The sequence below is a fragment of the Salvia hispanica genome, chromosome 6, assembly GCF_029641045.1.
Source record: "Salvia hispanica isolate PSC_SH4W2 chromosome 6, Shi_PSC_v1, whole genome shotgun sequence".
In the NCBI taxonomy this organism is placed as follows: Eukaryota; Viridiplantae; Streptophyta; class Magnoliopsida; order Lamiales; family Lamiaceae; genus Salvia; species Salvia hispanica.
The window spans coordinates 12,023,105-12,166,073 of NC_142697.1; the positions used below are offsets into that span (position 1 = coordinate 12,023,105).

Below are 142,969 nucleotides of genomic sequence, written 5' to 3' on the forward strand. Positions count from 1 at the left end.
GGTAAAACGTGTCGGTCATCAAGAAATAGTCAAAGTCGGGCTCAGAACGCATCATTTCCCCCACAAATTCATCGACAAGGGCGGGAAAATCGCGCATGATAGCCCCCCAGTGCTCTTCAAAGTGAAGATCGCGGTCGAACTCGAGAGGGAGGCCGTCGCTGATGGTGGTGTAGCGGATGTCGAGGCCGGACTGCCTTGCCTGGGAGAAGGGGTCGGCTTGGGGGCCGAGTTTGGAGAGGAGCTTGTGATGGACGGATTCGAGATGGACAAAAGTGACGGTGATGCCCTTGGAGGAGAGCTTGAGGGCGAGATAGATGAAAGGGTTGATGTGGCCTTGGTGTGGGAGTGATATCATTATGGCGTGTGCCTTTGCCTTTCCCATTTCCATTCTTCTCTCTTCTTTTTTTCCTATGGGGTTTGGATGTGTGTGCTTTCTTCCACCTTCACTTGTCTATTTATAGACTTTTTTTGTTTACCAGATTCAATGAAGTTTCGACTTTTGACTAGTTTTCTCTAGGTAATTAAGGATTTTTTAAACTAACAAGGATACTCGCTACATATGTGTAGTACTCCTACTAGTACTAGTGTACTACTACTATTAAATGAGAGTTGTTTCTTTTTCTATTTTTTTAGATGCCTTCAAATTCAAAATTATAGCAATATTCTTTTTAATTGAATAGCATATTAAATCATTATCAGAAGTTTATAGTAAGAATAATGAGTACGTACTATATATTAAATCATTCAATAACTTAAAGATTTATCTATTGCCATTCTTATCGTATGTCACAATCAGTATTTAATGAGCTTAACAGAAATCTCAAAATTATCATAATTAAATATTTTTACTATATTACTACCTTCGTCCACCAAAATTTGTCCCACTTTGACCTAACACGAATTTTAAGAAATGTAATGACAAGTGAGTTGAAAAAGTTAGTGGCTTGTGGGTTATACTTTTAAATATTAGTTTTATAATAATAATAATAATAATAATAATAGTTGTATAAGATTATACTCCACTCTATTAATTACCTAAATATGTAAGAGTCCTAAAACTGGAAAAAAGAATGCTTAAGAAAAATTAGGATCCAGAATCCTGTAAAGTTGTACTGTTATTCTTATTTTTAGGATTCTGATTACTTTTCTTGTTTGGTTAAAACTCAAAATAAAGGTAGAAATTTAAAAATTAAAGAATCAGATTACTTTTCCGGACAGAATCCACTAAAATTGTTTTAACTACTCATTTGTTCTCTCTTACTTTATTAATTTTATTTTAATTCTCATATCATCGTATGCTCATATTTTTATAGGAGAAGGTATATTTTGCATTTTGCATTTTTAATCTTTATAGTTATGATTTAATTATGTTATTATATTAAAAGCGAAATAGCTAGTGTACGGTGTACCTAAGAGGACCTGAATAAGACAAGCCCTGGCGCTCTGGTAAAGAATGCTTACAGCTATATGGTGCAAACCAGTCAAGATGGTGTAATTATTTTATTTTTGACCTTTTATTATTCATATTATTACATTAACGATTAATTTGTTATCACAACATGGTGCAATTATTTTTTTTTTTTTACCTTTTATCATTCATGTTATTACATTAACGATTAATTTGTTATCACAACAATATTGATTTGACCTTTTATTACATTCATATTAATGCATTAAGGATTCATATGTTACCACAACATATTGGTTTTAAACTGAATCCTAATTTTAAATCATTTTAAATTTTTTTGTTCAATACCCACACAAAATACGACACTTATCTACGTTAGTGGAACTGAATCTACTCAAAAAAACACAAAAAAGAACCCTTCATATGAATCGGCCAAGCGGTAGCCAACCCATAGGGACAAGCCAAAGGGGGATTTCTGGAGTATGGGGCCGCAGTACGGTGGAATCAGTCACGGTAAAAAGTTTACCCATCATATTCTTTATTTATTTTATACTTAGTTTTTTTTTATGTGTATGAGTTGATTCGGTAGACACAACAATATATTCCACATACTGCACACACATTGTACAACACAAACACACACTTCGTGCACACACTCAATAAATACATTCCACACACCCAATAGACAATTAACACACAAGCAAATTAAAAATTAATACTACCTATCCTTGAGTAGTATAAACGTTTCGTTGAACACGAATTTTAAAGCATAATTGATAAATTAAGAGAGATAAAAACAAAAGATAGTGAAAGTAGTGTTAGTGGGGAGTGAATTCCACACAATTAGTAATGAGTTGATTTCCAAAATTAGAAACTTTATACTACTTTTCAGGGATAGACTAAAAGAAAATTGTTCATACTTTTCAGGGTTAGAGAATAATGATACTCACTCGGTCCCTAATAATTTGTCACCATTTGACCAGCACGGTTTTTAAGAAATATAATGGAAAGTGAGTGGAAAAGGTTAGTGGATTGTTGGTCCTACTTTTATGTATTAATTTTATACTAAAATGTGACTGAGAATGAATGTGTGGAATGCAGGGTCCACTAGTAAAAATGATAGCGAAAGGAGAAAATTTTTTGAAGACGGTAGAAAATGAAAATAAATGACAAATTTTTAGGGACGATGGAGTACATAATACTGTCTAAAAAATATTCAACTAAACGCAAATACCAAATTTTAATTCATTTTTGATACATTAAATAAATAATTTGAAATTAAATCATAATTTTATAGTACTTTAATTAATTAGTATTATTAAATAAAGAATTTCAAGTTCAGCATCATAAAATTTAAATTTCAAACACATGAATTTCAAGTTCAGCATCATAAAATTTAAATTTCAAACACATGAATTTCAAGTTCAGCATCATAAAATTTAAATTTCAAACACATTTATCAGTTCATGATACCCCAACAGACATGTAATTTGGGCATCTACTTCATTTTGTCAAATAATAGGACAAAAAGGAAAGTTGAATATAATGCATCTTACTGTTCATCTTACTTTTATAATGCATCTTACGTTTAATTAATACGACAAAAAGAAAACTGAATTTATTTCGTTTAATTAATAGGACAAAATGGAAAATTGAATTTAAAGAATCATACTATTGTACAATTTCGTCAGTTACAACTTTCTAACAATTTCAACCATCCTCTTAAAATTCATACCTTTATTTAACTATTTATAGACCCATACTATTCCCTCTGTTCCATAGTAATGGAGGCAAAACTTTTCGGCATGAAGGTTAAGAAAAATTGTGTTAGGTGAGTTAAGTAAAGAGAGAATAAAGTGGAAAATGAAAAAGGTAGAGAGATGAAGATAGAAAAAAGTAAGAGAGAGTAAAGTAGGTGTGGAAAAATGTGTTGACTTTTACTAAAAAGGGAAATGACTCTATTACTATAGAACGGATGGAAATGGAAAAACGCCCCTATTACTATGGAACGGAGGGAGTATTTTTTGTTACATCGGTTAACACCCACGACCCATCTTCTATTTCGTTAATTATTCACGAGTCTCAATATTTAATATTCTTTCTTTTCTTTTGTGTAACTAATTTACTTTAAAATAAATATAATACTAAAATCGTAAAAATGATTTTTTCTGAAAATTGAAAATTTAATACTACATGATATAAAATAATAATAAAAAAAAAAGAAATATAAACATAAACATGATTAAAAAAAAATAACATGCTATAAAAAAATGCATAAAAGAAAAAAGAGCGTAAAGATTTTACCCCATAACCTCCAAGATTTATCAAATCACATTATTCACAAGACTAAACATTAATTTTCTATTGAAATCAAACAAAATTTATATATAAAACAATAAAAATTCTTTTAAAGTAAAAATCAATTGTCCCACATCAAAATTAAAAGTAGTAAATATAAGTTTATTGTATTTAGCCAAAAAAAAAAGTAAAGAGTTATAAATTTAGTCTCTGGACAAATGAGTTCTAAATTCTGACATCTAACCTTTCCGGTACCTGAACAATTTTATCAGCACTATTAGTCCCTGGGGCATATGGGATAATCACGTTGGAGGGACTTTTGCGCTATTCATAAATATTTTTAGCTATTTTTTGTTCTGAAGGAAACATTGTCCATTAACTATATATCCACCAATATGTGTACTTCAAATGGTTCCTGCAACGATATTAAATACTACTTCAAATCACGCCTTTTTTGTAATTTTGGTTTTAATCATTTATAAATATTTTTCTTATTATATTTTTCTTGTTTCTATTTATTATTCTCAAAATATAAATTTAAAATAAAATAATTACAAAAGTCCAAAATAGTAAATCATTTAAGTAAACTCGATAAATGATTAGAACTCCCTCTGTCCTGTCCCATAATAGATGACATACTTGGATAATGACACGAGATTTTAGGAGATATTATTTTATATGTTAACTAAAGAGAAAAAAAGGTATATTTATATTAATGTGAGAGATAACGAATCTAAGAGGCAACATTTTTTTTGGTAAAGGTGCTGATATGTACTATGAGTATCTCCATGTTGGTGAATCAATAGGCTGGGAGTGGAAAAATTCTCTCATGGCATGGAAGGTATATTCACTAGTGGTTACAACTGCACATATCCGACAACCGTGTTCGAGGCAGTTGTTAACCAATACCTATGGATTTGATATGTGTATTTCAGAGTCACTGAATTAAAACGTGACTTGAATTATTTCCTTGTATTTAATGTGATGCGTGCTGTTAGAGCATCAACCGCGCGTAGAGTTCACCACCAGTGGCCGCCTTTACAATATGAGTAATTACTTTGCATATGCGATCTATCCATAGTAGCATGTGTTCATGAAAATGATCATGTGTCCAACAAATCTAAGAGACAACATTTTTTTTAGTCTACGAACTTTGTCAATGTACCAATTTTGGACCGTAACATTTGAAAATATCTTCTAAGGTCCATGAAATTCGATTTAATATCATTTTAGCTACTTTTTCACTATTTCAAACTATTTTTGGGCAAAAATATCCTCAAGTCCATGATGGGTATTTCAATCTATTTACTCCATCTTCTTCATCAAAATATTGAGAGAACAAGGTGTTTAATTCCAAAATATCATTTTCAGTCTGAGCTTAATTCCTTGAGAAAAAAAGGAGTGAGATTGTTATCGGAAGGATCAAGCGTGTTTAACAAGGTGTTTTTTGATGATCTGTGGGATTCCACCATATAATTTGTTGTTGTTCAAATAAAGAGATTTATAAGTTTTTGAATTGAATCTAGAATCGCGTCGTCTGTTCTTCTCAAGATTAATCCTCTTTAAAGATGACAACAAACTGCCAGTTTCATTACTGCTTCCTTCAAATTTGTTGGGACTAAAATCCAACTTCTCGAGAAAAACCAATCTCATTAAAGAATTGGAGATTTTTCTGGAGAGAAAATTATGATAAGAGTTAAAGATTTAAGCTTAGCAACAGATATCCATAAATTATGAGAGAGAGGAAGTAAGATTATTGAGTTGAAGTGGGATAGGATAAGGGAGAAAGGCTCATTGAGATCGAATCCGAGAAGGAATTAAAGCTGAGACCAAAAATGATATTTTAGAAATGCTCGCAGAAAAGATGTTCTCTCAGTATTTTAATGAAGAAGAGAATTGATGAGGCTCGTTTCATGCATCTGTTCTATGCTTAAACTACATCAAATTCTGTAAACTAACAGCTATTTTTGAGACAGGTGTGCCGCCATATTCAAAGAATGAACAAATCAGTAGGGCGGACCAACGGATCAAGAAAAGAAGGCAAAAACTACGGTATTGAATTGATTAAGTCAAAAATCAAACGGAGCCAGCAGGAGTTCTGCATTGGGAGATAGAGCTAAAGACCCCACCACCAAATGTGAAGGGTAGGAACGACATTTCAGAGAGGATGGTACCCTAGGGATCAGAGCCCTACACCTCTCTATATAAAGGAAGCCCAACACAAGAAGAAGAGAATCCCTGCCAGTAGTGAAATGGGGGTCTCAAGCACGCTTACTCAGAATATCTTTAGGAATTTAGCGCTCTTCTAGGGCTGAAATCGGAGTTTTTTTACTTCATCTTCTTGATTTCGTTGCACACACACACTTGGTCCTAACTTAGTTTAGTTTAGTTGGCGTTTGGTGATAGTTTCCTGCATTTTCAGCTTTCGGTTTTGTATTCCGCTCTGAGAAGGGGTGATGAAACAAATTACAGCTTTCCTTGTTCGTCTTCAGTTTACTTTTGATGTTTTAGATTTAGTAAATTTGAATTTATATTTCCGTCTTCAACTGTTGTGTTCTGTTTCATGCATGATGTTTCTGATCTGCTTTCGGTTTCCTTTCTATGTCGCATGTCTTAGCTCAAAAATATTTTGTTATGTTTCGAGCTAGCTAGATCTGATGTTTTATGTTTGAAAGTTCTTAGGATGTTTAGATCTAATGGTTTAAGTTTCGTTTCTGCATGAGTATGGGTTAGTTTTGTGTTTACGTAGTCATAGCTTAGCCTTAGATCTTAGGAGTGGATTTAATTTTGTGAGTGATTATGATGTTTCGTCTTCCATAGCTTTTCAAATTTGTTCTTTACTCTGTTTTCCATGCTGATTTTGTGAAGAAGATGAAGTTGTTAAAAAGTTTTTACTTTATCGTACACTTTGCAGGGGACCGACAGTCCCCGTTTATTCAGTTTGTCCATTTACGGAAAGTCCAGTTCAATTGATCAAGTAGATTAGTTAAGCTTTCATGAGTTGATCAGTTTAGTTAGTTTAAGTTTCTCAAGTCCAATAGTTAAACTTAACCACCCCCTAGAAAGCGTGACAGCAACCATCCCCAAGTCGTGTCAAGCAAACAAATGTCAAACGCCTCATCTCTGTGGGATCGATGATACGCTCAGATTTTGCACTATTTTAAGTCTTTTATTTGGTCTGCTTTTAATGTCAAAGTCACAATTCATGTCCATATTTTGTATATTTTCTCTATTTTGGTATTTTGACGTGTTTTGTGAGATTTGTGCATATTTGAGTCTAAAAAGACAGGAAAAAGTTGAAGTTAGAAATCTGGAGCGTTCTTGAAGTCCAGCGGTCCGCTGCAACATTCGTAGCGACCGCCGCATCAGTAGCAGCCCGCTCCGGAGAAAGTTGTGCTAAAATCAAGAAGACGTCCAACGAACACTGGAGAGTGCGCAACGACCGCTACAAGAGCTTCCGAAGCTACGGGATTAATTACAGCGACCGCTGCAACTGATACGCTCAGATTTTGCACTATTTTAATGCCATTTTGTGGTCCGTTTTGAGCGTCAAAGTTGCATTACATGTCCATTATTTGCATATTTTATCAATTTGGTATTTTGACGTGTTTTGTGAGAAATGTGCAAAATAGAGCTAAAATGGGGCATAAAAAGGACAAAGGTTGGAATCTGGAACTGAAGCGCAACCCGGCGGCCCGCCGGACCCAACGCGGCGGTCGCCGCAACCTGTCCAGAGCGTTCTGGAGCTGTCCAGCAGCCCGCCGGGCCCTTGCTGGTGGCACGCCACAAAAATGCGGCGCACAACAACTGTGTTCAAACTTAATTTTCCGGCGATCCTGAAGTCTGATTATGGTGTTTTACATGTCATTCTCTTCGTTTTTGAAAGTACTTCATGTCGGTACCAAGATCATCTCAATCAGAGTTCTGTGGAGGAAGTTATGGCCGTTATACCAAAGTTGCGCAAAGCTGTCAAGTGTAGAATTCTAGGCGGAAATTTAAAGAAGGAAAGAAGACATTACCTTGTGAAGCCATATCTTTTCCTTCTGCTATGGGGCACAAAAATTCCATCTTTAGTATTGCTTGAAGGAAACTTTTTACCAAATTTCATTTTCAAGCCTATATATACTCCATAAGCTAATTCATAGAATTCACCCTTCCATAGCCCCCAAAAAGGGGAGCTTTCATAGCTCATCCTTCAACCCTAATCTTTCATCTATATTATCTTTTTGTCAATTAATTCCATAGCATAAATTTGAGTGTTCTTTATTGTGCAAGGGGTTGGAGAAAGAAGCAAGAGATCATCAAAGAGCTACAAGGATTCAACCTTTGGGTTTTATTTGCTTTAGCACTTATGTATATTTTGTCTTAACTTCAATCTATGTTTTTAGCTTATTCAATTATGTTTAACTAAATCCATAGGACTCCTTGGATGTGTTAGTAAGTTTTATTGGTTTATACAATTCATTTTTCTATTTAATATTCGTTTTGTTTTTACTCTGTTTCTTCCCTAAGTTAATCTTGACGCTTCACGTTTGAGTGACACATTCTGTGATGAATTAATATAACTTGCTACATAATCGTGAGAGGTGGTTGGCGAGTTAGGTCCACTTAGTAGAAACTACAATTAGTTTCTCTTAAAACCACTGTTAATTGAGAGTAAGGACTTTTCAAAGGTCTTAGGAGCTTTTGGGAGTTACAAATTTAGGATTGACAACTCTAATGTTAGTAACCAATGTTTGCATCGCATGAGCAAAAGCTAGGTGACTCGTCCTATCAAAGTATTAACTGTGCTAGGGTATTGTAGTTGGAATTTGTATAATCATAACTGTGAACGGACATCCATGGAATTCTCTTATCTCTCATACTTTATCTTTGTGATTTAATTGCATTTAGTTGTTTACTTGTTTTTACTTTCAAAAATCCAAAATTCTCTTGTTACTCTAGATAGTATTTGACGCTTAGTACATAATACCCAGTTGCAATTATATTCCCCGTATTCGATATCCCGGTACTAACCTTTAGCTATACTAGATCTACTCTGTATACTTACAAGTATTTATAGTGCTAATAAAAAGTGCATCAGCAACACAGTGCAGCGACCGTTGTCCAAGAGTCAAAAGCTACGTACCAATGCGCAGCGAGCGCTGGCCGAGGTGCAGCGGCCCGCTGCGAAAACGCGGCGCACAGATTTGACCTACTTTCTCTCCAAGATTTACCAAACTTAGCCATTTTTTCCTTATTCTCATATGACTCGAAATTTCCTCTATAAATACCCCCTCAAACCTCTTCATTTAGATCTTCTTTTTTGTCTCATAATTCTAGAGCATAAAATTGAGAGAGTTCTTCATTGTGCAAGAGGTTGAAGACGGAATCAAGAGAAGATCAAGGCTACAAGGATTCAATCTTTGGGTTACATGGCTTTAGTTCTTATGTTCACTTTGTTTTCCCTTTATTCTATGTTTTTGGCTTATTCAATTATGTATAACTAAACTCATAGGATTCTAGGGATGTGTTAGTAACGACTTTGGTTATACGATTCCGTTTTCTATTTAATATCTATTTGTATTTACTTTGTTTCTTCCCTAGGTTGTTTCTTAATACTTCATGCTTGAGTGACACATTCGATGAAGATTTAATATAACTTGCTACATAATCGTGAGAGGAGGTTGCCAAGTTAGATCCACTTAGTAGACACTACAATTAGCTTCCCTTAAAACGACACTGTTAATTGAGAGTGAAGAGTTTTCAAGGGCCTTAGGAACTTTTAGGAGTTACGAATCTAGGATTGACAACCCTAGTGTTAGTAATCTACGCTTGTACCGCATGGGCATAACTTGTGTGACTCGTTCTATCGAAGTATAAACTGTGTTAGGGTATTGTAGTTGGAACTTGTATAACCATAATTGTGAATGCACATCTATGGAATTCTCTTATCTCTCATATTTTTATCTCTTTTATTTGTTGCAATTAGTTGTTTTATTGCTTTCAAGTGTTCTTGTTTTCAAAACTTTTCAAAACTCTTGTTTTTCCAAATAGTGAAAGAAGCTTAGTAGAAGATAGACAGTCTGTGCTTCTATTCCCTGTGTTCGATATTCAGTACTGACCGTTAGCTATACTATATATACTCTGTATACTTGCAGGTTTATTTAGTGCTAATAAAAAGTGCATCAATCGATCCTTACTTCCCTACACTAGTTAATAGTATTGTGGGTTAAGGTTTTGAGAACACTTTCTTTTATGTCTCTTGATTCATCTCACTCGAGTCGAATCTAAGTCAAGTCGATCTGAGCTTTTTCTGGATCCATTCACTTGCATTCTGCATGTAACATGCATATACAGGTTGGCTGGATCAGTTTGATGATTTGACTTGAGCAAGCCACAACGATACGAAAAGAATGAGAAGAACGGAACATGTGAAAGAGATCAAGTTCATCAAGAATGATAGATAAAATGCTCTTTATGGACTTGAGGGTATTTTCACATAGAAAAAGTTTGAAACAGTGAATAAGTAGCTCAAATGATATTAAATTGAAGTTCATGGACCTCATAAAATATTTTCAAATGTTATTGACCAAAATTGATATCTTGACAAAGTTCGTGCACCAAAAAAAATGTTCTCACTTTATAGAAATATTGATTTGTAAAACTTCCTTCAAAAGGGGGAAATCGTAAGTAACAACTAATATTATGTGTATATTTCACTTTTATTCAATAAATTGCAAAAGAAAACTAAATATATTATGAGTTCTTGAATCTTGATGAGATAAATTAGTAGATGAATTGAAAATTCTGAATGTGCCAACATAAATGAGTCGATAATGAATTATATAGAAAATTATAAAACAATTTAAATGCAAAATGGAGAGAGATTGAGAGAGAGAAATTAGAGTGTACCAACATAAAAGAGTTGACAAGAAAAGAACAAAAAAGGAACGCGTGAAAGAGATCAAGTTCATCAAGAATGAATAGATAAAAATGCTCTTTATGGACTTGAGGGTATTTTCACATAGAAAAAGTTTGAAACAGTGAAAAAGTAGCTCAAATGATATTAAATCGAAGCTCATGGACCTCATAAGATATTTTCAAATGTTATTGACCAAAATTGATATCTTGACAAAGTTCGTGCACCAAAAAAAATGTTCTCACTTTATAGAATATTGATTTGTAAAACTTCCTTCAAAAGGGGGAAATCGTAAGTAACAACTAATATTATGTGTATATTTCACTTTTATTCAATAAATTGCAAAAGAAAACTAAATAGATTATGAGTTCTTGAATCTTGATGAGATAAATTAGTAGATGAATTGAAAATTCTGAATGTGCCAACATAAATGAGTCGATGATGAATTATATAGAAAATTATAAAACAATTTAAATGCAAAATGGAGAGAGATTGAGAGAGAGAAATTAGAGTGTACCAACATAAAAGAGTTGACAAGAAAAGAACAAAAAAGGAACTTGTGAAAGAGATCAAGTTCAACAAGAATGAATAGATAAAAATGCTCTTAATGGACTTGAGGGTATTTTCACATAGAAAAAGTTTGAAACAGTGAAAAAGTAGCTCAAATGATATTAAATCGAAGCTCATGGACCTCATAAGATATTTTCAAATGTTATTGACCAAAATTGATATGTTGACAAAGTTCGTGCACCAAAAAAAATGTTCTCACTTTATAGAAATATTGATTTGTAAAACTTCCTTCAAAAGGGGGAAATCGTAAGTAACAACTAATATTATGTGTATATTTCACTTTTATTCAATAAATTGCAAAAGAAAACTAAATAGATTGTGAGTTCTTGAATCTTGATGAGATAAATTAGTAGATGAATTGAAAATTCTGAATGTGCCAACATAAATGAGTCGATAATGAATTATATAGAAAATTATAAAACAATTTAAATGCAAAATGGAGAGAGATTGAGAGAGAGAAATTAGAGTGTACCAACATAAACGAGTTGACAAGAAAAGAATAAAAAAGGCATTAATGACTTGGGGAGCATTTCTGTCCAGAAAAAATGAAAATTTTGTAACTAGACTGAAAACGTGCAAGCATCATAGGCCAGAGACCACAAATGATATTTTTAAATTACAACGATAGCATATGTGCAAATGGCAAAGTCCAAGGACCATCTGCGGTTCACTCATATAAAAAAAATCAAATTTTGCACCCCACCCCTACTCACTTCCCCGCTTCAACAGTAGCGGGAGAGTACGCCATGGGTGGATTCTCCCGTCCGCACCCTGAAAACTCGCTTCTTTTGCATGTGCGTTTATATATTAAAGCGCGGATTGGTCAAGTAGACTCTCTACGTTGGTTGCGGTGACTCTTTAGACCTAGCCTCGTGTCGTTGGGCGTGCAATCCAAGCGTTTTCAAAACCTTAACCCCTAGTATAGGGGAGTTGTTTGTGTGAACAATATGTTTTGGGGAAGGTTGGCTGCTGCCACCCAACTATTGAGTGGGTCAAGTTAACTACTTGACTGGAATGTAAAACTAGCTACTGGACTTGGGAGACGAAAATGAACTATAACTAACTGACCAACTACACTTTGGAGGTATGGAAAGTAAATAAAAACACGAAAATATTTTTGATCATGTTAATAAAACATGAAAGCAACCAAAAAAACAATTGAAACTTACTAACCAACTAGAGACTTTCTTAAATGGAGCATGCAGCTGCAAAAAGTGACAAGGGGACCACTACTTTATCCGACTATGTGTTGGCCATGCAGACTGGAAAGCAAAAGCATGTAAAGACGAAAACAATTAAACCTAAGCTACTTCTCAGATTTTGTTGCGATTTTCTACTTAAAACAAAGCTTAAAACACTATGGATGAACTGAAACGCGAGCAAACAAAGCATGATCGGAAAATGTACGAAAATACGAAATCAACACCAGAAAACGCATATCTACGCTAACTGGCCAAAAGGAAAGCATGTAATCAACATGGATCTAAACATTTAAGCTAACAATTGCGAAAAGCATCCAACAAGCTCAAATAAAAGGTAACAACACAAGATCTAACTAAAACTTCCATAATGCAAGAATTTAAACAAAGCTGAGATGTTCAAACACTTCAAAAACTTAAAATTCAACACTGAAATTGCATGAACTAATCTAAACGGCAGGAAACAAGCTGAAAACCAATCTAAACTAAGAGAGTGGTGGCGTTAAGCACCCGCCCTAAAGAGCTTTCTACATAAACTAAACTAAGAAGATGATGTCGTTAAGCACACTTTCTTTCTCGGTAAGACCTTCTACTTTTAGGGAGGCGTGGCCGAAATCCTAGGGTTTCATCCTTCTTGACATTTCTTCCCTTAAGAATTTCAAAAGTAGCCTCCTGACTCCATGATGTGTCTACTAACCAGTTTGCACTCTTATGCTCAACTTCTTCTTGATTCTTCTTCTTTTCTCGTACAATTTGTCATGTCAGTGATGTTAGAAATTTGGGTTTTCACATAACTAATTTAATGTGTATGGCTATCTTTCAATTGTCCAATATAAAGTGATTCAATAAAGATTAAAGTTTGGACTAAGGTGTATTTATTTGTTATGGAAATAAGTGTAGATACCAATTTGTGATTTTCTATTTGTTGAGGGACCAAATAGAAAATAAAGGAACTTATGTTTTCTATGAATATAAGTTACGGTTATGGTCCCCAAATGTAACGCCCCACTTTTTGAACCCTAAATTTCGAACCATAAAATTTGTGCATTAAATGCTTTTAATGCCGTGAACTCTGTGGATTAAGTGATGAGTGAATTAATTGCATGATTCTTTGTGACCTAATTGCGATTTGGAGTTGAGATTTAGTTGAATAGTCAAACATGTTGATTATATGACGTGGCTATTGAATAGTCTATATTGTTTAAAATGTGACGTGGCCGTGGAATGGTCAATGTCGTTGAAAAAAATGTGATGTGGAGGTGGAATAGTCAAAAGGGCTGAAATTGTGATGTGATCGTGTGAATATTTGATGCGGGGTGAAATCATATTGGGATGAATTATTCCCTTAGGGATGAGTGAGATTAAATAGGATCTTCATAAAATCATACACATTTTAGTTGGAAATTTCGACCCCCATGCTTTATTGGAGAGGACTCCTATTTTTCTTGGATTTAATTAATTGCTTGGGATATTTATCCAAATTAAATTCAAAGTCCGATTATTTCTTATTTTCTCCATGAGAAAATCGACCCATATGCTTATACATGGAGATTTTCGAAAATCTCCTATTTATGGGAGAAGGAATTATTTTATTATATTATTTGATCCCTTATTTATTCTCTTCCATGATTAAATTCAAATATCCTAGCATATCTTACCATATCTAAGGAGATCTTGCCATATCCTATTTTAATTAAGATTTGAAATTGATTCCTTGTGAAGGAAGCATTATTCACGCCACTTTCCTATTTATTTGGGAGGATTATTATTTTTATCCTGCTCCGTGAATTCTCGTGCTCCGTGAAAAATTAAATTAAATCCTACACCTATATAATAGGCAAAAATTGCCTATTTCTCTCTCCCATATTCACGCTATTTTTCCTTTCTGCTTTAACTCCACAATATTTATTTAATTAATTATTGGAGAATCAAATCTTGAAAGTTATATTATTTGGGAGATCAAATCTTGTAATTTATCTCTATAAATAGGGGAGGAAATCCTAACCCTAAACCACTACTACACGCCTCCCTCCCTCTCTCCCTCACGCCATTTTCTCTCCCACTCTCTCTCAATTTTTCTTCTACTTTTCTCCAAGAGTTCTTCACCTTTTGAGAAGAATTCAAGTTGAAGCCTCAAGAATTATTGAAGAATCAAGATTTTACTTTGTTTCTACCGATCGTTTTTCTCAAGAAGAGGTATTTTGATCTATCTTTTCTCATCTGACCGATTAATCGGTGTTCTTGAACCCTCATGCATATAGATCGAGTGAAAAAGGGAAACCATTGATGAATGGGAAGTGATATGCGTGTGTATGTGTGTGCATCGATGTGCGTGCGTGTGTGTTGTGTGTGTGCATGTGATGTGTGTTGAAGAACACTCATGCGTAACATGATTTGATGATAGATCTGGATTTTTGAATAAAATTGATATGATGAGCATGTCTTGATTTTTGAATGATAATATAAAACGAATCGATGAGAAAAGGGGAAACGATGGGAACATGCATGATTTTGAATAGATGATTGAGACTTACTTGTGATACACATAATTTAAAGGTGATAACTCGCGCTCTCGATCTGATAGCAAGGGGAAGAGCGTACTTGAGATCTAAGGAGTCGAGGTGGGCTTTATTTGCTAAACTCTTTTATTACCAAAATAATGATTATGGTGTTATAAGGGTGGCTTAAAAAGTTATGCCATGTATGTGATTGTTTTGATGATGTTGTGTGTCTGATGCCTAGTTTGTGAGTTCGCTCCATTAGGCTATAGGGTTATATAAACGAATTCGGGTCTGAGTAGGGCTGCAAACCCTATCAGGCTAGTGTACACAGTTAGAATCGGGAGCCGTCCTTGCTAGTCGGCCGGTCTCGTGGGCGAATAGTGTGGCCACACTTTCGTCGCACTATGGAATTGATGTGAATTGTGGATTGTTGAGAAAATGGGGGAAATTGTTTGACTGGCTAGTCTATGAAATTATTTTGTGATACTCGATGATATTCTTTTCTAAATGCAAAACTTGAGTTCACTATGGTAAGGATGACATATCTATTAAAATGTTTTGGCATGAGTCCACTGAGTATGTTAAAGTACTCAGCCCTGCACGTGTTTTCCCTATGTGCAGGTTGAGCGGCGACGAGCGGTTGGCGGTGTTGAGCAAACTAATTGAATAATAATATGGTCATTTTGAAACATTGAGTGGAGCTGTGTCTTCATACATGACTTCACTTTTCTCTTGGATGCTTCCGCTGAAACATGAACTTCTTATCGTTTGATTGAGTTTGAACTTATTCCATTTTGTTTAGAATATCGAGATATGATACATTTTGGATTATATTAAACCCTTGTCGTTTTGAGCATAAATTGTGATATCTATTCTTCATTAGATTTCATTGTTAAGCCGTTGCCTTATTATTTTAATTGTTCATTAATTACTTTGGTCAAACCCTTTTAATGAAACCATAGACCTTGTCTTTGTTTGCAATTTAAGCCCTTCTATGTCGCGATCGTCGCATTTATTATACCCCAGAAGGGCGGTCGTGACAGTTTGGCATCAGAGCCACAGCTCTTTCTGCTCTGGACCCAAGAGTCTTAATGAGTTAAAAGTCTAAGTATGTGTAAATTCACTAAGTGATAATCGTCGAAGGCTCAACACCACGACTCGTCCCCGCTCAACCACGAAGAATGAGGTAACAGGTACCTTGATGAATATTGATTTGAATCAGGAAATGTCGGGAATTGCAATGAAATGGAAGTAAATGTGACATTTTGAGATTTTGCTTGGAGCATGAAATGATGAATATACATGAATGTGAAAGTGCTTAATGCGACTATGCCGAATATAATGAATATTGTTATGCACGAAAATTTGTATTTTTGCTCGATAGAGAATTTCTGCGAATATATGTTGAACTGCTATGAGTTTGGATAGATATAATTCTATATGATCAGGAATGCATAATTATCGTGAAACGTGAAGCATGATTGTGATTACTTGGCTGCTATGAAGCAACTCCAATGGAAAATGTGAAGTAAATACTATAGCTTTTGGAAAATGTGGTGAAGTTATGAAACGGGAGACACTATGGGAATGTGTAATTGCTTTTGTTTAATAATGAGGCATGATGTATCACATATTGAAGTATGATTGTGAACATGTGTGGCCTGATGTTGAGATTTGTTATTACATGTTCAAACTGCAAATTTAACTTGAAGGACGTACATGTTGATTACTTGGAAGGTGAAAATTCTAATGCATATTTGGTTGAAATTATATGATTTTGAAAATGTGAAGGCGAAGTATGACGCGTGTGTAGTTGCAATTATGTGATTGTGAAATAGATGGACATGAACTGTATGAAGTATTGAATGCTATTCAATACTTCAACATATATTCGATCATCACATTTCACTCTCATAGTGATTCTATACGATACCTTGTACTTCATCGGTCATAGATTATCACCACATGAAACTTCATTCATACATAGCACAATCAAACATGTTTATCCCCATAAGTAATGATCGAATATATGTTGAAGTATGAGACTTCAAGCTATGCTTGAAATTATCAAGTGCCTAAGAAGTAGGCTAGATCTTAGTTGTAAGAGGACAACCGCAATATCACTTTCCTGAGTGATAGAACCAACAAAAAAAAATATATAACTTTGGTGTATCCTTAAAATGGTGAGATCATACCTAAGATCTAATAAAACTATGCAGTCTTGCATACCATGCCAAAGTGGCGACGCGACACAAATACGACGACGTTTATGACACATTAAGACCACGTGTATAATGGCAACCGAAAATAACTATGTGGCATGGAAAGAAGAAGACTTTGAAGATGCGACCATCAAAAATAGTTATTAATTTCGACGATACGATGAATCTCAACTTGGAATCCACGATTTCATAGAACGACGTTGCCATGTTCAGGCTCGGAAAAAATGTGCGAGGGAGTGCGACCCTCGTAGCTAGAATGAACGTTTCTTTTTAGTCAACAGTACTTACTTGGATCCTAAGAAATTTTTTCGGAACCTCTCGATTAACAGTGAGCCCTTGTTTATCTAAGACCTTGTTGGACTCACAATTTGCAAGTAATACCCATTATTTCTTTTCCTATATCGATTCATGAGTCACTTGTCTCGAAAGTTGGTGTTTGCCTTTGTAACTTTGGATATCTTGATTGAGTAATCTCCTTTGATTCATCATAAGGACGATATTTTGATTTTATGAGCTTCCGTCATTGAACTTCAATCCTAAAGTTGTTTGGAAGATCCATAGCCGCTGCAAAGCAATTCCAGCAATTCCGATATTTTGTTCTAGATGGATCAAGGTACGCTTCCGCTTTATGGTTTGTGCTCCTTCTCCATGGTTCTTGGTTAATCATCGTAGAGAGGTTTATGTAATTGTTCATTCAATTATTCCAACAAGCGGTATCAGAGCCACTCTATTGATAATTCTCTAAGAATTGGGAAAAGGGAATTAGGTTTTATTTTTTATTTTATGAATAAATTCATGCGGTTAATTTTTTTTGTTGGACGGCAAAATTGTTATAATTGTTCATGTTGGTGATTCGAACTTTTTTTTTCGTATGCGTCGAATTAATTTTGGATAAGGTGCAATGTTTATGTTACCATTACACATACTGATTTTGTTAATTGCCAATGACATGTCGCCGTTTAGGTTTTCATATTTGAGTTAATCAAATTGAATTGTTTTGATTGTGGAATGCTATGTCCGAGATCAAGTTTTTCTTTTAATCATGTGCAAATTGTTTTTCCATTGTGGCTTTATAATAATGCACAAATTGATTGGCTCTTTTTGCTATGGATCAAGAAAATTGTTGTATCTTTATCTGTAGTAATTTGAGTATTCAATTTGTGGCTGTATTGTCAATTTTTTTATCAGCTTATTAGAAACATTGATTCTGCACATTTACGGTGTTTGTCTTCTACAATTGAGAGCTTTATTGATGTGTTTGGATATGGAATGAAATTGTTGATATAATATGTGCATGTACAGCATTGAGTTTGTATACCGTTATCCATACGTTATATTTCGTTACATGCGTTACATGGAATAACGTGAGATTAATTGCTCAATTTAATTGTATTTAGTACAATTAAATTGTGAATTAATTGTTCAATTTAATATGGTTTAAGTACAATTGAATTGTGAATTAATTATTCAATTTAATGTGATTTATGTACGCTTATTTTCTTAACGTCTTTACATTAAAGGGATTTTTAATAATTAATTCACATACAATCTTTCAATTAATTGGCTAATTAATTCAGAATTAAAAATTCTTTTAAGAATTTAATTAAAGTTTTGAATTCAATAATTATGGTGCATCTCATGTTCCTTTATGTTTATACTAATATTCAAAATAGATTAGTCGAAACATGACGTTGCAAAAGTAACCTCTCTTGTCTAGACTTCTTTATTGCGAATATTAGAACGGTGAAGTGTGTGTGTATTTTAATGCGGATACTAGTCGGCCCAAAAGAAAATTGTTATTTGGCATGCGATACACACATAGCTGTGGTGGTAAATACGTGACGATTATCCAGTTTATCGTGTGAGTATTGTGATGCCCAAAGGTGGACATTGCTTGACATGATTTTATTGTCAATATTTGATCACTACAAAGAGGTTGTCACTTACAAGTTTATATTACAGTCCAAAGACTTGATTTAAATGTTGTGCCGGTAACTCGAGATGTTATCTTCTTATTTGAATTTTATGATGTGAGCATGACAGTATTTTGGTTTTGTTTCTCTGTTCAGTTAAGATGTCTATCTACCAACATGCAAAACATTCCTATGTTGAATGAGTCTAATTTTAAGGATTGGAAGGAAACTCTTCTGATCACTTTGGGCTGCATAGATCTTGACCTCACGTTAAGAACCGAGAAACCTGCCCCTCTTACGGATGAAAGTACCGCTGATCTTAAGCGGGACTTTGAGAGGTGGGAGCGCTCGAATCGCGTGAGTGTTATGATCATCAAGCACAGCATCCCAGAGGCCTTTCGGGGCAGGGCTTCTAAAGATATTGCTGATGCTAGTGAATACCTCGCCAAAATTGAGGAGCGTTTTGCTAAAAATGAAAAGTCTGAAATAAGTACGCTTCTTGCAAACTTGATCTCAATGAAGTATAAGGGCAAGAGAAACATAAGGGAGTACATCATGCAGATGTCTCAAATTGCTTCAAATCTGAAGGTGCACAAGCTTGAAGTCCCTGAGGACTTACTTGTGCATTTGGTGTTACTCTCTCTTCCAACACAATTCAGTCAATTTAAGGTCAGTTATAACTGCCAGAAGAAGAAATGGTCTCTTAATGAGCTCATTTCATACTGTGTACAAGAAGATGAGAGACTGAAGCAAGATAGAGTTGAGGTTGCTCAACTGGCTACTAGCTCTATCAATAAGGGAAAGGGCACTAAGAGAAAGGCTATAGAGAATGTTGTTGTGGACAAGGGGCCATCACAAAAGAAGCAACATAAGAAAAATGGTTGCTTCTTATGTGGTAAGCCTGATCATGTGAAGAAGAATTGTGCCAAGTATAGCGCCTGGCGTGCTAAGAAAGGTACAATTCTAGCTTTGGTATGTTCTGAAGTTAATTTAGCTTCAGTCCCTAATGATATTTGGTGGGTAGATTCTGGTGCTACTACTCACATAAGTTTATCATGCAGGGCTGCCGAAAGCCAATTGATGGTGAAAGATACATCTATGTGGGAGATGGCAAGTCGGTAGAAGTAGAGGCCATTGGGCATTTTAGATTGTTATTAAAGGCTAAAATTTTTCTGAATTTGAAAACACTTTTATTGTACCGTCATTTAGATGGAATTTGGTTTCTATTTCTGCATTGGACAAATTCGGTTTTTCTTATTCATTCGGAAATAATAAGTTTACTCTTTCAAATAATTCTGGTATTGTGGGCACTGGTTCTTTAAGTGCATATGACAATATTTACTTGCTTGATTCTATTAGTTCATATTCAGAAGCCTTACGTGTTGAATCAAAGGGGACTAAGCAAAAATTAAATAATGAAAATTTGGCAAACTTATGGCACAAGCGGCTAGGTCATATCTCAAAATCAAGAATTGAGAGACTTGTGGCAGATGGTATATTGAATACAGTTACCTTTTCTGATCTTGATGTGTGTGTTCAATGTATCAAAGGAAAACAGACCAAAAATAAGAAATTAGATGCCAATAGAGCTGTAGACGTTTTAGAATTGATACATACGGACATTTGTTGTCCATTCCCTTCGGCTTTATGGAATGGTCAACAATATTTTATATCATTCATAGACGACTATTCTCGTTAATGGTACCTATATTTAATCCATGAAAAGTCTGAGACTCTGGACAAGTTCAAAATATTCAAGGCTGAAGTTGAGCTCCAACTCAACAAAAGCATTAAGAAAGTCAAATCTGACCGTGGTGGTGAATACTATGGAAGAAATGACGGCTCAGGTAAACAACATCAAGGACCTGTTGCCTTCTATCTAGAAGAGTGCGGAATCTTCCCTCAGTACACAATGCCGGGGTCGCCTAGCATGAATAGTGTAGCTGAAAGACGAAATAGAACTCATAAAGATATGGTGAGGAGTATGATTTCTCATTCCTCCTTGCCGCAATCACTTTGGGCGGAGGCATTAAAGACTGCATCATATATTCTCAATCGGGTACCAACTAAAGCAGCTGCTAAAACACCTTATGAGCTTTGGACTGGACGAAAGCCTAGCCTAAGTCACACTCACATTTGGGGATGTCCAGCTGAAGCTAGGACTTACAAGCCAAATGAAAAGAAATTGAACTCCAAAACTGTGAGCAGCTACTTTATTGGTTATCTAGAAAAGTCAAGGGTTACAAATTTTATGATCCTACCACAAGAAAAATTTTTTAGACGGGAAATGCGGTGTTCTTTGAGGATGTTGAGTTTGGGGGGAATAATGCAATAAGGGACATCACTTTTGAGGAGGAATCTATAATCATTCCTACTACTGTTTCTGACAATGCTCAAATTTCTTTACTGACATTGAAGAAGAAGCAGATCATGAACCTCAAGAAAATGATGTTATAAATGCACAACTCCGAGTTGATAATCTCAATGAGGACCAACATCATGTTGATGAGATCATTCAAGTTCAACCTCAACAACCTCAAGAACTAATGCCAATGAGGAGGTCCACTAGAGAAAGGAGAAATGTCATTCCGGATGATTATGTGGTTTTTCTCGTTGAAAATAAAGATAATATTGGTTTGAAAACCAATGACCTGTCACTGTTGATCAAGCAATTAAGGATCCTTAGTTTGAGAAGTGGACCTAAGCCTTAGATGAGGAATATAAGTTAATGCTATTTAATGACGTTTGGGACATTTACCCATTACCAGAAGGTGTGAAACCCATTGGTTGCAATGGATTTTTAAGACCAAAAGGGATTCAAAGGGTAATGTGGATAAATTTAAGGCACGTCTTGTTGCTAAAGGCTTCACTCAGAAGGAAGGCATAGATTATAAAGAGACTTTCTCTCCAGTTTCTTCGAAAGACTCATTCAGAATAATCATGGCATTAGTAGCACATTTTAATCTGGAGCTACATCAGATGGATGTTAAGACAGCGTTCTCAATTGTGAACTTGAGGAAACGATTTATATGGAGCAACCAGAAGGTTATGTGGTCGAAGACCCAAAGAAAATGGTTTGCAGACTTAAGAAATCCATCTATGGGCTCAAGCAGGCCTCTGGTCAATGGTACCACAAATTTTATAAAGTAGTTCTCTCATTCGGTTTCGAAAAGAATGTTATTGATGATTGTGTGTATCACATGTTCAGTGGGACCAGATGCATCTTACCGGTACTATATGTCGATGACATATTGATTGCCACAAATGATAAGCAAATATTGCATGATACCAAGAATTTTCTCTCAAAGAAATTTGAGATGAAAGATCTTGGGGAAGCCTCTTTTGTATTAGGAATCAAGATTCATCGAGATCGCTCTCGTGATATACTACGATTGTCACAAAAGGGATATTTTGAATAAGTGCTAAAAAGGTTTTAGATGCATGGTTGGAAGCCTATAGACACCCCTGTTGCTAAAGGAGACAAGTTTAGTCTTGCTCAGTGCCCTAGAACAAGTCTTGAGAATAATGAGATGAAAAAGATTCCATATGCTTCGGCTATTGGAAGTCTCATGTATGCTCAAGTATGTATTAGACCCGATTTGGCTTTTATTGTTAACATGTTGGGAAGGTATCTTAGTAACCCGGGAATGGATCATTAGAAAGCAGCAAAACGGGTTATGAGATATTTACAGAGAACAAAACATTACATGCTCAAATATAGAAAATCAGATCATTTGGAGATCATTGGGTATTCTGATTCTGATTTTGCTGGATGCCAAAATAGCGGGAGATCCACCTCGGGTTATGTATTTCTGCTGGCTGTAGGAGCCATTTCATGGAGAAGTGCTAAGCAGACGCTTGTGGCACCTTCCACCATGGCAGCAAAATTCGTAGCCTGATATGAGGCATCTTGTCATGGGTTATTACTACGAAATTTTGTCACTGGGCTGCGTATTATTTAAGGAGTTGAAAGACCACTTAGGTTGTATTGTGACAATAACTCTGCAGTACAGTACTCCAACAACGATAGGAGTTCTGCTAAGTCAAAGCATATTGAGATAAAGTTCCTAGCTGTAAAAGAAAGGGTTTGGACAAATTTGTATACAACATATAGGAACGGATTTGATGATTGCAGATCCGCTCACTAAAGGGCTACCACCTAAGGTCTTTCATGGGCATGTAGCTCATATGGGTGTTTTGTCATTTGAGGATATTTCCGTTTAGTGGGAGTAGTTAATTTTGCTAATGCTCTATATTGTGTTTCAACATGTTATAAAACTCCATGTTGTTTTCTGCAGAAATAAAGTATTATGTTCTTGTCCATTATTTGTGTTATTTAGTTTTGGTTTGATCTCATTAAGGATTTGGGAGGACCAGTTGGAAATAGGCATGTATGATCACCTTGCATGAAATATCCATGCTACACTCCATAATTGATCTGCTGTTGATTATATTTGCATATGTGATTACTGATGGGTTTAATCATGAAAAAATATGGTGATTGCCTCTTTTGTCCTATGCCGATATGGTTGAGAATAAGATTGTTCGGGAATACACTATGTGATAGCATATTGAGCGCTCATTCGGTTTGTACACATTTATTCGGTGTCATGTGTTGCCCAAGTGGGAGATTGTTAGAAATTTGGGCTTCCACATGACTAATTTAATGTGTATGGCTATCTTTCAGTTGTCCAATATAAAGTGATCCAATAAAGATTAAAGTTTGGACTAAAGTGTATTTATTTGTTATGGAAATAAGTGTAGATACCAATTTGTGATTTTCTATTTGTTGAGGGACCAAATAGAAAATAAATGAACTTATGTTTTCTATAAATATAAGTTACGGTTATGGTCCCCAGACGTCAGAAGAACGATTCGATATCTCTGTACTCCCTGTAAGACTATTATGAAGAACCTCTCTGATCGTTTGGAAGATCCATAGCCACTGCAAAGCAATTCGAGCAATTCCGTTGTTCTGTTCTAGATGGATCAACGTACGCTTCCGTTTTATGGTTTGTGCTCCTTATCCATGGTTCTTGGTTAATCATTGTAGAGAGGTTTATGTAATTGTTCACTCAATTATTCCAACAAGTGAACCATTTGTTCTCCTTGATTCTAATTTGCACATATTATCTGTTTAAACACGGTAAACTGGTCAGTAATCAAGGCACAAAACTCGGCTCATCACTCCCCTCTCAGCGCCCATTCCACACCTACCGTCCACGGTATCCAGAGTGCAGTGGGACGCTCGTCGCACCGCCCCCCTCCACAGCTCTGCTGTAGATGCGATGCTGTTGCACTATAATCTAGACTAATGAAGGCAAATTTCCAAAGATCATTGTAGAATGAAATATCTATTTATCAGAAATATTGGATTAAGATTTTGATTTCCTAATCATGAGGTGGAAAATTTGGGTTTCCATTATTCACAAAAACATTCCCCCAATATGAGTCGAACCTTCAAATTTGATATAAAACAAAACAAACTTACCACCAAGATTCTGCAAAGTTTCAAGAAGCAAGTTTTATTTCAAGTTAAACAGAGTGCTTTCAAAAGGCATCACAAACACTAAACGATTGGCATGATAAAATCCTAGGAAAATAATAATAATGTTACTCAGAGCATCTCCTAGAAATTTCGTTGCGCACTTGCTCGACAAAACAATCAAAGTTGCGCTCCGATGATCCATTCACATTCACTGCATTTTCAAGCGTACATCTCACTTTTTCAATCTCCTTTCTCAATTCTGCCGACTTTTTCTCACTCAACACAAACTCAATCTTCTCAGCAACTTCCTCCTTACTAATGTGTTCCCCCTCGCACAGATTAATCCCCACTCTCCAATCATCCACCACCAATTTCCTATTCGTGATTTGATCCGTAAACAAAGGATAACAAATCATCGGAACTCCACACCACACACTCTCAAGAATGGAATTCCATCCACAATGAGTCAAGAATCCCCCGATCGCCGGGCTGCGCAGCACCTCATTCTGGCTGCACCACGGCACCACCAGCCCTCTGTCTCTCGTCATATCCTCAAATCCCTCCGGCAGAACCCCACCGCCACCGGATTCCACCATTCCCGGCCGAACAACCCATATAAAATTCACTCCGCTCAGTAAAAGGCCGCCGGCGATTTCCAGAATCACGCTCCTATCAGTGGTCGCCAGGCTACCAAACGAAACATACAAAACAGATCCAGGCGCCTTCGAATTCAGCCAATCCCCGGAGCTGGCTTCAGGCATGAGACTATTCGAGATGGCGAAATCGGGCAGAAAAAGAGGACCGATGGCGTAGAATGGCTGTCTCTGCTGCAAGGCCGATATCGTGTCTCGTTCAAGCTCCTCCACCGTGTTGCAGAGAACAAAATCCGCAGTTTTCACAACATCGAATGCCCGGAAAATGTATTCATGTAACACCTCGAGTTCGGTATCGTGGAAATACGACATGAAATCTCTAGTATTGATGGAGCGGATGCCGGGGACATAATCCACCGTTTCCCGGCGACCGTTAACCGGAACGTGGCCCTTCTCCCGGAGAAGCTCCAAGTGGTAATACAACGAGAAGACTAAAGCCGGCTCCGTCCAGAAGGAAGCGTTCACCAGACCATACTTGGCCGCGATTTTCTCCGACCAGACGCAGAATGTGTCAGCAACCAGAAAGTAATCAAACGAAGAATCAGACTGTAATAAATATCCAACCAGTTCATCAACCTTTTCAGGGAACCTATCGCGGTAATTGGCCACCCATTCGTTTATGTTGGTGGAGCGGTCGCAGTGAAGAGGGAATCCGTCGCTGACGGTTGTGTAGCGGATGTCGAGGCCGGAGGTGCGAGCAGCGGCGAAGAGGTCTGTTTGTGTGGAGTTTTGAGATTGGGAGATTTGATGGTGGACGAATTCGAGGTGGGCGAAGGTGATGGTTATTCCCTTTGAAGCAAGTTTAACGGCGAGGTTCACGAAGGGGACGATATGGCCTTGAAGGTGAAATGAGACCATTATCGCGTGTGGTTTCTTGCTCGCCATATCTTGTTTTCTTTTCTTTATCTTTTTTCAAAGTGGAATCAGTATTTATTAATCCTTTCGTCCGCCAAACTTGACCTGTCATTTTGTTTGTCCACTATTTATAGACGTACACCATTTTTTTTCATTTTTGATTAAGATACACTGACAATCTATTAGTAACTTAATTAATACAAGGTTACCATCTGCTCTGGCATAATCTGACTTTATTAATAGGATAAAACTGTTTATAATTGATTTCTTTTACCATTTGGTCTGGCAGAATCTGACTTTATTAATGTGACAAAATTGATAATTAATTGATATTTTAGAAAATAGAAACTTTTTCATGTTGGATTCTCTTCTAAATTTAATTTATCTAAAATTTTTATTTAGAAAATGGGTCTCATAATGTATTAACACTATTTCCACTATATTTTTTCTTTTAATCTTTTACTTTACTCATTTTTCTCTCCATCTCTCTTAGTTGACCATCAATTCTCTTTTATTTTACCAATTATGCATAAAACTCATGTCATTTTTAAAAGTTTCTATTTATCAACAACGAAAAGAGTATATGAGAAGGGTGTGCCCATGATTTTAACAGACTATTATACTATTTAATATTCTCTTAGTTCCATAAAAATATGTGCACTATCTATTTTCGTCCGTCCCAAAAAAATATGGGCATTTCCATGTACAGAAAGTTATCTCAATTCATTACCCCTATACATCAAGTTATTTACTACCACCATTAGAATATGGTCTCAATATTCACTAACGCTACTTTAAATATCATTTTCATCTTCTCTCTTACTTGACCAATTGTATCTTAATTCTCTTACTGTATCATATGCACATATTTTTATAAGACGGAGAAACTATAATTCAGTTATAAATGTGACAACATCTAAAAAGTGAGTGCTAATATTAACTAATAGGGATATTGGCACCCAAATATCATGGAACATTCAAAAAGTAGAGTTTTTCCCACGAACTTTGAAATTGGCAAATAATATCATGTACTTTACTCTGAGTTTGTTATTTCCCACCGACGAAATAATTCCGGCAAATAATATCATTTTTTTGTAATTTCTCGACAACAACTTCGAGAATTTCAAGATTTTCAATTTTTGAGAATAGTTTTTCTTGAAGCACATCCTCCAAATTTGTTTTTCAATCTATTAATATAGCCAAAAAAAATTTATTGGTGGGAATTAACAAACTCGGGGTAAAATTCATAATATTATTTGTCAATTTCAAAGTTCGTGGGAAAAATCCAACTTTTTGAAAATTACGTGATATTAAGTGCCAATATTCCTAATTAATATGAGATACCATTTGCACTGGCATAATCTGACTTTGTGATATTAAGTGTGAATATTCCTAATTAATATGAGATACCATTTGCACTGGCATAATCTGACTTTATTAATATGACAAAATGTTAATTAATTCATGATTTTTTCTTGTATGCATCCAGTTGTTAGAGTTTTGTATGACTTTATTAATATGACAAAATGTTAATTAATTCATTATTTTTTCTTGTATGCATCCGGTTGTTAGAGTTCTGTATACAACAAAGAATCATATTAAGTGATACTCCCTCCGTCCACGAAAATTCTTCCCGGTTTGACCGGGCACGGATTTTAAGAAATGTAATGGAAAGTGAGTTGAAAAAGTTAGTGGATTGTGGGTCTACTTTTAAAAAGTATTAGTTTTATAATAAAATGTGAGTAGGAATGAGTTAGTAGAATATGGGGTCCACTACCAAAAATGGTAAAAGTGAAATGGAACAAATTTTGAGAGACGGACGAAAATGGAAAACTGGGACAAATTTTCGTGGACGGAGGGAGTAGTATATTCGTAAACTTCTTTGTTTATCTTTTAATACTTTCTCTGTCTCATTGAAATGCTTTCTTTTTTTAATTGTCCTATTAAAAATGAAATGTTTCCTAAAATAAAAATAGCATTACCTCTATTTTTCCGTCTCTCTTACTTTACTCTATCTTCTTTAACTCACAAAACAACACTGCATAAAATCACATGCCGAAAAGCAAATGTTTCATATTTATTAGGACGGAGGGAGTATATAAGAAGGAATATTTTGTTACAGTATATTCTGTTTATACATTTATAAGATGTTATTTACTGTAATTTTCTACTCCCTCCGTCTCATTCAAGATGGCCACCTTTCATTTTTTGTTTGTCTCACTCAAGATGGCCACTTTCCAATTTGGAAAAACCTCCTCTCTCCTCATTAAAATATTCAACTACCTTTTTCCTCTCTACTTTATTCCACCTAACAACACTTCCTAAAATTCTATGTCACTCAAGAATGTGGTCATCTTGAGTGGAACGGAGGGAGTATAAAAAACAACAAATCTAGTTCTTATACTTTTTAGCTTGGTTGTGGGCATCGTTCACAAATAGGTAACACAATCAGTTCTTTCACAAACTAGATAGGCTTTGGCGAAAGGTTGCAATGACAATCCATATGTTTCCTGGCCTTAGGAAATAAACGACATTGGTGTGTTATAGTACTGAACAAATGTAATGGTGAGATAAGTCTTTCTGTTATTTACTAAAAGACGGGATCTCGACGATTATTGTTTCTTAATCAATGTATTTAACAGCGAGCATGCGATATTGGTTATGCACTACATTGATTTATCAAAATGTGCGGGCTTTTCATAACCAAAAATCATGATATCTTAAGTAATGGTGATCAGTTTCTAGCCGTGCTATGATTTTTATTATATTGAATCGTACACAAGCTAAGTCTGGCTTGATAATATCTTCAAGAGGTATTCGAAATAAAATTTGGTTATTTAGAAAAATGCCAAGTTGGAATTTATTTCATGAATAATAAATATGATTCTAAAATGGATAGCTCTTGGAAAAGATGTTAATTTAGTCAAATAGCAGACTTGAATTAATCAATGGATAATTATATTTAAAGAGCAGCAAATGATGAAATTAAAGAGGTAGCCCGGAATGCTCGTAATTTCAGATTTGAACGGATGGGCAATATTCTTTTATCATAGTGGTTGATAATAATAGTATTTTTGAGCTTGAGTTAAATTAGGGTTCAACTTAATTAAAAGCCAAATATGTGCGATCCAAGTTTAAACATATATAAATCTCTAATCTGGTCCAATACGACTTTTTGAATAGGTGAATAAATAAGTGACAGAAGCCCCGAGGCTTCCATACAAAATTTTTATCCTCCCACTTATAAAGATAGGCAAAAATATTTCTCATACTATGAGGGTAGGAATGATGTCTCTTCTTTATTTAATACCTAGATAATTTTGATAAGTTTAGCCCACTCTAAGATCCAAATTAAAGTCTAGAAATCAGTCAAAAGAATCAGGGTCAAAGTTCTAAAGATCTTAACGTAAAGAAGTAGTGAGCAATCTCGAATTTTTGGAGAATGTTGAAGGTATAACTTTTTCTATACCATACTCCATCCGTCCGAAGGAAGATGACCCCCTTCTTCCTTGGACGGCACGAGATTTTATGCAACTTTAATTTGTTGGTTAAGTGTAAAGATTACTGTAAGAGATAGGGAATAAATTACAGATAAAGGTGTTTCTACTTTTAATAATTGGTCATCTTGTTTAGGACAAACTAAAAAGGAAAGTGAGTCGTCTTCAGTGGAATAGATGGAGTATTAGATATGTACCACTCATCTCCTTAAAAGACTTTGTAAGAGGGGAGGGTTATCCACATTTATAAAGATGAGACATGATCATCGTCAAGTTAATGTGGGATAAAATTTAGAGTTTTTAACTTCCACACATGAGCTAGATAAGACAATAAATCATCGATATGAGTTGGAATGAACATCGGACTTCCACTCGTGAGGTAGATAAAACAAAGATAAAGAGATTTATCATCGACTTAAGCCGGCTCCGATACTATATAAAAAAATGAGTGACTAATCCCTTTAAAAGACTTCATAAGGAGGGTTATCCATTATATAGATGAGACATGATCATCACTGAGTCAATATGGAACAAAATTTAGAGATTTTTAACACACCCTTGCACGTGTGGGCCAGAATGCACATTGTACTTCCACACGTGAGGCTGACAAGCAATTTATTTTCTAGAGTTTTATATGCCTGTTACAGAAATTATATGACATTCCTAGCATGCAACATATTTATATTGCACGAATAGATTTATTCTAAATAATCATCCAAATTGACATACTTTGATATGTTTGAATTCAAAAACACTGGTCTCCACCGATGTCTCCATTACTCCATTTTCCATCCCTACCCTTTTGTCACTCATTCAACCATTATTTGTATTGTCGCCAGCACATTATCGTTTTTGTAGGTAACTTCATCTCCGTATATGTATAGTTCCACATCGGCCAAATTCTGAAATTTTGGAGCGGTGCTATTGGAGATAAATAAGTAAGTATAGTTGGTAGATAATGGGGAGAAAAAACTTTTCAAAATTAGAATGTTCATACTTTTCAGAGACGGACTAAAAGGAAAATTATTCATACTTTTGAGTGACGGAGGGAGTAGAATTTAAACGTTCAGATTTAATTTAATGTCATTTGAAATTTGTATACTTTATCTATTCGCTTAATAATAACATATAAAAACAAAAAGTAAAATATAGAAAATAATACTTCTTTCGTCTACAAAAATAGTCTTATTTGTGGACTGTACGAGTTTTAGTGCAAAAATTAGTAAAGTAAGATAGATAAGGAGAAAAACAGGTGAAGTAAAAGAGTTACGAAGAAAAAGTAGGTAAAGTGTAATAAGAGAAAAAAAAAGTGAGAAAAGTATAAAACATGAATTTTCCACTTTAAAGAAAAGAAACTATTTTTTATGGACATCCCAAAATGGTAAAATGCAACTATTTTTCATGAATTGAGGGAGAAATAATTAAAAAAAAAAACTCTCATATTCTGAGCATCAAAATGCTTAGAAAAAAATCTGGTCATCTTAATGCCAACATTTCCTAGTTGTGCTTGGAAATATTCCTTGACTAAGAACTTGGTGCTCGGAAATTCCGAGAACTTTTAAAATCTCACAAACCATATTATCAGTTCGGTTTTAGTCGTGGAAATAAACAACGAATCAGTCGGAATCAACCTCCTCCTCAGCCTCCTCAGCCCGTGCCTCAGCTCTGTCCCACAAATCGTTGAAAAATTGCAGAAAATTTGCCTGCATCGACCCATCTTCATCCAAAGCACGTAGCATCAACGCTCTCATTTTGTTCATCTCATCCCTCAGAGAGTTTGAAGATTCAGCACTCATCAACTGCTTAATCTTCTCCGCAACTTCTCTCCGATCAACCGATGTTCCGTCGCAGAGATTAATCCCCACCTTCCAAACATCAACCACTAATTCCCCGTTGCTTGGCTGATCCGCAAAAAACGGATAACAGATCATCGGAACGCCACACCATATGGCTTCTAGAATCGAGTTCCACCCACAGTGCGTCAGGAATCCTCCAATAGCAGGATTGGAGAGCACCGCGCTCTGATTGCACCACGAAACGATCAGCCCTTGATCCTTGCTCTCGTCCTCGAATCCATCGGGCAAAACTTGTGGGTCGTCACGAATAACCCAAACAAAGTGGACTCCGCTGAGGAGAAGCCCGTTGGCTATCTCCTCAGCGAGTTGGCGGTTGCTGTGAGCGAGACTGCCGAATGAAACATACAAAACAGAGCCACGAGGTTTCGAGTCGAGCCACGAGGTGAAGTCTGCTTCGGCCCACAGGCTCTTTGGAAGAGCAACATCGGTGGTGAAGTTCAGAGGGCCGACCGCGTATGTTGGCTGGTTGTGGTGCATATCGGAAACCAACTCGTGCTCGAGCTCGTATACGGTGTTGATCAGGATGAAATCTGCTTGCTTCACCTGCTCGAACGCTTCCGCTACAATCTTTTTGGTTATGCTGGTATTGAAGGCCGGGTCCTTGCTCTCGACCTCATCACCTGTTCATCAAAACAACATTGCATAAAATCTCGTGCTGAAAACCAAATGTTTCACATTTAATGGGCCGAAGGAGTAGTATATATGGTCCTGTTAGATTGAGAACTATATTAAATTAATAACTGACAAGTATGTCAACGACCTACATTATATATGTAAACATGGATACATTTGTATGTCAACTAAATGTAGTTTACTATGTATGTCTTCGTGTTGACATAGTTGTAAGTTAGAAAGTTATCAACTAATCGTATCTCATTGTACATATACGGAGAAATTAAGGGCACAAACAATACACACCTTTTATTGGCAAGTAGCCCTTCTCTACAAGAAGATCATAGTGATAGTACGTTGCAAACATCAGAGCCGGCTGTGTCCAAAAGGACACATTCAAGATGTTGTACTTTCTAGCAATACTTGCAGGCCAAGGGTAGAAAGTATCAGCAACCAAGAAATGCGCAAAAGCCTCATCATCTTTGTGGATTATGTCTCCGATCAACTTATCCACACGTGATGGGAAATCGAGAAAAATAGCCTCCCAGTGTTGCTCCAAGTTGACTATCCTGTCAAAATCCGGCGGGAATCCGTCACTAATTGTGGCATAGCGTATGTCTAGACCCGACCGGCGAGCTACAAGGAAGGGATCGGCCTTTTCCACGTTAACACCTTCAGCTTTGGATAACATATGGTGAACGAACTCGTTGTGGGCGAACGTGACAGCACACCCACTTGAAGCAAGCTTGATCGCCAGATTTTGGAAAGGGGCGATATGGCCTTGGTAGAAGAAGCCAATCATAATGGCATGTAGCTTCTTCCCACCCATTTTTCTCATTCTAAATTTCAGAATGTGAATATAGATGCTATTGATCTAGATCTAGGCCATGTATATATACATGTATTGGTGATATTTTTATTTACACATAGCAGTCCGAAGACGGCCTTGGCATCAATTGGAAAGCTGAGTTAAAAACAAAAAGAAGAGACGAATGAAACCGAACATAAAGCACACTAATTAAACTTGAATATCATAAATTTACATATGTATTGGACAAATGGAATGAGGCAAATTAGTTAACATAATCAATAAGCTACTATTTACAAGGTTATAAAAGATCAAATGTTTAATTTCTTCTCTACATCAATTCAATCATACAAATCATCAAAAACTGAATCAACGGCCGAATTTAGGCCATTAGTTTAAATTACCAGACAAGCTAACAATTGTTTGCTTAACTGCTGTGGGAGCCCAGACATGGCCTATGGTTTGGTCTTGAACATCAAAGGCCACCCCTGCTTTTTTCTTGATATTGGCCTTTATGTCTTCCATAAACACCCTAAAGTTTTTCTCAGACGATCCATCACTCGTCACCGCGTACTCCAACGTCCTACTCACCTCCTTGATCGCATTCCTCAACTCCTCCGAAGACTCCCCGCTCATCAAATACTTGATCTTCTCCTCAACTTCATCCCGCATGATCGAAGCCCTATCACAGAGATTAATCCCTATCTTCCAGTCGTTAACCACTAATTTTCGATTAGTAAACTGATCAGTGAACAAAGGGAAGCATATCAGAGGGACCCTACTCCATATGCTTTCCAGCACCGAGTTCCATCCACAGTGCGACAAAAACCCCCCAATCGCAGGATGTGAAATGACCTTAATCTGGCTGCACCACTGCACAATCAGCCCTCTGCCCTTCATCCCGCTCTCAAATCCGGGAGGCAAGAAGTTAGCCTCGTCCGAGTCCACAATGTCGGGCCGGATCACCCACACGAAGTTCACACCGCTGAGCAAGAGCCCGCGTGCTATCTCCCAAATCTCTTGCTTGCTAGTGGTGTGAGCATGGCTCCCAAATGACACGTACAGAACAGACCGGTTGGGCTTGCTGTCGAGCCATGGCGTGCAGTCTGATTCAGACCACAGGCTCGTGGCCACGCCCTGATTGCTGAAGCCCGAGACAATGGGGCCAATGGCGTACGTAGCCTGCTTCCGGTGGAGAGCTGAGAGCGTGCTGAGCTCGAGCTCTTCAACCGTGTTGCAGATTATTATATCCGCCTTCTTAACATCCTCGAAAGCTCGGTAAATCACGCGATGCACCACGGTGCATATGTCGTCGGCTTGGAGGTACGACATCAAGTCCGTCGGCTTCATTGCTCCAACTCCCGGTATGTAATCAATCATGTCTTTCCGTTTGGCTGAGACAAATTGGAAACACATTCAATCACATCCTTCATATATCCAACCACATTCAAATTTCAAATCATTCAACTCAACTAGAAAGTAGTAATTCCAACAATGACAGAACCAATTAGAAATTGATCGGAAAATGACGAAAACCTAACAAATTGAGAAGAAATCGAAAATGACCTTGGGAGCCGAAGTGGCCATTCTTCCGGAGGAGATCTAAGTGATAATAGAGCGACAAAACGAGCGCCGGCTCGGTCCAGAAGGAAACGTAGACTAAATTGAACTTGCGCGCGATATCGGAGCCCCAAACGTAGAAGGTGTCGGCGATCAAGCAGGTGACCGGAGGATCGGAGTCAGCCAAATTGGAAATGAGCTCGTCGACGTGGGCGGAGAAGACGTGAATCAAGCCCTCCACGAATTGGTCGTGGTTGACGGAACGGTCGAAGCCGAGGGGGAAGCCGTCGCAGACGGTAGCGTAGCGAATGTCGAGGCCGGAATCTCTAGCGCCGGAGAAAATATCGGCGCGGCCGGCGCCGGTCTGGGCGTGGGAAATGCGGCGGTGGACGGATTGGGTGTTGATGAAGGTGATTGTGAAGCCGTGAGAGGCGAGCTTGACGGCGAGGGAGACGAAGGGGTTGATGTGGCCTTGGTAGGGGTAGGGGATCATGATAGCGTGAGGGCGCCGCGCCGGATTGCCCGCCATTGTTGTGGACGTGTGTTTTCCCGGGCAGTCGGCGGAAAATGTTGGATTTTTAGGTGGTGTGGTGAGAGAAAGGGAAAGCTGTGGAGAGAGAGAGCTGGAGACGATGTAAAATAAGCCCCTAAATAACAGATTATTATTGGTTGGTTTTTCGCTCTAAATTTCCAACCTCCAATAGATTCTATTTTATTTTGGAGCACCCAATTTCATTTTTAATTAAGTAATGTCCCCTAATATTCATTCTTTAAAAGAGAGTTGAAATTGGTCTTTCCTTGGGCCATCATATTTGTGTACTCCAATATACTAATAGGATGTGGTCTGTGGTCCCCAAAGGAAAGTTTGCATAATTATTGGTGTGACATTTATTCGGGTGGTGTAGTTGTGTAGATTTATTTTAAGGAATCAATGACGGTGTTTTTATTTTAATTACATTTTCTTTCATCCTTCTTTTTATAGTAACTCATTTATACAGTTTGACTTTCAGATTTTAGTACAGTTTAATTTCATTTTTTATATAACTCCAATATTCAAAAATGATAAAAGAAAAAATTGATAAAATAAAAAAATTTAGTGTTCTTAATTACATTAAAAAATTAGCCTTTAACTAATTTTTAGTTATATCAACTCATTGAAATTGAAGTCATCCCTCGTCCTAAATCATCATGTATATCTAAAGAATATATGCACTTTGAATCGGCACAAATTTTAATGTAAAATTGATAAGGCAAGAGAGAGGTAGAGAGAAAAAGTAATTAAATTATTGTTAGTGGAGAATGGATCTCACCTCATAAAAGAGAAGACTTTTAAAATTAGAAAGTGCATATTTTTCTATGACGGATTAAAAAGAAAAAAATGTACTCCCTTCGTCCCACATAATTTTACCCAGTATTCCATTTTAGGTCGTCCCACATAATTTTACCCATTTCACTTTTACCATTTTTGGTAGTAGACCTCATATTCCACTGACTCATTCTTACTCACATTTTATTATAAAACTAATACTTTAAAAGTAGGACTCACATCCCACCAACTATTTCAACTCACTTTCCGTTACATTTCTTAAAACCCGTGTCGGGTCAAAGTGTGTAAAATTATGTGGGACGGAGGAAGTATATTCTTGTAGGACAGAAGGAGTAATATATACTCTCTCTGTCCCATAAAAGTTGAGTCGTATTTTTTTTTAGTCCGTCCCAACAAAGTTGAGTCATTTCCTCTTTGAAGAAAAGACAAAACATCTAATCACTCTTTTTTTATTCCATCATTTACTTTACTCTCTCTTATCTTTCCTACTTTTTTTCATCTCTCCTATTTATTTAATACTCCCTCCGTTTCACCATAGTTGAGGCGGAACTTTTCGACACGGAGTTTAAGAAAGGTATGTTGAGTGTGTTGAATAAATAGATAAAATAAGTAAGAGAGAGAAAAAGGTGGAGAGAATAAAGTAAAAAGTGAATAAAGTAGAGAGAAAAAAGTAGGAGAGAGTAAAGTAAGAAAGAGAAAATAATTACTATATTTGGAAACGACTCAACTATGAAGAAACTTCCCGAAATGGTAAAATGACTCAACTATGGTGAAACGGAGGGAGTATAAATTCTTAACCTCCGTGCCCAAAAGTTTTGTCTCAATTTTTATAGGACGGAGGAAGTACGTAGTAGTAATATGAGGAAATATTGGCTTCACTTATTACTAAATAAGTGTAGCAGCACATCGTGATGTATACATATGAGTATATAGTAATAGGAATGTAATCAAATATAAACTCTAAATAATGTACAAACTCCAGACTATGATCTGAATCATCAGAAAATGTCAACAGATGACAAAATAATAGCAATAGAAAATGTCAACACAGTTTCAACAGTTGATGTTGTGTTGACATTATATTGATATTGTATTGACATTGTGTTGACATCAAAATCTTGAAATTTTACACTGTGTTGACATTGTGTTGACATGGAACGTGATCAAATGCAAACTCTATATATTGTACGAACTTCAAACTATGATCTGGACCGTTAGAAAAAATCAATAGATGACAAAGAATTAGCAACAGAAATGTCAACACAGTGTCAACGGTTGATGCTGTGTTGAATTTTGTGATGACATTGTGTTGACATTTTCTGTTACTACTATTTTGCCATGTGTTAATATTTTTTAACGATCCAGATCATAGTTTTAGAGTTTGTACGATATAGTATGAGTTTGCATTTTATCACTATCAGTGTTAACGTTGTATTTGCACTATTGAAAAATTTAAAATTTATATAATATATGAGTTTAAATTTTATTACTTATTAGTTTATATTTTATCACTGCTGCGTAGTAATATGAGAAAATATTGGTTCCACTTATTACTAATTAATCGTAGCCAGCACATATTTGTATTCTATTCTATGCCACCACACAAATTAAGGGCACCTTTGGAGTAGAGTTTGGCACGATTGAATTTTTTGATCAAAAACTTTTAACACAGCCGATATAATAAACCGGGAGAAGAAATAGAGTATAAAAAGTCGAGAGGGCAAAATTTGATAAGTATTTTTTATTAACTTAGGTTTTATACTGATTATTTCCTAACCCATGGAAAGCAAATTTTAAGTTCATGGATAATAGTATCAAATTAGGGAAAAATTTGTAGTAATAGTATGGACTGATTAATAACTTTATAAATAATTTATTCTTTATCATTTCTTTTACAAAATTTTTTAATTTAAACAATATTTAATTCATAATAAAAAAATTTTACTATGTCAAATGTATGTATGCAATCAAATAATTTAAATTGTCCGACATACGTAAATTTTTAAAAGTGATTAATCGTTACCTATACATTTTAATAGATGGTTGGAAATCATTTATAATTTAAAAGTGGTACTATAAAATATCGTATGATGGATAATTTGTTCATTTAAGAGGAAGCGCCGCGGTGGTGGTGGAAGCGCCGCATACCTGGCGGTGATGAGGCAGAGGTGGCGGTCTTCACAGCGGCCTATTGCGCGCCACGAAACCGCCGCAACGGTCCTTTTCTAGTTTTTTTAAAAAATTATTTCTATAAATACAACCTCTTCCCAATTCATTTTTTTCCATTCCATTCCAATCTCAAATCTCAAAGTTTTCTCAAATCCACTCTCCGAAAATTCCGATGATGAGTATCAACGCGCATGAGATGTGGCCTATGACGCATTGGTTGAAGAGGTGGCACACGAAGTACAGGAGGAGGGGGAGTGGGCTGCGGCAGCGGCGGTCCCTCGCACGATCCAGAATAGGTGGACAATCACCCACGACCACGTCGGGGCTAGCCAGCGGCTGATGGATGACTACTTTGCCGAAAACCCGCATTTTATATATTTATTAATTAGTTACGTTATGGGATTTCTTAATTTTTTTTATTTAATTTATACGATGTATTAATTTAAATTAATTAATGTCTTAAATAAGTATGCATTTTTTGAAAATTTATCAAGTTAAATAAATAAATTTTGATGTAAAATAGTATAAACAAATTAAACGAGAAATGAAAAAGAAAGAAATTTGATATTCTTTTAATTAAAATAAAAATTAAAGTAGTAAAGTAGTAGGAACACTCATGTTGATTAGAACATTGCATAAGACACAGCATAAGATGACGGGGATGATATGTAGTACTCCCTCCGTCCCAAGATATTAGACTCATATATCATTTTGGGGTGTCCCAACATACTTGAGTCCTTTCTATTTAGAGTAAAAATTTACTTTATTACCAACTCCAGTTACACCACTAAATAACATCTCCTAAATTCATGTGTCCAAAAGAAAGAGGTCTAATATCTTGGGACAGAGGGAGTAATTTATATAAAATATATATGCGACACTGAAAAAGTAAAGAAAATAGGTGAATATGCATTTTGGTTTGAAGATTTGGTGTGAATCATTCATACAAAATTATCAGTTCATAAATTTCTTCACCAATAATTCATTGTATTATGGAGTACACATTAATTATTTACTATTTTTATATAATGATATTATTCTTACTTTTGTTTTGTTAATTCTGATTAAAAATATTTTGAGCTGTGCATCGAATGGGTGTAATACTAGTTCACTATAAATAGTGGCGGACACACGTTGAAGTGATAAGGGGCTTAAGCCCTCCCCAAACGTTTTTTTTTTCTATAAATTTCTAATGCAAAAATTTTAAATTTTTAGAATGTATCTTCAGCTCTTCCCAGGGTAATGTCTTTGATGTCTAAATTATTAAAGGTTTAATGGAAGGAGGGGCTTGACAATACAACTACCGTTAAAAACTACCTACAACAATGGCGGTGAATAGAGTTGGAAAGAAGAAAGAAAATGAATTAATTAACGGTTGTCAAACACTTTTAACTTAAATAATTAAAATAATATTATAAAAAAAATCAATATCCTATTCCTAAGTAAGTGGAACGTTTTAGGCTTTACAAATATTATAAAAAATGTTATATCATTCTTTTTACTAGTTCCTCCGTCCTACAAAGATTGTCTCACTTTAACTGAGCACGGATTTTAAAAATGTAATGAAAAGTGAATTGAAAAAGTTGGTAGAATGTGAGTCCTACTTTTATATATTAATTTTATAATAAAATGTGAGTAGGAATGAGTTAATAGAATATATGGTCCACTACCAAAAATAGTAAAAAGTTAAATGGGACAAACTTTGTGGGACAAACGGAAATGAAAAAATGGGACAATCTTTATGGGATGGATTAATTTAAACTTGTGTTCGGATTATTTTTAGGTAGGTATTTACGCATTTTTATAATAAATTTTACTCTCACTTTTATCATAAATGGTAATAGGGTCTCAAGTTCTACTAACTTATACCACTCATATTTCATTTAAAACTACTCATATTTCACTAACTTTTTTTCATCCACTTTTCTTAATATTTGTTAAAACTCGTGCCGCCAAGAAATGAAACTCCTAGTAGTAGACAATGAAATACTTATTGTGATTTTATTTTATATACACTCTCTTCGTTCGCCATTAAGAGTCTCATTTCTGGACGGCACGAGTTTTAAGAAATGTTAAGAAAAGTGAATGGATAAAAGTTAGTGGAATATGAGTCTCAATAGTATATATTAGTTTTAAATGAGATGTGAGTTGAATGAGTTAGTGTAAGGCGGGACCCTATGAACATTTATGGTAAAAGTGATCCGGGACTCCTATTCGCGGACGGACTAAAATGGAAAAACGGAACTCCTATTCGCGGACGTTATATTTACGAAAAATTTTAGTGAAGCCCCTGCCAAAATTAATTTCTGCGTCCGCCACTAACTATAAATCCTAATTAAGTGATAGTTGCGATCAATCAGGAAAAGAAAATAATAAAACTAACTGAATTCATGGGAAATTCACTACATATTAGTTCTATATCTGAAATTAGATCTTATATAATATTTTCTCCGTCCCACTTCAAGAGTCCCGGTTTACTATTTTTGGGTATCCCATTTTAGGAGTCCCAGTTAGAATATTCCATAATTGGTAATAGGCCCCACATTCTACTCACATTTTTCCACTCACATTTTATTATAAAACCAATATATAAAAGTAGGACCCACATTCCACTATCTTTTTTCACCAACTTTCTTTTATATTTCTTAAAACCTGTGTCAAACTCAACCGGGACTCCTAAAGTAGGACGGAAAGAGTATTAATATAAAAATTATGTATTCAAATATTTTTTTTTCATTTTAGAACTTTTATAGTATAAATTTGATTTTTTTCATTTGGATAAGCTTTCGTATTGGATTAGTCTAAAACCATAAACTTTAATCAAATACAAGTATTTTATCACAAATGATTTACAATATTAAAATTATATTTCTTATGTTATACTATTTCTCAACCTGATCCGAATAAGATATTTTTCGGTGAAGACTCGCATTGATTTAGTTAGATTTAGTTGTGTCAAATAAAATAAAGTCACGTAGGCTAAATATGAATATGATGATTGACGTATTATAGGAACAACAAACAACCTATAAAATTTGTAATATTTTAAAAAATTTTAAAATTCATGCAATATAAAAATTGAATTAAAATTTTTAAAAGTAAGGATCAATACTCGTATAATACATCGCATTTTCTAGAGAAGAATGTTACCCACTAGGCATATCTATGCGAACAAGTTCAACCAATCCAAAAATAGATACGTGCATGTGCCTTTTTCTCTTTTTTAAAGGGCTACAAGTAGTTGGGACATTTTATGTACACCACATATTCTTCTACTCCATTTTACTAATGGAGTATAACTGTTTCAGCCAAACGACACTTACACATTGTAGAGTACCGCATACAAATAGCAGAAATCAAATAAAATTATAATCCAATTCGTCTCTAATAATTTGTTACTATTTGATTCGACACGAATTTTGAAATATAATAGAAAATAAGCAGTACTCCCTCGCCACCATTAGGATTCCAATTTTAGGAGGCACGGATTTTAAGAAATATTAAGAAAAGTGGATGGAAAAAAGTTAGTGGAATAGGAGTCCCACTTATATATACTAGTTTTAAATGATATGTGAGTGGAATGAATTAGTGGAGGGTAAGGTAAAACTGAACCGGGACTCCTATTCAACGGACATACTAAATTGAAAAACGAGACTCTTATTCGCAGACAGAAGGAGTAAGAGTTAGCAAATGTGGGTCATACTTTTATAGTTTTATTATAAAGAGTGAAGTAGTACAAAACTAGCACCCAGAAAATAGGGTTTGCACATTTTTAGTACCCAACATTTACAAAATCACATTTTCAGTCAAAACGTTTTATAAATCCCAAATTCAGTCCCGATTTTTACTGTTAATCTCCCGATTGTAATGCAATAACTTAAATAATACTCCCTCCGTCCCGGCTAAGATGACACATTGCTTAGCCCGCACGAGATTTTAGGAGTTATTGGTTAAAGTGTTTAATTGGAGAGAGAAGGTGGGTAAAAGTATTAAAGTAGAGAGATAAAGAAAGATGAATATTTTAATATGAGTGAAAAAAAGTGGTTGAGTGTATTAATTGGAGAGAGAAAGTTACCAAAAAAGGAAATGTGTCATCTTAGTTGGGACACACTAAAAAGAAAAACGTGTCATCTTAAGCAGGACGGAGGGAGTACTACAAAGATTTAAATTATTTATTTTTAGATAACACTACAAAGATTTAAATAATTTGTTTTGAGATAATATACAAGAATTTAATAATACCACAAAGATTTTTGGTCTTTAAAAAATTAAGTACTCCATAAACATTCAAAATTTACAAGTTTGGTGCTCAAATCAAATTGAATGGACAAATATACCCCTCAAGGACTAAAGTGTAGAATAGTAAAAATCGGGATCGAATTTGGGATTTATAAAAATTTTTGACTGAAAATGTGATTTTGTAAATGTTAGATACTAAAAATGTGCAAACCCCATTTTTTGATTATTAGTTTTGTAGTTCACTCTATAAAATGTGAGTAAGAATATGTTAGTGGAATGTATGGTCCACTACCAAAAATGGTAAAAGTGAAATGTGACAAATTTTTAGTAACGGATGAAAATAGAAATAAGTGACAAATTTTCAGGGACAGATGGAGTACCAAAGCTGAATAGTGTTTTTCTTTTTAATTTCAGTGAATGTATTTTTTAATTCTGAGTTAAATTCAATCGAACAATACTTAGGCGGAGTTATAAATCAAATCGTTTAATCTTAAACATCATATATTTTTATAATTTAAAATCTATTAGAATGTTTTATTAAAAAATCTAATGTGTGCCAGAATAAAATTATTACTCACTCCATCCAAATTAATTAATGATGTTTTTTATGCAAGAATAAAAAACAAAATATTTAGTATTTGAACTTTGGGAAATAATATAGGATGCGTAACAAAGTAAGATAGATAAGAAAAAATTTAAATTTTATCAAAATGTAAAATTAGTCAACTAATCAGGGACGTCTACAAACTAATTAGCCTGATAGATTTTTGTCAAAATGTAAAATCTAAAGGAATAGTATAGAAAAAAAAATCTATAAGATCTTGATTCTTAGAATTATAAACTTCATGCTTTATTATGAGAAATCATTGTAATAACTAATAACTAAATCTTATATCTAGAAATTAAATTATTAACTAATCTTGTAAAAATATAGTATCATATTTCCTTATTTTTCCATATAAATATTTTTTATCTGTTTATGGTAGTATTTTTTTTTTCTTTATTTTATTATCTATGAGTATCACTATCCACTGTACAATTTCAATTATTTTTTTTTACTATACTAATTACTATTAAAATATGTATCAATTCTAAATGATCTATTTTTATGATTTTTTTTTTATTATACTAATTATTATTAAAATATGTATCAATCCTAAATGATCTATTTTTATGAGATGATGGAGTACCTGGAGGAGAAAATTATTAAAAGTTATCAGAGAGAGGACATAAATCAATTAAATTTGTTATCCAAAGAAATAACTGATGAACAGTGAACTGGATATGGAGAAGGATATTCCATTTTTATGTTTATTGCAAGTAGTTAGAAAAAAAGAAAAATTAAAGGGTCGCAAGCACATGTACAGTGACAGAAGCGTTCTTGTAACTTGGAAAGAAAAAGGTAAGAAGGTTGGTGATGGGGCACCTCGGAAAGTGAAATAGAATAAAATAAAATAGAATATCGTTATCACCATAGACCGACAATAATACATTCTCTCTCTTTGGTTGCTATCTGTGATCGTTTATTCAATAGAGCTGTGATAACGACTTTAGATCATATGCTTCATATGCAATGTGTGGAATATTGTCACTTAACTACATTTGAGAGCCCAATTTACTTGGTTGGCCTGATCTCAACTTCCTGGATATCGATGGCCGTCACATCGCACTCCACGCAAATGGCATACGCAGAAATTTTTATTAATAGGATGTTACTATATGTATTCTCATTATCTACAAAAATAGTCTAGTGGATGATACTCCCTTTGTCCTACAAAGATAGTCCCACTTTGACCCGGCACGAATTTTAAAAAATATAATACAAAGTGGGTTGAAAAAGTTAGTGAAACGTGAGTCCTACTTTTATATATTAGTTTTATAATAAAGCGTGAGTATGAATAAGTCAGTGGAATAAGGGGTTCACTACCAAAAATGGTAAAAAGTGCAATGAGACAAACTTTGTGAGACGGGCGGAAATAGAAAAATGGGACAATTTTTGTGGGACGGGGGAGTACAAGTTTTAAGGCTTGTTGGCACTGAAAAAAAAAGTAGTGAGAAACAATGGTAAAGTACAATAAGAAAGGAGAAAATTTGATGGAAATTTTTCTATTAATGAAAATGATTTTAATTTTGGTGAACATAAAAAAAAAAGACTATTTTTTGTAAATATTTTTTTAAAATAAAAAATATAGTAAAAATACAAGAAGCTTTTACATAGTTAAATTGAAAGAAAAAAGTCTAAAAGTTTAACTTACGAATTAGAGTTACTAAGAAAATATAATTTGAATGTGCATCGATTATATGAAAAGAAAAATGAAATAATAGTTTATTAATTATGATTCTTGAAAGAGTAATAGAGGAGACGAAAATTTAGAATTCATTAATTGGAAAGTAAGTTATCCAATTAAATTTAGTTTACAGTGTCCAAAGAAAATTTAACAAAACACATGTTTAAAGAAATCAATATATTTCTGTCAAACAGAATAGGGTTTAAGAGCAGTTGTAATTTTAATAAGCTATATATTATTCTTCATTTTATCCTCTATAATTTTTTATTTCTTATTCATTTCAGCCTCTCTTACTATTCAACGTTTGATGATATAGTCTTTAATAAAAATAATTCAGTGAGGGCCCGAGGTAAATTTCAAAATTTTTATTTATTTTTGAAATGGAATAAATTCAACAAAATGTTTTGGATAGGGCTTAAGACCTCCCTGTCACGACCACTGCTCCCTAGTGCTAGTGAGCTTAGCTATTTCGCGACTAGTATAATCTCATCGCTACTCGTGCCTAGGTCGGACAGTGCTGTCGACAGGCCAGAACGAGTGGTAACGAGTATTGTTCCTCGGGGAAGTATCCTTGGTCTCCACTGGCCAGGAGCCGAGCCACTTCTCATAAACTGAAAACCAAAAAGAAAAAGAAAATTATAAACAGTATTTACACCAAAAAGATCACACACAATAACAAGTATGAACGCCATCCATCCCCAGCAACGGCGCCATTTTGAAGGGTCTCTTTTTTTTGGTCTGTGTATTCGGTTTTCGTATGTAATTTGGAGTGTATCCAACTGATCAGGAAGAAATTCCCGACCCAGCTGAGTCGTTGGTACGACAACCGGGACCTGGCTTCAAACAAGTTTCCTCAACCCACTTCTACTGATTAGTATAATGGAGGTAAGGGTTGAATCCCACGAGGATGGACACGTTTTGATAACTGCGGTGACTTTCCTGAGTGTTTTTTTGGTTAGCTACCACGCTTGGGTTGAGATTTTACCTAGGCAAGAAATAGAGGTGGTACTCTACTGACTAGTAGGCGTGAAAATAACAGGCATGTGATGGTGTTCGTGAAAATAGAGGACAAGGTGTCTCAAAGGCATATGAAAAGTAGACAGTTACTAAAAAAGGAAATCTAGACAACAAGGTATATCTGGTGGCTGGGTGGCTCTCTGACAGGTCTGGACAGTACAACTGAAAAGTGGGGAACAAAAGCAAAAGTAACTTAAAAGTAAAGTGATTCAAACTAAAGTTGATTTTGACGTTTTCTTCTTCACCAAGCATTAACAAAACTCAGATAAACACAATCACCATAACTGAACTTCAGATTCATAACCTCAAACTCAAGATCCATTGATTAAATGCTCATAATTAAAATAAACGATGAAACTGCAATTTTACTTCTACTGACTGACATGCAAGGTGGTGATCACGGCGCAGAACAGAAACTCATGCACGAAAATTTGATTAAACATAACTACAACTTCAAATCGACAACTCCAGGTGAAAAAGCACTTAGAAATTAAAGGCAACAACTAGATCTAACTTTCCTATGCAGAATGAAGCAAACTCGAACCAAAGCGACATACGAAATAGAAACTTCATAATTAAAACGTTGGAACTTCACAAAGTACTTCAAAAGGCAACAGCGATGAGTGTTTGCAACAAAACCAACGACGAAAACAAGTAAAGATTAAACTAGAAAGCAAAATAACGATTGTTTGGCCACTCCGGGCGATGATACTGCTTATACTACTACGGCAACTGGCTGGAACGGTGGATCGATGATTTCTCCGGCAGATTCTCGGACGTCAAGTGACCATAGCTGTGGCGAGGAACGAGAGATTGGATAATGCTGAAGGAACTAATCTTCTAGAGAGAATTCTAACTAAGTGTGGTGGTTGGACTTTTTTCCAACTCATTCTCTCTCTCCAAGTGACTTCTTTTATAGGGAGGCTTACCCCTTGCTTTTTAGGGTAGACTTCCTTCAAGTTTTGACTTTTATGCCCTTGTTAATGATCATCCCAGCTATCCTTCTTCTCCATCTCGAGTCTTTTCTCTGGCATGCATCCTGGTCAGTATTGCACCCTTCTAGCGCCCTTTTCACTTGCGTCACCTGAATCGTCTCCTACTGACTTGGATCCTTTAATCCTGCACACTTGAGCAACTGTTTTGCAGATAATACATGCATTTCACGACATACTGACCAGTAACCAAGGCTCAGAATATGACTTATCAAAGACATACTACTTTGGGCTACCTAACTACTTATTGATGATCATTTCCCAACACCTTCGCCTCCTCATACACATTTAACCTGCACATTAGAAAAGAAACATGCAGGGCTGAGTATTTGATATACTCAGTGGGCACATTGCCGAAACATAATTTTCGTCAAAGCTTTGTTAGCCAGTTGAGTGAACACGGGGTTTTAACTTAAAAAGACCCGAGTCACTAAAATTCTTTTGTTCGTAAAGTTGATTGCGCAATCACATAACATATATAACATATCTGAAACGTATGTGAACCGGGAATGTGGCCACATTCCACGACGGTCACTGGACTGGCCAACTTAAAAGCTAGCACACGATCTTCATATGTGTACACTAGTCCGAGTAGGGTTTGCGGCCCTACTGGGACCCGAATTCGATTAAACATAGTTGGCATAGCCAAGCAGATAGGCATTTCCATAAAACGTAAAAGGCATGACAAAACATAAATAGCATAATTTTCACATAATCATGCTAAAAGGCAAGTTCACATTTTGAAAGAAATGCCCACCTCAAACTTATGTCTCTTTCAGAAATCTCCTGACTTAGTCTTAAACAACGTGCGAAGACGTCCCTTTAGAAAACAAGGTAATACCTTAATTAGACTTTAAGAAGTCAAAATAGACTTAAACATGAATGCATCCTAAGTGCGTGCTATTTTTTTCTTTTTCTTAATTTTTCTAGAGGAAGCTCTAGTATCCTTGAATCATTAATTAACTCAAGAGATTTAATCTATCATGGAGGCTTAAGGGTTATTCATTTAACTTGAGAGTATTACCTTCCATGTATCTCTTTCGATATTAATTCCTCGTCTTGGGATTTAATTAACGAACCATAACTTAGTATTAATTCTATCGAGCAACTTAGGGGGCTCGTGATTTAATTTAGCAACACAGTCCATTTAATTTATTCACTTAGTCCAACTAACCAAAATTAGCCCAATCCTTTCTTTAACACTTTTAGGCCCAAGCTTATAAATTTCTCTTTAGCTCACACCATTATTTAATTTCTTAGCCCATGTTTTAATTGGAGAGGCCCAAACTAAAATAACAAGAAGAGGCCCAACATATACTTCCTCACTTCCATCGGTTCTTCTCCCATTCCCCAACTCACACAAAATCCCCCAATTGAAATAAAAAGGGAATCCCTAGATCGGAGGAGAAAAAGCGGCGCCTCTCCCTTCGCCGTCCGTCGGTCACCGCCGCTGTTCCGCAACTAGCCGCCGCCTCTTGTCCCTTCGTCGCTGGTGTCGCGCCGTCGGAGAAGGAGAGGAAGCATCGCATCTCTCTTACACCGACTGCCACCTTCGCGACAGTCAACCGCCGGCGCTCTGTTGTCGGCGTCACCGTGCCGGCGCCTCCCGTCTCCTTCCAGCTCTCTCTCTTTCCCGGACAGAAACAGCGCCTCTTCCATCTCTCGTCTTCACGCCCGGAGTGGCCCCTTTTTGCGGTCGAACACCGCTGTTCGTTGCTCGGCTGGACAGCCCTTGCCGCTGTCTCGCAGTCAGCGCCGCCATCTCCGTCAAAACTCCTAAAGCTAAGTTCTCTATTCCATTCTTTCCTAGTATAGTTATTTAGTTTAAATGAGCTAAGTCTATGGCAATCTGTAAATTGAGCATTGGGGACTTCTTTGAACTTGCTGTGACAGATTTGATTTCTTAGAGGAGTTGAGCATGTGGCAGATTGAACAATCTGGACTTTAAGCTTAAAGTTATGAACTTATATTTACTGATTGTGAGGGGTTAACAAAGCTTGAATGAAAACTTGTATATACAAAGTAATTTATGTTCTTAATTTAAGGGCTTCTCTGTTGTCTCTTGCTTATTTTAGTGGGGTGAGTTTCCAGCATGTGTGTCTGTGTTTCAGAAGTATAATGAAAAGAAATTATCTTATCCTAAACATGAAAATTCAAAACAAGGCAGAGGATTGTGTGCAAGAGCTATTGTTTACTCCACTTATTTATCATGCTGTGATTTTGAAGTGTTGGTGGTCTAAACATGCTTGAGCTTTGTTTACTACATGCTGGCGTGAAATTTTGGTTGGGAGGAAGGTGGAGTTGTATTACCTCCTGAAGCAGTTGCTTGATTTTCAGCTTCTAAAACTTGGACTCTCTCACTTACTTCCTGATTCCTTGTTGAAAAGTTGGGGGAAAAAAATTGAGATTGCTTTAACATAAAGTGTTTGTGATGAGGGGAGGAAAAATGTGTTACCTAGGGGGGGGGGGGTAGACAATGCCTGCAGAAACTCTTCTCCTAGCTCACTCACTCTCGACTTTCTATTGTAGCTGAAGATTTCGAACAAGAAGGAGGAGTTTTGAGGGGGTGTGGGGGTTTTTATAGGAGAGCTTGGGTGTACCTAGGAGAATTAAATGGAGCTGACCTCCATTTGTCTTCAAACACAGCATCTCTCTTTGTTTTGATCTTCAAAGCAGCCTTTTACTTAAGAGGTTTGGTGTTTTCGTTGGTACTAGGTGTTTGACTAATAAAACATTCTTGTTCTCACGTGGCCTCATGGTACCCTAGTTAATAACTCTTTTTGTTTGTAAGTTGCAGGAGCATCGAGAGAGGAGGCAAGGCTGTTGGGGTGAGGGTGCTGCAGCAGCTTTGACTTACCCTCTTGGGAAGTCCTTAGCTCCCCTTTGCTAAAGAAAGGTTGTCTCATTTCCCTTAATAAGCTTCATTTATTTCTCTTGTTTTTCTTAGCATAAATTCTTGTTTTTATTCCTGCAGGAGGAAGCATAACTTGGGCTGGTCGGAACGGGCTTGTGTGGTGAGGTTTGGGCTTGGGCCCACTGCTCTTGGCCCGACGAATTGATCGAGAACGAGTCGCGGTTTGCCGAAGGTTGGCTGGTGAAATGATGCCCAGCATGCATTCCTTTGTAATAGTATTCGTGATTACGTTTCTCTTGTAATAGTATTCATGATCTATCATTTTTTATAAGTGAAGGGAGTTTGTGACGTATACTGTCACACCTCAACCCAGTCACACCTCAACCTGTATGACGTATGCACTTACAATAAATAATTTCAAAATTTAAAACAAATAACCACATTTCGAGTATATAAAGCGCACATGTTATACAGTTTCAAAAATCACTATTTATCAAGTACATATTTCAAAACATTTTAAATAGTAATGGGACCCTCTCGCCACTCTATATACTACACATTTATCTACATGCAAAAATGATGAGGAGGAGAAGGTTGCCAAAACGCGTCAGCCGCCGACCCTGATAACATGTGCAGTTCATACGACCAATGTCAACCAAAAACTTCACTAATATCTTATTCCTGAAAAATATTAGTGGTTTATATGAGCCACAACTCAATGTATATAAACCTTACTTTTAATTTCACACACAAATATCAAACTCATTCTTTCACCAACATATATCACCGGAAGTAATAAATATCATACACAATTTAATATTCATATGCATATGTCTCTCCGTTCTTTTTATTATTCTGTGACATATACATATTTTCGAACACTTTGTTCGGGAAAAGATATCTTCGTATTCTTTCACCATATACGTTAAAAAATTATAACCGTTCATTTGTCTATTTTCATTCGCTCGATTATTCCTTGCATTTTTTTTTTGGTTTTGCGAACTATCAACATTAAGTATTTACGAACGGTAATAATTCCCATTCTAAAACACAAGTCAAGGAGCTAGTTCGATATTAACATTCACGAAAGGAAAATAAAGGGGCGGGTATTACACTCCCCCATCTGAACGCGTGTCCGCCAATGCTCTACACAGAGTGTCGCATCTGACCATCAGATTGGAAGTGTGTTTGTTTGTGAGAGATTTGGGGTAGGCATGCACAAACCAAATCGAACTGACGGTTAACCGCCGGTTCATAACCCGGAACCAGAAGTGGCGGTTCAAATCGGGGGACGGTTCAGAGGTTCGGTTCAGGTTAAAGAATTTGAGAAATCTGAACTGGCGGATCAACGTTTCAAATAGGGTTTTCGGCTAGGTCCTACGCTTTTCAGGTAGAGTGTTGCAGAAAAGTGGTCAGAAACCACCGGTTTTTCGTCAGAAACCGTGGACTGAACTGCCGGTTCAGCCTTAAACCGCCGGTTCCCGCGATAAACAGGCTGAAATTCAATTTTTTTTTAAAAAAAATTTAAGTCCCAATTTTTCTCCTATAAGTACCACATTCCCCATCATTTCTACTCACCCCATACTTGTGTTGACAATGATTTCTCTTCTCAATCTCTATTTTTTCCTCTCGTTCTCGTACTTCAATTTCAATATGTCTTCTTTTTGAAATATATAAGTACATTTAAATTTATTGTTTAAGACTTCAAGTCTTTTGTAAATTGTAATTGTTGTAACTTATAGTCTCGTTTAAATTTATATCAATAAAATTGCAATTTTCATCATTATTGTTTGAATTTTATTTATGCACATATCATAGATAAATAAAGACCAAAATGCAAAAAAAATAAAAAAATAATAATAAAAAATGAACCGCCGCTTTTGGCCAAAATATGGTGACCTGAACCGTCACCGGAACCGGAACCACCAAAACCCTTGGCAGGCCGGTTCAGGCTCATGAATTTTTTGAACCGTGAACCGCCAGTTCTGAACCGGAACCGACGGTTTTTTAACTGTGTGCGTCTAATTGAGGGAGGGATTGAGGGAGAAGATTAGAGAGTTAAATAAATTGGTGCTGAAATTTTAAAAAATAACGTTAAATATATTAAAATAATAAATTTAATATATAATGTCTATATAGATTTTCAAGAGAATGGATTGACATGTCTTGAAATCATAAAAAAATAGACTCAATATCAATATTTTTTAGAAATTGTCCATCACACTAAACAATTAAGATATTTATATCTAGTGATAACTATATTTCTTTTTCTAGATTTTTCATTCATCAATATTGAAAAACTCAAATTTATGATAAATATAATATTTAATTTAAAATAAACCCTCAACACTAAAAAAACACTAGTTTTTCAAGAATACAAAATTCGAAATGCGACTTGCATTAGAAAATTTTAAGTAATAATTATTTAGGATGCAAAAGAAAAGGTTCTTAAATAAATAGTAAATTAACTTGATCTTTTGTCTTATAGGACGCTTAATTCCATGTGTCCTCTAATTTTAATTGGAACACCGATGATAAAGACGTTTTTTTAAAGCGTAGGGGATATATTTCAAAGCATAAATTAACGTATTTAATTGCATTAAAAAATATTCTTAAACTTTACCAAAAGAAAAAATATTCTTAACCGTTTTTTTCTTTAGCTCAAGTGAAGAAATAATGTATGTCCACGACAAAATTTTCGCTACTTTGGCATTACTTTTTTTTTATGCAAAATCTCGCAACTATTAAATTAAAACCTACTTCTAAATTGTAATCCATCATCAAATCCCCATTATACTCTCTCCGTCCCACGTTACTTAAAGCGTTTCTTTACTGCACGAGATTTAAGAAAGTTGTGTTTAATGACTTAAACAAAGTAGAAGAGAGAATAAAGTAAGAGCGATAAGAGAAAGTAAAATAAAAGAAAAAAAATGAGGTGTGATTAGATGTTTTGTTTTTAGCCAAAAAGAGAAATGATTTGTTGGGTACAAACCCATCCCACATCGGATGAGTGAGGGAAGTTGGATTAGTATATAAGTGTTATCCATCCGTAATTAGTTTGAGGCTTTTTGGAGTGACCCAAAAACAAATCCGTGCTGGCTTGGCTCCACCCAAAGCGGACAATATCAAACTAATGTGCAGTCGATGATCCCAACAACTGGTATCAAAGCCCAGGTGGCTTTGGGTCGGGCCCTGTGTGACCAAAGGGTCGGGCCTGGATGACCCAGGATCGAGTGGGGCCCTAGATGACTCTAGTTTGAGTCGAGCCTGCAATGTCTCGATGTATCGACTATGTGTTCCCGATGTGGTCTCGGTTTGAGGAGAGGTTTGTTGGGTACAAACCCATCCCACGTCGGATGAGTGAGGGAAGTTGGATTAGTATATAAGTGCTATCCATCCCTAATTAGTTTGAGGCCTTTTGGGGTGACCCAAAAACAAATCCGTGCCAACTTGGCTCCACCCAAAGCGGACAATATCAAACTCATGTGCAGTCGATGATCCCAACATGACTCAAGTAACTTAGGACAATCCAAAAAGGAATACGACTCAAGTAACTTGGGACGGAGGGAGTAAAATATTCCAACTTCAGACCTTATTCATTACTCATTTTGATCCCCATTAATTATTCAGTTTATTGATACGAATTTACATAAATATTTTGACTTTGTTAAAATAAAATGAGAGTGATATGTTTTTAGATTTGATGAGTTCATTTCATGCATCGGCTATTGGGTGATTTTACATATATTTGAGGAGATAATGCACGAATTGTGAGTTAATGTGCATGAATTGCTGCTAAATTAGCTAGAGGATGCAACTTGACCAAGTAGATGAAAACGTAGCAATTTGTAGTAAAATGCAGAGAAAAAAAAAAGCCACCAATGGATAAGGAGAACAAATGGTGCTCTGACATGGCAATTGTACAAGAAAAGAAAGAAGAATCACGAGGAAGTTGAGCATAATGATGTAAACTGGTTAGTAGATCCTATAAATAGAGGCAATTAACATGAAGAACAGAGCTCTCAATTCCATCCGCCACATTTCATTGTTGTTGAAACGATTTTTGTCGTCGAACGTGAGGAAGAAATTCGTTGAAATGGGCGGTGTGAATTTCTAGCTCCAATCTCGGATTACAATATCAAGACATGCAACCTTTGTCAACAAATTAAAATGAAAAGCAATTTCGGTGAATTGTGAAAATGCATTGGTCACATTTGCACATATGGCTCCAAAGCCTCCAATGAACCGAAGCTCAAAAATTCAGAAAAGATAACATCCCGTAGTGTAAATTATGGGGGCAAGAATGGAAAGGGAGTACTCCCCAGTTGATGATTTCAAGAGTCATTTTGTCATTATAGGTTATCCATGATTTAAGAAACTACTCCCTCCGTTCATAAATAATAGATCACTTTTGTCATTTTGGGACGTCCATAAAAAATAGACCACTTTCTTAAAATGGAAAGTTTATCATTCATACTTTTCCCACTTTTTCTTCCCTCTCTTACTTTACCTACTTTTTCTCCTCCTCTCTCTTACTTTACCATTTCTACGTTAAAACCCGTGTCATACACAAAGTGATCTATTTTTTGTGAACGGAGAGAGTATAATTTTTTGCACTTTTAATATGCTGACTCCACAATTCACTGATTTTTGACATTCACAATCTATTATGTAACTAATACTACTAAAAATAGTCCTACATTGCTTACTTTCTCCATTCAATTTTCTTCACAAAATCAATCATTTTCTTAAAACCCACATTGAGTGGAAAAATGGCGTATAAATAACATATTCTTTTATGATTAATACCGTAATTTATCCGAGGGTTAAGATATTTTTCAAAACACTGATTTAGAATATAAATTAATTAATAAAATTAGAAACAACATCATTATATAAAAATGGTAAACAAATATATATATACTTCTAAATAGATCAATAATAATATGAAACAATTAATCATATACTACAATGTTCTATTACATTAAATTATAGGAGTATCATAGAACAAAAGAGAAATCACCCATAAATTTTGGAAAAAAATTTTATACACTATATTACCTGTAGAATTAAACGAACATAATTAAAGATCTTTATCGTAAAATAGATTCACTAACCCCGTCTACAAAATATATGTGTATAGGCATATAGGAATAATTTATGTATAAATTAACAACTAAAATATTTATAAAATTTGAAAATATTATCTAATGCACATATACTTATTTTCAATTAATATATTATTTGATGCACGCTTATTTTGCATGTATAAGTACTCTCTTTTTATATTTTTACTTATATTTTAGCAGAATACATTTCTTAAGTAACTACTTAAATTATTCGCATTAAAAATGTTGCAATTTATATTATGAAAATATATATCGATTAAGCATGCATAATCGAGTAATTGCTATAATGAAATTACATAATAATAGAAACTAATTAAGTAAATTTAATATAGCTTTATACAAAAAATATACTAGTACTATTATTAAAAAGGCTAAGCAAACTCCTTTACTAATTCTTTCAGGCCCATGAATCATATGAGGCCCAACAAAAATGTTTTAACCTATGACCTACCTAATTCTTCCTATAACCTCTGCTTTAAAAGACCGGACGCATCCTCATTTCTCTCATTTCATCTACTATATTCATCATCTCTATCTTCATCATCGCAGTCTTCTGTTGAGCAGCTTCATGCTTCCTTTAAAACATCTACTATATTCATCATCTCTATCTTCATCATCGCAGTCTTCTGTTGAGCAGCTTCATGCTTCCTTTAAAACTCGCATTACTCTTTTTCTTTATTTACTTGTTTTTCTTCTTTAGAACTCTCTATTTCAATGGAGCTTTCACTTGTTTATATAGATGTAGATGAAAAGTTTTAGCTCTAATATCCAAATTAATTATCTTCTACTACCTCCTAATCCAAAAAATAGAAACATTTGAAATGACACGGGTTTTAATGCACAATTGGTAAAGTAAATGAGAAGAATTGGTAAAGTAAAAGAGTGGAAAGGAAAAATGAGTAAAGTAAGATTAATGAAGAGAAAAAGTAGTGAAAGTAGAGATAGTGGATAACATAGAAAGATTCAAAGTTCATATTTTTAAGGAACGATCCAAAACGAAAATAGTTGCTATTTTAAAAAAATCGGAGAGAGTATAACTTAATTGCTTATGGAATAATTTAATAGTTGCTATTTTAAAAAAAATCGAGAGAGAATAACTTAATTGCTTATGGAGTAATTTAATAGTTGCTATTTTAAAAAAAATCGGAGAGAGTATAACTTAATTGCTTATGGAGTAATTTAATACTGCTATTTTTAAAAAAATCGGAGAGAGTATAACTTAATTGCTAATGGAGTAATTTATGGGTTCATGGAGTCTTTTGGCTTTTCATTCTTTGTAAACACTATATCTTGAATTTACACTGTGAAACCTGCCGTCTGTTAATCTACAAATTTATCACTAACCAAAAACAGCTCAAGTTTGAAGTACTCCCTACCTCTTCACGAGAAGCCGGCGGCTGGTTGGTAAGCGGCGCAATCTCATGGCCAGTCTTGGCCTATGGTGGCTCCATCACTTCAAGTTCGAAAATGCAGCAAGTGGGGATGGATATTCGGAGTCAAACAAACTATGATCGTTTTTATTGAAGATTTCATGAGATGGCACTGAAGTCGGCTTAGCCTCACTTTAATTTGTCCTTTCTTTGTCTCATTGTAAATTTTATTTGTAAAATTTCATAAATCAGAGACCCTCTGAATGAATTAGTCAAATATAATGAAGACTACTATTTACAGCTTTTATTAATGTTCGATTCCAGCCGTCTCATCTTTCTGTTTTTACCACAACTTCCAAAGCGAATCCGGTGCCATTTTCAACTTATGTACTCATATACTATTACTATATATTACACACTTATCAAATTGAAACGAAAAAAAAACTGTAAAAATGGGAGAGAAAAAGCTTCATGCCATTATGATTGGTTTCTGCTACCAAGGCCACACCACCCCCTTCACCAATCTGGCTATCAACCTTGCTTCCAACGGATGCGCCGTCACCTTCGTCCAAACCGAGTCCGTCCACTACATGTTATGCAAAGCCAACGGCGTCAACGCTGCGAACGGTGATCCCTTTGTCGGTACAAATCTCGACATACGTTACGCCACCATCAGCGATGGGCTGCCCCCGGACTTTAACAGGCTCCTCTACTTCGACGACCACTGGGATTCCATGTACCGCCACTTCCCATCTCACATGGATGAAGTCGTCGGAAGCATAATCAGCTCGGACTCGGAGTTCCTTCATTTCTTGGTGGCTGACACTTTCTATTCTTGGCCGGCAGCTATTGCTAAAAAATACAACATCTTGAACGTCTCCTTCTGGACACAGCCGGCTCTCGTATTCGCCATAGACTATCACTTGGATGTCTTGAAAGAGAGAGGCTATTTCCCAATTAAAGGTATGTTTAACATTTTTATCATCTGTTGACATTTTCTATCAGTCTGGAGTTTGTACAATATTTGGAGTTTGAATTTAATTACGTATCCTAACTCAATAGTATAAAATCTTGTGTGTATATAAGGTGATGAGCAGAAGAAAGTGATCGATTTTATACCGGGGGTTCGACCAATCGAGGCCAAGGATTTGATGTCATATTTCCACGATCAGGACGTGAGGAGCACGACCAGCAGGATTGTGTGGGATGCATTTGAGCAGGTGAAGTATGCTGATTTTATTCTCATCAACACTCTACACGAGCTCGAGCATGAAGCGGTTTCTGCTATGAACCGAAAGCAGCCTACTTACGCAATTGGTCCTATCAACTTCACCAAATCTGTTGTCCCAAAGAGCCTATGGCCTGAAACAGATTGCGCGAATTGGCTCGGTTCAAAGGCCCCCGGCTCTGTTTTGTATTTTTCGTTCGGCAGTATTGCTCAGAGCAACAAGCAGCTTGCTGAGGAGATAGCCCACGGGCTTCTCCTCAGTGGAGTTCACTTTGTTTGGGTGATTCGCGATGCCGCACAAGTTTTACCCGATGGATTTGAGGATGAGAGCAAGGATCAAGGGCTGATCGTTTCGTGGTGCAATCAGAATGAAGTGCTCTCGAATCCTGCCATTGGAGGATTCTTGACTCACTGTGGGTGGAACTCGATTCTAGAAACAATATGGTGCGGCGTTCCTATGATCTGCTATCCGTTTTACGTTGATCAGCCGACTAACAGGAAACTAGTGGTTGATGAGTGGAAGGTGGGGATTAATCTTTGCGATGGAACATCGGTTGATCGGAAAGAAGTTGCAGAGAAGATTAAGCAGTTGATGAGTGCTGAAACTTCAATCTCCCTGAGGAATGAGATGAAAAAAATGAGGATGCTGATGCATAAGGCATTGGATGAACAAGGGCCATCGCAGGCAATTTTTATTCAATTTCTCAAAGATTTGAAGGTTAAGGCAGAGGCCTAACCATGACTTATCAATTGTTTGTCTTTTACTTATTTTGCACTATGTTACATGGCCCTTGATTCAATGGCAGGTTCCTCTAAGTTAAAGATAAGTGAAGTGTAAAACATTGTGCTACTAATAAATTCCAATAACTATATGTTAAAATTGGGCGATTATATCACGATTTTCTATTGTACACATCGCTATACTCAAAAGGTCAAACTATTTTATGCTAGTTGCTTTTTTTTTATCAACACCTCGAGTGGGAGTGGATGTGTTTCCATTTCTGTCCAAGAATGATCATTTTGTCGTAGTAATTGATATTTGCAGAATACCATCTCTTCATGATCAAACATATAAACCGGTCTACATATGTCACATTCTCTTGTTAATTTAATGCCATGTTAATGTTATTAGTGAATCCATTTTTCTTGGCAGCATCTCAAAACGACACTGGAGGATGGATGGCCCCAGAAATCAAAGTGTCACTCCCAAGCTTTAGGTATTCACTTTACTTTTTTTGAATTCCACCCTTTGCAGATTACTGTAAATGCCAACCTATATATATTAGTATTCTTGCAAGAAATGATTGCACCATATTTAACTTATATTCTCATCTAAATGCTTTGTTTCAACAATACACCATTTGCTTATTTATTCGACTTCATTGGGGGTGAGAAGTGTCAACAGCTAAAGGGCCTTTGTGTATACTATTCACTTTGGAACTTCAATAGATTTCGGAAATATTTAGTGCAGCAGGATATTGAAGAGGAGCTCTAATTTCAAAGCTTCAAACCTATGTGGAGTAGTACTTAAGTTTTTTACTAATAAACATATATGTATTAGTAGTAAAATCTGCTTTTTGTAATTACGGTTATCTATATAATACTATTACTATAAAAATTATTATTGCCTAGGGTATGCTATGCTCTACTCGGATCAGAAGAATAAATAATATTCATTCCGTCTCATAGAAATAGGTCATTTAGGGTTGACACGGATTTTAATTCGTAATTGATAAGGTAAGAGAAAATAAGAAAAATGTACTGGTTGAAATTGAGGAAGAGACAAGGAGAAAATTTAGTTGAAATTGAGTAAGAGAGAGGGAGAAAATGTAATTGAAATTGTGTACGGGATGATAGTATCCATAAATGATACTACCTCCGTCCACGAAAATTCGTCCCAATTTAACCGGGCACAAGTTTTAAGAAATGTAATGGAAAGTGAGTTGAAAAATTTAGTGGAATGTGGGTCCTACTTTTATATATTAGTTTTATAATAAAATGTGAGTAGGAATGAGTTAGTGGAATATGAGGTCCACTACCAAAAATGGTAAAAGTGAAATGAAACAAATTTTGGGGGACGGACGAAAATGAAAAAATGGGACATTTTCGTGGACGGAGGTAGTAGTAACATAAAAGAGAAGGAAAAAAATATTATCACATATGGATATGGACTATTTATATGGGAAAGACTAAAAATAAAATATTACTTACTCTGTCCCACAAGAATATGCACTTTCCAATTTTGGAAACTCTTTCTCTCTAATGAGATGAGACTCATTTCTTTCTAACAATACTTTAATTATTTTATTATTTTTTCTCTCTACATACCTCTTAGAGTATCTCCAATGGCTGCTAGTAGCGGACCGGCTAGCCGCTCCGCGTGCGCTCGCTGGTCCGCTAGTCGACCATTGGGTGCAACTAGCGACAAATCGGCTAGCGCTCGCCGATTCACGGGCGCTAGCCAATCCGCTGGCCGCCATTGTAGGCTCCCGATCGGCGAGCGGAATTTTTTTATTTTATTTCGAAACTCTATATATACGCGATTTTATTGTCATTTTCATTCGCACCACTTGTGTTAACGAGTATCTCCCTCTCTCTTAATTTCTGTACAAGAGCAATATTGCTAAATGGAGAACAACATCGACTCCACTCCAACTACTCCAGTGACGTCCGGGTCGCAAATTCCCACGGTACACGTGGGAAGTGGATGGAACCCGATGGGCGGGTTCTACAATATGTACGGTTGGCCACATATGATGCCGGGGATGGCAGCCGGGGGTAGTATTATGCCGGTGTGGCAGGGCGGGCAGGGGATGTCGGGGGTACCGGTGATGCATCCGGGGATGATGGGGATGCAACCCGGGATGTAGGGGATGCAGTCCGGGATTCAGGGGATGCCGGGGGTGCAGCAGGTGGTGCAGCCCGGGGGGGGGGGGGGACAATGTCTATCGCTCCAGTCTTGACTTTTTGACTGCATCTTCCTACACATCAACCCCAGTGGAGACTCAATTCACTGGAGATGACACTTTCTCCCTAGAGGAATTGTTGGAACAAGTCGATTGATACGACGACACTCCTATTCAGACAGGGGGAGTAGGTCGGGGTCGGGGCGCACCGAAGAAGAAGAAGAAGGGTGTTGCACTATTTATTAGCACTAAATATACCTGCAAGTATACATGGTAGATCTAGTATAACTAAAGGTTAGTACCGGGTTGTCGAACACGGGTAATAAGATCACCAATTGGCTACCTTCTACTAAGCTTCTTTTACTATTTGGAGAACCAGAGAATTTTTGAAAATAATTAAATTGAAAACAGAAAGCGGATGAATGCAACACATGTTAGAGTTTATATACTAGAAATCACCTTTCGAGTGATTGAATACTGTTAAAACTCTTATTTTATTTTCCAAATAAATAAACAAATTATTTTTGTCATAATGTTGTTATGCTTTACATTTAATGGAAGTTTATTACATGTTTAAATGTTGAAAGACGATGTCTTGTAAATTATTGTTTCTTAATCAATATACGTTAGCATTGAGCATACGATATTGATTATGCACTACTTTGACTTACCAAATGGTGCGTGTTTTTCGCAACCAATAAGCCTGGTATATTGGGTAGTGGTGATTAATATCTAGCGGTGCTAAGATTGCAATTATGTTGAATCGTGGGCGATGTGAGTCTCGTTTGATAACATCCTCAAGAGGAGCTTGAAATAAGGTTTTATTATTCGTACCTAGCTAGTTGGAGTTTGATTACTCTATGAATAATAAATAAGAATTTCTTGCTGAGTCCACTCTTGGAATTAATAAGATATTAATTAACTAAGTCCATAGCAGACAATAATTAATTAATTGATGTTTTTATCTTAAGCGCGGGAAATAAATATCAAGCAATGGAAACCCGGAGTACTTATAATTTCGGATTTGGATGGAGAGTGCAATATTACTTCTGTAGTGGCTGCTCGTAATATTCCAATTATAAGCTTATATTAAATTAGGTTTAATTTAATTAGTAAAAAAGCTAATTGGAGGAGCCCATATCCAAAACCTTCCATAGATTTCTGTCTGGGCCCAATATGTGACTTAATATAAATAGGAGGATAAAGGAGACAGAAAATACACTTGTTTTTCTTCATAAAATTTCGTCCCCCTCTCTACATAGGAAAAGGACGATTTTTCTCCTTTGTGGGATAGGTTTTTCGTCTTCTTTATTTATGTCCTAGTATACTGGTGAGATCATCCCACTTGATATCAGTCTACTGTCCGGGAACCAGACAGAAGATCTGTGGTTTAGTACTGAAGATCTTCACGTGGAGAAGGCGCTAGCTATCTTCGATTCTTTGGAGAATCATCAAGGTAAAATAGCTAAACCGTAGAAAAACATGTTTTAGGTTTTAATTAATTTAAAGCATGATTTATTTGAGTAATGAGCATGATACATGTGATAATTGCGCGAATAGAATTTGTCTAAATAATTTGCTAAATAGATCAGGATTATTATGTAATCGATTTATGTGAGCACTTCCGCTGCCAACTCCTTCAGCACAAACTAGAGGTCGAATAAATGAGATAAGAGAATTCCATGGATGTGCGTTCACAACTATGGTTATATAAATTCCTACTACAATACCCTAGCACAGTTTATACTTCGATAGGACGAGTTACATAAGTTTGCCCATGCGGTACAAGCGTAGATTACTAACACTAGGGTTGTCAATCCTGGATTCGTAACTCCTAGAAGCTCCTAAGACCCTTGAAAAGTCCTCACTCTCAATTAACAGTGTCGTTTTAAGGGAAGCTAATTGTAGTGTCTATTAAGTGGATCTAACTTGCCAACCTCCTCTCACGATTATGTAGCAAGTTTTAGCAGATCAGCGTCGAATGTGTCACTCAAGCATTCAGTATTACGGAACAACTTAAGAAAGAAATGGAGTATAAACAAAACGGATATTAAATAGAAAATGGAATTTGTATAAACCAAAAAGAGTTACTAACACATCCCTAGAATCCTATGAATTTAGTTGCACATGATAGAATAATCTAAAAACATAGTTTGAAGGGAAAACAATGTAAACATAAGCACTAAAGTGATAAAACCCAAAGGTAGAATCCTGTAGCCTTGATCTTCACTTGACTTTGTCTTCAACCTCTTGCACGATGATGAACTCTCAAATATTTTTCCTCTAGAATTGTGAGGCAAAGAGTGTAAAAGGTGTGTGTGTTTGAAGAGGTTTAAGGGGGTATATATAGGGAGTAAGTCGAATCCTATGGATGAAAGGAAAAGATTGGCTAATCTTGGTAAAATCTGGAGAAAATCTAATTAAATTCGTGCACCGCCTTTTCGCAGCGGGTCGCTGCGCCTTGGCCAGCGGTCGTTGTGCGTTGTCCGAAGCCTCTGCGAATTTGGGTAGCGGTCGCTGCATGTCCTGCAGCGGTCGCTGCAAATTAGTCCAGTGGCTACGGGATTCTCTCGAGCGGTCGCTGCACACGTCCCAGCGGTCACTAGGCGTCTTCAGACTTTTCAGCACAACTCTTTCGGAGCGGACCGCTTCAAGCATAGCGGTCGTTGCGACACACGCAGCGGGCCGCTGGGTGTCTTGAACGCGCCAGAATTTCATCTTCGACTTTTTCCTATCTTTTTGGCTCAGTTATGCACAATTCTCACAAAACATGTCAAAATACCAAAATAGATAAAATATGTGAAATATGGACATGAATTGCGATTTAGACACTAAAAACAGACCAATTAAGGGCCCTAAAATAGTGCAAAATCCGAGCGTATCAAAGGGCAAGGGCAAAAAGGTGGTAGGCAAGTCGTCGTAGCCGGCTAATGACGACAGTGTACGGAGGAAGTGGACGGATGACGAGAACGTCGGGCTGTCCAAGGCTTGGGTGACTGTTTGCGATGATCCTCTCCAATCGAATAATCAGAGGATCGTCAATTTGTGGGCTAAGATTGCAGCAGCCTACAAGACACATTGCCCGCATGGAAAGACACACAGCGGGGAGGAGTGCCGGAAGCAGTGGGAGCGAATCAGGGCTGCGGTCTCCCGATTTGCGGGGTTGTACGCCAACAATCTTCGCATGAAGACCAGCGGCCAGACTGACGACGATGTCAGGAGGATCGCGGAGACGCAGTTCCCCTTGAAAGGGATTTATAAGGAGTTTACCTTATGGAACTGCTACGTGGTGCTGATGGATTCTGAGAAGTTTCGGTGGGTGTCGATGCTGGTTGGCCGAAGAAGCAGCGTCTGAACTATGCCGGTGACTACAGCAGCAGCGGTGGTTCCCACGAGCTCCCCGACGATGCTCAGGAGTTTCCGTTCCCTCCATCATTTACTCGCCGCACCCGCCCGGTTGGTCAAAGGACGGTGCAACGGGTCCGTTCTAGGGGAGTCGCCCAGTGGTCCCAGGAGGTCTAGTCGGCATCCCCATCCCCTACTAGCAAGTCGACAGTCGAGCTCGCCAAACTCGGGCGTCAACAAACGGCGATGAACATGTGGAAAATCGTCAATCAATGAAAGGCGGCAAAGGACCCTGTGGAGAAGGGATTTCTTTTTGAGATCCTTCAGAGTATGCAGGTCGATTTGGCTGGTGCACGTAGGGCCAGGGGAGACGAGAGGGAGGGGGGCTCAGCTGTGCCAGATTTGGGGATCCCGGGTAGCGGCAACGGCGGTGACGAGGAGTGAGCCGGGGATCGTGTGTGCAAGCAAGATGGTTTTTTTTTTAAATTATGTAATTTTTTTTTGGTACTTTTTTTAATTTATAAATAAAATTATCGCCTTTTTCCGTATTTGTATCGTAAATTTAATTCCGTGATTTGCGTGATTGTAATTTATTTGTTTTTTATAATTTGGCTGGCCTATGGCTAGGCTATTGCTTGTCCAGTTTCTTGTCCTGATGATGTGGCAGGAGGGGTTTCTTGTCCTGATGATGTGGCATGAGGAGTTTTTGGCTAGGCTATGGCTGGCCTATGGCTGACCTAAAGCCAATGGAGATGCTCTTACTTTACCAATTTTGCATTAAAATCCGTACCGAATTCAAAATGTATATTCTTTATGGACGAAGGGAGTATGATTTATTTCTATGAGACGGATGTGTAACCTATCAAGCATAGTCTTAGGTAGGGATGTCAATGTAGCCCGCAACCCGTGGGCTGGCCCGAATAGCCCGCCAAATTTATAGGGTTAGGGTTGAACTTTTATAACCCGAAAGAAATCACAACCCGACTAGCCCGCACCCGATTAACCCGCAACCCGTTAGGGCTAGACCCGAAAACCCTATGGGTTGGCCCGGAAACCCGATAAAATTTTTATTATTGCAATTTTTACTCCTAATTCGACATTTCATTGATTGATTTTATAATTATAGATAACTAAAAAAAAGTAACTTTCAATTTTTATATTAAATATATAAATTATATATTGAATTTTTATTAATATAATAATTGATAAATAAACTAAAAACTTTAAATTCACAAAAAAATTATTTAAATTTCTAAAATATGCATTAAAATTTTACGAAATATCTCAAATATTAGTATTTGATCATGTTTATGATTGAGTTTAAGCATATATCTCACGTTTATCATTATTAAATATTTTACATTTTATGAATATAACTAATTTTCATCATTATTTATGGGATTGATCGCATGTTAATCTTATCGGTAGCAACCTGATTAACTCGTTGGGCTAGCCCGAAACCCGAGCTTTTAGGGTTAGGGTTGAACTTTTATAACCCGAAAGAAATCACAACCCGACTAGCCCGCACCCGATTGACCCGTAACCCAGTGGGCCGACCCGATTGACATCCCTAGTCTTAGGTTTCTGGTCAGCCGTCACTCTACTTGAATCCCAAGCAAATCGGATTGTAATTTTGTTTAACCAAAAAATTTCAACTATGCCACTTTAAATTTAACAAGGTAATTGAATCATACAATAAATTTTGGATTGCATTAACATGTTTAAAGCAGTTTCAAGAATAGGTAAAGGAAAAGTACATAGAAATACGTATTTATCTTTTTTTTTTAACCCTTTTAATTTATTTATTTTCTTATGAGAAGGTAACAAATATAAGAGAAATGTTTTAGAGACATAATGGCATTGCCATAATAGGGTGTAATTAGTAATTTTGTATTTAATTTTATTTTTGATTAAAATTATAGTTTATCAATATACCTTATTGCCCCTACATATATAATTATCTAATCAAGGAGTATTAGTTAAGATCTACTCCATAAGAGTGCTTCATTAATGGAAATATATATGGATTTAGCTGGGACCCACAACTTTAAATTAATTGATCCATATCATTTTTTTTACATGTGCTTTAAAAACAAATGAATCAAAAAGATAAGAATAAATGTCAACAATTTTCGTTAATAATGACAAAATAATTAAACATATATTCAAAAATGTTAAAATTTCGAATGCTTAAAATTAATACAGTACTATATGCTTATTTAAAAATATACAGTTATACTTTATAATTTTTTATTGTAAAATATTAGAGTCCTTAGTTCAATTCAATATAACATGTAACACATTTATATTTGATATAAAATATATTAATTCTAAATGAGATTACAGTTTTGATTTTAAGAATTCATAATTTTGAGTTTTTTTATGTACTTTTCCCAAATTTTAATTTCTGTAAATGTCTAATTTTTGGGAACGTTATAATTGGATCTCGATCAAAATATAATCATATGATCTTAATTCTTAACTCGTTATTAATATCTTAAAGATATATAATTAATATTTTCCTTTTATTTATAAATAAACTTCTTGGCTCATTTCGCTATCATGCAATAATTTAAAAAAATTGATACGATATGATTTATTCATACTAATTTGAGTTCAAAATTTTAATAATTTTATAATTAATTCTTTACTTTTTAAAATAATATTAAATTATATAAATTCTTAATTTTGGAACTTTACAAACCTCTATCAAAAAAATTATCACATTTTAAACTCATTTATTTAATATTTCAAAGCTTCATATTTAATATTTACTCTTTTTTATAAAATATAGTACTAGAGTCTTAGCTTAATTCTTCATGCAATAAATTAAAATTTGAGAAATAATAGTATATTAATAATAATTGAGTTCACATTTTTAATTATAAGAATTTCATAATTTTGATTTTGATTTTTTATTTTAAAATTTGATTTTTTAATTATTACTGTAAAATTTTAAATATGTAGAAAATTTGTAATTTTGTAGAATATATACTCTCAAGAAAATACAGATATATAAAGAAAAAAATGAAAATGTGTGTGGTTATGTTAATCAGACATCACATTAATGTACCATATTAACTGAAATTTTTCACATTAAAATCCCCTAAAATTAGAATTATCCATAATTACACTATTAAAGATATATTAGTCAAAATCTATATTATATTTATGGAAAAAAACAATAGGGGTATTATGTCTCTAAATCACTATCCCAAATATAATTACCATATAGTACAGTTTACTTCGAGAGGGTAACAAATATAATTACCTAATATACAAGGAACATGAATTATATTAGGAAAACAAAAAATAGAGAAATATAATTCCGGCTTTCCTAACAAGAAACACCTCTCCCCCTATAAATTCCATCCCTCTCTCCCCCAATTTCCAGATCCACATTCTGCGATTTCTTCTTTGGCAAACCCTTACGCAAATACTGCTTCTCTTATCGACAACATGAGTCAACCGGAATCATCCGATTCGTAAGTGTTCCTACACATTATCAGATCTCGCCCATTCTTTATTGATTGCATTGTAGTGATGTATTATTTCCACAAGCAATTAACTTGATTATTGTTCTCTTTTTTTCATTGTTGTTTTATTGAATTGTGATTGTGATTGTGATGTGCAGTAAGGGTACAAAGAGAGATTTTAGCACTGCGATCTTGGAGCGGAAAAAGGCGCCGAATCGGCTGGTGGTGGATGAGGCTGTCAACGATGATAATTCGGTGGTGTCTATTCACCCTGATACGATGGAAAAGCTCCAGCTTTTCCGCGGTGACACCATCTTGATCAAGGTTTTATTCCATCCCCAACATCTCTGGTCAATTTATATGTCGTTTCCTTCCGTTTGATGGATTTATCAGGTTCAATTTGAGTTCAGCTTCAACAGAATCACTTCATAAACTGTATCATTAAGAAAATATATATGCACATTTTTGGTGATTATGTTGGCTGTATCCTTTTGTCACTAATACACGGGCCCTAAACTGTACAGAATTCTTTATAGGATAGTTTTTGCCTAGTCTAATATGTAGCTGTACAATACTTTATCTTCGTATTCGATGTTATTGTGTTGATGAGGTGTCTAGTATCATATTCAATATTGGTTATAGGTGTTTTGGAGCAGAGATTAGTGTATGTCTTTGATTCATCTGGCTGGCTCTCTATCTTGTATTCATAAAGACTTAATCTGCTAGGTTTTTATTCTAGTTATTTTTCTTATCTTGGGTATGACTTTGTACTTATGAAAAGAACTTGGGGATTTATGCAATCCTATGGCACTATATTGCTTGGGTATCTCTTTGGTTTGCTTGTATTTTTATGGTAGTTTATCTGCTCTTGGATTAATGTCACTCATTATTGATGTAGGGCAAGAAAAGAAAGGATACAGTGTGCATTGCCCTTGCTGATGATACCTGTGATGAACCAAAGATCCGAATGAACAAGGTTGTCAGAAATAACCTCAGGGTTAGGCTTGGTGATGTGGTCTCCGTGCATCAATGTGCTGATGTGAAGTATGGGAAGCGTGTCCACATACTTCCCATTGATGACACCGTTGAAGGGGTTACTGGGAATCTCTTTGATGCCTACCTGAAGCGTAAGTTCTCTTGCATTCAGATTTACTTGCCTTTTCTCTTTTGGTGTGTCCATTATCTGAGGTTTCATCACACCAGAATACTAGAATACTTATAACTTTTGGGTATCTTCAGAGTTCAGTTGTTTCTAATGAACACATTAAACTGTTAGAGTGAGTATTTCGAATGAACACATTGTTTCCTGAAAATGTATTATAGAAGCTGATACTGAGATTGACATAGAAAATGCTTTGTTCTTCTGTGTAGGCTGTCTGAATTCTTGTGCATGGCTAATAATTTCTTTTGTTTTCCTCAGCATATTTCTTGGAGGCTTATCGGCCAGTGAGAAAAGGTGACCTGTTCCTTGTCAGGGGTGGAATGAGAAGTGTAGAGTTTAAAATTATCGAGACTGATCCTGCGGAGTACTGTGTAGTTGCTCCTGATACTGAGATATTTTGTGAGGGAGAGCCTGTTAAAAGGGAGGATGAGAACCGATTGGATGAGGTTGGCTATGATGATGTTGGTGGCGTCCGCAAGCAGATGGCTCAGATTCGTGAGTTGGTAGAGCTGCCACTGAGGCACCCACAGCTTTTCAAATCAATTGGTGTCAAGCCTCCAAAAGGAATACTGCTTTATGGACCTCCAGGATCTGGAAAGACCTTAATTGCCCGGGCTGTGGCCAATGAGACTGGTGCTTTCTTCTTTGTTATCAATGGACCAGAAATTATGTCTAAGCTGGCAGGAGAAAGTGAAAGCAATCTCAGGAAGGCTTTTGAAGAAGCTGAGAAGAATGCACCATCCATTATATTCATTGATGAAATTGATTCAATTGCGCCAAAGAGGGAGAAAACCAATGGAGAGGTTGAGAGGAGAATTGTTTCGCAACTGTTGACATTGATGGATGGTCTGAAAGCCCGTGCCCATATTATTGTCATTGGTGCTACAAACCGTCCCAATAGCATTGACCCTGCCCTTCGGAGATTTGGTAGGTTTGACAGGGAAATAGACATTGGTGTTCCTGATGAAGTTGGGCGTCTCGAGGTTCTCCGTATCCACACAAAGAATATGAAGCTTGCTGAAGATGTAAGCTAGAGTTTCTCAAGCTGTTCTTTGATCTCATCTTTCCTGCATCACAATAGATATAGTAACACTAACATAATATTTGAGCTATTTTCAGGTTGATTTGGAAAGGATTTCCAAGGACACACACGGCTATGTTGGCGCTGACTTAGCTGCATTGTGCACTGAGGCCGCCCTTCAATGCATCAGGGAGAAGATGGATGTGATTGATTTGGAAGATGACACCATTGATGCAGAGATACTAAATTCCATGGCTGTTACCAATGAGCACTTCCAGACTGCTCTCGGAACAAGCAATCCATCTGCTTTACGTGAAACAGTAAGCATGTCACCATACTTCTCCTTGTTCTATTTTTTTGGTTCCTTCACATAACTGATAATGTGCATTATTGATAGGTTGTTGAAGTGCCTAACGTTAGCTGGGAAGATATTGGAGGCCTTACAAATGTAAAGCGTGAACTCCAAGAGGTACTAACCTGTTTTCTTGCTCTTTGCTTTTTCATTTGTTTCGTTAGCAAACAATTGTCTCTCTTAACACATGTTTTCAATCTCTTTGCTGTCTTGTAGACTGTTCAATACCCAGTGGAGCATCCTGAGAAGTTTGAAAAGTTTGGCATGTCACCTTCCAAGGGAGTGCTTTTCTACGGTCCTCCTGGATGTGGAAAGACTTTACTGGCCAAGGCTATTGCGAATGAATGTCAGGCAAACTTCATCAGTGTCAAGGGCCCTGAGTTGCTGACTATGTGGTTTGGTGAGAGTGAGGCCAATGTTAGAGAAATTTTTGATAAGGCTCGTCAGTCTGCTCCTTGTGTTTTGTTTTTTGATGAATTGGACTCAATTGCAACTCAGGTTTGTACGGGAATTCTGAATCTTTGTATTCAACTTTTCACAGCTCGGTTATCTTTCTAGTTCACTAAATATTTTGAGTTCTCTTTACTTGCAGAGAGGAAGCAGCCAAGGAGATGCCGGTGGTGCTGCTGACCGGGTATTGAATCAGCTCCTGACTGAAATGGATGGAATGAATGCTAAGAAAACAGTTTTCATTATTGGTGCAACCAACAGGCCTGATATAATTGACGCTGCCCTTCTCCGTCCTGGCCGTCTTGATCAGCTGATTTACATTCCTCTTCCTGATGAGGAATCACGTCTTCAGATCTTCAAGGCATGCTTAAGAAAGTCACCCATTGCCAAAGATGTTGACCTTACAGTCCTTGCTAAATACACTCAAGGTTTCAGCGGCGCTGACATTACGGAAATATGCCAACGTGCTTGCAAATATGCCATCAGAGAGAACATTGAGAAAGTAAGTGTGTCAATAGTAAGATTCTGTAAATGGTTGGCTTTGGAAACATCATATGTTTATATGATAAGCCAAATCTCAAATTTGCAAATCGTGTCTTTTCAGGACATTGAGAAGGAGAGAAGAAGCAGAGACAACCCAGAGGCCATGGAGGAAGATGTGGACGACGAAGTAGCTGAGATCAGGGCTTCTCACTTTGAGGAATCAATGAAGTATGCTCGGAGGAGTGTTAGCGATGCTGACATTCGCAAGTATCAGTCGTTTGCTCAGACGCTGCAGCAATCAAGAGGATTCGGTTCTGAATTCCGGTTTGCTGACAATACTAGTGGTTCTACTGCAGCCGATCCTTTTGCAGCTCCCACCGCCGCAGCCGATGACGATGATCTTTATAATTAGGCGCATCATCACATGGTTCTTCACTCTTAATTTAGTTATGCTCATTTCCCCTAAACTGGGATCTTTTGATTCATGGAATTCGCCTGTATTTTATTCAACTTGGTTTAAATCTATTGGATCATTTATTTCAATTTTCATATTTATTTTATCTCTCGACATTAAGCTGCGTCTCTATTTTTAATCGGTAGCATCTTCATACTTATAAAAAATTCAATCATTTTACCTCAATGGTATTTTTGTGATAATTAATGAATTAAGTTAAGTAAATTGATACTTATATTTTTACTTATGGCCCCAAAGCTTAGTTATCAAACCTAAACTGTCATCCCGAGCCTAATAAATCCTTTATTATCTTATATTTTATTTTATTTTTAATAATTTTAAATAATTTCTTCGTCAGAGTTCATTATACTGGAGTGTGAAGTAGTAATGGGTAGTGGTTAATGTGTAACCACATATATATAGAGACTAAATTTCAACTACAGTATTAAATAAAAAAAATATGAGGATGAGATTGGATGGATTTTGAAAACATGAAATATACTATGACGACATTATGGATTATGGTTCATTCTATGATTTCAAATCCTTATGAACCAAAAGGTCTCTATAGTGAGCTACAACTCCCTTAAGTGAATTAAACTTTAAAGCATTCACTATAAAGGCGTGTTGGTTCACTATGCTTACATTTGATTATTGTATTTTCTCATTGTTCCGGTGGTCAATGGCTACACAATTATCGTATACACTTGACGCTATGATATAAAAAAATAATAAAAAATAAAAACTCAAAAATAATAAAAGTTTGAACATTGTTTTGTAATGGGTGAATTTTATTTAAAATGGAGTAATTACAAATAGGAGAGGTACAAGTAACAAGCCTAGTATGAAGCCACGTGATGCACTGAACTTACGTGTTACGCGGCCTCTGCCTATTTGAATGCAATTCTTGTTTATATATGTATATAATATTGCATCATTCATACCCTGTGTTGATCTCTTTTTTTGAATATTAAAATGGAGTACCATGGAATCCTCTTAGGAATGGGCAATCCACTTCTTGATATTTCTGCAGTGGTCGATCAAGCATTCCTCGACAAGTAATGTTTCATCATTCTTATAGTATTACTATTATTATAAATTACATGTGATCTTAATTCCTAATTTCCTATTCATAATCCTGCGATGCTGAATTTGATTATTGCATTACACCACAGATATGGTCTTAAATCAAATGATGCTATTATGGCAGAGGACAAGCACTTGCCTATGTAACTATTTCCATCATTTTCTACTTCTCCAATTACCAATTCTCTTACTGAATTACACTTATAACTTCTGGTCATACAAAATGATACTGGCCCCATTTCAGGTATGATGAGATGGCATCAAACTATAAAGTCGACTACATAGCTGGAGGTAAATGAAATTCAATTTTTTCAAAATTACTTAAATACTTACATGAATTGGTTATTGGGGTAAATGAAATTCAAAATTGATCAAATTGGTGACATTAATTAATTGTTGCATAACCATTCTGCAATGCAGGAGCCACCCAGAATTCAATCAGAGTTGCACAGGTACTAGTGATTCTTCTTGTTGTTTAGAAACATACTTACTAAATACTCTTTTTTTTGGACATGTCATTTTCAGTGGATGCTTCAAATTCCAGGTGCAACTACTTTCATAGGATCAATTGGAAAGGACAAATTTGGGGAGGAAATGAAGAAAAAAGCATTACAATCTGGTGTTAATGTTAGTCAAACTCTTATCATCCTTCCTATAACATCAAAATTGTGTTATTAATTTATATGGAGTATATAGTTTTCCTCAACTTCCATTTGTTATCTCATTACAAATAAACCAGATTGGATTATTAGGTTTGCTACTATGAAGATGAATCTCCTACTGGTACTTGTGCTGTATGTGTGATGGGCCACGGACGGTTAGTCACCTAAACACCTTAATCTGTTTCAAATCGGACGTTTATTGGTGGACGGAGGGAGTAGATTGTTTTTGTGTTTATTTTTTTAATTTTATTGCCTTGGTATCACCTTCTCTATTGCATATACATCCTCTAACTAGACTAACCATATAGTGACAACAACAATAATGCAGGTCACTTGTTGCCAATTTGTCAGCTGCAAATTGCTATAAAATTGATCAGTTGAGGAAAGCTGAAAATTGGGCATTAGGTAATGATACATTTAAGGTAGTGCTTGCCTTGAGTCATATTAATCACTATACTTATTTTTATTTTGGCAGTGGAAAGGGGCAAATTCTACTATATTGCTGGATTTTTTCTTACTGTTTCACCAGAGTCTATAATGCTTGTTGCTGATCATGCAGCTTCCAGAAAAAAGGTACTCAATTTATTGTATCTTTGATAAAAAAAAAATGGATGAGACAACCTTTGTTCCAATATTTATTTGTCTCCATGTAGGTTTTCATGATGAACCTATCTGCTCCATTTATCTGTGAGTTCTTCAAGGATGTACAAGCGAAAGTATTCCCGTGAGGCTCGTTACTTGATTCTTTGCATTACCTAGATACAAGATTGGGAACTTATATAATTACAATAATGATTGATGTAGGTACATTGACTATCTTTTCGGAAACGAGACAGAAGCAAGAACTCTCTCGAAAGTTCACAGATGGGAGGTAACTGTTTCAGACTAACACGCGTTTAATTGTTTTACTATAGACTGACTCGTATATTTCTCGGGTAACAGACTGAAAATGTTGAAGAAATAGCATTGAAAATTTGTGAGTGGCCTAAGGCATTTGGGACACGAAAAAGAATTACTGTTATTACGCAAGGTGCTGATCCGGTCGTCGTTGCAGATGATGGAAAGGTCAAGCTCTTCCCTGTGATTCGTGTGCCGAAAGAAAAACTCATTGACACCAATGGTGCAGGTGTGTCAATCAATCTATTTTACTTTTGATCTATATTTACTACTATTATTAGCCAAATGAAGTGTAAATAGCATCTCAAGATCATTTTCATTAATGTTTCTATAAAGCATCTAATAACAACTCTTGAATTATTTGTACACAATTTTTTTTCTCAGGGGATGCTTTTGTTGGTGGATTTTTATCCCAACTGGTTCTAGGGAGACCAATAGAGGATTGTGTAAAAGCTGGTTGTTATGCTGCTAATGTCATTATTCAAAGATCTGGCTGCACTTACCCAGTGAAACCTGATTTCAAATAACAACCATTTTCCATTTCTTGGATTAATTTTTATGTTTAACAAACTGATTCAGCGTTCATGTTATAAAAGTTACTAGTATTTGTTGGTGTTTAGATAGTTGATTATATTTGTCTTGATTGGTGACAGGTCACCCTACAAATTTAGCTGAAGAGATTTTGTTAAAATTTGGGAGGTTTACACCTAGCTTAGAGTACTAGTGGCAATCCAATGGTAAGTAGGTAATTCAACTCTCTTCATTTTTGGGTTTTGAGGTGACGAAGCTATCAGTTCATAGTTTAACCGATTACGAAGCAATATATATATATATAAAAGTTTGTGTTAAAATGACAACCCCTCTTAAAATGACACCGTGATACCGCTTATACAGCAATATTATAAAGGCTACACAGCAATATTACAAACACTACACAGCAATCTATAGATTGCTGTATAGTGTGTCGGATATTGCTGGACAAGAAATATTGCTGGTTAAAGACCAGCAAATTTAACCAGTAAATTGCTTACCGTCTTTTTTCAGAATTTTTTTTTTGCCACGTGGCAGCTTATTATTCGTCCACGTGTACAAATGATTGGCTAGGAATGGTGGTATGGTGTTATTTTAAGGGGTGATGGCACCCTAACATGCCCCTATATATATATATAGAGAGAGTTGTAATCAATGTCGAATCCTTCTTAAAGACCGAACTAGAGAACAAATCTGGGCCATAAGATCTAGTTTATTGATGAGATATGTTGTGTAAAAAAAATTTCGCTCTTCATTACAAGCCAATTTTACTTCATTGTATAGGTTTATTACTTCATTCTGTACGTAATACATTGAAACTACAACATGTTTTTACTTGCTTCAAGTAGGTTTTGAAATAATTCAACATATGCTTTATTCGAATTCATTGACATGAGTTTTTACTTTATTGACATTAAAAATGCAATTTATTCAAGTGATTTTATTACTTCATTCAGAAACGTTATTACTTCATTGGATATGGTTTTTACTTCATTTCAGTAGAACTTCAAATGATACTTCATTCATATAATTTATTATATTATTCCATGTGTTTATTACACCATATCAACGTAGTAGCGGTGGTGATAGATATTGTAGAGAGAAAGAACGGCACGCGACGCCGAAACTGCATTTACGTACTAGAATGAAGTAATAATCCTATTAGAATGAAGTAAAAACCTACCGGAATGAAGTAATATATTCTGGAATGAAGTTAAATATTCGTAACGTGTTAGTATGACTTATTTACCTTCGGATGAATAAAAATAGACTGGTGATGAAGGAGAAAATAATTTATAAATTTGTGAATCTCATCCATAAAAAACTAGATCTAAATGTCCTAATTTGGTATGATTCGGTGGTTCGGTCTTTAAGAGTGGGTTTGTGGATAATGGGATTCTAATTAGGTTGGTCTCTATATATATATATATATATAGAGAGAGAGAGAGAGTGCTATTAGGTTGAGATTTTTGGGCCTAATTGAGAATTGAGATGCAATATCAGCCGCTCATCCAGAATATTTATGAAATGTCAACAACATGTAGTTTATGTCAATAAGGGGGTATTATTGTCATTTCAGTTCTAAATGTTTAAATTATATTCAAAACCCCTCTAAAACTCTCGAACGTTTCTCTCCCAAACAATTCTGCAAATCTTCAAAAATCAATCAAACATTGTTATTCATCTCCTAATCCTAGATCTACGAAGTCAATTTCCTACATCAATAATTTCCAAAAATGAGGATCGAAGAACTAAATGTAAGCGAATCGGCTGGAGCTGAAGCGCCGATTGTTGCCGGAAAAGGCATCCAAATCGGCGATCGTTGAAGCGACTTCTACAGGTTAAGAAATTTATTCAAATTTTAAGTATATTGCTTCGATTTTAGTGTGTTAAAACACATCTGGATTTGTTTTCTTATGAATTCGATTTCTGCTGATTTTTTTTTGTTGATTAGCTATGGTAAAACCGGAAGAAATGGAATTGAATATTGTTGCTGGTAAAAAAGGAAGAGAACAAGCATCTCCTTCCAGTTAAGGATTTGTTTAAATTTTTAAGATTATTAACATTTTATACAATAGCTATTGACATAGTTATAACAATATACTTGTGTTTTCTATAAACAGCATATACTTGTCATTGACATGATATTGTATACTGTTGACATATGTAAGTAGCATCTTTCTGCCAACTGTTTGATGAAAGTTCTCAATGAAGTTGGCTACTGAAAGTTTGTCGAAGTGTTTTTATTTTTTTATTTTTATGATTTTGATATCAAATAATTTCGTCCCGCTGTAAAAACATGTTTCTCAGTATGAAATATCGGAATAATGTTTTTGATGCATGACTAAATTTAACAAATTTACTAAGTTCATTTGATATTCAACAGTAGTAAATGAATTATAGTTGAGGTCATGAACTGCTAGTAATCATGGAGAGCAAAAACTACCAATCAGACCACTATGCCACCTAGGGCGACGAGCAGACGTTGCTCCAGTGCCTGCATTAGGAGCTTTACAATCTCAAGTTTCTAATCATCGTGGATGATGTCTGGGACACTAATGCTTGGGATCGGATCGTGCACACCTTGCCGGATAAGGAGAACGGCAGCCGGATTCTTCTTTCCACTAGGCCTCGGGAGGTCGCTGATAAAATTTTTGAAAAATCTAGTTTACTTCATGAGATGCAGCTGCTCGGGCTGGAGCACAATTGGCAGTTGCTCTGTTATCTTACCTTCGGTGATATGCTGAAAAATGATAATGATGATGTTACATTGCATTGCCCTCCTCATTTGAAGGAAATTGGAAGATCGATCGTCGAGAAATGGAAAGGTCTTCGTCTGTCACTGGTTGTGGTTGGTGGTCTTCTCATTAGGAGACAGAAAAGATTGATTTCTGGAAAAGGATTGAAGAAAATATTGCCGATGCTGCAATGGGGGAGGGTTCCTACATGGAGATCTTGGTTCTCAGCTACATTTACTTGCCCGCTAGACTTTAAGGTTGTTTCCTTTACCTGGGTGCATTCTCGGAAGATTGTGAGATATGTGCCTCTAAACTCATCAAATTTTGGGTTGCTGAAGGCTTCTTCCCAAAAACTGCACTTCCAACACAAACCATGGACTACTATTGTGGATTCTGAATTTTGAACTTAGTAGTAAGTAATATATATCAAATGTCAATCAGTTCAACAACTTGTATTGAAATGTCAACAACGCAAATACAATTCTTATAATTAAAAAAGAACAACTATTTTCTCTTAATTTTTTTATTTGAAACAAGTTCTGGTTTCATGTCAACAACTTTTATATCAAATGTCAACAACTTATATAAAAATATCAACAGCTTGTATATCAAATGTCAACAACTTGTATATAGTGTCAACAGCTCAAAAACAATTCTTGTAATTAAAAAATAACAACTATTTTATCTTAATATTTTTTATTTGACACAAGTTCTGACATCATGATCATACAGCACATGTCAATAGCTTGCATATCAAATGTCAACAACTTATAGCAAAATGTCAACAGCTTGTCAACAATTTGTATAAAGTGTTAACAACTTAAAAATAATTCTAGTAATTAAAAAATAACAACTATTTTATCTTAATTTTTTTATTTGACACAAGTTTTGGCATCGTGGTCATACAATACATGTCAATGCATATCAAATGTCAATAACTTATAGCAAAATGTCAACAGCTTGGCAACAACTTTTATAGTGTGAACAACTCAAAAAACAAATCTTATAATTAAAAATGAACAAGTATTTTTTTTTTTTTTTCCTTTTTACCACAAGTTCTGGTAAGATGATCATACAATACACATCAATAGAGAGCAAAATCAAATATCAACAACTAATAAGAAAATGTCAAAAACTTATAGTATATGTCAAAAATAAAAAACAACTCTGATTATTAAAAAAGAACAATTATGTCTTCTCTTTGCCACAACTTCTGGCATTATGATCGTTCACTTTATGACATTTTCCACAATGCCTATGAGGTTTATTTGCTTTTTCAATTGATTTCTCTATGTATGTAGATATATGTAGTTGATATTATATGTATGTGGTTGACATGGATTGTAGTTGACATTATATGTATGTAGTTGACATGGATTATATATATAATTGATATGGATTGTACACTAGTTGACATTATATGCGTATAGTTGACATGAATTATATAGCTGATTTCAACATCTTCAATGGCGGTTTCTGCAAATGGTTTGTCATTTATATGTCATAAAAAAAACTTGATTCCCCAACCCAGCTCACATCCAACACAATTGATAATCCAAACCCTAAAACTTCCAATTCCATAAACGAATCAATAATTGATTTTATTTCGTCTCGCTCTTCGATGGTGCATTTCTGGAGCTGGATCAGTTGGTTCACGTATTCTTTCTTTTTCTGCATTTCTTTCATCGCTTCTAATTTCAGCTTCTCCAGTTCCAGGCTCGTGTACATCAGCTTCTGCCCCAATTCATCCATTTCTCCATGCTGTCATTAATTCAAACATCATTAATTTACACTGGACAATTGATTGATTAATTAAACTAAATGAATCATCATACATTTACTTTTTTTGTGAGATAAAAATTAAGAGATTACATACCTCTGTGTAACTTCAAAGAGAAGCCATCTCTCCCATACTCCGGAATTTTGAATTTGTATGTATCGAATGAAATGTTGCACAAGAACACAACCTTTACGAATTTTGATGAGAGACAAAGAATTTAATGATTATATAGAATGGAAGGAGCAATAAAAGACAAGAAATCAGCAAGAAACTTTACTGAATAAAAACAGCCTATTCAATTCACATTCAATAGCCAGAATATCGAATGTCAACAACTCGTATTAAAATGTCAACAACTAACAAATAACCCTTATAATTCTCATATCAATAGCGAGAATATCGAATGTCAACAACAAATATCGAATGTCAACAACTCGTATTAAAATGTCAACAACTGAAAAATAACGCTTATAATTCACATATCAATACCGAGAATATCGAATGTCAACAACTAACAAATAACACTTATTATTCACATATCAATACCGTGAATATCGAATGTCAACAACTCGTATTAATATGTCAACAACTAACAAATAACACTTATAATTCACATATCAATACCGAGAATATCAAATGTAACAACTCGTATTAAAATGTCAACAACTAAAAAATAACACTTACTATAATTCACATTTGAATACCGAGAATATCAAATATAAACAACTCGTATTAAAATGTCAACAACTAAAAAAATAAGACTTATAATTCACATATCAATACCGAGAATATCAAATGTCAACAACTTGTATTAACATGTCAACAACTAAAAAATAACACTTATAATTCACATTTTGAATACCGAGAATATCAATTGTCAACGCATCCTCAAAATCAGCCTGCCACATCAAATCCCCAATCACAATCTCTGTGTTGGAAAATATTTTCAATTCAATCAAGTTCATCACAACAAAATGATTAAAATTGGGGAGAAACGCACACACACAAACACACACTAGCATTTCAATTCAGTGATACAAAATTTCATCAAATTGAACCTCAAAAAATTAAATACTACTAATAACTACCAAAGTTAAAGGAGTACGAAGGAAATAGCATTCTTCATGAATTCAAATAATTCCAGATCAATCCAACCTAATCATGAAGAAGAATGCACAACCAAATTTGCTAGATTGCATCACTGCATTTTACTGTAACCGATAATATAAACAATTGGAGGTGAATCAGCAAAACCTAATCAAATTAGGGGAAAAGAGAAAACAACTAACCACCGAATACGGCAGCACAATCAATTTAGCAACGACATCAGCACCGCTGACGTGGTGTCTCTTCCGGCGAGGATGAAGCAGATCATGACATCGACGATGAATTCCTCGTCGGATTGACCAGATCTGAGAGAGCTAGAGGGTAAATCCTCGGATTCAAGCATTGATTGCCGCCACAGCTCCGATTCCTTCTCTCTCAAGATTTTCTTCGCTAATTCACGAACCTCGATTTTCCCCCTTAGCTTCTTCTCCTTCCCCAAACCTTCCTCATCGATTTGAGAGGGTACGCCGGCAGGAAATAGCGATGGCGTTGTGAAACGCCGGAAAAGAAAAGAAACGAGAGAGAGATACGCGAGGGACTGACTTCGGCGAGCAGCAATGGCACTGTGGTGCCAAGAACGAGAGAGAGGCGCAGCGGCTGGAGAGAGATGAGAGATGGAGAGAGAGATCGAGAAGCAGAGAGTAAGAGATGGGAGTTGCTGTTCAAGTTTAATTACTATGAAATTACCATTTTACCCTTTCATAATAAATTATACTAAAAATATTTTTTGTGTGGCAAAATCTGGACCACTCATTTAATAAAAATGAGTGGCTGATATTGCATCTCATTTCTCAATTACCCTAAAAAATCTCAATTGATCATGGACATATATATATATATATAGGGGTGCACTATGGTGCCACCATAGATAGGATAACACCATACCACCAATATAGTCCGTTAGATCTCGTCTATGGACGCCTAGGATTAAGTTTCGTGAAAAAACACGGGTTTGCAGTCTACTGTATTAGATATTGCAGTCTACTGCATTAGATATTGCAGTTGTGGTAAACTGCAATATTGTTGTGGTAAGACTGCAATATTCAATTAACAACACTGCAATCTGGTAACGTAAAATTAGAAATTTCCTATTTTACCCCTCCGTGTTTTTACACGTGGCAGCATGACAAGCACACGATTTTCAGATCTAATGGCCTAAAATGGTGGTATGGTGTTACAATAAAGAGGATTGTCATCTTAATACATCCCTATATATATATATATAAATGATTCAAATCATACATATGAGACTTAAGGTCAAATTACACTACATGATAGATCTTTAAGAAATAAAGATAAAATTAGAGAATCAATTTATTGATAGTTATGAAATAATCGACAATGTTGTAGTTGAATTGTTAAAGTACCATATATGCAATAACATATAGAATGACTTCGATTAATTATTATAATATTGTCGATTTTAAAATTAAAATCTTTAATGTCATATGTCACTTTTAATGACAGTTGACAATCCTAAAATATCTTTAAAAAATTAATTTTATATAATTCTCTAGATTTAAATTATTTTTTCGTATATCTTGTATCGAATAAATAATTTTATAAAGATTCTAACGAAATTTCAATGGTAAAAAAATATAATTTGTATATTATGCGGACCCACAGTATAATGCACTTTGTTGCAGTGTGATGATGCCCCGGTACAATGTCCCTAAATCGTTAGTAGGTTTATGTCATTACATTGTTATATTAGTCATGATGAATTTTAATTTGGTTAGTTAATTCAGTTAAGAAAAATACAAACCTAACGATTCAAATAAGGATATCCTAATTTGATTTCCAAAAATAATTTTGCTTTTTTCCTAGTTCATGGGAGAATTGGTCAAATACTAAATTAGTGCATCAAATATTTTTAGACTATAGCATAATAATAAATTGACAAGTCATTTTTTAGTACTCCCTCCATTTCGATAATAATGGAGTCATTTTGTCATTTTGGTAGGTTATCAAGTGACGTAAAATATGACTATTACTGATAAGAATATGCAATATTAATGGAAACTGGAAAGTATCTACAAATGCAATTGATTAATAAACTGTAATGAGTCTAATGACCTCATAACGATCTGATTTATATTTTGTACGACTCAGGTTATGAATTGAACTAGAAGATACCCAAAATTATTTTTGAAAAACAAATTAGCACATCTTTATTTTAATCCTTATTTCTTCATTTCCCTTAACAGAATCAAAAAACTCACCTCTCTATAAATTACAAGATAATAAGAGAAAGAAGAGTATATATGTGTGATCTTATTATCACTGAAATAAATAAACCACATTAATTCCTAGCAAATAAAGAAATCATATCAGTAAAATAATCATGTCTTACTTTCAAAATTAAAACAATTTATGTGGCTGCTGGGATTCGAGCCCAGGTCTCCACGGCCACAACGTGGAATTCTTACCACTAAACTACAGCCACTTATTGTCTTAATTTATTAGGAGTATAATATTATTATATTACTTTTGATTCCCGGTCGATTTTTTTTTTTATGTTGTATAAGTAAAATGTAGTTTAGATTCAATTATGTAGAGGATTATGGTGCAAAAAGGGTTTCTCCACTCACTGTCTACTTTCCACTAAAGTTCCACCTGACTGCACAAAATGCCTAAAACAGTAAACCTAAATTCTCTCAAGTTGACTTCGTGACTAATACAACCACTTGCAAAGTGGAATTTTCCTATTAAGGCAACTAATTTGTCCACTTCCTTGTGTTGGGTCCAATCCTACAACAATTGCTAAACTATAAGACGCCAAAGGTGAAAATTGTTTGGCCGTCCCTTGTCCACTTGCTACAAAATAAATTTAAAATTACATTAAAAAACTTACAAGATTTCATGTGACCAAACAATTAACAGTAACAACATCAATCTTCTAGTAATATATATCCAAGTAGATACCTTGATTTTATGCTCAACTCCGGGTGATTAATCTGAAAAGATGCTCGAAAACCTTTTTTCACTGCCTAGTAAGTTTACCTTCTTAGCTTAAAATTTTGCATGATATTATGTCATAGATTATATGAGCTCCAACTATATAGCTATGTTACATGACTACTGAGTCGTACACATTTTTCTTTTGAAATCAGAAGTGAAGAGAATGAAATTGGTGGCATTTGCGTTGGTTGCGCTGATCAGTTTCCTATGCTTGGCGGCACATCAGCGAGCACTAGTCGGCAGCAGAAGAGATGACGTCATGATGAAAACCAACCAAGTCGACCGCAACATAGATAACCATCACAACATACCAAGGCAGTACTATAACCAGTGGGGCAGCGGAGGAGATAACAACGGAGACAACAATGCCAACGAAGGTGGCTGAACCATATCCATCCATTACTTCCCTAATATGCCCTCGTGTTTTTTCAGCTTTGCTGTTTCTAGTATTTTCTCGTCCTACGACAATAAATCAGGTGTTTGATTGTTATTCCACAAACGTCGGATGCTTATCGATCCGCTAGATGTGTCTGACGAAACAGTCAATTCAGGAAATGACCTAACCTCTCTGTTGATGATACAAACAGAACAGAAAGATCAACTACCGCTAATACTTCGTAAGATCCTTCTATAGTCACTCAATGTAATATCGGTATTTTTATCTGGAGAAACATGGCGAAAAAGCGTCGTCTTCCGTTTCCCGCCCTTGGGATATGGGTGCATTGCCGCCAGTTCACAAACACGCCGCAAGATGGACTTTGGCAGAGGCCGCCACGCCACGTTGCGCTTCTTCTCTCCCTGAATCAACTTGTGTATATATATATTAAAACTTTCCTGATTAAAAAAAACCTCAAGAGAGATTACCTGTTCATTTTGTCGTCCCTGCAAACCGCTTGCTTTCAAAAGATTTCGCCATTTGTCCTGCGATAATTGCCATCACCAAATCACATGCCAGCCATCACTGGTACAACATTACCCAAAAAAGATGGTTTTACCTTGAGATCTACAGAGGTACGATGGGCAGACGCAGGAAAGTGGATCTTTTTTATTCTACTCCATCTTCCAACACCGTACTCAGCGACACCATCAACTAATTTTTTAACCTCCGCAGTAGTCCAAAGCCTATGGTGCTTCCTCCGGCCACTAACCTCGTCTCTTTTCTTTTGATATATTGCTGTTGCACACTCATCTTTCATTTTCGGGCTCCCAGCAAACATGGTTCGTTCCTTTATTTTCTGACTTGGTGCTGTGAGATGGTCATCACTTTTCATTAAAGGGACTCCATTTACACCTTTCTCCTTTTTCTTGTGACTTGCTGCCATGACACTCTCATTCCTCTTTGTGAAATGAATATTTGTGATGTATTGATCCTTTTTCATTAAGTGGGCTCCACTAACTTTGTCATCCTTCTTCTGACTCTCTGCAGGGGTACCATCACTCCTTTTCATTTGATGAACAACTGGAGTACATTCATCCCTTTTCTTTTGATTCTCTGAAGCAACACCGTTATCTTTTGGGTTATTCATCAAAATTCTTGTATCTGAACTGTGCACCTGTTATATCAAATACCAACATCATTAATTAGAGTTGAACAAAAATGTAACCATATTAGCAATAAAAGCTTGTATAAGGCTAAAATCCAATGCTAATCAGTACAACAAACCAACTTCTAGATAGGAACATTTGGACACCAAAATAAGTTTCTGAATCAAAACAGTATTATTGTTCACTATTCAGAATGGAGTATAGAAAATATTTCAATTTCAATTAATTAAGTGATGGTCAAACAAAATCTACTTACCAAATTATATGCAGGACTCTCTGGACATTCTTTACGCGCTAGCAAGCCAAAGGGGACTTGAATAGCTTTCACATCAGATTCTTCAGCTGGTAATTTGATGGCTTTAGAGCCCACGTGACATTTTTTGTGATTTTTGACTTCTACAGACTTATCCCTAAAGATTGAAGATGAAACCTCCCGCCTTCTCTTTGAATGACGTGAAATAGGATCTACTACTTCGTCGATGTACCTTTTCGTGGGCTTACGAGATCTCTTTAGCGCAGGAAGTGCATCAGTTGGGCTTTCTGCAGAAAACAAGGTTACCAATTCATCCTTCCCCTGAACTCTGTTAAACTCACCACTTTGGCATGTCTGCCCATATTCATCATTTTTCTCATCCTTTGCACAGGAAAACATCTCCACTGGTTGGGAAAGGCTTGTAGCATTCTCATCAGATGGTAAACCATTAAAAGAGTGTCTTGAAAAGTCATGGACCTTGCCAATATTCTCTTGTGGTGATTTCAGAGGTTTCTTCTCAGCCAATTTTTCAGACTCATGTTGAGGACTAGGAATTTCACTAAACTCATAACTCTTGATATCAACTACATCATTTTGGCATTCTGGCACTTCCATTGTTTTGAATAGATCTGATTTCCACGGAGAGTCAATACCAGCACATGTAAGAACTGGACTGCATGAAACAGAGGTCTGCAAGCATTCGCTTGAAACATATTCCAGATCTGTAATTCTTTCAGCGAATTCAACACCTGCATACCCAATACAGCAGTTTTCTTTTTGATTGGTTTTGGGTTGGGTGAGGGTAAAGAACAGTTAGCAATATGTGCCACTTAATGACTGAAAAGTTTAATAAGACCATTCGAGTACGGGGATACTCACCTAGAAGATACTCTTCTCCCATGCTACAGAAATCATTTTGCAATATAAAATAGCCACCGTCATCCGCAGTGTGTAATGAATTAAGTACCTACAGATAGCCATCCTCGGTGAAAACAAAAAAGCTTGGCTTTTTTTCCTAATATAGGCAGTGAAAATTGTATTGGATATAGATACAAGCAAAAGCATTTATGGGAGTTGACCGGGACGAGCAATAATTTGGATAACCATTAACCAAAGCGTTTTTGTTTTCACAGAGGATGGAAATCTGTTACTCAGCAAAGAAGACACTACTTTGAGAACTTGAAAACAATTACACAGCAGTCAAACAAATCTACAGTATTAGAATTTTCTTCAATATTTTATACTCCCTCCGTCCCACTCAAGATGGCCACATTTTTTAGTGGCACGGGATATTAGGAAGTGTTGTTAGGTGGAATAAAGTAGAGAGGAAAGAGGTAGTTGAAGATTTTAATGAGGAGAGAGGGGATTATTTCCAAAATTGGAAAGTGGTCATCTTGATTGGGACAAACAAAAAAAGGAAAGGTGGCCATCTTGAATGGGACGGAGGGAGTAACTAAATAGCAATTCTTACATATGAATATTTATTCTAGAACTTTGTTAAGACTGATATTTGACATCTAAAGTCAAAGTTCTCTCCCAAAGTTTAAAATAATCATAATTCCTCGCTGTGATACAACTAATCAGCTATCCCAGAAACCAACTCTCTCTATTCTTGAATGCTCAATTCTTCAAATTCCTCAAATAAACTCCACTTGATTTCTATTTCTTTCTACAATTTCTTCTTAAAAAAGAAAGTCCATGGCATCACACTTTCGTAACAACTGGCTATTAATTCAGAAGAAAATTAATAGTGACATACATCTCTATTGAGAATATCTCCCCCTTCATGAGTAGTACCAGCACTTGTCACACCTGCATGAAGCACGAATTATGAGCAATTGCAGGCATTAAAGAAATACTCTGTATAACATATGTATGCAGCATATTATCTAACAATATCAAGTATAAAAGCAAGATTTGGTATGTATACCAATCATATTTCAGAGAACAGCGAACAACAATTTTTTGAACTCAATTCATGGGGAAAAGCAGCTGGAGAAAGATTGTAGAATTGTGACGTGAGTAATATTTAATGTGTAGATATACAATATGACCTGAAGGGAAATCAAATCAAGGAAGGCAAAAATACATGCTATGTGCAACAATCTCCCATCCCGTTCCGGAAGTAACAAGAATTGTACTTACTCGACAAATAGTTCACCAATGTGCAGTTTCGTGCAATTTTACAATATAGACTACTGAAAATAGACATAGGTGAGATAGAATTGAAGAAATAAGAGAATTCATCCAGATTATCACATAAGTATCGGTTCCCCGTTCTATTTTACCAGATCCTCTACCCCATCTTCTATTGTACAGAGACATTTCAGTAGTAACTGTTCAAGAGACTCCTATAATCATTTCACTCAGTTGAAACAAGAACTCCTCAATATTTGAATCTACATAGGCGAGGGAGGAGGGGAGATACAATTTAACAACCAACACTGCAGGATATACCAAAACTGCAGGAAACCTCTAGGATGTCAATAGCTTTCTCTGAGGTCTTCTCATTAAAACACATGACACCATCCACTGAGACATTCCCATCTTGGGGTTCTACAAGCAGACGTTCAACATCAACTGTCCCATCTTCAAATTCAATTGTTGGAGGTCCATTCTCCATTACCTGATAAACATTATTGACAGAGGGAAAAGTATTTTATTAAAGCTTTATTAGAAGATAAGAATGTTTAAGATTATTTTACAGGAATTAAAGCATCAAAATTCATCAATTAACCATCGAAAAGTACAACTCAAGATAATGAATAGTATTCTTATTGGCTGCAGTATGCTTCGAACAAGCAAAAATACCATAGTCAACAGACATCCTTGGTTACATTAGCATATCTTCCAAGATATTGACAGTTACTGCACATGTGCGTATTTATTTTATAGATATAATTATGAAGAGAATCACCCAAATAATAACATACACATAATATCAGACCAAAAAACCTTTAAGATACAATCTAAAAAATTTATCATGCTTACTATAAAGGTAAGTCCATATTTAAGAAACTAGCCTTATTAAAGAAATTACTAAGTTCCCTTTAAAGTCATTCATTACCAAAGTTCAAGTCAAGTCAAGTTCTTGACACTATCCCCAAAATAGTAAATGTAGTAAGACTGTAAGAGGTGCGGACATCTTTGCCATTGCATTTTAAAAATTAGATACGAAAAAGCAATTATGCATGCAAAGTGAAAGGCAATTAGAGCTGTAATCAGGTGAAAGCCTTATCTATCAAACTAAGTATCTCCAATAATTCAAGCAAGTTAAAAATCCATCACAAAACTAAGGTCCAGTTCGAACGATTGCAACAATCTGCACTACTAAATTCAGCGGATAATTACACTCTTGAATGCACTATTCATATCCTATCATCTAGTTCAATGGCCAATTAGCGATTTGAATTCGTAAATCCACTCTAACCGAATAATCTACAAGATTTTGAAAACTACATAGCTTTGCAAATCAGGCAAATATCATCCACCGATAATACACAACCTTGCACCAATTAAGACGACCGAACAGTAAACGAATCTTGTGAGCTGTACATTCAATAGTGAACCAAAAAAAGTAGTACTAGAATTAAACAAAAAAAAAGGAGCACATTGTGAGGAGCGAAGGATGAAGAAGAAAAAGCAAACCTGTTGAAAAAATATCTAACCTAAAACGCTTCAGCTGGCGGAGTAGTCCGCTGCAGGTGATGTGAGAGAGTAGGAAATGGAAATGTGAGAATGTAGCATTTATTTGGCGGAATCGAAAAGGATTCACAGTTTTAGTTGAATATGTTACTTGGCATCCGCCGTGGATAAAAACGATTTTAAAAGTAATAACAATAATAATGATACTCTGACCAAATCGCCCCCCGCCTGCTTTTGTAGACATTTTCTTCCCGTAAAAGGATGACACATTTTCTCTCTAATTATCTACACAACTTTGCTCTTCACACTTATTTCTTGTTTTATGCTGTGTTTTCGCCCAAGATCGTAAATTCTGTATTTGCACATTTCGTACGCTTCTATTTATCTGCAATTATTGAATATCAATCCTCGCGGAGTCTTGTTGTTTCAACCAATGAGGAGGCTTTGCCGTGTATGACTTCTTCTTTTTAGTCCCGCGTTTCATCCGGAAATCAGGTCTTTCAAGATCGATTTTGGGTTGTTCTCAAATTCGCCAAGGCAATCTACAGGTCAGAAATTAGCTCGAAGATCAATTTTCTTGGTTGTTGGGGATTTGGTCTGGGCTCTCTTACCTTTAAGAATGGAGTTAAGAATTTTCCATTGGACTCAGAAAATCCAAATTAGCATGATTAGAATCAGGTTGAGGAGTCAAACGCATGTGCATCTTTGTTTTCATTTGCTATGGTTTGATTTATTTTGATTTGGATATTTGACTAAAGTATTGATTTTTAGATATGAATTCAACATTGAGTTTTCCAGCTCCCCTGATGTAAATTGGGCTTTAGTAGTATAGTATGATCACCCCCAATCTTGAAACATGAGGTTTAGTGAAGCTTTTGTATGAATTATGATCCGTGTCATCTGAAAAATGAGGGGTTTGTGTGTGTGCGTGAGTGAATGAGAGAGAGAGAGGGAGAGATTCATAGTTAGTAGTTACTGCTCAAAGGAGACTTTAGCATGGTCCTGTAGAATGTAGATGGTACTCTTGGAGGAAAATAAAATCGAAGGTGTTGTGTTAACTATGGATTTCCACCAATACAGGAGGATTCCAGTTTGATTTCCATTAGTACTCAGAGTGGTTTTCTTCTTAGTGTAAAGCCAATCACACTGCATAATGCTTAGGGGAGGTCATTGAGTTTTATGATGTTAATTTCCTATTACAAACATTGGTTTGTTTAGTAGATGTGTTGTAGTGGTTTGGTTAAATTATGAATGATACTTGACAAGTCATTCTCTTAAGTTGGACACTGAAGTGATGATTATGCTTTAGTTTTTGGCTTCCTTCTATCATATCCAGAGTAAATTTGTAGAAGTTTGCATAAGTCCATCTTTCTATGCATCCAACTTTTGTATGTGGATCTATTTTATTTACCTCTTTGTGCATTTTAATGGAATCTGAGTCAGTAATTTCTCTGAACTATTCAGCGTGGTACTACGCACCATTTTACGGTCATGAAGTGCTTCCAATTCTATAGTGGAGACAGAAAGGATGAACCAAAGACACCAACAGCAAATTCACTTCAGTCTTCGTTTACTGATCATGAAATGAAGCAATCTGGATCAGAATTAAATTCTCAGGATGTATCAAATACGAGCTCTGAGTCCAGAGGTCGCAACCAGTTCCCAAATTTGTCTGAGAGGGCCAGTAATCTCAAGGTCTTTTCCTTTTCAGAACTGAAACAAGCGACAAAAAATTTTGGCCGTACTACAAAACTTGGAGAAGGAGGTTTTGGATGTGTTTTTAAGGGCGTCATTAAGAGTTCTAATGATCCAGCCGAGAGAATTGATGTGGCTGTAAAACAACTGGGTAGAAGAGGACTCCAGGTGCATTTTCTTCAAGTTTGCTTTTTCTTCAGTTTCAATTTCCCTATGATTTCTCAAAAGTGCAAAACACATCATATACATAGTTCTATGTATTTATTTAACGTGTTGGAAGAAGAAATTGGTATAAATAGTCAGTAGCAAGTTCTAAGGTCTTCGAACTGTGCCATCCTCATTGTTCCTGCCTGCTGATAATGCATTTAAGAGTTAAGACTATAAATGCCGCTATAACGTAACTCACAGAAGCAATGTCATGGCTACTATAAACATCTCTATTTTGAGTATTAGCACCTTATTTAATTAAGTGTAATTAATAAATATGAATCTGACATTGATATTATTGTAGAAAGCTGATAAAGATGGCATCAGCTATGACTTTAATGATGCACTATTTCCAAAGAGAGGCTTGCTATAGTCTATCGATTGAGCTGCATTGTAAATGACAAAGTTGCTATTTGTAACTCGTTCTGTTTTCCAGCCAGAGCCGTACTCAGTTATCTGGAAGATTTCGTTATTGCAGTTTTTGAAAGTTTGTTTAAGATAGCAATTTTAGTGTTTTCCTTGTACACTTGTTAAAGTTCCCTAATGTTCTCAATGGAAAAAAGAAATCTTCACATGTTTGATTAAGAAAGTGCTGCAACTGACTAATACTTTCACTTTCACATGTCAGGGTCACAAAGAATGGGTGACAGAAGTTAACGTTCTTGGCGTTGTCGAGCATCCAAATCTCGTGAAACTTATTGGTTACTGTGCTGAAGATGATGAAAGAGGTATTCAACGACTACTAGTATATGAATACATGCCCAATGGAAGTGTGGAAGATCATTTATCAATTAGGTCCCTCACACCCCTTTCTTGGGATATGAGGCTGAGGGTCGCCCTAGATGCTGCACGTGGCTTGGCATACCTGCACGAGGAAATGGATTTTCAGGTTGTCTATTTTGTGTTGACTGTTTTCGTGCGACCTGGTACCATATTAAGAATGTTCAATCTATTTGTCTTTCAGTGCCTTAAATTAATTCATTTGTTATAGTTGGGAATGAAGCCTCTTTCTTTTTTCGTCCATCTGGCACTAGATGGAGCTTGGATATGCTCCGCTTCACTTTCTTAAGACTAACGTATGTCATATCCCATGTCCAGATCATCTTCAGAGATTTCAAATCTTCAAATATTCTCTTAGATGAACAATGGAATGCTAAACTATCAGATTTTGGATTGGCTCGATTGGGTCCTTCAGAAGGACTAACACACGTATCAACTGCGGTATGCTCAATGCAATATGGTTTGTTATATAAATCTTTATGTATAGCTCTAAAGCATTTTAGCCTTTGCCATTGAGTATGAAGTCGTGTTTTAAACCAACTGTGATTCTCTGAAGTTCCTTGGTTAAAACTACGTTACTTACTAGCAATGACTGTTTTTCTGTTTATTTGATGATTATATACACTTTTCAGGTTGTTGGGACTATGGGTTATGCAGCTCCCGAATACATTCAAACAGGCCGTCTCACATCAAAAAGTGATGTTTGGAGCTATGGGGTGTTCCTTTACGAACTCATCACTGGTAGACGCCCGTTGGATCGACAACGCCCTAAAGGCGAGCAGAAGCTCTTAGAATGGGTAAAGCCATACCTTTCAGACGCCAAGAAGTTTCAACATATACTGGACCCGAGGCTTGAGGGCAGGCAAGTCCTTAAATCAGCTCACAAGCTCTCACTCGTAGCTAACCGCTGCCTGTCCAGACTTTCAAAGACACGGCCCAAGATGAGTGAAGTCCAGGAAATGATCAACCAAGTCGTTGAGGTGTATACAGGCTGCGGAAACCCTCAACCATCTTTGAAGAGCAAAGACGACAACAAAGCTTCCGAGGATTCCCAATCCAAAGGTAAAAGGAGGCTAAGTGATATCAAAATCGTGGACAGTGCCTGGCTGCTTCGAGTCTGGTCATCAAAGCTCGTGAGAACTTGCTGATTGCAAAGCAGTCAACTAGGGTACATAAGGATGACAATTTAGTACACTATCAAGATACCAGTAGCAAACTGCAAATTGATTCTGACTCGCTAGCGTAAATCTGGTTGAACGTGTTTTTGGAATGTGACCGGCCTCGGATTTACTGATAGTCGTTCAGCGAAAAACCTCTTCTAGGTGCCTCAACAAGGGCAGGCTCTAGAATGTGACCGGTGTCGATAGATTCAACATTGCAATAGAATAAAAGGTATGGAATTTGTTTGTGTGACCTTTAATTGTTGTAAACATATGATGTTGGGTGAGGAGGTCTGAATCCCAATGGGTTTAGTCATTCCTTGGATTGTTGTAACTTGTAGTAATACATACATGATGGAAGCATGTAGTATATTTTTGGAGGAAACACTATGGGGTTGCTGTTGTAAAATGTTTGTTTATTAGCAGTGTTCATTCTTTGCTGGCCTAGCTCTCCATCTTGTAGAGTTGTATCTTATTTAGATGCCACTATATTCTGTCTGCCAGTGTCATTTGTGGGATTAAATCTTATACTACTAGTGATTATTTTACTTACCTTTTAGGTTGACGTCATGCCAAGCCAATGCGAAAAATAAGGAAATTAGCCAATAAAATTTCAAGCCAAACCAAGGAATTATCTCAAATGAATCGAGGAATTCCAATGAAATTTCGATTATTTAATTCAGGGACAGTGAACTTCACGAATATTTTGCCTAGGAAAATTCATATATAAATGGTGGTGAAATTACGAAAAGTTTGGCGGAGCAATAATAAACAGAACAATATAAAATCACATGAAAACAATGTGAGGTAAATATTAAATCATGTTCCAGCTCCTTAATTATTATTCAAGTATATTGAGTTAGGCAAGACTATCTTTCAACATTATTGCGACAAAGTAGAGCCCGTTTCTACAGGTATCAATATTGTCCAAAATTTGTATTAACTCTTATCTTTGGACAAATTTTTGTCCTAAAATTGTTTTATGGTTTTGGTCTAAAATTATGTTTAATAAAATGATGGAACTGTTATTTGTATAGCTCAATTTTGACAATTAATCAATTAAATTGATTATCAATATTTTTATTAAATTGCATATTATAATTTTGTTGTTATTTTAATTTTTTATATCCTCTTTGCCTAACATAACAAATAAATTTAATTAATTTAAAAATAGTTCATATTTAACTATGAGTGTCAAATAATAGAATGACGGCATCATGCCATTCCTCATAGATGGATACAAGGTTGATTATATGTCGTGGATCGACAATGATGAGCATGTTGAAGTTGGAAGGTTTTATCGTGTGTAAGAATAACTCGATGAATGCAACCTATTTTAGTTGATATTCCCTCTAATTCATTCAAAAAAAAAATCATAATTAAATATGTAGTACTAGTATAATTTATTTACAGATTAAATTATTTTAAAAAATTAATTAAATAGTTGGTTAAATTAATCAAATACTTCCTCCGCTATATTTAAGATGTCCATATTTTTTAGTGGCACGAGATTTTAGGAGGAGTTGTTAGGTGGAATACGTAAAGAGAAAAAAGTAATTAAATATTTTAATGAGTAGAGATGGGGAATGAATAAAAGGGTCATATTCATGCTTATAGCACCCTAATCCAAAATCAAGATCAAATCTCCACTCTTAGATTTTAAAATGAGTGGATGAGATTAAATCTTACGAATCTCAATAAATAGTAGACAAAATATCAACAAAAGGGTAATATCGCCATTATGTTATCATATGATCATTTTCGTGAATGTTTTTTTATATCAACATAGTGTATTACAAATATGACATAAGAATATCAACACTAGTATAAGAAAATATCAACACATATATATTGAGATTTTTACATGGTTTTATTAAGATTTTTACATGATTTTATTGAGATTTGTTTATGTATTTGTTGATAAAAATCTGGTTATCAACATTTACGAAAACTAAAATAAAAAATATCAAATTTCATTATCCGAATGTCGTCGGAACATATGCAATTGAGATTTCGTTGGAATCCTTTAATTTGATATATTTTTTGCGAAAAAAAAATTTGAATCGAGAGAGTTATGTAAATTTAAAGTTTTAAAATGATTTTAATAAGAGAGAATTGACATTAATACCCTCTAATTTTATTTATTAATTTTCTTAATTAAAAATATAATCCATGTGTTATTTCAACCACTAGATCTTCTAATCTAATGACTAAGATTTAGTTTTAATTTGAAATTGTTAATTAGTTAGCAATTGATTATTTTCAAAAGATATAAAAAGTGGACATTTTGATTGAGACAAAAGAAATATAGAAGCGGGTGGATTATGTTTAATTTCACTCTCGTGTGTTGAATAGATTCGAGGAAAACCAGAAAAAGCATCAAATAAACGCAATTAACTGTAAATGGAAAGAAAAGAATGGAATATTGAAATCCCAAATAACCTAAAAAACGCAGTCATACCTAAAATAAGGGATGCCTATTGCCTAGTGTTGAAGGAAAAGGGCGATTAAATCAACGGCATCTTTCGATCTACGCAAAAGCCACCATTTCCCTCAAACTGTATCATAAAGTTCTAAACCAACCTCACATTTCTCCTCCCTTTCCACTATCGTCTCTCTCTATTCATTGCCGCCTGAAGGTGAGTTTTAATTGGTTACATATCGAGTGGCTTTCGCTTCAGTTTCTATTGGATTGTAATTGCGATTTGTTTTTACTTTGAGTCCAAGTTTTGTATTCTTCTATGTTGTGGTGCATATATTTCTCCTTAATTTCTGCTTAGGATAACAGAATTTGTGAATATAGGCTTAATTTTTGTTACTAATCGGAGGATTTAGCTTGGAAGTAAGTGTTATCTGATTTGAAACCAACAAAAAACCATTCTTTATCACATTTTGTGATTATCAGAATACGAATTTCATGTTTAAAGACTTAACAAGGGGGTCCTATAGAGTAAACTGTTGTTTGGAGAAGGAAAGCCAAATGGAAAGATCCATTTTTTTTTATTGCATAAGGATATTGATCAATAAACTAAACTCTTCATTAATTTGTTAGGTGTTACTACTTAGATTTCTCTGTTTGTTGGAGCTTTAACATTTTATATTTGATAGAGCCATGGTGTCGACTTCTTAAGAATGTGGGAAAAATGTTAGTGTATCAGATGATTAAAAACGTTAGATTGATAAATTAGTTAATATTGGGTCATACTGTTTATCTGAATGTGGTGATAGGATAAATTAGTTAATCTTGGGTCATACTGTTTATCTGAATGTGGTGATAGGATAAATTAGTTAATCTTGGGTCATACTGTTTATCTGAATGTGGTGATAGGACTTTTCATCAAAGTATCTTATTGGGTATACTGTGGAAAGAGTGTGTAGCTGGGATAATACACAATCTGGCTAGCTAAGAATTATTTCAGCTGTTATTGGATGAATGCTTGTTTGATTCTGTGAGCATTCACCAGAAGAAGAAATGCATGAACCAGAACCTGATGCTGCTCCATGGAGTTTTCTCAACATCGACAGTATTTTCAGTAACAGTTACTATGGAGACAGCACCCAACATGACGTCAAGATTTGTCATGAACAGTACATTAGAGATGATCCATGTGTCAACACTGAAAATGATGAGATTGTTGCACATTCTCTTCTACATGAAGAATTGTCGCAGTTGTCAATTGAAGAACACCCAGTATTATCACATTCTGGGGAGGTATACTTGCAAGATTCCACTGTCGCCCCAGATTGGCATGATTCTTCAAGTAACTATTATACAGGTACATGCTTCTTTTCCTTCTTCATGTTTATATTCACTAGAACCAACTTCATTAATTTTTCCGAGAAATCTACAGAAGATGTAGGCCGAGACGGTAGCGCATATGAGAGTGATGATGCAGGGAGCCCATGCTCAAGCCCTGGGGATAGATCATGCGATGGAGATGATTACTCCTGTAATCTGGATATAATGGATGAGTCGGAACTTGATGGAGAAGTTGAGAAGAGGTTGTATGAAATGGTTCCTGTTCCTGTAAGCATCAGTTCCATGATGTTTCAGAATTTGACTCACTTCGAAGTCATTAGACTGTACATAGTTTTCTAATTGATATTTTCATACCCATCATCAAGATTTTTCTTTTCATACCCATCATCAAGATTTTTCTTTTTTCATTTTAACTTATTTCCTTAATGTTTCTCTCTTGATAAATTTAGTTTTCAAACATGCCCTTGTCATCTTATCATTTTATATCTAAGACATCCGTTAATCTATTTATAGGCAAATCTACATATGATTAACCAAAATACTAACAAATTGACGAAATTGTAACTTTGAAACAGTTGAACAACTTACTAACAGGACATGATTTTTTGTGTGCTTGGCATGATAGAAATTTACTTTGGAATGATCCTTTGAAGGATATTTAAGTGTTCTGTTGGTACCACTGACAGCATATTCCAAGGATTAATGGGGACATACCTTCAGTAGACGAAGCAACTACTGACCATCAAAGGCTGCTGGATAGGTACTTTTTGCCTTATTATGTTGTTGGCATATCGTGTAAAATTTGAATCAGTGGATTTAGATGTATAACTGTTTTTCGAATTTGTTTCTTTCCAGATGCTGTGTGTTGATTTCCTTGTTGCATCCGCGCTTTAAATTTGTTTTTGTCAAAATATCACCACCTTCCCTCTTTACCTGATGTTAATTTTACACTTGGATAAAATATTTAACGATTTTCTAGCTGGGACGTCTTTTACTCAACAGTAGAAACCAATTGTTCTCCAACTCCTTCAAACTATTTTTTATGCATTACCTCTTGGTAAGCTTTGTTGGTAAAGCTAAGTGATAAATAGTTAAGTGGTTAGCTGGCAAAGAATCCCATATTTCGCTATGTCTATTAAGACGCTTTGAAGTTCAAATGAGCCTCTAGCAATAAAGGTTACCTTTGATGATGCTCAAGTCTGTTAGCTTCATAAATATGGCGCTTTATATTCTGCTATGGGTTTTGCTTGCACTTGATACTCCTCCCCATACTTTTCTATATTGAATTGGTTGAACACATTTTTGATAGTTGATCTTTTCATTTCAGGTTAAAGATGTATGGCTTGATTGAGCACAAAGTTCAAGGAGATGGAAATTGTCAGGTAAGTATGTGAGTCTTTACCAAAATGTTATAGTATCAGTTGACATAAAATTTTCAGAACAGAGTTGAATGCTCTTAGTACATATTCTAAAAGCTCATTTTTCTCTATTATGTATTGCTAGTAATTGATGAGACGCTAAGCATACAGCTCGACATTTTCCCCTAAATTGAACTTTCACATCGTGTTATAAGCTATTGAGTATTCTTACATTGTTCTATTGTACTTTCTCAATTACAAAATTATTTCCAGTTTTTCATTATGGTTTTCCGCAGTTTCGTGCTTTATCTGATCAGTTCTATCGGACCCCTGAACACCATAAATTTGTCAGAAAGCAAGTTGTCCGTCAGGTTGGTGTATTTTTAAAAGGATATTGTTTTATGGTCTAAGGTTATTTTGTAACTGACATGTATCATGTTTGCCAGCTCAAAGCACATCCAGAAATGTACGAGGGGTATGTCCCCATGGAATTTGCTGACTACTTGAATAGGATATCCAAGTATACTTCTTCTATCTCAATATTCTTTAACCTTCAATTTTAACCACCACGAACACTTAACACGATTAGTAATCAGGAGGGGGGAGTGGGGTGATCATGTCACTCTGCAAGCTGCTGCAGATTCGGTATTACTCGCCTTACCTCAAACCGCCTCTTATTTATGCCGTGTGGCAAATAGTAGTATATTGCTAATAGAACTCAGATGTGGCTATTTTGGTGTGACAGTATGGTGTCAAGATTCTTGTACTAACTTCATTCAAAGATACATGCTACATCGAGATACTCCCGAAAGAACAAAAGTCAAAAAGAGGTCAGTTCAGTTTACGAATAATGCTTGTTTGCGATGCTTGGATCGATCGTTATGTTTGTGATTTGTTGTGCAGTTGTGCATTTGAGTTTCTGGGCTGAGGTACATTACAACTCCATTTATCCCCAGGGAGGTAAAAACTGTCATTTGTCTCATCCATCATCTTTCACTTTATGCTGACAATCCTAGCTTATTATATCTTCAACTAATTATACTCTAATATAGTAGAATAAAATAAAAATCTTTGGTCGATCAGATCTGCCTCCGAGTGATTTTAAGAGGAAGAAAAAGTGGTGGAACTTCCGAAACAAGCAGTAGAAATGTTGAGGTATTGATCGAGTTCTGCATCGCTCTGCGTACAATATATGAGATGACATCGTCGATAAGTTTATCTTCATTATTATTGCGTTATACTATTATATGTTGCCGTAAATAATTAAGTATTACACGTCCGCATATCATAAATTCATAATTTATCATCTTTCTTTTTATCTACTTGAAATTCTGATGTTAGATGGGGTATGTGGGCTCCATAGCAAATAATCCGTCATTAAAATTTTGAAATTTTTGAAATGGGAGTATCAAATTAAAAGGAATTTTATAAGAATTCTAATGAAATTTTAATTGCATTTGTTCAAAGGAAGAAATTTAGATGAAAATTTTATACAAATATTCCTGTCAATTGTCATTAAAATGAATTACAATCAATGTTATGATAACATAATCCAATGCTATCATTAACTAAATTCATTGTTGTATGATGAAATATATGCTCGACCTTTTGTAATGATGAAATATATGCTTGATTTTTCTTTTTATTTTTTTATTAAAAGTTATAGTGAAAACAACAAATCGAGTTAGTTGATTTTTATGTATACTATAAAATTAAAAATTTCAACAACATTTTTTAATGTTTAGATCAAACTAAATATACTATAAAACAAAACAAACAATGCTAAATGTGTGTCAAATAAGGGTGATGCTCACATAAGATATATTCAGTTGTTATGATGAAGAAAATTTTATGTGTATGTTAAAAAATAATTTAACTATTGTTATTAAATGTATTTTAAAATTTGTATTAGTGAAAATTACAAAGGTTAACAACAGTTTATTATCATAAGTTAATATGATATCAGAAAATTTTACATATACTATGAGTTCCAATAAAAATATAATGACACTCATTTTTCTTGAGTCTCAATCTTTCATATTTTCATCCAATTAATAAGATACTCCAATTTTTGTTATGCATTAAATATGTGGTCTTATTATAATATCTATGTACATTTTCTTATTTATTATTTAAAAAATATATTCTTCTTATACTGAAATTTTAATGGACCAATAGAAAATCAAATATTTCTTAAATTATTTTTATAACTCAAATTGTTTTTATAGACATCTATAAAAACATTCGTATTTTTTATAGACTTATCTTACAATGCATTACTTAAATGTATTAATGGATCGTTTGGTAAAAAAGATAAGATAGTCACTTGTGTGTTGCCTGCCGCTGCAAATCTGGGTAACATTTACACGAAGTGATGAAGAAGATGTAAAGTTGAAGAAAGAGAAGTCATTGAACTTTTATTAATTGTTGTATATAGGACAGGTTAACAACAATGAAGAGATTGTAGAAATATGCTTAAGCTTGGTTTACATGTCACAGATACTACGACAAAACTTTAAAAAATGATTCACTCAGTGCTTCCTGAGCTTGGTTTTATCTTTAACATGATTAAGAGGCCAAAGTTCGGAAGTGCGTCAAATACGTGGAGTAAGTACAATGGTCTGAAAATATTTATATTGAATGAAAGTATGGTTTCAATCCAGATAATAGAGGTATATCAAAAATATTGATCAAGATATAGCTATGACTTTGTTTTTATTATACTCTTGATGATAGAGTTACTCGAGTCAACAAATGTTTTATTAACAATTTTATAACATGGGATCAAAATATCGTTCAAGCTATATTTTTAATTGATAACCCCTCTCCTGCCGTCCTGTAAAAATAGTCTCTTTTTTCATTTTGAGCTGTCCACAAAAATAATCATCTTCCATTCTTGACAAGTTTTTCTCTCTTTGAGGTGGGTCATATTATCTACTAACAATACTTCAATTACTTTTTCTTTCTATCTCCCTCCAACTTTACTAATTTTATATTAAAACTGTGACATCCCCAAAGTCTCTATTTTTATGAGACATAAAGAGTACAATCAAAAGGACTTCGAAATATTTCGGGGAGAATGGGTGGAACAAATTTTTAGGATAAGTTGAAGAGTTCTGTATGACTAATTCCATGGACATAGCAAGATGGTATAAGTATGATATCATCAAGTCTCGTGTATGTATGAAGTGGGACAGACGTGTTACTAATTATCATCATTACAAGGTGAAGATTTACTGTCATGAAATTTACATTTTATTTCTTAATTATAATTAACTTTATATTAAATACAAAATTCACATTTTATTATACTTAGGTTATCAATTTACTTATTCAAGAGATGAAGAACCGTTTCCCAAAAGCGAATATAGAATTGCTTACTGAATTGCCTTAGTCCAAAAACTCATTTGCTAGCTTCAATATCGACGAATTGGTTTTTCTTGCAGAACTTTATCTGAATGAGTTCTCATACGCTGAATCTATGACTCTTCCCTATCATCAACTTAAGACTTATATTAGTGATATAGTGATAAAGTTGAGTTCTCGGATATTAAAGATCTGAAAAATTTTAGCAAAGATTTTGGTTGTCACCACAAGAGATAAAGTTATTCCCTTAACGTTTGATTGAGTTGGCACTGGTCCTTTTGTGAAAATCTCTTTTGAGAGAGTTTTTCTTCAAAATAATTATTTATGACAAATATGCAAAATAGAATTGAAGATTTGAAAAATTTTAGCAAAGATTTTGGTTGTTACCATTTGACCCGACACAGATTTTAAGAAATATAATAAAAAGTGAATTAAAAAAGTTAGTGGAACGTGGTTCATATTTTTATATATTAGTTTTATAATAAATGTGAGTACAAATGAGTTAAGTGAAATGTGAGGTTTATTATAAAAAAATGATAAAAGTGAAAGATGACAAATTTTTAGAAATAGACTAAAATGAAAATAAGTGATAAATTTTCAGGAACAGAGATAATACCTTAGTTTAGGGGTGAGCATTCGGGTTTTGGTTCGATTTTTTGCCCAAACCGAACTGAACCCGAAAAACCGAAATTTGGTCAAAACTGAAACCGAACCGAAACCGAAAATCCGAAAAACTGAAAACCAAACTTTAAAAACCGAATAAAACCGAAAAACCGAAATTTTTCTGAAATTTCAAAAATAAAAAACCTAAAACCTAAAACCGAATTAAATTGAATGGAGCATGAATTTGAGTTTGAAACGATCACCACTGCCCACTGTATTTCACCCGATTGATTATACACACTATCAATTGAAATTCTCTATAGCAAAACAGTGTATCAATTGAAACGAAGCCTACTCTTTTGTGAATTTTAATGAATTAATTGATAGTGCCCAATGCTTTGAATCCACTCTTCTATTTGGCATCTACTTTTTTGCTTCCACCAATAAATGCTAGGACACAAAGCTATGACGATCTGGAGGGAAACATGAAATACATAGAGGAGGGAAGCATAAATTTTACTTGAGGCGCCGGCGTGGGTGGCTGGAGGGCGTGGGTGGCCGGAGGGAGCTTTGGAGGCGGAGAGATGGAGGCTAGGGTAAGAAGGATTGGACTTATGGAGGCGGAAGTCAGAATCAGTGTTAGGCGTTCTTTTAGGGTTTAGAATTAGTTTTTAACTAATAAAATATATATAAACATATATTTATACATATAATATATAATTCAGTTATTCGGTTTTATTTTTCGTCCGAACCGAACCAAACCAAAAAACCGAAATTTTTGTATTTTCAAAACCGAACCGAATCGAAAAATCGAAAAAACTGAACCGAATTTCAAAATTTCGGTTTGGTTCGGTTCGGATATTTGGTTTTCGGATTTTTTGCTCACCCCTACCTTAGTTGTACTATATATTAAGAGAGAATATTAAAAAGAGAAAGACTTCTTAAAAAATAGTTATCATCTAGAGACTTCTTAAAAAATACTCCCTCCGTCCCATTAAATATGCAACATTTGGGAATTGACATGGATTTTTATGTAGTGTTGTTTTGTGAGTGAATGAAGAGAGAGTAAAGTAAGAGAGATGAAAAAGTAGAGATAGAGATGTTTTAATTTTAGGAAATGTTTCATTTTTAATGGGACAAACTAAAAAGGAAAACGTTTCATTTCGAATGGGACAGAGGGAGTAGTTATCATCTAGCCTTCCGTGAGAATTGTATAGACATTGCACTCCCTCTGTCCCATATAAATATTACTCATTTCTAGGCCTGAAAATTTAATCCGCGGGTTTCGGGTATTCCCGACCTAGTCCCAATACCCGACGGGTTTTGGGTACCCGAAACCCGAAATTATGGGTTCGGGTACGGATTTGGGTAGTTAATGTTAGGATTTTTCGGGTTTAGGGTACCCGAAACCCGTATTAGGGTACCCAATTAAACCCGATTAATTATGCATATGTGATAAATATTTTTATTTAGTATAGGGCTTATGGCCCATAGGGTAAATCTAGGGTAACTTTATTTAATCACATGTAGATTTATAAATTTTTTGTGTGCCTCACTTTTTCAAGTTTCCTTCACGCCATTGCTGCTGCTCTCTTTTGGCCATTTGCTCTCTTCTTTACATTCGTGTTCGGTCCATGTTGCATTATCTATGTTCTTACTTGTTATCTTTTGAAAATATATAGTTAATTAGTTATGCTTTCTCCATATTATTTACATGTTCATTTAATGTCTTAAAAAATTATTTTAATCTCTTTTATGTTTCAATTTATACCAAAAAAAATTTAATTTTAAAATTAAGTAGTGTCTATTTGTCTAATGTCTATTTTATATAATATAGAATTATAGTCAATAAATAGTATAAGTATTGTGTGATTTTTAATCATTTATATTCTCATCACAATTTAATTTATTATAAAGGAATAAATTTTAAATATAATAATTCCGAGTTTATGGGTACCCGAATAGTTGCGTTCCCGCATCGGGTATTAGGGTACCCGAATTCACATACGGGTCAGGTATTATGTATGATATTTTTGAGATTTCGGGTTTGGGTATCCGAATTTTTGGGATTGGGTACCCGCGGGTACCCGAATTTACACCCCTACTCATTTCATTTTTGGTATATCTTATAGAAATAATTCATATTTATTAATTAAAATTTTTCATCTAATAAATGTGTGCCCCACTTACAACACGATTTTAAATTTTAAATTTTTCTTTACACTTTCACTTATTTTATCATTTACTCACTCTGTCCCAGATAATTTGGAACACTTTGACCCGACACGGGTTTTAAGAAATCTAATGGAAAATGAGTTGAAAAAGTTGGTGGGATGTGGGTCCTACTTTTAAAGTATTAGTTTTATAATAAAATATGAGTAGGAATGAGTTAGTGGAATATGAGGTCCACTACTAAAAATGGTAAAAGTGAAATGAGACAAATTATGTGGAACGATCCAAAATGGAATACTGGGTCAAATTATCTGGGACGGAGGGAGTATGAATTAAAATTCGTACTATATCTCTTTTCGCGAAACGATGGATGTCCTAAGGGTGTCCACTATAGTTGGCCGGGCCAAGCCACAAAACGTGGCCAAGCCATAAAATCGTAGCCGGACCACCAACGCCCATGTTTTACACTATAGTGGACATGCCAAAGCCACCAAATAATTTATTTTTTTCATTTTGTGTATATTTTAATTAAAAAAGGGTATATTCATAGAATTTGTGTAGGAATGAGGTAAAAAATGTGTATACTTATAGAAATTAAAAAAAAAAAAAAAAAAAAAACAGAAAATAGAGAGAGCCACGGCTGAGCCGCGGCCCGTGGCCAATGCAATAGGAGAGCCACGGCTCGCGCCCAAGAGCCGCGGCTGCCCACCCCAGTCACTATAGGGAGCCGCGGCTCGCGGCTCTCCCGTGGCCCGGCCGCGGCTCCCCTATAGTGGACACCCTAATAGCTGGTGTATTTGAGTGAGAGGTTAAATCGGTTTATGAGCGCAAGCCAAATTGGGGTCGTAGAAGGGTAGTATTGTCTGTCTATCTTAAAAATCTCGAAAAATCTCATCCAGTTGATAAGGGAAGGGGTTTATCTCACCCCCTTCATTTGCTTCATGGACTATATTTCTGCAGATAACTAAATTGAAAAAATACCTTCTTTTTCGGTTTCTTTATTCATGTTCACTTACAATTTTCAATCACTAAAGTTGGTATATGGAGGCAGGAAGGAGCTTGGTTTCTTCTCCACTTCAATTTACTCACAGAACCCATCTCAGGAACCGTTCCTCCTCCTCCTCTTCAGGTTACTCAATTTCTATTTATTTAATTGAATAGAGCAAATGCGATTGAATTTCCGTATCTGCAGTCACGCTATTAAATTGCTCCACTGTTTGTCGGGAAAAAAGGTTCAAATATTAAAGTTGTGAATTTGAACTTGAGTTTACTTTTGACATTGGTGCCCCTTTTTCTAATCCTTTTGCTCAGGTTGTAACCTTAAAAAATAATTTCAGAGAATTTCAGTTTCTAAGTGCATACTGTAAATCTATTTGATTGTTATTGTGGTAAGCCAAAATAATTGTTAACTCGTTGACTTTTGTGCTCTTATTACATATTCATCACAGGAAAGTAAGTAGGGATGCTTTTTGTTTTTTGGCTACATTTTTCTCAAGATATGGATGCATTTTCCCCCTTTAATTTCTGCCAGTATATATGATGATGATGATTAAAGCCTGTCCTTTGATTTATGTTTGCTCATGTCCTGCCACAGACTTATAATTAAGTAGTACTACATGCCTAAATTAGGATGCAGGTTCTTCTTATAAGATGGAGCACTATATGAATTCAATCGGTCTCTTAGAACCTCTAATCTTTTGTTGTATGTTATGATAGGTTTTATATTTTTGTAACTTCATGAGATATCAATTCCATGCTACATTTGCAGTTTTGCTGCTGCATGAACAAGTAACCCCAGCTCTTACCTCTCAGTCAACTACAGTTCTTATTCAGGATCAGCGTTATGATAGCAGGTCATTGCTATGTTTAAAAGAAAACGCATTTCAGGTAAGACTGTTTCCTTAGTAGTGTTTATTTGTGTGATGCTTGTTAGTCAATTATTTTAACTTATTATATAAACAATATGCTGTTGTGATGCAAAAGTCTCTTTCTTCCCATCTTCTACACTGCAATCATTTTTTTATGTTATCAACAAAATATTACTTACTATACTTTTTATGTATAACCAACTTAGTTGTGTGAAAACTAGTACTTATTTTATGCTTCTCTTTGGTTGAAGAAAACACTTGATAGGCAACTTGGACATGTATCTTCGTCTCATGATGGGAGTGACAATGTTGATCCTAATCAGCATGAAAATGACATTGAGTACCAGTTGCTACGAAGGCCAGAATTATGGTATTTGTAAGAGTTATCAACTATCAGAGATACCTGAAGTGTTATTGCAAAATTTTCCATATTTTTTCTCTCTGTGGCATACCTCTGTCTGATCCACTTAGATTATTTCATTTTCTGTAATCAGATTGGCATCCTTACAGAAAAAGGACACTTCATTTCCTTTGACGTCTGATTCCAATACAAGTAAAAGCATAGATTCAACTGGCTTCGAAGCCGATCATGTTGTTTCACTTGCAAGAGAAGCCTTTTCAGCATGCAAAAAGGCAATGTCAATTGCTAAACATGCAAAAAATTTGGAAGTTGATGTTTATGATTCTCGTAGTTTAAGGTATGCTTCATCTCGTCTTTATCTTTTTTTTGCTTCTGTTTGCGTCCTTAAAAAGGTTGATACCTAACATAGTTTTTTATTCCTTTTTTGCTTCCAGAGGTTTAGTCAGTGATCCTATGCGCAGAACTGTGAGGTCTACTCGTTTGCTGGAGAGGAAAACTAAGAAGAGGAGGGTACCTAAGCCAAAAGTTGAGTTTCAGGAGACTAATCATCACAAGAAACCAGGATCACATAAAAAGGTTGACACTAGATTTGATCCCAATGATCCTCTTAGACTCTTTCTACGGGGACCGGAAACAACAGAACTTTTGACTGCAACAGAAGAGGCAGAGTTAATAACTAAGATACAGGTTTTTATTAGCCCGATTGCCTTTTTTGTTGGGGACTTCCCTCTGATGATATCAACCTGATTGTATGGTCACAGATCCTCATAAACTATTCATTTGTGTAGGAATTAATGAAATTGCAACAAGTGAAAACTCGACTTCATGCTCAGTCCTCCAGTGAACCTACAATAGTGGAGTGGGCTGCAGCCGCTGGGATTAGTTGTCGGTCCTTGAAGTTACAGATTCACATTGGAACCAGCAGTCGACAAAAGTTAATCTATGCCAATTTCCGCATGGTTGTTCACATTGCTAAGAAGTACCAAGGGCGTGGGCTTAACCTTCAGGATCTCATGCAGGTGCTTTCCAAGTTTTTCTTGATACAGGAACAGAATTACAATCATATTTTTTGTTTATTTTCTTATTGGACATATGATTACATGAAACTGGGGAAGATAAGTTTTTATGGTGTATTTCAACTTTGTTGTAGGAGGGAAGCTTGGGACTAATGAAGAGTGTAGAGAAATTCAAGCCTCAAGCGGGTTGCCGATTTGCTACTTATGCATATTGGTGGATAAGGCAATCGATTAGGAAAGCGCTATTTCAGCATTCGAGGACAATTCGCCTACCAGTAATGTTTCTGCATTTTACAATTTCAGCAATTCCCTAATCTCTCTCCATCTGGCTCTCTCAAATCATTGAAACCTGTATGATATTTCAGGAGAATGTTTATGGCCTTCTCTCCAAGGTGTACGAAGCGAAGAAAACATGCATCCAACAAGGCAACCACAACCCTTCTAGAGAAGACATAGCGGCATGTGCTGGAATATCGGTCGAGAGAATGGAGAAATTGCTATCCAGTGCTAGAGTGCCTCTTTCCATGCAACAGCCCGTGTGGATGGACCAAACTACCACATTTCAGGTATCATTATTTTCACGTAATTATGAAAAAATGTCATTTCTTTTGTATCTTGTACACCATTGTACCCTTGATCGAGACCCTAATGGATGATGTTCTTACAGGAAATCACTGCAGACACCACAATTGATGTCCCGGATGTAGGTGTATCGAAGCAGCTGATGAGGCAACATGTTCGGAATCTCTTGAGTGTGCTCAACCCTAGGGAGAGGAAGATCATCCGGTCCAGATTTGGCATCAACGATGGAAATCAGAAAACCCTGTCTGAAATTGGTGCCGGATTTGGATTATCGAAGGAGAGAGTTAGGCAACTGGAAAGTCGAGCACTGTACAAGCTCAGACAGTGTCTAAACAGCCAAGGGCTTGAAGCTTATACAGATATGCTCATCTAGCCTGCATATATATTCTGTTTTGAAAGGCTGTGTATTATATTTGCTCACAATGTGGCAGTCCTGCTTATGAATGTACATAAAAACTGCCACTTTTTTCTTATCTTCATTACTTTTTTTCTCCCTCAAATGCTAATTTGTGGGATCTTTAGTTATGCTTCACAGTTTTGAAATAGGCATTTCCAAATCCAGTCTCCTATGTTTATCCTCAAAAGGTGATGCATAAATGTAGCATATTACACATAAAAGATGTGTTTATAGCCATCACAATTTCACCTAGGCAGTGCACTCACTTACCCTGCCTTCGCACCGCCCGGTGCCAACGTCCGTCGCGGCCGCCCCTTCCCCGACCAATAATTTCTCTACACATATACATACGCACACGACGCCGGCATGGGCGTCCCACGCGACTATCTCAGTTCTTCTTATCATCCTTCAACCTCCATGGAAATATATTTGAGCTTGAATCCTAACTCCAAACCTTGTGAAATTAAGGTATCATCTCATTCAAATCACTTCAATTGATGATGGAATTGAATAATTGGATAGGGTTTATGCACTGAAAATTAAATATTGATATGGTTCATGTTAGAACCGAAAATTTTAGTGTTCATAACGTTGAGGATTCCGATTTCTTGGATTTTATTGAAATTGAGCATAGAAATTTGCCATTAGGATTAGTTTATGATTTTTTTTTTCTGGGGTTTGGTGCCCCTTGCACGGCGGAAGACTTGTACAAAACAAATAAATCAGATACATATCTATTTGATTGATTATGCGATTAATCAGTTCACGTGTTAAATAGATATTGCATGCTAGAACGCAAATAATTCATGCTTAGAAAAATATAAATCCTAAACATGATTTCTACGGTTTAGAGTTACCGATTTAGATTCTCCAAAAAATCGACCATTGCTCGCGCCTTCTCTACGTGATGATCTTCAATACTAGACCACAGATCTTCTGACTGGTTCCCGAACTGTATCTCGATATCAGGGTGGGTTGATCTTATCAAAATACAAGGACTCGAATAAAAAGAAGACAGAAATTCCTCACGGAGGAGAGCTGAAGAATTTTCTAGCTCCTCTACTAATTAGAGAGGGGGACGAAAATTTCATCTAATAATAATTGTAATTCTGTCTCTCCTTTATTCTCCTATTTATATTAAGTTCATATTGGGCTCAGTCAGGGATCTATGGAAGGTTTTGGATATGGGCTCCCTGATAAGGCTAATTTCGTGCATTGGTTATAGGGATAAATTCTGTGATTTCCCGGGTCTAACAAACCTTTTTGAGCCAGGTGTGTAGAGAAAATCGCCAGCCTCAGGAAGAAGACAGAAATCGCTTGGTGGAGGAAGCTGACAGGAAAAATAAGCTGAACAAGGAAGAGCGCTAGACTAAAGAGCATCGAATCGAAGGGCAAAATGGGCATTACAAAAACAGTCTAGAAGCCCTATCCATTATAAAAAGGAGCACGCAATCAACATGAGAAAAGACTATTTTTCAGCTCCTAGCTTAGTTTTCCACTTTTTCTACACACTCACACACTTGGGGGAAATATTAGGGGGTTCTCATTTCATCGGAAGTTTGGGTGCAACACCGTCTCTACGGAGGCGAAGAAACAATTGTCTTTATTTTTCTGTCTACTTTTGGTACTCGCCGAGCCCTCGCTGTTCGAGGCTCGGCCTTGTGTTGTTGCTATCGTTGGATATTTCGTGTTTTGCTATGGATATCACTACTTCTGTTTCGTTTATCTTATCGTGTTGTTTTGGGTTTGATTTGCTGATTATTGTTGGTTGAACTGAGTTTGGAGTTGGTTTGTAAGAAATCTGTTTGTGATCGGTTGAATCTACGTAGACTTGTGAGGATCGGAGGTGGAAATGATGTTTGGTTGATGTGGATGGCTTGGATCCGGAGTGGATGAAGCATCCTGCGGATGGATCTGCTTGCTTTCGCTTGATTTTGCTGTTTAAATTCTGCATTCTTGTTTTACCTCGTCTAGTAGCCGTAGATCTGCTTTAGTTTGAACTATTCTTCATTTCTGTCGATTTTAATTTCGTTTACTTGGTTTCGATCTTCGTTTTACTCTGTTTTATCTGGTTGTTTCGTGAAATATATTGGAGAAGATGATGTCGCTGTTAGTTAGTCCTTTAGTTAGTTATTTTGCAGCTTTTCAGTCGTACCCTGTTTTTTTTCAGAGAATGGTCCCCACATCTCTTTTCTTCCGAGTCTAGGATAAATTAGGGAGTCGTTACCTCGGTCTAGCAGCTGTTACCAGTAATTTTAGTTATCATGCATGTTTCTATGTTTCTGCCTAGATCTAGCCTATAGAGTAGAGCATTTTCAATTCCCAAGTCTAAGAAGTAAATCTCAACCCCAAAAATTGCGTTGTAGCAGCCAAAATTTTTTTCCGGGTCTTTGAATATGTTTACTTACGCATTCATCTCTGTGGATTCGATCCCTACTGCCCTGTACTAATTTTCTTAGCTAAAGTGGGTTGAGGGTTTTTGATGGGGGAGTTAAGGTAGTGATTGTGTGTCCAACGACAGGTAGCTCAAGATTCTCTAAGTTCCTAGACCTAGTGTCTAGTGGGTTCTCTGGATCGGGGGTTTTCTTTAATTTAGAACACTTTTTCGCTGACCATTAAACTTCAAACACAACACACAACACTCTTCAAATGGCGCCGTTGCCGGGGATGGATGGCGTAGTTTATTTACGTGTTTGAGGATTTGGTGTATATAGTTTTAATTTCTGTTATTTGTTTTTCTTGGCAGTTTATGAGCAAGGGCTCACGATTTGGGAACTGGAGTAACCCGTCTGGGTCAAGGGACGCTCAAGTCAGGTGGCAGGTTAAGGAATCAACGTCTACCATCACCACCAGATCAGGGTTTACGACAGTAGACCCATTCCTATTCGAGTCAGAAAGTGAAAAAGAGTGGAACTCATCAAGGGGAGAAGACCCGAAGTCGTCTACAGAGACAGAGCACTCCGAAACCGAGGAAGAGGAAGACGTGGATATGGCACATTTGGAGGATCCCGATCCGGAGATAGGATCACTCACCGCACATCTGGACGGTGAGCCCGCCCATGCCATAGTCTCGAACCAGCGCCAGAGGTCTATTGATATCAAGACAAATGTGCTGGGTGTTTTACCTACATTCTCTGGACGAAGGAATGGATGTCCTTACGAATTCCTAAACGAGTTTAGTAAGCTGTGCAGTATCCAAAAGCGACCCAACGAGGCTACTGAGGAGGACTACCGTTTGCGTGCAGTCCCGTTTGCCCTTAAGGGGGAGGCTAATACTTGGCTGCTGAGGCTCCCACCAGACTCGATCAACACATGGAAAGATTTCAAGCTGGAATTCCAGGATTATTTCTTCCCGTCCAACAAAACAAATGCCCTGAAGAAGGAGATTCAGGAATGCAAGCAGGATTACGATGAGTCCCTGAGTCAATACTGGTCTCGATTTAAGGGGCTGCTCGACGCCTGTCCCAACCATAGGATGATGGAGGCTGAGACCTTTTACCTGTTCTATGAAGGAGCTAATCCTGAGTCGAAGGACTTAATGAATTTCTCGAGCGGGGGGAATTTTACAAAGAACAAGGCAAGTGAAGCACGAGAGATTTTGGGAAGGCTGATCGACGCAAAGAAGGCCTATGATCACCCGCGTATCATGAGGAGAGGTTCAGCAAACGCAATCAAGGAACAAGAAGGAGAAGGAGTTGGGGACAGGATAGATCGGTTGAAGAAGGCACTTCTTAGTGCAATTGAGAAAAAGAATTCCCCGACCTCGCAGGAGAAAGAGAAACCGCCAGGTCCAGAGGAAAATCAACTCCAGCTTTATTACGGTCCACCGCCCGATGGAGAGTTCCAAGCCCAGGTAAATGCAGTAGGGAATTGGAATCAAAATAATCAGAATACAAGCTGGAATCAGTGAAAGATCAAGGAGGCACCGTGGAGAGACAACCCTTGTTTTAGATGGGAAGACGGAAACCAATAGCTCCAGCTATAGTACCCAGGTCTAGCAGAGGCCCAGCAGAACTAGCCTAGCCGTGGTCAGGACGGACCCCAGCATAATTCGAACTGGTCAGGGAAAAACCAGGAAGGACCAAATAACTGAAGTTATCGCAATCAAGGGGACCAATCCAATTGGAACAACAGGAACCAAAGTAATCAAGGGAGCTCTTATGTGCCGCCACATCAGAGGAACGCCACCGGAAACAATCAGAATTTCCAGCATGCACACCAAGGAAATCAAGGGTAAGGGAACCAGTTCAGCGACAATCAAGGAGGTCAGGGTAATTATCGCCCAAATCAGGGGAGCGGACCGAGCCACAATCAGGGGTCAAGTTCAAATCAATCGAACTACAAGCCCTTGAGGAATCTGGATGAGATGGTACATGACCTAGTAAGCTCTCAACAACACATGCAGAACAATATGCAGGCAAACAATGATGTGGTACAAAAAATCCAAGATGCTCAACAAGAGCATAAGTCAGCGATGGATATGTTGGCCAAGCAAATGTCGCAATTAGCCACTTTGTTGAATGAGATGAGGGGACACGAAGGAAGGTGAAGAGAGCTATAGAGTGATGCGCGGTATGATTTATGTCACTCGATCTAACAGGTCCAGAGGATTCGACTAGACTTCAGAGGCTAGAAGATCATGAAACTATCAGAAAGGAGCCGTTGGATGCACTCTATTCCTTCAAAAACCTCAACCCACTATACTACAACTTAGCACAGGGAAGTAAATGATCGATCCCACGAGGACGAATGTGTTACGAAACTGCATTTGAGGATGTTTTGGGAAAAGGGGGTTGGCTGCTGCCACGCAATTTTGTGGGTCGAGAACTTAAAACTACTGGGTCTGAGAGATAAGAAAAACTTTACTCTACCTACTAGGTCTAAGAAATGAGAACGTACGAAACTTGCATGACTTAGAGAAATGAGATATTTTAAAGTTCTAAAACAACTGGAGTAAACTCAACCAACCAGACTTTCCTAATTTGGACAGACAAGCATAAAGCTAAAAGTAAAGACAAGTTTCCTTAAACTACCAGGGTCTGGAAAAGCATGCAGAAAAGTAAAAAGACAAAGCAGATCGTACTGACAGGGTCTAGGGGACATGCAGAAAAAGCAAAGTACATGTGCAGAAAGTACTGACAAAAGCAGATCTGGTTCTAACTACCAACAACTTCATCTTCTTTGGGAATCAAACGAGAATAGCAGATAAAACAGAGTATTAAACACCATGAAAACAGAGCAAACCTTAGATCTAAACTTAAAACGAGAAATTAAAGCCTAAACTAACAGATCTACGCTACTGGACCTAAAGGATGCAGAAACAGAAAGTGAACAACCATAATCATGCACAACGTAAACAACAAACACCAAATACGCGAAACTCCAACTCAAATACACCACGTTTCAACAAATCCAGACATCTCCATACGCAAATCCCCAACCTCCATCAACAAACCAACAGATTTCAGCTCCAAACATCCAACAATAAACAAAAACGAAAGCTAAGAAGTAAGAAATAAAGTCAACTCAGCGAGATCCAACAAAAGCCAACATACACTTTCATAATAAAGAGAAATATGTTCGAATCCAGTAGATCAAAGTCAGAAACTAGAGTTGCGAACTTAAAACCAACAAGTACTAAACGAAAGCAAGTAAAGATTGTTTCTTCGCCTTGACAAGGCGGTGTTACAAAGCAGCAAAATAACGATGATGAGAACCACGGTGGCCAGAATCCTCCATCTCCAAGTGCGCAGCAAACGATATGAGAAATTTGAAATGTGGAACTAAGGCATGGAACGAAAGCTTGAGCTAAGAGTGTGTAGAAGTGGCTGTCTTGTTCTTCAAGGTTGAGCTCTTTATATATGTGAGGTTCTGATCCCTAGGGTATCCCTCCGTGATTTGACGCTCTTGCCCTTGAGTAAGACTCTTTAAAATAATCTGCTCTCGCTCCATTCTGCTCCTGTCGCCAACTTTTGATTCTTCCAGGTCCGAACGACGACTTCTGATTTTTACTTCAATTCCATCTCTTTTACATCTGCCAGGTCTGGTAATAGCAACTCCTAGGTCCGGCAGATTTACTACGCACCTGAACTCATAAACGCACATTAGCGCCCCAAATGAACAGAATTTTAACCCTAAACCAATGTATGAAACGAGCCTTATCAGAAGGATACCAGCTTCAGTGAAACCACCTGACCGGGCAAATATTAGTCAGATAACTTTGAGGTCAGGACGGGGCTATGAGGGTCCGGAGATGAGAAAAGATGAGAATACACCTCTATTAACGAGCAAGGAAGGCAAGACCCCTGACCTAGAGGGCCCTGAGGTTAGCAATGTCAGAGTAGAAGACGGTTTTCAAAAAGGGGATCTGGAGAATCCACCTCGGATGGCCGATCCATTTTTCTTAGACCCGGAGTCTGAAGTGGAGATTGAGGAAGGAAGGAAAGAAGTCGGTGAGTCATCCGTCTCAGGTCTGGCAGGGACGTTGAAGCATACAAAGCCATTCCCTCATCGAGGGGAAGCCAAAAAGAAGAAGGATGACACGGAAGACTTCATGGAGATTTTCGGCAAGCTGGAGATCAACCTGCCCTTCCTACAAGCTTTGAAGCTGCCTACATTCAGTAAATTCATCAAGGAGTTCATAGCAGGAAAAACCAAACCCGACGGGAAGATAGTAATTGGAGAAAATATGTCAGCTGTGATACAGAAGAGGAGGATGTCATCAAAATGCACAGATCCAGGTATGTTCACTTTGCCTATTTCTCTGGGTGACATAAAAATTGAGCATGCTATGTGTGATCTAGGGGCTTCGATAAATGTGTTACCTTTTTCGATATATAAGAAGTTGATAGGAGTGAGTCTGGTGGATACGAAAGTGGTAATTCAGTTAGCCGATAGCACATGCATTTCACCCGAAGGTGTGTTGGAGAACGTGATAGTGAAAGTGCATGATTTCCTGTACCCAATTGATTTTCATGTGATAAAAATGAGTGATAATGAATCTGCTGAGTCTAGCGGAGTGCTATTAGGGAGACCATTCTTACGCACCACTAAGACTATAATAGATGTGTTTGATGGAACAATATGCCTGGATTATCATGGGGAAAAATATACATTTAACATCGATGAAGCCATGAAAAAACCATTGGATGTTGAGAATTTGCATTCTGTCGATGTCATTAACCCCCTGGTCCAGGAATATCTTGAGACTGAATTAATGCATGAACAGTTTAACAATTCGGAGCTGAGCCAGTCTGTTGATAAGGAGGTGGCAGGATGGTGTGAAACCCTATTAACTCGGAACGTGACAGATGAATAGATCAATGAGGCGATCATGGTATTCTGCCACCAACCACTGTCGTTCGAGTCTACGAGGTCTGTTCAGGTGAAAGGTCCAGACGAGGGAACAAACTTGGATGAGATAGCAACAAAGAGTCTAGAGAAAAAACCCTTGCCCCAGGAAGCCATCACACCAAAGAAGGAGTTGAAGAAACTACCCGAGACCCTGAAGTATGCCTACCTTGGGGAAGATGAAACATTCCCCGTGGTAATCAACAGCCACTTGACAGCGGAACATAAGAATGATCTATTGGAAGTAATCCGGAGGAACAAGAAGGCCATAGGGTGGACGCTCTTCGACCTGGTGGGAATCAGCCCTGATCTCTGCATGCACCACATCCGACTGGAAGAGGGGGCGAATGCGCGTAGAGACCCACAACGCAAGCTAAATCCAAACATGAGGGAAGAAGTTCTGAAGGAATTATTGAAGTTTCTATCATTGGGGATTATTTACTCCATTCCAGACAGCGAATGGGTGAGCCCAGTTCATATGGTACCAAAGAAATCAGGAATACAAGTTGTGGAAAATGATAAGAATGAATTGGTGCCTACTAGATTGGTAACTGGATGGAGAATGTGCATTGATTACAGGAAGCTTAATGAAGCTACTAAAAAGGATCATTTTCCCTTGCCCTTCATTGACCAGATATTGGAAAGGTTGGCTGGAAAGCAATATTTTTGCTTCCTAGAAGGATACAGTGGGTACTTCCAGATATATGTGGATCCGGAAGATCAGGAGAAGACAGCCTTTACCTGCCCGTTTGGTACTTATGCGTATAGAAGAATGTCGTTTGGACTATGCAATGCACCGGGAACATTCCAGCGCTGTATGATGAGCACCTTCTCAGACCTGTTGGAGGTATGCATTGAAATTTTTATGGATGATTTCACGGTGTATGGAAATTCCTTCGATGCATGCTTGGCCAATTTAGATCTAGTATTGAGAAGGTGTCAAGAGAAGAATTTAGTCCTAAACTTCGAAAAATGCCATTTCATGGTACCTGAAGGAATATTTCTTGGCCATGTAGTCTCCGAGAGATGGATTCAAGTGGATAAAGCCAAGGTGGATGTAATCTCGAAACTACCCTACCCCACGAATCAGAAGGAAGTTAGAGGGTTCCTGGGTCACGCAGGTTTCCATAGGAGGTTCATCAGGGATTTTGCAAAAATTGCCCAACCGCTAACGCATCTCTTGCACAATGATGTGGAATTTGATTTTGATGAAGGATGCAAGAAGGCATTCCAGATGCTGAAGGATAGACTTGTCTCCACCCCGATAATCCGCGCATCAGACTGGAATTACCCCTTCGAAGTAATGTGCGATGCGAGTGATTTTGCAGTAGGAGCAGTCCTAGGCCAAAGGATTGACGGGATAAGCTATGTCATTTTTTATGCCTCGAACACCCTCAACTAGGCTCAGAAGAACTATGATACCACAGAGAAAGAGATGCTGGCAGTGGTGTACTCATTCGAGAAATTTTGATCGTATCTGCTAGGGTCGAAAGTAATAGTCTACACTGATCATGCTGCGATTAAGTATCTCTTGGTCAAGAGGAAGTCTAAGCCAAGGTTGATTAGATAGGTGTTGTTGCTGCAAGAATTTGATTGGGAGGTAAAAGACAAGAAAGGGACGGAGAACAAAGTTGCAGATCATCTGAGCCGAATATTCCAAGGGGATACGGATGAAGCTATACCGGATGCCTTCCCCGAGGAACATCTTTATTATATATGAAAGTCTGCTAGGTCTATTGACTGGGAAGCAGTGTTCACAGCAACAGGTCTAGGAACATCAGACAGGGGGAAGCGTCCGATGAATGCAGAGCCATGGTTCGCTGACCTGGCCAATTACTTAGTCACTGGAGAACTACCAGGGTCCCACGAAATTTCCCGGGCCCAGAGAATGAAGCTGAAGAGTGAAGCCAAATACTACTTCTGGGATGATCCCTACCTCTGGAAGATGTGCTCAGACCAGGTTATCCGATGATGCATCCCGGAGTGGGAACAGAAAGATGTCTTGAACCACTGCCATGCTTTAGCCTGTGGGGGGCATTTTGGGCATAGGAAAACTGCCAGGAAAGTTTTGGACAGTGGATTTTATTGGCCGACTCTGAACAAGGACTCTTTTGAATTTTGTCAAGTCTGTGAGAGATGTCAACTGATCGGGGGAATTTCTAGAAGAGATGAGATGCCACAAAATCCGATAATAGTTTGTGAGATCTTCGATGTTTGGGGCATGGACTTTATGGGCCCTTTCCCATCTTCATATGGGAATACATACATTTTGGTTGCGGTAGATTACGTATCCAAATGGATAGAAGCAAAGGCTACACCCACCTGCGAGTCAAAGGAGGTAGCTAAATTTCTGCGGGCCAATATTTTCAACAGGTATGGGGTGCCCAAAGCCATCATCTCGGATCAAGGTATGCATTTTTGTAACCGCACAATAGAAGCTTTGATGTGAAAGTATGTTGTACATCATCGGTTATCCACACCCTATCATCCCCAGTCGAATGGTCAAGCAGAGATTTCGAACAGAGAAATCAAAAACATCTTGGAAAAGACGGTGAACACTACAAGGAAAGATTGGAGTAAGCACCTCGATGATGCTCTCTGGGCATATAGGATTGCTTACAAAACGCCAATCGGGATGTCACCGTACAGATCGGTGTTCGGGAAGATGTGCCATTTGCCCGTGGAAGTGGAGCATAGGGCATACTGGGCTGTGAAGGAGATGAATATGAAGGCACATGACTGTGAAGAGGAACGAAAACTGCAGCTATAGGAAGTAGAGGAACTAAGATTGGAGGCATTCGACTTGACCATGTGGTATAAAGAAAGAACAAAGCTCTGGGATGATAAGAATCTCCGAGTCAAGGAACTTCGCGTAGGGCAGAAAGTACTCCATTTTCAATCCCGGCTGAAGCTAATGCCTGGTAAGTTGAAATCCAAGTGGATAGGGCCATACACGATCATTGGCCTTCGAGCAAATGGAGCTGTAGAGATTCAAGGAAGCGCCCCAAACTCAGTTCCCCTCCTGGTGAATGGGCACAGAGTGAAGGTATACAGAGATAATACAGATATGCATGTGGTGGAAGAGACGCCACTACATGCATCTGCTATTGTTTCTTAGGATGGTCAGGCAAGTGGATATCCTTAATGAATTCCTAGGTCAGGTAAAGTGGGAATTTTTTTTTTATTTTGCACTGACCTAGGAAATCTTGAGGATACTCATTTGCTATGTAAATAGTTTAGCTGCTTTCTAAAAACAAGAAAATCCAAACATATTAAAATTTTAATCTTCCAAAAATATTTTTCGAAGCAACAAACTCCTTGGGGAAATTGCTTTGTCACTCATGATCTCCGACCCAGGAATTTGGTGTTTCATTTCTTTTGTTCTAAATTGCTAGGGGGAGGAAGAGCCTTGCAGATATGAGAGAAGGCGGTTGCCTTTTGAAATTCGAATTCCGCTTTTCGAGGAACGTACGGTTGCTTACATCATATTGCAACCGTTCGCCTGCCACTCTGAAAAGGGCTGGACACATTTGATTTTCAATCAGAATCAATCGTCCACTTTTCTCTCATACTCTCATAATTCTCTCTCTAAATAATTTTCCCTAAAATCGTTTCTAACCCTAACCAAATCTACCCCAGAAAATTGTGAGTCTGCAGGTAACCATGAAGAAAACACAGGCAACCACAGCGAAGAAGGGAGACCCAGCCGCCAAACAACCGCCGGCTCAGCCGACTTTCTCGGCGCTCGATATACGTTCAGAATGGAACCCGACTTCTGTGCCAGATTCCTCTAACGTCAAAAGTCCCGATGAGGAGGCATTCTTGAAGGAACTGGAGGAGAAGTTCGGGAGTAAGGAAGAGGCCGAGAAGCTTTTCTCCCATTTCTCGATGTTCCGCCAGAAACCGCCAGAAATTCCTGAAGAATCAGTGGCCCAACCACTGAGTTCAAACCCAGAGGACTCCAAAACCCCAAATCCGACTCGTGCAGAAACTGGGCCGAACCCAGACATTGCAGAACAGGGTAAAGGCGGCAGCGGACTCGAGGAGGAAAGCGTCAGCGGATTTGCAGACGAAATTGACAGGATGACGGTGGATCACTCTTTAGATGGAGTCGCAAGGGAAGGTAACGCATCTGATTTACAGTTGATGGAGGGGGAAACCCGTGTGGTTGAAATTGTGGGGAGGGGGGGTACCCCTGTTTCTAAGAATGTGGAGGGGGGAACCCCGAGTTTATATGTGGAGAGGGGAACCCCATTTGATTCTGAGGGGGAAACCTCGACTTTTCTTGTTGAGGGGAAACCCCAGTTGTGTCCGAGGGAGAAATCCCTAACAAACCTGAGGAGGAGACTCCGATTAAATCTACGGGGGAAACCACAGTTACGTGTGCTGAGGGAGAAATCCCTAAGAATTCTGGAGGGGACGAGGTCCCCGTTGATGTTGCAGGACGGAAACCCGAAGAGGGCGGGCCGTTGGAAGTAGTGGATCTAGAGGAGGTGCCAGTGGACTCACCCGCTGATCTGCGAACGTCAAGGTGGATGGTACGGCGAAGCTTGCTGGACGAGGTCGATGAGGATGACCAGACGAAGTGATCAGGATTCCTGGCCCCGGGGGGCGACGAGCATGCAGGAGGGAGAGACTCCTGACTCTGAAGATGAGGTAGACGTCGCGGAAGAGTGTCGAGTGGCCAGGGAGCGCAAGAGGAAGGGAAAGACAACTGTCGTCCCTCGACCCAGGAAATCTCAGAGACTCATCTCGGTCGGGAAATCTCCCCGCCCGCTCCCCAAGGCCTCTGGACCTGGTGACGAAAGTAGCGAGACCGAGGAAGAGCTCGAGGAAGAGGAGGAGACCCCAAACTTCGAGCAAGAGGAGATCTGGATCACGAAGAAGCTCTTGGGAGCTATGTCTAAGTTCAACGACTCGAAGAGGACACAGACGTACAAGGATCGAAGTGCAGTCGGGAAACTGGCTAAATCAGGGAAGAGATACGACAGGGACTCGCTGAGGGAGATAGAGTGCGGGGAAGAATTCCTTGGTCACATCAAGGGAATAGGCTTTGAGTGGCTCCTGAACCCTTAGTAACGGCGAGCGAACCGGGAAAAGCCCAACTTGAGAATCGGGCGGCCACGCCGTCCGAATTGTAGTCTGGAGAAGCGTCCTCAGCGACGGACCGGGCTCAAGTCCCCTGGAAAGGGGCGCCGGAGAGGGTGAGAGCCCCGTCGTGCCCGGACCCTGTCGCATCACGAGGCGCTGTCGGCGAGTCGGGTTGTTTGGGAATGCAGCCCCAATCGGGTGGTAAATTCCGTCCAAGGCTAAATACGGGCGAGAGACCGATAGCGAACAAGTACCGCGAGGGAAAGATGAAAAGGACTTTGAAAAGAGAGTCAAAGAGTGCTTGAAATTGTCGGGAGGGAAGCGGATGGGGGCCGGCGATGTGTCCCGGTCGGATGTGGAACGGCGAGAGCCGGTCCGCCGATCGACTCAGGGCACGGACCAGTGCGGATTGCGGCGGCGGCCAAAGCCCGGGCAGTTGATATGCTCGTGGAACGCCGTCGCTGCGATCGTGGCGGACAGCGCGCGTCTCATGCGTGCTTCGGCAACTGCGTGCTCCCGGTGCTGGCAACTACCGATCCAGATGCGAACTCTATCTCTTTCCGTCTTTTCACCATCGAGCATACCATGAGTGTGAGGGAGTGGTCTTTGAGGATGGGGCTATTTACTAATGCAGAGGATGACGAAGGAATTTGGGATGACATAGTATACGGCCCACCAAGAGACACCCCTGGATTCTCATCACAAGCTGCCTGGGAATACTTGACACACGCTAGGAGCGGAATTTTTAAAACCAGCATATCAAAAGGGATCTACCTCACCGACCATCTTCTCCGTTTCGCCTAGGAATTCATCGGGTACAATCTGATGGCACGACCAGCTCCAGCATCACCACCACCGAGCTATACTTTACTTGGTGCATGTCTAAACGCATCAAGGTTCACCTTGGATATTGGTTAGCCCAGGCCTGCCATCAGATGACTGCCAACCCCTCCCGCCACATGTACACCTGCCACCTTCTAGGCGTCTACATAGAGCGCAACTTCCTCATGAAGATTGGGAAGGCAGAGCCGAGTGTTGTGCATGGAGTACTTTTTCAACAAAGGGCTCTTACACATGGAAGGGAAGGAGTTATGCTTCTACAACATAGGGGCCAACGTGGACAAGATAAAGCGTGAACCGGAGCTGGTGGAAGACGTGGTGAATGAGGACGTGGCGGAGCTGCGGAAAGAAATGGCCGTGGTGAGAAGAGATATTGGGAAAGTCAAGAAGGCGCTACATGAGATCAAAGGGAGTTTGGATACCCTGGCTGGACGCTCATCTGCCCAGAATGAGAGGATGACCGAGGCGGTCAAGCTTATGCAGAAAATGGCAGTATGGTTGGGAGAGATGTTTCCCCACATCAAGGAGAAGCGGCAGTCCGGTCCGGGAAGTTCCTCCCAGCAGCAGCTTCCACCCTTCTCCAAGCCTTCGGTAGCCCCACTCGTGTCTCCATCCTTGGCGTCTGTCTCTGTGAAGAAACCCCTGTCGAGATCCCCCGTTATTACTGATGAGGAAGCGCCGGCGTCGCTGGCAAAGAAGAAAGTGAAAGTGAACCGCCCCAACATACCATCCAAGTCTGGCTCCCAAGGGAGCCGGACCCAGAATTGAATCCCCCCGTTGACCAAGTAAATTTTACATTTCAGTCATTTCATTTTGTTTTCTGTTTTTATATATCCGTGTTGTTTGTGCTGAGCATGTTTAATTGTTTTCTTGTGTTCTCCCACTTAGCCCAATCTTTGGTCTAAGTGTGAGAAGTTTATATGTTTCTTCAGCATGTTTTTTTTTTTTGTGATTAGGTGTTCATCTCCCACTTAGCCCAATTCTTGGTCTAAGTGTGAGAAGTTGTGTATATATTCAGTATGTTTGTTCCTGTTATGTCTTTGTTGTCTCCCACTTAGCCCGTTGTTCGGTCTAAGTGTGAGAAGTTTTATTATGTTTTATTTTGATTGTGTGCACCAACTCTCTCATTTCCCCCCTTCACTAGGATAGCTTGGGAACAAGCTGGAGTAAAGTGGGAGGGGGTGGGAGAGTTAGTGCAGTATGTGCTCAGCATGTGAAGAAGTTCTTAGGTCTAGGAGTTCTAGTTTTTTTTAAGGTTATGTGTTTAAGCATGAATTAACAAGGATAATAAGGCAAGATTCCCTTAAGGAGAGTAATTGAAGATAGGATGCACTACAACTTTGAGGTCTCTTTCCTTGATAAGCTAAAATCGGTTTGAATGAGGCAAGAACGATAGAAGGTGCCTTAGCTGACCTAATTGTGAAGCCCCACTATTAATGTGAGTTAGAAGCCTTAATATTGAGTGCTAACATAATAAAAGGGGCTGCTACCTGATGCTTAGGGAGAAGAATTTAGAGAGGAGATATTGAGAAAATAAAAAAAGAGAAAGAGAAATAATTTCAAACCTGGAGGCATAAGCTGGACAAAGTCCAGAGGAGGAAAATATATAAAAAAAAAAAGAAGAAAGAAAAAAATCTGGAGGAATAAGCTGGACGAAGTCCAGGAGAAAAAATTAGGAAAGGAGGATAGAAGGAGAAAATTCACATAACCCGAAGCATCAGTAGCAAGAACTAACTATGAGCGATTGATCCTAACATCCCTGGTGAGGAATGGGTGATCGAGCGAATCTAACAATTAGCAGGCTAATGGCTATCCGGACGAGCTGACAAACCGATTAGGTGGAAGAAAGAAAGGGGAGGATTTGGAGAGTGTAGACTATTGGATTGACCTTAAACTTGTGGGGACAACTGCCCAAATCTGAACTAATTCATGCCCATGTGTTTTATTAAGTGTTATTGTTTTTTTTTCTTTCATGTTATTGTCTAGGTCTAGTAGTTCTCTTTGGCCAGGGAATAACCATGCATAGAAATTCGCCTTATTTCTCTTTTCTTGTCTTTATACTTGAGGACAAGTATGTTTTAAGTTTGAGCAGTTTGATAAGACTAATTTCGTGCATTGGTTATAGGGATAAATTCTGTGATTTCCCGGGTTTAACAAACCTTTTTGAGCCAGGTGTGTAGAGAAAATCGCCAGCCCCAGGAAGAAGACAAAAATCGTCTGGTGGAGGAAGCTGGCAGGAAAAATAAGCTGAACAAGGAAGAGCGCTAGACAAAAGAGCATCGTATCGAAGGGCAATTGGGCATTACAAGAACAGTCTAGAAGCCATATCCATTATAAAAAGGAGCACACAATCAACATGAGAAAAGACTCTTTTTCAGCTCCTAGCTTAGTTTGCCACTTTTTCTACACACTCACACGCTTGGGGGAAATCTTAGGGGGGTTCTCATTTCATTGGAAGTTTGGGTGCAACACCGTCTCTACGGAGGCGAAGAAACAATTGTCTTTATTTTTCTGTCTGCTTTTGGTACTCGCCGAGCCCTCACTGTTCGAGGCTCGGCCTTGTGTTGTTGCTATCGTTGGATATTTCGTTTATCTTATCGTGTTGTTTTGGGTTTGATTTGCTGATTATTGTTGGTTGAACTGAGTTTGGAGTTGGTTTGTAAGAAATCTGTTTGTGATCGGTTGAATCTACGTAGACTTGTGAGGATCGGAGGTGGAAATGATGTTTGGTTGTTGTGGATGGCTTGGATCCGGAGTGGATGAAGCATCCTGCGGATGGATCTGCTTGCTTTCGCTTGATTTTGCTGTTTAAATTCTGCATTCTTGTTTTACCTCGTCTAGTAGCCGTAGATCTGCTTTAGTTTGAACTGTTCTTCATTTCTGTCGATTTTAATTTCGTTTACTTGGTTTCGATCTTTGTTTTACTCTGTTTTAGCTGGTTGTTTCGTGAAATATATTGGAGAAGATGATGTCGCTGTTAGTTAGTCCTTTAGTTAGTTATTTTGAAGTCGTACCCTTTTTTTTTTTTTTTTCAGAGAATGGTCCCCACATCTATTTTCTTCCAAGTCTAGGATAAATTAGGGAGTCGTTACCTCGGTCTAGCAGCTGTTACCAGTAATTTTAGTTATTATGCATGTTTCTGTGTTTCTGCCTAGATTTAGCTGTTAGAGTAGAGCATTTTCAATTCCCAAGTCTAGGAAGTAAATCTCAACCCCAAAAATTGCGTGGCAGCAGCCAAAAATAGTTTCCGGGTCTTTGAACATGTTTACTTACGCATTCATCTCTGTGGATTCGATCCCTACTGCCCTGTACTAATTTTCTTAGCTAAAGTGGGTTGAGGGTTTTTGAAGGGGGAGTTAAGGTAGTGATTGTGTGTCCAACGACAGGTAGCTCAAGATTCTCTGAGTTCCTAGACCCAGTGTCTAGTGGGTTCTCTGGATCGGGGGTTTTCTTTAATTTAGAAGACTCTTTCACTGACCATTAAACTTAAAACACAACACACAACACTCTTCACTCCCCCAATTAGCTTTTTACTAATTAAATTGAACCCACAATTTAATACAAGCTTATATTGGAATATTACAAGCAGCCACTACAGAAGTAATATTGCACTCCCCATCCAAATCCGAAATTACAAGTAATCCAGGTTTCCGTTATTTATATTATTTATTTCTCGCGCTTAAGATATAAATGTCCATTAATTAATTGAAGTTTGCTATGGACTTAATTAATTAACATCTTATTAATTCCTAGAGTGGACTCAGCAAGAAACACTTATTTATTATTCATAGAGTAATAAAACTCCAACTGGCCAGTTTTCCAAACAATAAAATCTTTTTCAAGCTCCTCTTGAGGACATTATCAAACGAGACTCACCTCGCGCACGATTCAACATAGTAGCAATCCTAGCACCGCTAGATATTAATCACCACTACCCAATATATCGGGATTATTGGGTTGCGAAAAACCCGCACCATTTGATAAGTCAAAGTAGTGCATAATCAATACCGTATGCTAAATGCTAACGTATGTAGATTAAGAAATAGTTATTTATCAAGACCTAATCTTTCAGTAGATAGCATAAAGACACGTTTTGCTGTTAGATCCATTCAGTGGTATACCACACCAACGTCATCTTATTTCAGTAAGGCTTAGAAATAATTGGACTGACATTGCAACCTTTCACCATAGGTAGTCTAAGCCTATCTGGGCTGTGAAATTCTTCTTTTTCTTTTGCAAAGCATTGCATAGAACCGACTGTGTTACCTTAAAGTGGACGTCGCCCATAACCAGTCTACTAAGCAAAAGACTTAGACTTTGTTTGCTTCTTATACATTTAAATATTTATAAAACATCTTATAAATGCACAAACAAACACAATGTAATAATATATTGATTCTATTCGTGCAAAACTACTCGAATAATACTAATCGGATTCAAGAGGATTATAGAGTTTTACATATACAAACAAGATTCTATTCGAGCGAAACTTGCTCGAAACATGCTTTTCAGTATACCAAACCTAACAGTTATGTGCATGAATAATGAGTGAAGTGTGGATTATAGGTGCAAGGAGTAAGGTTGTAAGTTTTAAAAAGAATAAGTTGAAGTTTTGCATCTTCATGCTCACTAGTGTTAACACCCGTGCTTTGCACGAGACATAAAATTTTCAAATCATAAAGATAAATTATAAAGTAAGCAGATTAAGAAAAAGAGGATGATAAAAATATAATGATGTATATAGTTAAGAATATGAGTTAATTACAATAAATATTACTCCCTCCGTCCCGACTAAGATGCCACATTCTTTAGCCGACATGAGATTTTAGGAGTTATTGGTTAAAGTGTTTAATTGGAGAGAGAAAGGTGGGTATAGGTATTAAAGTAGAGAGATAAAGAAAGATGGATATTTTAATAGGAGTGAGAAAAAGTGGTTGAGTGTATTAATTGGAGAGAGAAAGTTTCCAAAAAAAGAAATGTGTCATCTTAGTTGGGACAAACTAAAAAGGAAAACGTGTCATCTTAAGCGGAACAGAGGGAGTACAATATTATAAGCACCTAAAAATATTATAAATAATAGAAGTAACAAAAAGAGAAATGTAATCCTCTCAACCCATTCTAAATGAAACATTTCATGTTCCACAAACGATTTTATACAATTTTAATTTATAATATGAGTGGAGTAAAATAAAATAAAACAAATGACAAAAAAGAGATATGTGAATAAGAATAAAAGAGAATGAATTAGTTAGAATAAGACATATAATACAAATTCAGGAAAAAGTGCGACTAAAAATCAAAGAGGAAAAATACAAACGAATTATATGACCGTGTATTCTTCAAATAGTTAGTACTTTTTGAGTCTTTAGAAAACATCAACCAATATAGGACTCTCAGGTGGAAATGCCCTAGGAATCTGGATACATAAATGCATATTTATAAATAAGAATGCATGGCCAAAGGTCAAATACATATTTGATATTTGAAATATGCAAAATACTTTTAACAGATCAATATGAGTATATCTTTGTGATAAATTATTTGTAAAATTATAAATTTGTATGATTGCAACGTGTTTTATTATGTCTATAAAAGAAGCATGTTTTGCTTCATTTTTAATTTTAGATTTATGTTAATAGACAATAATCTTACATTTAATTCCATGTTCTTAGTATCATTTATTTTTATTTTTATCTTTTTTGGGGGCGGGGTTTCTCCCTCTCCTTAAATAAGCTTTTACACGAACATCAATCCTTTTTCAGTTTAACTTTCTCTCTCTTCAACTAAATTACATTAGTTCAAGGTTAGTTTTAATAAAATGAAATAGTGTCCATTTTTATTAGTCTCTAACAATCATAACCTCCTACGCACATTCGACGAATGAAGAATTTGACCGAAATTCTTCAATCGCCCATAGACGATCGCCCACAAATATCAAAGATCGGCGACAAACGTCACATGTTATTAAGAGTAAAAACTCAACTATTATAAAAGAAATAGAGTTTATAAATTTTTAAAAACTTGCTTATATATAACATTAAGAGTAGTATTTTAAATACCTCAATGTGTGATATAATATGTATGTTTAAAACATTACTCAATAATATGTATGTTTAAAACATTACTCCCTCCGTCCCGCTTTAGGAGTCCCGGTTGAGTCGGACACATGTTTTAAGAAAAAAATGTTTGATTATGTAATAAATAAATATTGTAGTGGATGTTGGACCCACTTTTAATTGAGTGTCCAATGAATAAATGTTATAGTGGATGTTGGGACCCACTTTTAACACTTTTTTATTAGTTATAGTGGATGTTGGGACCCACTTTTAACACTTTTTTATTATTTGTAGTGGATGTTGGGATCCATTTTTAACACTTTGTAGGCATTTTTTATTAATTCATCCCAACCTGGACTCCTAAAGCGGGACACCCAAAATTGATCAACCGAGACTCCTAAAGCGGGACGGAGGGAGTATATTTTTGTTAACCTTGTCATATATATTTCATTTTATTTGTTATTTTACCCAAAGAGTACAATTACAACACAAATATTATTCGATGAGTACCATCTCCCAAACAATATCATTTTGTTATTTATTTCAAAGAATTTCATTTTAAAAATACATATACAAAGTCTAATAAATTAAATGTTGAAATTGAACCTATAAATTAAGACATAATAACAAAGCGAAACACCCAAATTAAACTCTATTTACCATTAAAATTTAAAATATAAAAAATAGAGTACGTTTAAAGCTCAATGAAGCCCAAATATTATATAGTACTCCAATAAAGAAATATGGAGTAAATCTTAAAAGCCCTTATTTGTATATTCTCAAACACAAAACTGGCGCCCCATCTCTCTGTTTATCTCCCTAATCGGCCCGCCACGACCACCGCCGTGCCTCGCCATATCTTTGGCGAGCTTCACGCCCCGCCGCCCACTGCTCTCTCTTCTTCTCTCTCAAATCGGCGGCGCCACCACAACGTCCGCCCCGCCGCTCCACCGCTGTACTTCGCCAGCTAGTCCGCAATTTCACAACGGCCCCATTAGATATGTATAGATGTGTATTCATCTAACCTCGTTCGGTGTTAATTGAAGATGGTACAGGAACTATAATCTTAGTAGGTGTAGTGTATTAAACAAACCTCTTATGTTTTTACTATTAAATTAACAAAAATTTGGAAAGTTTATGATCTTGGAACTGATTTTAAATATTTATATAATCCGAAGTTTGAGTTAGAATATGTTAGGGAGTCATTTTTTATGTTGATGTGGTGATAGGATTCGAATGAGATGTTTATAGTGTGTTGGTCTGAAATTAAGCCTTTGATGCTTGGAATTATGGGTTGAATTGAGCTGACCTAATTATTAGTTAATGGTTGTGAGTATGATTAGGCATGATTTGAATTGGAATTGTGGAATTAAGGTAAAGTTTGAAATGGTTAGTAGGTTGATAAACTATTTTGCTTTAAAATATGGATCGATATTGATATAGATTGTCTCTTGAATGTTTTTCATTCGAGGCTAAATTTCATCAAGACCTTTTTCATATTTGTCGAATAAAAAATCTGGAAAATTGTTTTTGATGTGAATTGTCTTAGGGTAGTTATAAACACATTTTGTGGTATTCTCATCTTATTGGTTTGCCTATACGTGTTCGACTAAATTCCAAAGAAAGTTATTGGATGTTTGTTAAATTATAGGTGGATTTATTTAAATTATTGTTTATGAGTTCTCATGGCTTAATGCAGAATATGCCTTGAAGGTCGTTGAGGTTGCTAGAGTACCTCGAATGGTATCCGCACATGTAATGAGTTCTTGGCGGTTGGGATTTTAATAGATGTGCCTTTTCGGGCTTGCCCCCTCCAATATCGTTAAAGTTTCTTCTTCCCTATCTGGAAGATAGGTAATCGTGTGAGGAATTAGGTATGGTGTTGCCATTGATGTGAAAGAACCTGTCGCTATTTCTGAAGCGAAAAAATCCCATACAAAACAAGTTTTTCACCACAAACCTACTCTTAAATCCTAACTGCACTAAACCCCAAGAGTAGACCAGGTGGAAACCCAAATCACATCTCTATGTCAAAAACCCAACTCATTGGTAAATTTGCAGAATGCATGTTCTCTATTTGAACAATCTGTGGAAATGGGTGTCGTTCCATCAGGGCCCTCCAGCGATCTTCTTTTGCAAACCCTTGTCAAGAATAGGAAGCACAATTTGGCTCTTAGTATTTATAAGAAGATGGTGTGTTCTGGGGCTTTACCAAGATATTTGTCATTATCAGCTTTGGTTGAGTGCTTGGTACATCTCTCCATGCCCCAGTTGGCTCTGGGGGCAATTGGGTTGATGTTAAAGCAAGGCTACACCATTAATCTATATATCGCCAATGTCGTTTTGAATGGCCTTTGTTGTAATGGATTTGTGGTTGATGCTGAGGAGTTTTTAGGTGAGATGGATAGGAATCACGTGTCTCCAGATATCGTTAGCTTTAATACTTTGATAAAAGGGTTGCACCAGGAGAAGAGATTAGATGAAGCTATGAGTATGAAAAGAAGAATGGAGTCTGCAAATATTGCTCCCAACTTGATCACATATAACATTCTGATGGATGCTCATTTTGTGGAGGATCGTGTGGATGGAGCAATGATGTTGTTGGAAGAGATGAAGATGAAAGGGTTGGAACCTGATGTTTTCTTCTATGACACACTTATCAATGGCTTTTGCCGTAAAGGTGATGTTGGTAGAGCGAGTGAGATTTTGAATCTTATGTCAGATAAAGGACTTTCTCCGGATAGAGTTTCTTACACTTGCTTGATGCTTGGTTTCTGCCAGAAGGGGAATCTAAAGGAAGTGAAGCGCTTGTTCAATGAAATGTTAAAAAATGGCATCCGCCCTGATGCTGTTACGTTTGGAAGTATAATTGGAGGTCTTTGCCGAGTTGGGAATGTGGAGAAAGCAGTGGAGATGTTTAACTTTATGTTGGACAAGGGAGATGTTAATTTCTCATATGTATTATGTCCCACATCGGTTATGTAATATAGTCTAGCTTAGTCTCTTGTACTATATATATGTTACCTATGTTGAATAATTATATACACTACTACTTCCTCGACTATGTCTCTTTACTTTACTGTTCTACATGGTACCAGAGCGGATTCGAATCCGTCACTAGGTTAGTCTGCAAAAAAAAAAAAAAAAAAGAAAAAAAAATGAAAATTAGGGTTTCGAAAACTGGCCGCTGCTGCTCTGCCTGTTGTTCTACTCCATGCTATTATCTGCTCCTGCTCCGTTGCCTACAACTAATTTTTTAGTTGTTCCTCTACATTCTCTGCAATTATCTGCTTCTACTCTGCTATTATCTACTGTTACTATCTGCATCTGCAATTATCTACCTGCTCTGCAATATCTGCAATCTCTGCAATTAGCTGTCTGCTGCTCTGCATAAGATTTGCTCTTATTTCATCATATCTGATCTTAGACCGCCTATCGGAACCACCATTAAGCTAAATGGTTCCAACTATATGCTTTGGTCCCGTGCTTTTCTCCTATTTTTGGGATCACAGAAGAAGAAAAGCCATGTTCAAGCTGCCCCGCCTGCTCCTACAGATGCCAACTACGACACTTGGTGTGCTGATGATTGCTCCGTCATGACTTGGATTCTCAATAGCCTAGAACCAGCTATCAGCCAGAATATCATGTGCTTGGATACTGCCAAAGCCATGTGGGATGCTCTACGGGAGATGTTCTTCAATGAAAACGTCTCTCGGGTATTTGAATTGTATGAGAAACTTTTCTGTCATACTCAGGATACTCAGTCAGTCAATGATTACTTCTCTACCCTGAAAGGCCTTGCTGATGAGATTTTGGTTTATCATCCTCTTTCCCGTGATGCCACAACAAGAGCAAAACAATGGGAGGAATTTATGGTAGCAAAATTTTTGTCAGGTCTTAATGCTGATCTCTAGCCACTTCGAGATAGCTTGATGGCTAGTGATACCATTCCAACGTTGTCTAACGCGTTGTCTCGCGTTCTTCGTGTCTCCACTGGGCGTACGGAATCCACCTCTTTTGAGAGTTCAGCTATGTCTGCTCGCGGTCGTCGTATGGTGGACGTGGCCGTGGACAGGGACGTGGCCAAGGTCGAGGAAGAGGTTTTCATGATCAACTATGTGATCATTGTGGTCGTTCGAATCACGAGTCTGATAAATGTTGGAAGAAGTTTGGCAAACCAGATTGGGCTAACAACACTGAGTTTACTGCGCCAAGTTTTTCATCTACTACTGATGCTTCTACCTCTGTAGCTGCGTTTGCTGTGTCTCCTGGTAAGTCTTGGATGTTGGATTCGGGTGCCTCTACCCATATTACTGGTACAAAATCCCTTTTGACATCTTTTTCTCCATCCTCTCTTCCATCTGTTCGTCTTGCTGATGGCAACTATTCGCCAGTAACTGGCACTGGTGTTGTCAAACCCACTACTCATATCACTCTTGATAATATTTTGTTTGCCCCAAATTTTCCAGTTAGCTTAATATCTATTGGTCAGCTAACAAAAACTCACAATTGTTCTGTCACTTTTTATCCTTCATATTGTATCTTTCAGGACCTGCAGATGAAGAGGACGATTGGTGGAGGACATGAGCGTGGCGGTCTGTACTATTTGGATCCTGTTTCACCTGTCTCTCCTAGTGCTCTCTCTGCTGCTGTGTCTCCATATCAGTGGCATTGTCGTCTTGGTCATCCGTCTTCTTTCAGTCTTCGTAGTTTAGTTCCAGTTGAGTCTGCTGATTTTAATTGTGAGTCATGTGAGTTGGGCAAGCACCATCGCACTTCTTTTCCTTCTCGAGTCAACACTCGTAGCTCTGCTGCTTTTGATCTAGTTCATTGTGATGTTTGGGGTCCAAGTAGGATTGAGTCTAGAGGGGGTTTCAAGTATTTTCTAATCCTTGTTGATGATTATTCTCGTATGACATGGTTGTATTTGCTTAAACAAAGAAGTGAAGTCCCTACTGTTCTCAAATCCTTTTATCATGAAATAAAGACACAATATTATGTTGATTTGCGTATTCTTCGTACTGATAATGCTCTTGAGTTTACACAACAATCTATATCATCTTTTTGTGAATCTCATGGTATAATTCATCAAACCTCTTGCTCTCACACTTCGCAACAAAATGGGGTAGCCGAGCGCAAGCATCGTCATGTTTTAGATGTTGCACGTACTCTTATATCTCACATGCCTGTGCCTAAGTATCTATGGTCTGATGCTGTTCTTACTGCATGCTTCCTTATTAACAGGATGCCATCTAGTGTGTTGCATGGGGATATTCCTTTTTCGTGTCTTCATCCTGATCCTCGCATTTTTAGGTGTACTTGTTTTGTTCATGATCTTACTCCTGGGTTGGATAAGCTGTCCCCTCGCTCTATTAAGTGTGTTTTTCTTGGTTACTCTAGAACCCAAAAGGGATACCGCTGCTTTGACCCTCTTACCAAACGTCATTATATCTTAGCATATGTCACCTTCTTTGAGTTTCGGCCTTATTTTACTCATCCTCAAACTAAACCAACCGACCAGTTAATTCCTACTCCTATACCTGCCCAAACTTTTGTTTCTCCTATGTCTTCTGCTCCTCCTTTACAGGTCTATACATGACATCATCGACCTAAAACAACCTCTGAAACAGTACCAAATACGCTCTCATGTCCACTGCCACACTCATCTTCGCCTCCAGCTTCTGAAGATCCAACTCCTCCTGATGAGTTACCCATAGCTATTCGCAAAGGTAAACGTACTTGTACCACCAAACACCCTGTTTCTAATCATGTTTCCTTTACTCGCTTGAGTGCTCCTTTTCGTGCCTTTGCTCTTTGTCTTTTGTCTACAGTGATTCCAACTTCTTACCAAGAGGCACTCAAACACCCTTTATGGCGAGCCACTATGGATGTGGAGATGCAAGCTCTCTTGAGTCGTGGTACTTGGATATTGGTACATGCCCCTAATTCGGTAGATATTGTATCTTGTCGTTGGGTGTTTACCATAAAATTTCTGCTGATGGTAGGTATGATCGATACAAAGCTCGGCTTGTTGTCAAAGGATACACACAAACTTACGGTATTGACTACTTTGAGACGTTCTCACCCACTGCTCGTATGAACTCAATCCGCATTATGTTCTCTTTGGCTGTTAATCTTTCGTGGCCCATGTATCAGCTTGATGTGAAGAATGCTTTCTTGTATGGTGATTTGACTCCGACGGTCTTTATGGAGCAACCTCCGGGTTATGTTGCTCAGGGGGAGGATGCTACTAAGTTTTGTTGTCTCAAAAAAGCAATTTATGGCCTTAAACAAAGTCCCAAGGCGTGGTTTGATAAGTTCTGTGGTGTTCTTGGAACTATTGGTTTCAAGCAATGTAAGTCCGATCATTCCGTCTTTGTGCAACATCAAGCATCGGGCATTGTCATTCTCATTGTGTATGTTGATGATATACTCATGTCTGGAAGTGATGTTTGTGGAATTGAGGAAACTAAGAAATATTTGCAGCAACATTTTGTTATCAAGGATTTGGGGAGTCCTAAGTATTTCTTAGGAATTGAAATTGCACACAGAAGTTCTGGAGTGTCTCTATCTCAGCAAAAGTATGCTACAGATTTACTGAAAGAAACTGGATTACTTGGAACAAAGACTGTTGATACTCCTATGGAAGTTGATCCAAGTGTTTGGGATGAAAGTGGAGAATTCTTGGATGATAAAGCTAAGTATAGACGTCTTGTCGGAAAGCTTATCTACTTGCCAGTAACAAGACCAGATATTTCCTTTGCTGTTGGCTTGGTCAGTCGGTTTCTAGATAAGCCTAAGCAAGTTCACTAGGATGCAGCTATTTGAATTCTTCAATATATCAAGAAATCTCCCGGTAAAGGATTGTTATTTAAAAAGAATGGTCATCTAAACATCGAAGGATATTCTGATGCTGATTATGCCAGTTCTAAGTCTGATAGAAAGTCTACTTCTGGATATTGCACCTACTTGGGAGGAAACCTGATAACTTGGCGAAGTAAGAAACAACATACTGTTGCGAGATCGTCTGCTGAGGCCGAGTATAGAGCTATGGCTCATACTGCTACTGAGATTATTGGAGTCAAGAATCTACTTGGAGAACTGTGATTCACTTTCAAAGAACCTTTACCTATGCATTGTGATAATCAAGCTGCAATCTACATTGCTAATAATCCAGTTTTTCATAAGAGGACTAAACATATAGAAGTCGATTAGACGCTGTGGAAAATGTGCTCAGATCAAGTGATTAGACAATGCATTCCCGAATGGGAACAAAGAGATGTGTTAATTCATTGCCACACCTTAGCATGTGGAGGCCACTTTGGACCAAGGAAGACAGCGAGGAAGGTCTTGGACAACGGTTTTTATTGGCCGACGCTAAATAGGGATGCCTTTGATTTCTGCCAATGTTGCGAGAGGTGCCAGCAGACGGGGGGAATTTCAAGGAGAGACGAGATGCCTCAGGTCCCGGTGATCGTGTGCGAAATTTTTGATGTATGGGAAATGGACTTTATGGGACCGTTCCCATCGTCTTGTGGGAACATGTATATATTGGTTGCAGTGGACTATGTGTCTAAGTGGATAGAAGCTAAGGCCACCACAACATGCGAATCGAAGGAGGTGGCAAAATTTTTGAAGACCAATATTTTCAACAGATATGGAGTTCCTCGGGCCATCGTCTCGGATCAAGGAACTCATTTCTGTAATCGCACCATCGAGGCTTTGATGCAGAAATATGGTGTTCACCATAGAGTGTCGACTCCATACCATCCTCAGTCTAATGGCCAGGCAGAGATTTCTAATCGCGAGATCAAGGCGATATTGGAGAAAACAGTTAATCCGTCAAGGAAGGACTGGAGCAAGAGGCTCGGAGACGCATTGTGGGCTTACAGAACTGCTTTTAAAACGCCTATTGGAATGTCGCCTTACAGACTTGTGTTTGGCAAGATGTGTCACTTACCTGTTGGGATTGAGCACAAGGCGTACTGGGCAGTGAAAGAACTGAACATGAAACCGACAGCTTGCGAAGAAGAGCGGAAGTTACAATTGCAAGAATTGGAGGAACTTCGGCTGGAGTCATTTGAGTCTTCCATGTGGTACAAAGAAAGAACGAAGTTATAGCATGATAAGAATCTCCGGGTCAAGGAACTTCATGTGGGACAGAAAGTGCTCCTTTTCCAGTCCCGGCTCAAGCTAATGCCAGGAAAACTGAAGTCTAAATGGATCAGCCCATATACCATCATCGGCATCCGAGCAAACGGAGCAGTGGAGATCCAGGGAAGTACTCCGAACTCTGTTCCTTTCCTTGTCAATGGTCATAGAGTGAAAGTCTATAGGAATAATTTCGAGTTGTGTGTTGTGGACGAAGTTCCACTATATGTACTCCCTACTATCGCCTAAACGGACGGGGGGATATTCCCGATGAATTCCTGGGTCAAGGAGTAAGTTAACAATTTTGAAAATACAAACTGGACCAGGGAATCTTAGGAATACTTTAAAAAAAAAGTGTGTAAATAGTTTAATTACTTTTCAAACTTAGAAAATCCAAAAAATATTTTCGAAGCACCAGACTCCGAAGGGAACCGATATTTTTATACTCTAACCTTGACCTAGGAGTCTGGAACCTTCATTTCTTTTTTATGTAGGACATGGTCAAGGGAATCAGCTAGAAAAGAACCTGAAGGGAGAAGTCAAGGGAAGCCTGGAGGAAGGGGTCAAGGAGGGAAAAAGATATTTTGAAATTCAAAATCTGGCCGATATTTATGGAAGTTGTACGGTTGCTTACATCATGCCTGCAACCGCACCATCTTTTCATCAGAAAAGCAACCGTCGTCTTTCTCTCTCCAATAATCCCAAATCGACGAAATCTGATTTACTCTCCTTTCTCTCTACTTTTGCTCTCTCTCTCTAGAAACTAAACACTAACCAAATTCGACCAGTTTTTCTCTCATTTTCAGATCTGCACCGATGGATTCAACACAACGCACCGGAAGTTCACAAAGCACGGTGTACGACCCAGCCCTGTTGGCGGAATTGACGCAAAAATTGGGGAGCGTCGAGAAAGCAAAAGAAGTGTATGCCTTGTTCGCCGCTAGCCTGATGCCGTCTGCGCCGGTCGTACCACCACTGACGATTCCGGCAGACTCGGCTGCACAACTGGCGAATCTTCATGAAGAAGGACCGCAAGATTCTACATCTCAACATGCAGAAACCGCTTCACAAAAGGCGGAGGAAGAGGAGGCAGTACACGAACGGTCGGAGGGTGACGGACCGACGAACGACGAAACCATGGTGGAGACAGAAAGGCAAGAAACTGAGAATCCTAATCTTGAAGGTAGGGAAGTTTGTGAGGTGAAACCCTTGTTTTAGATGAAGTGGTGGAGGGGGTAACCCCTATTGTGGATAGTGTGATTGAGGGGGAAACCCCTGTTTTAGAGAATGTTGCTGAGGGGGAAACCACTTTGGAAACTGGGGACGAGACCCCAACTGATTTCAGGGGCGCAACCCCTGAACCTATGGAAGAGGGGGCAACCCCAGGAGATGTCAGGGGGGAGAACCCCATTTATATTGAGGGGGCAACCCCGATGTTGGATGGCGAGGGGGAAACCCCGGAAAAGCTATTGGAAGAAGCAGATCTACTCACGACTGGAGTACCGGAGCCCGAGGGAGGGCTGAAATTGATTGTGGACCTGGTGGGCGACCAGGATGAAGATGAACCTAAGATTGATGAGAGGGCAGAAAGGAGGCGCACCAGAAGGAGCCTCCTCGATGAAGTCGATGACTTAGTTCCTGATGCTGCAGAGGCAGAGGAGCGCCGCTTGGCCAAGGAAAGGGCGAGGAAAGGAAAGGCGGCGGCGACCTCTCTACCCGGTCTAGGAAAGCTCCCTCCGTCAAGGAGGTCGAGGAGACCCTTTCCCCTATTGCTTTCTACAGACCTTGAGCTTGCATTTCCTTGCCGTTCACACTTGTGTGTGTCATACTTTTTATTTTTCTTGTACATGTTGTTTATCATGCTAAGACGCTTCTCTATTGAATCTAAAGGGAGGAGAAAGAAACTTTATTAGGTTTGTGTCTATCTATCTATTGAGTGGAAGGTCATACAGTTAGATGGATTCACTTGAAGTAGTATTTTTTGCACATGTTAATGCACAGGCTCAAAATTTCATTAATAATGAGATCCTGTGATCATTTTATATTCATTATTGTGGCTTGGTCGAATTGGTTTATGAGTTTTAAGTGCAACAATTAAAGTTTCTCCTACATGACCCACTTTTGTTAGTTATTGCTTATGAGTTATGACTCAGACATACTAAACTACCCATCTTTAAATTACCTGTAGAAAATCTCCCTCCAATCTAGGCAATCATTCATTATAAGGTTTTGAAGTGACAGTAAATTGTTGATTTAATAAACATGGGAAAGTATTTTGAAGCACTTATCCTTTCTTTCGATATCATCTACTATTGTTATTTGGTGAGCTGCGTACTGATTATATCCATTTATAGGTTTGATCTGTGACTGCTATTTGCTTCACTTGTTTCCTTATAAGGTGTTTCGTGGTAAGGCTCCTGCTTAGTACCCTTTTTGCTTAAACAAATAAATGTAACTAAATTCAGTCTGAGAAAAACCCCACCATCCCACAAAGGGAGGAAGCATTTGGAAATATGATGTGACAAGTGAACCATTATTCACCTTATCCACACCCCAAAAAAGATCTTTGAACCAAGTTTTGAATATTCCCGACATTCATTTGACCAAGTGACTCTCGTGACACCCAGTGTTGAATCTGGAGCAACTGCCATTTTGATTCATTTAGTTTGACTAGTTGCCTTTATAGTTTTTCAGCCTTAGTGAACGAATATCCAGCCTTAGTACAAGTTGGAGAAATTTGATCTTTCCTTAGTTGATATGGATGTTACTTCCCCGTTGGTCAACGTACATTAACGTTGAGTTGTTTCATTTTTTTTATTGAGTTGCTTATCTTTCTCTAATGATATCTTTCATTCGCTTTCTACTGCAGGTTATGCTCTCAGCCTTTGATTTAGATGCATCACTAGATGTATTGGACCATCCAGTTTTGAATTTAATCTACTACATGGTATGGATATCCTCTGTTGACAATTGAGCTAAATTTCTGTAAAATTACATACTTCTGATATACGTTACCGTTCTGCAAAAACAGCTGGTTGAGATTCTTCCTTCAGCTCTGGTTCTGTACATCTTGCGCAAGCTGCCTCCAAAAAGAGTACCATCAGCACAGTGTCACCCTATCCGGTAGTTGATGCAAGAAAAGCTCATATACATAAATTTCTTGGCATTCTTCGCAAGACCGAATTGAAGCCTCGAAGTAACCAGATTTATTATCACTCTGGAATGGCTCTGGTCATGAGATTTCATTTTGCCTGTATTTTGTGGGAGTCTGATTTGATGTTAACAATGGCGATTTATTGAGAAGCTTGCCATTTTAATTGAAACTTAGCCTTTCTGTTAGCATAGTTTTGTAGTTGCTTTTATCATTTTAAGTTTTAATAGTTGTGATCATTTAGAATTCTCAGTGTTTTAATGCGTGTCCCAATAAGAAAAATGTGTTGGTCCCAGGAAGGGAGCTATTTGAGCATGAATCATGGTCCCAGGAATAAAAGTATTAATATTACATTGAGCTCCGGTTGCTACGCAGGCCAGAATTATGGTATTTGTAAGAGATATCAACTATCAGAGATACCTGAAGTGTTATTTGCAAACTTTTTCCATAATTTTTCTCTATACGGCATACATCTGTCTGATCCAATTAGTTTATTTCATTTTCTGTAATCAGATTGGCATGCTTACAGAAAAGGGACACTTCATTTCCTTTGACATCTGATTCCAATATAAGTAAAAGCATAGATTCAACTGGCTTAGAAGCCGATCATGTTGTTTCACTTGCAAGAGAAGCCTTTTTCAGCATGCAAAAAGGCAATGTCAATTGCTAAACAAGCAAAACATTTGGAAGTTGATGCTTATTATTCTTGTAGTTTAAGGTACTTCATCATCTCGTCTTTTATCTCTTTTCGCCTTTGTTTGCTTCCTTGAAAATCTCTGATAAGATGATACATATTTTGTTCCTTTTTCCTTCCAGAGGTTTGGTCAGTGATCCAATGCGCAGAACTGTGAGGTCTACTCGTTTGCTGGAGAGGAAAACTAAAGAAGAGAAGGGTACCTAAGCCAAAAGTTGAGTTTCAGGAGATCAATCATCACAGAAACCAGGATCGCATAAAAAGGTTGATACCAGATTTGATCCCAATGATCCTCTTTGGCTCTTTGTACGGGGACTGGATACAACAAAACTTTTGACTGCAACAAAAGAGGCAAAGTTAATAACTAAGATACAGGTTTCTGTTAGCATTGATTGCCTTTTTTTGTTGGGGACTTCCCTCTGATGATATCAACCTTATTGTATGGTCACAACTCCTCATAAATTATTCATTTGTGTAGGACTTAATGAAATTGCAACAAGTGAAAACTCGACTTCATGCTCAGTCCTCCAGTGAACCTACAATAGTGAAGTGGGCAGCAGTTGCTGGGATTAGTTGTCGGTCCTTGAAGTTACAGATTCACATTGGAACCAGCAGTCGACAAAAGTTAATCTATGCCAATTTCCGCATGGTTGTTCACATTGCTAAGCAGTACCAAGGGCGTGGGCTTAACCTTCAGGATCTCATGCAGGTGATTGCTAAGTTTTTCTTGATACCAAGAACAGAATTATAATTGTATTTTTGTTTATTTTGTTATTGGAAATGATTACATGAAACCGAGGAAGATTAGTTTTTATGATGTATTTTGACTTTGTTGTAGGAGGGAAGCTTGGGTTTCAAGTATGTTTCTCTCTTTTGTTATCCGGCTTCGCAACCAAGGTTTCACCTTTTAAATCATATATGCACATACCATAAATCACGAAGGCAGTAGATTTGTTCCTCGAGATTTGAACCTTCCGGTCCAAGATCATCTGGGGTCGCTCCTCGTAGCTTAAATCCGGGTTTACGGCAATTTCCTCGTAGCGAATCACGTGCTTCGGGTCGAACACGTATTTCCGTAACTGCGACACATCAAAGATGTTGTGCACATTCCCAAGGCTGGGCGGCAGTGCTAATCGATAAGCTACGGGTCCTACGTCAAAAGGGACTCCATGTAATCGCACGATTTCTTGTATGTAGATCCGAGCTAGTTTGTCCGATCCATGAGTTACAGGAATCGGTATGAAGTGCGCACTCTTGGTAAGTCGATCTATAATCACCCAGATCGCGGTGTTCCCTTTTAGGGTCCTTGGCAATGCCGTCACGAAATCCATGGCGATGTGCTCCCATTTCCACTCGGGTATCTCTAGCGGTTATAACTTCTCGTACGGTCGTTGATGTAAGGCCTTCACCTGTTGGCAGGCTAAATAGCGTTCCACAAATGCCGCGACATCCTTCTTCATGCCATTCCACGAAAAGGACTTCTTCAGATCGTGGTACATCTTTGTGCTCCCCGGGTGAGCAGTGTATGGGGTTTCGTGAGCTTCACTCATGATCTCGTTCTTGAGTCCCTCGTCGTTCGGCACGCACAGTCTCCCTTTAAAGATGAGGGCGTTGTCGGAAGCCTCCCTTTAAAGATGAGGGCGTTGTCGGAAGCCCCTCGTCGTTCGGCACGCACAGTCTCCCTTTAAAGATGAGGGCGTTGTCGGAAGCCTCGCTAAAACCTCCGGATTCACCGGTTCTTACTTCGACTCGAATCTCCTCCAATTTTGCATTCATCCGTTGTGCTGCAACGTTCATCGTCCTTAGATTAGGCTTTACTACTAAGGTGACGATTCGACCCTCCACGGTTTCAGGTGCCCTTACCACTTCTATTCGCAACTTACTCAACTCTCGTATCAAACTTTCCTCTTCTGTCAGAAAAGTAGCGAGTTGCGAATGGTCTCTACGGCTTAAAGCATCTGCCACTACATTTGCCTTGCCAGGGTGGTAGTTGATGCCACAATCGTAGTCCTTTACCAGCTCGAGCCACCTTCGTTGTCACATGTTCAGGTCCTTCTGCTCGAAGAAGTACTTCAAACTCTTATGGTCCGTAAAGATTTCACACCTAACTCTGTAGAGATGGTGCCTCCAAATCTTTAGGGCATGCACTACTGCTGCTAACTCCAAGTCGTGGGTTGGGTAGTTCAACTCTTGTGGTTTCAATTGTCGTGACACGTAGGCGATCACCTTGTTATTTTGCATCAACACGCATCCTAATCCAACCTTCGAAGCGTCAGTGTAGACTACGTAGTTCACTCCAAGCTCTGGCACAGTCAACACTGGTGCGGGGGTCAATTTCTCCTTCAAGAGTTGAAAGCTCGCTTCACACTCCGGCGTCCAGTTTACTTTGACTCCTTTCTTGAGCTGTTGGGTCATCGGTCTCGCTATCTTGGAGAATCCTTCTATGAACTTTCGGTAGTATCCTGCCAAGCCTAGGAAACTCCGAATCTCATTCGGTGTCGAAGGCGACTTCCATTGTTGTACCGCCTCAACCTTGGCGGGGTCCACTCGGATTCCTTCTGCAGACACAATGTGTCCTAGAAAGTTCACCTCCTTCAGCCAGAATTCACACTTGCTGAATTTGGCATATAGCTTCTCGGCCCTCAACGTTTCCAACGCGATTTGTAGGTGTTCTGCGTGCTCCTTCTCGTTCTTTGAGTAGACTAGAATGTCATCTATGAATACTAGGACGAATTTATCCAAGTATGAGTGAAATACCCGGTTCATCAAGTCCATAAATACCGTTGGGGCATTCGTTAGACCGAACGACATCACAACGAACTCATAGTGACCATATCTTGTACGAAATGCGGTCTTCGGTATATCCTCCTTTCGAACTCTCAGCTGGTGGTATCCGGACTTTAAGTCCATCTTTGAAAACACGTCGGCTCCTCGGAGTTGATCGAACAGGTCGTCTATCCTCGGCAGCGCGTACTTGTTCTTGAGGGTCAATTTTTTCAACTCTCTATAGTCGATACACATCCTCATCGACCCATCTTTCTTCTTGATGAAGAGTACCGATGCGCCCCACGGCGAGACACTAGGCCTAACGAAACCCAGGTCCATGAGCTCCTCTAATTGTATCTTGAGTTCCTCTAATTCCTTAGGCGCCATTCAGTACGGTGCCTTGGATACAGGTGCAGCTCCAGGTTCGAGGTCGATTGTGAATTCCAATTGTCGATCCGGCGGCGGTCCAGGTAACACTTCGGGAAAAACGTCGGGAAAATTTCGCACAACAACGACGTCTTCTATCTTCCTTTCCTCCTTCTCCTCTCTATGGAGATAGACGAGGTAGGCAGGTCGTCCTTTCTTCATCATCGCGGTGGCTTGTAGCGCAGAGATTATAGCGGTTCGCCGGTTCATCGAGATTCCGTGGTACACAATGGGTTCCTTACCCGGAGCTTGTAGGGATATCTGTCTCTCCTTACAACGAATCGTCACAAAGTTCACGGTCAACCAGTCCATTCCTAAGATTATGTCGATATCTCCCATCGCCATAACTTGCAGGTCGTGAGTGACTAACTTAAGTTCTCCTAGTACAAACTCTACGTTCGAGCAAGTTCGGGAAATCTCTACTATCCCTTCTACTGGTGAGGACACCATCATTCTATGTTCAGATTGTCTAACAGGCAAGCTCAAAGTATGCACACATAATTCAGATATAAAAGAATGCGATGCGTCCGTGTCAAACAACACAACAATGGGGGTGTCGAGGATTTCGCCTATACCTGCCAAGTTTCCATTCTCGTGACTCCCTTGCTCAATTCTAGGTTGCTTCTGGCTCAGGGCGTACGCTCTAGTTTGGGCGGGAAGTCTTGGGCGAAAAGGCTGAGGTTGATCCCGGTTCACTCCCGATCCCGTTGGTGGCGCCCTCGGCTGTTGACGGAATCCTTGATTGTTCTGCCTTGACCCGGTTCCTACGTTCTTGCTCGGACACTCCCTAGAGAATTGACCGTTTCCCCCACAGTTGAAACACTTAGTCGGGTTCGGCACTCTACACTCCCCGAAATGGTACTTGGCGCAAACATTGCATTGGGGTGGTCTGGCCCGGGGGTCACTCCTCTGGTTGGGCGAAGTCTGCCCTCCTCCGTACGGCGGTCGGTTCTGGGTGGAGCGGTATCGCTTGTTGTCGTAGTGGTTCCTACTCTCGTCCCACCTCCTCTTATCTTGGGAAGGGCGTGGCGGGGGTAGTGCCAGTGTAGTGTTCCCCGCGCTCCCCTCCTTAGGCATAGCTGCTTCAACATCCAGCGCGAGGGCCAGCGCCTCTGCGTACGTAAGTCTCCCACGGACAGCCAATGCCATCTTAATCTCATGTCTCAAGCCCTCACGAAACTTATCGGCCAGCTTCTCGTCAGTATCCGTCTGTTCCGACGCATAGCGGGTCATGTCACAAAGCGCGCGGTCGTATTCGGTCACAGACATGCGTCCTTGAGTTAGGTTGTAAAACTCGGCTGCCTTTGCTTT

At 37.4% G+C, this 142,969-nt stretch overlaps 11 protein-coding genes, 1 long non-coding RNA gene, 1 other non-coding gene and 1 pseudogene across 25 annotated transcripts in view; 8 read left to right on the forward strand and 6 right to left on the reverse strand.

The window, feature by feature from the left end:
- Positions 1-424, reverse strand: part of LOC125208117 (UDP-glycosyltransferase 86A1-like) — a 2,604-nt gene extending 2,180 nt beyond the window's left edge. Inside the window, exon 1 of the mRNA XM_048107675.2 lies at positions 1-424. This exon is cut by the window's left edge and continues 129 nt beyond it. Within this exon, the coding sequence (XP_047963632.1) occupies positions 1-388 (388 nt within the window). The 5' untranslated portion in view covers positions 389-424.
- A 24,097-nt stretch (positions 425-24,521) lies between these two features.
- On the reverse strand, positions 24,522-26,080 carry LOC125203959 (UDP-glycosyltransferase 86A1 pseudogene; annotated as a pseudogene).
- A 4,894-nt stretch (positions 26,081-30,974) lies between these two features.
- LOC125208444 (UDP-glycosyltransferase 86A1-like) lies at positions 30,975-32,802 on the reverse strand. Its single transcript, XM_048108060.2, has 2 exons — positions 32,280-32,802; positions 30,975-31,981 (listed from the first exon to the last, which is right to left on the reverse strand). The coding sequence occupies exons 1-2, from the start codon at positions 32,800-32,802 to the stop codon at positions 31,122-31,124; spliced, it is 1,383 nt and encodes a 460-aa protein (XP_047964017.2). The 3' UTR covers positions 30,975-31,121.
- A 164-nt stretch (positions 32,803-32,966) lies between these two features.
- Positions 32,967-35,000, reverse strand: LOC125204416 (UDP-glycosyltransferase 86A1-like). Its single transcript, XM_048103076.2, has 2 exons — positions 34,348-35,000; positions 32,967-34,175 (listed from the first exon to the last, which is right to left on the reverse strand). The coding sequence occupies exons 1-2, from the start codon at positions 34,868-34,870 to the stop codon at positions 33,172-33,174; spliced, it is 1,527 nt and encodes a 508-aa protein (XP_047959033.1). The 5' UTR covers positions 34,871-35,000; the 3' UTR covers positions 32,967-33,171.
- Positions 35,001-47,735: 12,735 nt separating this feature from the next.
- Positions 47,736-49,595, forward strand: LOC125204258 (uncharacterized). Its single transcript, XR_007173526.2, has 3 exons — positions 47,736-49,064; positions 49,171-49,269; positions 49,348-49,595. It is a non-coding gene; the product is annotated as an uncharacterized LOC125204258 (long non-coding RNA).
- Positions 49,596-56,178: 6,583 nt separating this feature from the next.
- LOC125203373 (UDP-glycosyltransferase 86A1-like) lies at positions 56,179-57,829 on the forward strand. The gene is made up of 2 exons (XM_048101704.2): positions 56,179-56,689; positions 56,813-57,829. Exons 1-2 carry the CDS (start codon positions 56,179-56,181, stop codon positions 57,688-57,690), a joined length of 1,389 nt encoding a protein of 462 aa, XP_047957661.1. The 3' UTR covers positions 57,691-57,829.
- Positions 57,830-66,530: 8,701 nt separating this feature from the next.
- On the forward strand, positions 66,531-70,692 carry LOC125205759 (cell division control protein 48 homolog E). Its single transcript, XM_048104864.2, has 9 exons — positions 66,531-66,690; positions 66,840-67,005; positions 67,580-67,808; positions 68,102-68,868; positions 68,963-69,184; positions 69,262-69,333; positions 69,433-69,714; positions 69,809-70,168; positions 70,271-70,692. The coding sequence occupies exons 1-9, from the start codon at positions 66,665-66,667 to the stop codon at positions 70,559-70,561; spliced, it is 2,415 nt and encodes an 804-aa protein (XP_047960821.1). The 5' UTR covers positions 66,531-66,664; the 3' UTR covers positions 70,562-70,692.
- Positions 70,693-71,545: 853 nt separating this feature from the next.
- LOC125204220 (adenosine kinase 2-like) lies at positions 71,546-74,501 on the forward strand. Of its 3 annotated transcripts, none has more exons than XM_089060384.1 (13): positions 71,546-71,661; positions 71,779-71,832; positions 71,934-71,980; positions 72,110-72,141; positions 72,215-72,316; positions 72,442-72,506; positions 72,680-72,756; positions 72,827-72,924; positions 73,005-73,075; positions 73,156-73,222; positions 73,294-73,477; positions 73,633-73,704; positions 73,902-74,501. In XM_089060384.1, the coding sequence occupies exons 1-13, from the start codon at positions 71,579-71,581 to the stop codon at positions 73,970-73,972; spliced, it is 1,023 nt and encodes a 340-aa protein (XP_088916510.1). In that variant the 5' UTR covers positions 71,546-71,578; the 3' UTR covers positions 73,973-74,501. The 3 variants fall into 3 exon arrangements, with proteins under 3 accessions (XP_088916510.1, XP_047958772.1, XP_047958771.1); XM_048102815.1 differs by lacking the exon at positions 73,902-74,501 and having other exon boundaries at positions 73,294-73,327; positions 73,406-73,477; positions 73,633-73,867; XM_048102814.1 differs by lacking the exon at positions 73,902-74,501 and having other exon boundaries at positions 73,633-73,867.
- Positions 74,502-81,778: 7,277 nt separating this feature from the next.
- On the reverse strand, positions 81,779-81,850 carry TRNAH-GUG (transfer RNA histidin (anticodon GUG)). The gene has a single exon. It is a non-coding gene; the product is annotated as a tRNA-His (tRNA).
- A 624-nt stretch (positions 81,851-82,474) lies between these two features.
- On the reverse strand, positions 82,475-87,945 carry LOC125205215 (uncharacterized). Of its 5 annotated transcripts, XM_089060788.1 has the most exons (9): positions 87,812-87,945; positions 86,621-86,789; positions 85,923-85,975; positions 85,043-85,130; positions 84,167-84,936; positions 83,361-83,918; positions 83,230-83,286; positions 82,930-83,163; positions 82,475-82,824 (listed from the first exon to the last, which is right to left on the reverse strand). In XM_089060788.1, exons 2-8 carry the CDS (start codon positions 86,784-86,786, stop codon positions 82,963-82,965), a joined length of 1,893 nt encoding a protein of 630 aa, XP_088916914.1. In that variant the 5' UTR covers positions 86,787-86,789; positions 87,812-87,945; the 3' UTR covers positions 82,475-82,824; positions 82,930-82,962. The 5 variants fall into 5 exon arrangements, with proteins under 5 accessions (XP_088916914.1, XP_088916915.1, XP_088916912.1 ...); XM_089060789.1 differs by having other exon boundaries at positions 82,518-83,163; positions 84,167-84,912; XM_089060786.1 differs by having other exon boundaries at positions 82,518-83,163; positions 87,812-87,944.
- Positions 87,946-88,055: 110 nt separating this feature from the next.
- On the forward strand, positions 88,056-92,097 carry LOC125207352 (serine/threonine-protein kinase PCRK1-like). Of its 2 annotated transcripts, none has more exons than XM_048106648.2 (5): positions 88,056-88,356; positions 89,273-89,671; positions 90,339-90,599; positions 90,809-90,931; positions 91,123-92,097. In XM_048106648.2, exons 2-5 carry the CDS (start codon positions 89,300-89,302, stop codon positions 91,636-91,638), a joined length of 1,272 nt encoding a protein of 423 aa, XP_047962605.1. In that variant the 5' UTR covers positions 88,056-88,356; positions 89,273-89,299; the 3' UTR covers positions 91,639-92,097. The 2 variants fall into 2 exon arrangements, with proteins under 2 accessions (XP_047962605.1, XP_047962606.1); XM_048106649.1 differs by lacking the exon at positions 88,056-88,356 and adding an exon at positions 88,357-88,486.
- A 1,990-nt stretch (positions 92,098-94,087) lies between these two features.
- On the forward strand, positions 94,088-98,086 carry LOC125203538 (OVARIAN TUMOR DOMAIN-containing deubiquitinating enzyme 12-like). 5 transcript variants are annotated; one of them, XR_016132701.1, is made up of 11 exons: positions 94,088-94,289; positions 95,115-95,426; positions 95,502-95,677; positions 96,097-96,170; positions 96,738-96,792; positions 97,065-97,139; positions 97,215-97,288; positions 97,365-97,413; positions 97,491-97,598; positions 97,672-97,728; positions 97,852-98,086. XR_016132701.1 is itself a non-coding variant. In XM_089060791.1 (11 exons), exons 2-11 carry the CDS (start codon positions 95,123-95,125, stop codon positions 97,826-97,828), a joined length of 957 nt encoding a protein of 318 aa, XP_088916917.1. In that variant the 5' UTR covers positions 94,089-94,289; positions 95,115-95,122; the 3' UTR covers positions 97,829-98,086. The 5 variants fall into 5 exon arrangements, 4 of the variants coding, with proteins under 4 accessions (XP_088916917.1, XP_047957862.1, XP_047957861.1 ...); XM_089060791.1 differs by having other exon boundaries at positions 94,089-94,289; positions 97,514-97,598; positions 97,821-98,086; XM_048101905.2 differs by having other exon boundaries at positions 94,090-94,289; positions 95,118-95,426; positions 97,514-97,598.
- Positions 98,087-103,775: 5,689 nt separating this feature from the next.
- SIGF (RNApolymerase sigma-subunit F) lies at positions 103,776-107,257 on the forward strand. Its single transcript, XM_048107339.2, has 9 exons — positions 103,776-104,038; positions 104,678-104,796; positions 105,029-105,153; positions 105,272-105,475; positions 105,573-105,825; positions 105,927-106,157; positions 106,289-106,429; positions 106,520-106,720; positions 106,822-107,257. The coding sequence occupies exons 1-9, from the start codon at positions 103,951-103,953 to the stop codon at positions 107,107-107,109; spliced, it is 1,650 nt and encodes a 549-aa protein (XP_047963296.1). The 5' UTR covers positions 103,776-103,950; the 3' UTR covers positions 107,110-107,257.
- Positions 107,258-127,236: 19,979 nt separating this feature from the next.
- On the forward strand, positions 127,237-129,519 carry LOC125208445 (uncharacterized). 2 transcript variants are annotated; one of them, XM_089060734.1, is made up of 2 exons: positions 127,237-127,543; positions 128,170-129,519. In XM_089060734.1, exon 2 carries the CDS (start codon positions 128,565-128,567, stop codon positions 129,453-129,455), a length of 891 nt encoding a protein of 296 aa, XP_088916860.1. In that variant the 5' UTR covers positions 127,237-127,543; positions 128,170-128,564; the 3' UTR covers positions 129,456-129,519. The 2 variants fall into 2 exon arrangements, with proteins under 2 accessions (XP_088916860.1, XP_047964018.1); XM_048108061.2 differs by having other exon boundaries at positions 127,237-127,519.
- The last annotated feature ends 13,450 nt before the right edge of the window (positions 129,520-142,969 follow it).

Excerpts from the sequence above, each read along its gene's own strand:
- LOC125208444 (XM_048108060.2), bottom strand. The coding sequence starts at position 32,802 with ATGGGTGGGAAGAAGCTACATGCCATTATGATTGGCTTCTTCTACCAA. Across the intron at positions 31,982-32,279 it reads GGGCTACTTGCCAATAAAAG|GTGATGAGGTCGAGAGCAAG; the intron begins GTGTGTATTGTT and ends TTTGATGAACAG.
- LOC125204416 (XM_048103076.2), bottom strand. The coding sequence starts at position 34,870 with ATGGCGGGCAATCCGGCGCGGCGCCCTCACGCTATCATGATCCCCTAC. Across the intron at positions 34,176-34,347 it reads TGGCCACTTCGGCTCCCAAG|CCAAACGGAAAGACATGATT; the intron begins GTCATTTTCGAT and ends AATTTGTCTCAG.
- LOC125203373 (XM_048101704.2), top strand. The coding sequence starts at position 56,179 with ATGGGAGAGAAAAAGCTTCATGCCATTATGATTGGTTTCTGCTACCAA. Across the intron at positions 56,690-56,812 it reads AGGCTATTTCCCAATTAAAG|GTGATGAGCAGAAGAAAGTG; the intron begins GTATGTTTAACA and ends TGTGTATATAAG.
- LOC125205759 (XM_048104864.2), top strand. The coding sequence starts at position 66,665 with ATGAGTCAACCGGAATCATCCGATTC. Across the intron at positions 69,334-69,432 it reads TAAAGCGTGAACTCCAAGAG|ACTGTTCAATACCCAGTGGA; the intron begins GTACTAACCTGT and ends GCTGTCTTGTAG. Across the intron at positions 69,715-69,808 it reads TGGACTCAATTGCAACTCAG|AGAGGAAGCAGCCAAGGAGA; the intron begins GTTTGTACGGGA and ends CTTTACTTGCAG.
- LOC125204220 (XM_089060384.1), top strand. The coding sequence starts at position 71,579 with ATGGAGTACCATGGAATCCTCTTAGGAATGGGCAATCCACTTCTTGAT. Across the intron at positions 72,925-73,004 it reads ATGCAGCTTCCAGAAAAAAG|GTTTTCATGATGAACCTATC; the intron begins GTACTCAATTTA and ends GTCTCCATGTAG. Across the intron at positions 73,705-73,901 it reads AGAGGATTGTGTAAAAGCTG|GTCACCCTACAAATTTAGCT; the intron begins GTTGTTATGCTG and ends GATTGGTGACAG.
- LOC125205215 (XM_089060788.1), bottom strand. The coding sequence starts at position 86,786 with ATGGAGAATGGACCTCCAACAATTGAATTTGAAGATGGGACAGTTGAT. Across the intron at positions 85,976-86,620 it reads AGAGGTTTCCTGCAGTTTTG|GTGTGACAAGTGCTGGTACT; the intron begins GTATATCCTGCA and ends TGCTTCATGCAG. Across the intron at positions 83,164-83,229 it reads AGGGACGACAAAATGAACAG|GGAGAGAAGAAGCGCAACGT; the intron begins GTAATCTCTCTT and ends AAGTTGATTCAG.
- LOC125207352 (XM_048106648.2), top strand. The coding sequence starts at position 89,300 with ATGAAGTGCTTCCAATTCTATAGTGGAGACAGAAAGGATGAACCAAAG. Across the intron at positions 89,672-90,338 it reads TGGGTAGAAGAGGACTCCAG|GGTCACAAAGAATGGGTGAC; the intron begins GTGCATTTTCTT and ends TTCACATGTCAG. Across the intron at positions 90,600-90,808 it reads ACGAGGAAATGGATTTTCAG|ATCATCTTCAGAGATTTCAA; the intron begins GTTGTCTATTTT and ends TCCCATGTCCAG.
- LOC125203538 (XM_048101905.2), top strand. The coding sequence starts at position 95,123 with ATGCATGAACCAGAACCTGATGCTGCTCCATGGAGTTTTCTCAACATC. Across the intron at positions 96,171-96,737 it reads CATCAAAGGCTGCTGGATAG|GTTAAAGATGTATGGCTTGA; the intron begins GTACTTTTTGCC and ends TTTTCATTTCAG. Across the intron at positions 97,729-97,851 it reads CTCCATTTATCCCCAGGGAG|ATCTGCCTCCGAGTGATTTT; the intron begins GTAAAAACTGTC and ends TTGGTCGATCAG.
- SIGF (XM_048107339.2), top strand. The coding sequence starts at position 103,951 with ATGGAGGCAGGAAGGAGCTTGGTTTCTTCTCCACTTCAATTTACTCAC. Across the intron at positions 106,158-106,288 it reads ACCTTCAGGATCTCATGCAG|GAGGGAAGCTTGGGACTAAT; the intron begins GTGCTTTCCAAG and ends ACTTTGTTGTAG. Across the intron at positions 106,430-106,519 it reads CGAGGACAATTCGCCTACCA|GAGAATGTTTATGGCCTTCT; the intron begins GTAATGTTTCTG and ends ATGATATTTCAG.
- LOC125208445 (XM_089060734.1), top strand. The coding sequence starts at position 128,565 with ATGGGTGTCGTTCCATCAGGGCCCTCCAGCGATCTTCTTTTGCAAACC.